The 144,179-nt window shown below is 39.6% G+C and overlaps 4 protein-coding genes and 1 long non-coding RNA gene across 9 annotated transcripts; 4 read left to right on the top strand and 1 right to left on the bottom strand.

The window, feature by feature from the left end:
* Window positions 1-570: 570 nt before the first annotated feature.
* Window positions 571-32,959, bottom strand: LOC122657036 (transcriptional activator DEMETER-like). Of its 2 annotated transcripts, XM_043851787.1 has the most exons (21): window positions 32,842-32,959; window positions 32,173-32,803; window positions 30,039-31,925; window positions 29,943-29,957; window positions 29,421-29,816; window positions 28,088-28,178; window positions 26,410-27,997; window positions 26,246-26,325; window positions 26,037-26,121; window positions 25,827-25,918; window positions 25,674-25,742; window positions 25,503-25,539; window positions 25,319-25,401; window positions 24,448-24,906; window positions 22,341-22,377; window positions 22,203-22,260; window positions 21,776-21,915; window positions 21,617-21,682; window positions 21,377-21,491; window positions 21,252-21,290; window positions 16,117-16,569 (listed from the first exon to the last, which is right to left on the bottom strand). In XM_043851787.1, exons 2-21 carry the CDS (start codon window positions 32,762-32,764, stop codon window positions 16,466-16,468), a joined length of 6,033 nt encoding a protein of 2,010 aa, XP_043707722.1. In that variant the 5' UTR covers window positions 32,765-32,803; window positions 32,842-32,959; the 3' UTR covers window positions 16,117-16,465. The 2 variants fall into 2 exon arrangements, with proteins under 2 accessions (XP_043707730.1, XP_043707722.1); XM_043851795.1 differs by lacking the exons at window positions 16,117-16,569; window positions 21,252-21,290; window positions 21,377-21,491; ... (2 more) ...; window positions 22,203-22,260; window positions 22,341-22,377 and adding exons at window positions 571-581; window positions 3,508-3,513 and having other exon boundaries at window positions 24,425-24,906.
* Window positions 4,758-6,419, top strand: LOC122657051 (dCTP pyrophosphatase 1-like). 2 transcript variants are annotated; one of them, XM_043851815.1, is made up of 3 exons: window positions 4,758-4,761; window positions 5,820-5,936; window positions 6,069-6,419. In XM_043851815.1, the coding sequence occupies exons 2-3, from the start codon at window positions 5,829-5,831 to the stop codon at window positions 6,303-6,305; spliced, it is 345 nt and encodes a 114-aa protein (XP_043707750.1). In that variant the 5' UTR covers window positions 4,758-4,761; window positions 5,820-5,828; the 3' UTR covers window positions 6,306-6,419. The 2 variants fall into 2 exon arrangements, with proteins under 2 accessions (XP_043707750.1, XP_043707742.1); XM_043851807.1 differs by lacking the exon at window positions 4,758-4,761 and having other exon boundaries at window positions 5,786-5,936.
* Window positions 31,797-37,029, top strand: LOC122657064. The gene is made up of 3 exons (XR_006332209.1): window positions 31,797-31,927; window positions 32,078-32,278; window positions 37,019-37,029. It is a non-coding gene; the product is annotated as an uncharacterized LOC122657064 (long non-coding RNA).
* Window positions 37,030-61,211: 24,182 nt separating this feature from the next.
* On the top strand, window positions 61,212-120,948 carry LOC122649045 (serine/threonine-protein kinase CTR1-like). The gene is made up of 15 exons (XM_043842399.1): window positions 61,212-61,906; window positions 62,528-62,829; window positions 62,922-63,066; window positions 63,879-63,982; window positions 76,864-77,072; window positions 78,072-78,485; window positions 78,628-78,668; window positions 92,746-92,814; window positions 92,962-93,062; window positions 93,239-93,323; window positions 94,143-94,241; window positions 95,321-95,389; window positions 95,488-95,619; window positions 120,333-120,427; window positions 120,523-120,948. The coding sequence occupies exons 1-15, from the start codon at window positions 61,301-61,303 to the stop codon at window positions 120,629-120,631; spliced, it is 2,580 nt and encodes an 859-aa protein (XP_043698334.1). The 5' UTR covers window positions 61,212-61,300; the 3' UTR covers window positions 120,632-120,948.
* On the top strand, window positions 112,594-143,962 carry LOC122649044 (polyadenylation and cleavage factor homolog 4-like). Of its 3 annotated transcripts, XM_043842396.1 has the most exons (9): window positions 112,594-112,605; window positions 124,112-124,118; window positions 128,295-129,131; window positions 130,646-130,747; window positions 134,249-134,509; window positions 138,930-139,382; window positions 140,445-142,394; window positions 143,553-143,702; window positions 143,872-143,962. In XM_043842396.1, exons 3-8 carry the CDS (start codon window positions 128,724-128,726, stop codon window positions 143,568-143,570), a joined length of 3,192 nt encoding a protein of 1,063 aa, XP_043698331.1. In that variant the 5' UTR covers window positions 112,594-112,605; window positions 124,112-124,118; window positions 128,295-128,723; the 3' UTR covers window positions 143,571-143,702; window positions 143,872-143,962. The 3 variants fall into 3 exon arrangements, with proteins under 3 accessions (XP_043698331.1, XP_043698332.1, XP_043698330.1); XM_043842397.1 differs by lacking the exons at window positions 112,594-112,605; window positions 124,112-124,118 and having other exon boundaries at window positions 128,267-129,131; window positions 138,939-139,382; XM_043842395.1 differs by lacking the exons at window positions 112,594-112,605; window positions 124,112-124,118 and having other exon boundaries at window positions 128,268-129,131.
* Window positions 143,963-144,179: the final 217 nt, after the last annotated feature.

Raw genomic sequence — 144,179 nt, 5'->3', positions numbered from 1 at the left:
TGACCAACAATCTATTTTATTTACTCAATTAAATATCATACATAATTAAACTCTTTAATTTGCATATATGACTATTTACTAAACAATACCTCATGATGGACTATAGGCCATGTAATTAAATACTGTAAAACCCAAATCCATCGTACATGTTTTTAACCAGACATTTTGTGATCATAATTAGATGCTAAAAATGAGATCAAACATCAATTAAATAATATACTTATATATTTGATAAATAAAAAATAAATTTTGTAAACAATTTCTAAAAACACCACGGGTACTAGATTATAATCTGATGGGTCATAAACTTTCTCTTTAATTGATATTACTCGATCAAGGGTAGTAGATTTCATGTTGAGCATCTCTTTTGTTTATGATGCGTCATCACGAATCCAACACAACGATATATAGTCCATATGACATCAACTATTGGTGTACCAAAACTCACAATGTAACATTGTAATGATAAGGATCTCTCAAGTCAAATGGTCAACTAGTGACTGGTACACATCACTCCTTGATACGACAAACAGTAACACATGTGATAGTTTGTACTAGATTCTTTTATATACACACATACACTATGTATTATGTTCTGAAAACAATTTTTCTAGTGGCATACAATGTAACGACCATATAAACAGGATGCCTGATCCTATCCCTAGTCGATAACTATTTTGGGTGAAAACCCATGGAACAAACTTATAAGTTCGTAAATAAATTCATGCAATAATCAAAATTAAATTCGTTTATTCTAAAATAATTCGGGTTTGATGGACATACTCCAACATAAGGGAACAAGATAACATATAGATCACCACACAAGAAAAAAAAAAAATTAAAAGAAGAACACTCTAAATGTTTTGAATAAGAGCTCTATTGTTAAGGAGAAAATTTGTAAAGATATAGAAATTGTATATAACAATCGAAAAATAACAGACAAAAAACACTACAACATGAATGGATTACTCAACTAGCTAGGTTGTGTAGCTTGCCCTTTCTACCAATCTCCCTCATCACTCCTTTCTAGCACAGACTAAGTAGCGAATGTGAGATGAGGTACTTTACTCTTTCCTTGTGGTCATCTCACAGACCCAAGTTTTAATGTTGTCCGACAATTCCAAAGGATTTAAAGATTGAGAGAGCCAGAGAGAATTGAAAATAGGTATCAAGCTTGGCATTCGAAGGACTCTACGATGGCCAAACTCATTAGGAGACAAAATACCCTCCATGGCAACGCCTTCCTTCACAACTTACTTCAAACCTTCCACACCAAGAAAGGTGTGGATCAAGAAATGTGGAGTAGACTCCTCATTCTTTTGTAAGCCCCTAACCAACCCTTATAGTTTGGCATCCTTAATCATCGGGCCCAACCAAACTAAATTGAGTCGGTTTCGATTGGATCATAATTAGGTTATCATTAGTTTTGTCCAACTGTCTCAGCCCACCATGGTGAAATCCAAGTCCAAGCCCATGCTATTTTGTTAAATTGTGAGCTTAAAAATTTGACTAGGGAGCTTGGTTCTTACACACCAATGATAGGAATTTTTCACACACATTCATTTTAAATGCCCACAACTGATACAAGACAGTTCCGTTAGAGCTCAAATTTTGTAGACAAATAGACCCTTCATTCCTTTGCTCACTTGTCAAGTTTCAGCCTTGTCGGAAGAGTCCAATTCTTCTCCCCTATAGGTAACCGTTGGATGGGGGTGAGGGGGCAAATATATAATAATACTTATACCCTCAACCCAATCCAACAATTGTTGCACACAACCTTTTGTCATAAAATTATTACTATGAGTTTGTCATCCTTAACCAGAAGTCTCAAGTCTCAACTTCCATCCATGTCAACAGGAAAAGAAAAAAGATGTCTAGACTGCAACTTAGTCCACTATCACTTTCCAAATGATAATCTACAATCTACATCACATCTTCATAAAGGGAGTTGTTTGGTTTATTACATTTACTGAAAAATAGATATGTTGTCTTTCTCAATCTATTGGATTTTATAGGGTTGTTATGGCATGGTCATGATATGGTGATGATTGACCAATGCGAAATAGTTTGATAATGAATGGATGATGCATTTTATTTTATTATGCTTCAACATTTTCTTATCTTATATTTGTAACCATATACATGTTTTCTTCTGGTCATGGAGATCTAACACTTTTTAGTTGGAACTCTTATATGGACGATTTTGATCCCTCATATATTGATTGAGAACAACACTAAAATAATATAATTAATGGCATGGTCATGCTTAGAGACCTTGGCTTATATAAACCTTGGGAGAGGATTTCCTACAAGGGCAGCGTAAGAAGGAATTTGTACACTACAACCATTGAGGGGTTGAAAAATGGTATCTTTCACATGGGGCCTACATGAGGCCCACATGGTCAAAAATAAGAGAGAGAAATATTAGTGTGGGTCACATTGTTTATTATGAAGGGTATAAAAGAATCTGTACAAAGACAGTGTAGCAATCTTTTTTCACACAAACGTTTTATGATATATGTGGGGCAAAACTTATCAAAACAGTTTGCCTTGATAAGTTTATAAAAACGATCCAAATATTTTTCATGGGACAAATTCAAAAAGGTCCAAGTTATATTGACAAGTAGGCCCCAAGGTTATCTATTCACATGTAAAATTTTAGTTGAAATAGACTTTGCCAAGTGGTAAAATATAGATTTGAAAATCAGGACTCTGGAAGAGTACACAATATTGATTAAAATATCTTAAACATGCATGGACAGGGATGCATTGGCAACTCATATGAAAGAGTTTTTGATTGAATTATACTACGAAATTTGATACATGGCTAACTCAAACCATGCACTAAGTTACTAGATATCAACTATCATAATTACCGCATTATCATTCTATGTGGCACGATGAGATGGACTACCTTAATAAGCTCATTAAAATCGGATCATTAAAATGAGTTATTTTTTCCATGTTATCAATAGATACTTAAGAGGTGAGGTGGACCTTCTATCAATTTTTTAGTATTAAATGTTGAAGTACTACATCAATATAGTAGATCCCTAATTTCTTTTTGGTAAACAGAAATTCATTATGATAAACGGGATGTGATACACAAGGTTTGTATACGAAGTACCAGAAATCAAGGAGTGAAGTATGGCCATATTGTCTTACATGCAATGACAGGGTCTTCCTGACTAGGGGATGGGTAAAACCAATGGATTCTCTAGAGATAAAGTTTTAGACACAGCTTACAAGATAAAAAGGATAAACTAAATATATCCTTGGGTGGAGAAGAAATCACCAGTGAAAGTTTGGCACACAAAACCCTATACATGCCCACTTTGATGTCCAAATCTTGCTTGGTCCCAGAGTTCTCAATGACATTCGTATCAAGTAGATCCCTAATTTCATTCAGGTTGTTTTTTTGTGTGTGTGTGTGTGTGTGTGTGTGGATGCAAGGCTAGATATTGGTTGACTAAGTTGTATTTGCTTAAGAACTAGATAAACTTATACCACACACTTGACTTATGATTTCTTCCACCAAAATTACAAAAACAAAAAGATATATAAATAAAGGGCAAGAGATCGTTGCTTGGTGTATAGCCCCTGCATTGACGCGGGGCCAATGAGAGCATGCACTGGGGTATCAACACAGATGGAATTATTGATTTCAAGAGAAGCTGGGTGGTAATTTCACGCATTCTGTGTCTAGGCGCAAGAGCCATGCGACCAAACAACATTCTTTCTCCTATAAATAAAACAAGAGGTGGCCTGTAAAGTATAAAATGCATGCCATACTGCCTTTAACAGATTATAATGTGGATAACATATTTGAATTTTGATTCTTAAGCTAAATAGTAAAGAACACATAAAAAAAAAACAGAGAGACAACTTTAATAGAAGGAAAAAACAGCAAATGCCCAACTTTTTCTCCAAAATGAAATCAATATATGCTAGAGTTGAATAAGAAAGAATCAATATGATACATATGGTCCTTAATATAAAGTCACTCATTTGACTAGTAAAGCTCTAATGCAAAGAATCACACTCTAGGGGAAACATTATTGATATGTGTCTCATGATTTACCAAAAAAGGTATGTAGTCTATTGGCTGGGGGATTAAATAAGGGCACAAGAGCGAGATATGATTCTATTCTAATCATCCTACACAAAATTAGTTGCAATTTTATTTTATTTTGTAAGATTAGTTGTAAATACTTTAGATTTTAAAATCTAATCAGATTTTATTTAAAAAAAAATGGGGACTTAAAACAGCTTACATTTGTCATCTTATTATAACTTGAGCTTAGTGCAAAGTCTTTTAGTTTTAAGTTATAAATTTTTTGGAGTATTTCAATTAAACAAATGGGAAAAGGAACACTAAATTGTCACGCAGTGCGGGGTGTACCTGTACCCAGACACAGCAGCATGCAAAATGACCGGTGCACCCCTGGTCCTTTTCGCCTTTCTAGGGGGTACGCCAGTCATTTTATGCGCGGTTATGTCGAGTGCAAGTACACACTGCGTTGCGCGATCGATTAGCATTTTTATCCCTATACGAATGTATGAGATTTATCTTAATTAAACATGACAGATTGAGAGAAAATTAAGGGTATACGGTATACCCACCTTATTCTCATTAAGTAGCTAAAATAAGATGGTCAATCCAGTGTACGTCTTTATTTATGCAGAGGTTTTCCACAGTGTAGACGTCAGACCAATATAGTTTCGTATACAGGTGACCCATTTAATGTGGAGAAAGAGAGAGTGTGTCAGTGTGGGATAAAAAAAGACATACCAAGTGGACGAGGATCCTGCCATTGCGGGGTGTGGGGAGGGCGTGGGAAGAAATCCCCTGACCAACATCATAAGGGACTTCCACAGGTCAAAATGTGAGAGGGTGTGGGAAAAAACCCCACATCGACATCGTAGGGACACTCACATACACATAAGTAATGATAACCTAGCATTTCAACTAAAACAAGACACCCCATAGGTGCAGCGCACATCGTGTGGCTGGGGAGCCCCGATCCACACGCCAACACATATCCCGATGTGCTAGCATGTGGATCAGGGACTCCCCATCCGCACGATGTGCGCTGCACACTGTCTTGTGTAGGAGAGGAGCCCAATCCCGCATAAAAGTAGATGATGGAAGAGTAGGTTGGTCATGGGTGAATTCGAACTTAGTCATGTACAGTGCACCAAAAGGCTGTATTTGCTGTTTCATTTTCATATCCTTGTAATCCTACCTTAGATACTCTTAAGTTCAAAAAAGATATCCTTAATTAATGGTATTAAATGCCTCAAAACAACCTAAACTTAGAAATGCATTAATGGATAGTTCATAAATGACATTGATTCCATACAACTACAGTTGGGGTTAGCCTTAAACATCTGACCTTCTCGAATATCATTATCCGTTGTTGTAACTGCAGCACTGCTGTACTCATCGTGCAGCGCTGCAGGTGCCATGTATGCACAGCGGGCCCCACATGGCACACATGACACACATGGCACCTGCAGTTCCGCACGATGCGTACAGGAGCGTTGTAGTTACAGCAGCGGATAAAAATCCGACCTTCTCAATCAAAAGATAAGCATCAGGTGGAGAGAAGGAAGATAGAATATAACCTTGTTCACAACCTTAGGGAGTAGAGTATCATTGTCTTAATTTTTTTAATTTATTACCTTATTTTTGGATTTCAATGCATATATTCTTTCCAAAAATATCTAATTTTGGCCTTTAAAACCAGGGGAAGAACCCTTTGGGCTCAATGCCAAAGGTGAAGAAACCAAGATTAGTCATGGATGGAGGCAAAGAGGGAGAGGGGATGGTGACAGACATAAGCCTAAAAGATCTCTCAAGGAAGCTGGAGGAATTTGCCAAGGCAAGAGATTGGGAACAATACCATAGCCCAAGAAACCTATTCCTTGCAATGGTAAGTTTTCAACTATTTCCCTTCAATCTGTTGTGTTTGTTGTTTCCATCTTCTTTTCAACATTTCTTTTTCTTTATTTTGGATGATGAAGAGAAAAGTGAAGTCTTGAAAATTTTGTTGTGTAATGTATAGGTTGGTGAAGTTGGAGAGCTTTCAGAAATATTCCAATGGAGGGAAGAGGTGGCCAAAGGCTTACCAAATTGGGAGGAATCTGATAAAGAGCATCTTGGGGAGGAGTTATCTGATGTGCTGCTTTATCTCATTAGGTTAGCTGATATGTGTGGTATTGATCTTGGGGAAGCTGCAATGAAGAAAATTGTCAAGAATGCCATCAAGTATCCACCCCCAACATCTCCTAAAGCCTTGTAAGGTTGCAAGACATATGCTTCATCTCAATCTTCATTTTTTTTTCCCCAAATTGCAGTGGGGGTGGACAACATGTTTTTAATCATGCCCTTTCAAAATAAAGGAAATAATTATAGATTTTTTTTGGCAAAGTTGGATTGGAAAATGCAAGTAGTTAGTTAAGTCAATCTCATTACCTTGGTAGCAATAGTAGTAAGGTATGTATGGCCAACTGCAACAAGCCCTTTATAAGAATGGGTTCTGATAAATCCCAATTGAGTTTCTAGAATAGTTGTCAATTTATAATGTTGTTGAGATGATAGTGTCCAATTCCTGTTTGAGAAAAAGGCCTCTGAGAAAGAGAGAGAGAGAGATAATATTAACCTTTGGGGTTGGCTTGGTTTTGTTTTCTGGAGATGGTTGGTTAATGAGTAAATGAATGAATCAACGAAGGAAGGATTGAAATATTCAGATAACTAATCGACATGGTTGGTTGTGGTAGTGGTTGTTGTGAAGGTGTACCAGGGATTAATTTGAAGTTTGAGCCCGAGGATTCTGGTGATTTCTCTGCAATCATACCTGAATCTTAAGATGACATGCCCCTTTTCCTCTAACCTTACCAGGGCTTGACATGCCGCGAATCCTCTTGAAAGAGAGGGGTGCCTTCGGGAACGCGGACACAGGTGGTGCATGGCTGTTGTCAGCTCGTGCCGTAAGGTGTTGGGTTAAGTCCCGCAACGAGCACAACCATCTTGTTTAGTTGCCACCGTTGAGTAATATTCAGGAAAATAAAATCTTACAAAAGATGTGAATAATGGTGTTTCAGTTTTTTTTGTTTTGGTAAATAGCAGTGATTTATTAGAACATGCAACATCTCAAGGCATTGAGAGCAAACATATCCTCCAAAGAAATTTTTTTTTTTAAAATTTAATATGATGTTTTAACTTAGGCTCTGTTTTATTGTACTGGAAATAAAGGAAAATCAGGGATCCCTAAAAATCTTAGCATATTTAACTTATAATTTTGGGAAAAAGATTTGCACAGTGCTTGGCCAAAAATGAAATTGCACATTGTACACCCCCCTCACATTGTCAAATTTTAAAGGGAGTTCCTCATTTGCTCGAAACTGCACTCGGGGCAGTGTAACTGTGTAAGGAACCTCTCCCATAATTTTCAAATGTATTTTTTATTTTCCTTCTCAAATCCAATGGATTTAATTGTAAAGAAAAGTAAAATTTAATAACTAGGTTTGAAATGACTTGGATTTATTTACACTCTAATGTTAGGTAATGGTTACAAAAATTTCATTTTTCTTTTTAAGTTGTTTCACTTCCCTACCATTTCTTTTACTTGCAACTAGAAGATAGAGGAGCCTCAATGGAACGTAAACAATGAAAGGGAAAAAAAAAAAAAAAGATCGTTGTTTTGAAGGACAAAAATAACTAGGGCTTAATGTGGGTGGTGCAAGAAACTCTTAATTCATGTGTCTTTTATTTGGTTATAAATAGCTGACTTGCTTGCACTGCTCTTACATAATTTTAGGGAAAGAGAACATCACCTAGTCGTACCTTGACACAAGATGTGTTAGGGGTACGGCGTCTTGTATTAAGGTAACTTACTTGTATAGGGTTTCACTATATATTTGCAGCAAGGATTCTTTCTCTGAAATCAACGGATGGTTTTGGATAATGTGTGGGGTCTATTTTATAACCTTGGAGGTCTTATATAATCCCAAGCCCTAGCTAATATTTTAAACCATCTCAAAATGGTCGAGAGATGTATCATTAAAACATTACAAAAATACCCTTAAAAAGGTTAATCGGATCAACGGTAGATTAAACAAGCTCAAAATCTGTTTAAACTTTGTAATCAAGTAGTTTTTACTTTTAAAATCCTTCTATTAAAAAATGGTTTGAAAATGAATTGTTTGTCCACTATTTTATAAAAGATCCTACAGCCCATGTAAAACCCATTTTCAAACGGATTTTTCAAATTTTTTTTTTATTTTTATTTTTATGGATAGTACTCGAACCATCCTATTTATTTTCTTGTCAAAACAATACTGGGAGGATAAGCTTAACTCTTCATTTGTAAAAAAAAAAACTCATATCACACTCTAAGCCTTAAGGGATCAAAAAAATTAGAAAGAAATGATGTCTTTAGCTACAAAAAGCACCTTCCCTTGCACATTGTAACAATTTTAAAGGCCTTTAAATCTAATTTTATTTTCTTTTTACCTTATCTCAATTGGTTTAATATATCTTCAGCTATCGCCTAAACACTGTTGGTATATTGTTGTTGTCCCAAGTTGGGCAACAATTATATGCCCTTTGCTTTAAATTATATAGGATTTATTTCACTGGGGTTGTTATGTTTTTAGTTATTTTAGACATTTGTCTTCAGTTCATAATTTTTGTTAAATATCTTTTTTTTTTAATATTTATATTTATTTTTTATTTTTAAGTGTTTTTTAATTTATGACTTTTTTTTAGTGCATACGGCATTTATGTAGTTTTTGAGTCATTTTGATAGCAAATAAATAGGATAGGTTTTTTTTTTTTTTTTTTATGTTTAGCATGTTAATCGGTTTTTCTGTAAATATATATATATATATATATTCTATTTTACAATATTTTCATTATTTCATGAATATTTAAATTATAGGAAAATAGGGTGTTTTTAATGTATAAATTTTAAAATATTTATATATTAGGATAGAATCATGTAGATTTAGGTTTATTTTACATTTACAATTTTTTTTAATGCATTCTTAGGTTGAGATTAGTTTATTCTCCTCTATTATCATGTTTAGGGTTCTTGTTGTGCATGATGGCATGGTTGTAATTATACACATGTTGTTTAGGTTTTTTCATTTTCTATTTTATTGGTGAACAATGTCTAAGGTTAGTTTATTTTATATTGTACAATGTTTTATTTGATTATGTCAGTTTAATTAATTTATACTAACTTTTGTTTTGTCACGCATGCATTGAGGTAAGTTGTTGCATTCCCTTCTTTTGATTTGCTCATATTTTGTTTAATTCTGTAAACTTGTATATGATCTGATATATATGGTAAGTATAGAATATTTATTATTTAATAAAAATATCAACTAAATAGGAATATTGATTTAATCGGGTCGATCAAGATACCTAACGTTTTCCTTTGTCCACAACCTGACTTAACCCAATCTCATAGTCCGACCAATTCAAATGGAGCCATATTTGGGTCTTAGATCCTAATTTACAGTGCCCCTCTCCATCTGAGGAGGAGCCCAACCACGATCCCATGCACTATTTTATCCATTTTCCTCCCCTTTTGAGCCCCCTATCCACCCTTTTAGACCTTTTTTCAAGTTTCATTTATCACTATCCATGAATTAGACTCTTGTTATTCTGTCTGAGAGTCGAATCATCTGAAGCCTCACTTTTCACATTTCTTATCTACGTTTAGCCTCTTATACAGCTGTTACTATGTCTAAGGACAAGTAGTGAAAACCCCGTCTACAATCGTTACTTTGTCCAAAGTCTTAGTAGCGAATGTCCCATTTCCAACCGTTACTCTGTTCGAAGTTTTAGTAGCGAAAGTCTCATTTTCAGCCATTACTCTACCCGAAATGTTAATAGTGAAAGTCCATTTTCAGCTGTTACTTTGCTCGAAGTCTGAATAGTAAAATTCCTATTATAACCGTTATTTTGCCCAAGGTCTGTGTAGTAAAATCCCTTTTACATAGCCATTACTTTATTCGACAAGAGGGAGGCAAGCCGATCGTTCGTCTTCACCTGAGCTGTGAGACATCTCATATTTCGTATCTTTTACATTTTCTTTATTTTGATTAATTTCGTTCACAAGTATACATCTCTATTTTTTCCTTTAATTTGGATACAATGTATATTTTCCTTTAGTGTATATAGTGAATACTTTTTTATATGTTTTTCTTTCTTATGTTTGCTGCACCATAATTTAACATTGCATGTTGATATAAAATGTGTTACTAATGGGAGAATTTTTTGAATCTCGCATTTAGTAGAAATGCCGGTTTAACTAGGAGAAATGGGATGCTAATACTTTCCCACGCTCGTAATCTGACCACTTATCTAGAATCTCTGACAAGGCCATATGGAGTCACGCAGCTCTTTCCGCTTACCACAAATGAGGTTACACTTATTGGGCCCTAGGCCCAAATCCTAGGTGGCGACTCCATTTATTTTGATATATGAAGCATGATCCCAACCCCACATCAACAAACTTTTTGTCGCCAAATGATCAAACCAATTCCTCCAAATTTAGATTGCGGTACCTACAATGCTATCATTGGGCTAACACCACAAGCTAGCACAAAGTGCTTTTTCTAAACCTTTGCTACCATTGCGTTACATCACAGACTATAAGAAATGTTAAGGTTTTGACATTTGGTTTATATTAGTAATTTATTAAAATTCAAAATTGACATATTTTCTTTTGAACATGTCTTTTTCCATTTCAGGTTGTTTTCAAAATGTGTGTTTTTTGAGACTATTTTAAGAGGTTGTCTTGAGGAGGTATCACTCCTTTATTTATAGGAGTGGTCCCCTTTTGTGTTCATCATCTTCTTTTTGTTTTTGTGTAAAAACCATCCGGAGTCTTTCTTAGTCTCAAAAGTTGTTTCTTTCTTATTTAACTTTTTATGGATTTTTGTTGAGTATTGAACTCTGTCTTGTTTACCAACCTAGCCCTCAAGTCAAGTGCAAGGATTCTTGGGTGGGCTTGTAAAGATAAAAGAATGTTGTATCTTGGGAGATTGGTTTGCAAATAAACCTGATTTGCACCTATAGGGGACAAATACAACATTGATATGCCTCAGTCTTATTTGTTTCTACTGTTAATGTTTGTGATCATGATTCAAAGACGGACTCTCTTAAGTATATGTTGTTTGAAAAATGCTTCATGTGAGATAAGTCTCACTTTAGTCTTTATAGTGGTGTTTATTTCCTACAAATGCTAATTTTCAATTTTCACTTTGTTTAAACTTCAAGGATCATAGTTGTCATTTGAATGCAGATGATCTTTCAGTGACTGATGGCTAAACAATTGGGGTCTAGCATAAGTCTATGGAAGGTCGAGAGTTCGACTCTCCTAACCCCACCCTTCGTGAAATAGTAATAGTGATAGTGTAGTAATAATTGTGACTTTGTGAGACCCCTTGTTGGCACCTTGTGGGTCCTTGTTGGCCCTTTGTCGATTTAATTTACACATAAATCAAGAATCCAAGTCCTTTTTTGTTTTTGTGTATAAAACATTTAAATGAAATGAAAAAAGACCCAGTATATTAGACCCACTAGCTGCCTATAGTATATGATATGGGCTTCAATAATTTTTTCTTGGATAGGTGACTTCAATAACCTTTTGGGCAATAGTTTTCATGTGCACAGCCTGCATGAAGTACAGTTGGATGGACATAAATGCGCATCTCAATCGACCAAAAACCCCTATAAGACATGCGTGACAGAGGAATCTCTCTTGCACAAGACCTATTCTCGGATTTGGGTCCTTTGTGGTGCGACAAGGTTTGTAGCACACCATCTAACGGTCGACAGTGCTCGAGCACTCAAACTAACACTCAGGCGGGGTGTTGGGCTATGTGCCCAAGCACTATGGGCCGTTGGATGTGCGCTACACTCCCTGTCGTGCTATAGAGGAGCCCAACGCCCTATTCCCAACTTAATAGAACTATCAATTTAAAAATTTTTTTTTTTGGTTGAATAATAGAACTACCACATGTACATACAAAAGTGGAACAAAAGGTGGTTGTTTCCCAGTATCATCTGTAATGAATGGAAAGGCTATTTTGGTAATTTAGCATGTCAAGAAGTGCAAGGGCCGTGTACTAATAGAAGGGCATTTTAGTAAAGAACTCACGCAATTTCAAAAATAGTTTACGAAAAGAAGAATTAAAAAACGAACCAAAAAGGAAAGGAGGAGGGAAGATTTAAGATACCATAGGCGGCAAACGAAAATATTTATAGCGGCAAAGAGGTAAGCTTCGAATCGCTCCTCCTTACCTGTTAATCTGCCGTTTATCTGCTTTTAACTCACTACAATCCTTCACTTCTTTTAGAGAGAGAAATTAAGGATTCATAGTTTGTTTATCATAGAAATGGAAGAGTTTCTGAGTGACCTCACTACATTTCGTGTTGAATCTATCTGGCTTTCACCGTCCATAACCTAGGGTTTTGAATCCGAGCAGGTAGTCTGCATCCAGGTTTTGTGAACTTTTAAAGTTTAAACTTTGGTTTTGCATTTCAGTTTTGTGTTTTTGCTGATATTGCAACTGTTGTTCATTCAGAAATGGAAGGTTATTGCAGAGGATTGGCCGATGGGTAGAGCACCGGTTGCTTCCTTTTTCTTGCTTCTTTAGTTAAGGTTTGCTATTTTTCTTGATTTCTTTTTGCTTCGTGATTCGTACCGTCGTGTTATGATTTTACCTATGATTATTGGTTCCTTTCACGGCAAAGAATTTCCCCTCTACAGGGAAGGAGATGATTGATTGATTGAATGTTGGCATAGAGCCCAAGTCACGTTCTTGTGATTCTTTAGTGTCTGTTTATCTAGTTTAGGTCGTAAAATGGATCAGATGTGTTCAAATTGGAATGCCTGCTTTTAGATGCTGTGTACGATTGTGCTTCCTTGCTGTCTTGTGTGTGATTTAGTCGATAAAGATAGAACTGTGATGTAGATGCATGTTAATTTTGTAATCTTAAATTGTAGGTCATCGTCGTTGGCAAACTTTCTTATGCTGGATAAAACTGGGTGTCTCAAGTCTCTAATTAGAACCTTAACTTTGATGCCCCACTTTATGTTTTCAGTGACAACCTTCATTTTGATTAAATTGGATGAAATTGAACGACTCAGGTATCCAATTAAAATTTCAAGGTTTCATCATGTGTTTCTAGCTATAGGAACCATCAAATAAAACACTGTACTTTACTTGGTTGTTCTGTGATTGAAGGAGTAAAGAGAAAACTGAACCCCCTCCCAACTCCATCCACCCCCCCCCCCCCCTCAAAATAAAAGAGGGAGAAAATGATAACACTATAGAATTTACAGTTAAGGTCTTTATTAGAAGACCAAGTTCAAATGGGTCTAGGAACCTAAGTGAGAACCACATCACAACTTAGGAATGAATTGGAAAAATTACAAGTTCAAACTAAAATTTCTAGGTCTTCAATACGCCAAGTTATTTATTCAGCTGAGCTCTTGACGCATTCTTCAATTGATCTTACTAGGGAAGCTTGAATCTTCAATTCGACTTCTCATCTTCATGCCTTTGATGGACTTACTAGCGTATTATCTTCCAATATGTTGCTATATCACGCCGTACATGGACTTAATGAAATGTCTTGATCTTCCATTTGTGTAGATATTCCATGCAATATATGGTGTTGACCAAGTTTGAGTTGATGTAGGTTGGCAGCACTTTTTCCCTTTGCTTTGGCAGAATTGCTGCACACTTTGGAGCTTGAGAGGGTAATATGTTAAACCAGTTCAATCAAGCTTTTTCATGGGCATACACTAGTTAGAATCACAAAAACATATTCCATTTTACAATGTCTCAACATTCTCCCCCTTTTTGGTGATGACATACTAGTGTGTGAAACAGACTATATGCTCCCCCACAACCCATGCCACACAAGAATATTCCAATTAAATAGCTAATGGGCAAGGACTGATATCCCTAAAGTGCATCCTTATTTTCCTGGCCAAGCAATGGATTACATGCATATCCAAGAATATGGGAGATTGCTCCCCCATGAATTACAATGTATGCATCCTAGAAATAGCATTACCATCCTTATAACTCCCCCTGTTTTTTTTACTATATTTCTCCCCCCTTTGTCATCGACAAAAAGAGACATTTACTATTGAAGTGAATGAGATGAGAATTAGCAAGTACCATTTAAAGTACAAGTATTGCTAGAAGCATGGTAATCATGCTACATAATGAAATAAAAAAGTAATGAAACCATTGAGACAAGTTGGTTTCATAAATTACTTAAATCTTTCATAGATATGATTCCATTAACCATGTTACATAGTGAAATGAAAAAGGAATAAAACCATAGATAAAAAACTTAAATCATTTCATAGATATGATTTCCTTACTTCTTTGATTGAAATGAAAGTAGAAAAAATGCTCAAGTGAGCTTACAAGAATAAGTCCAGTAGTAAGTTAGTGTTTAAGTAATAAGATGAATTAGAGAGGATTAGAGTATTGGAGAGGGAATAGCACTGAAGGGGGTGAAGATGAAAGGAGTAAATAGTTCAACGACACATGTCACTCGGTGTCTTGAAGACTAATGCATTTTAGTTTGAACTTGTAAATTTTCTTATTCATTCCTAGGTTGTAAAGTGATTCACTCAGGTTCCTACATCCATTTTCAGTGCTGTGATTGGTATGCTGTGGGAGATTCTCCCCACACTGGCAGTGTGGTGAACCTTCTCTCTAAAACGAAAAGAGAAACTTTTTTATTCTTTACCTAAAATAATTGCATAATTTACTTAAATAGCTATCCATATGTAGTAATTATACTGTTCAGATGCCATAACCAAATTTGGAATGATTTAGAGTAAGAGATACAGTCATGTTAATTAATGATTACAAAAGTTTATTTTCTAGGTTTGAAAATTTTCATTTGCGTTCTCTTTTTGTTTCCCTTGCAACTAGACGGAGCTTCTATTTCTTCTACATTAAAAATTCTTGTTCTTCAATATATTGTGCCAATGCATTTATTTATTTCATCATATGATGATTAGTTATAGCCCTTAACATGTATTGCACATGCTCTCGAAGAGTTTCCATCTGTATCTGAAGTCTCAACTTTCCGCATTTGATTCACCACATCTATCCTATAGATGGCTTGACAATGATCTCCTCAAATTTGTAATTATTTTGTTGAGCATAGATTAATGATTTCAGCTATGGTATGTCTTTTGGACCAGACTAAATAGTTTAGTTGTTCAACCCATCACGCAGTGACTAGAATGGATTGGTTGGCATTCTGAGTCTCTGACCCAAAATATTCAGAAATAGGATAGACCAATACATTGTCCAGCTTTATATGGCCTATCTGACTCATAGTTGACAAGGCGGTGGAGGGGGGAAAAAACCAAGGCGATTAGGCACTGCTTCGGCGACCAAGGTGCGTCTAGGCGATGCATTGACAACTATAATTTGACTTCTCAATGGTTTTTTTGGTGGGAAGGAACCTAGAAAGACACTCATAGTAAGACAATGTATCCTTTTGTGTGTTTCATTTTTATTCCCCTTACCTTCCTCGGTAAACATGGCTGTTGCAGCTGCCTGCTTTAATTGCCATTGTTATTTTTCAATTAAAAAAGAACTAAGTTATTTTTTTGATAAACTAAGTGATCTTGTAAGGATTTATTGACTGATGTGTTATATGTTTGCTTCTCATATAGATCATTGCCTTAGGAGAGGACAATAAGAGGGAGGAGGTACAAAACTATCAGCTGGACTAAGAAAGTTGATGATCGTGAAATTAAGGTAGATCTTAGACTAGGCTCTTTTTGGCTTTGACATCTATATGTTTTTCAGGTAGATTTCAGTATGAGGTTAGATATGGTAGACCTAGATTTGCTAGTTTGCTTTATGTCATGGGAGGCCTTGCGAATGGTGCTCCAAGACTTGTAGTACTTTTTTTTAAAACTTGAAATCTTTTAAAGTGGAGTGGTTATGCAAGAACTTTTCTTTGCTACAACACAAGATTTGCAACAAAAAAAAAAAAAAGAGCAGTTTTTTAATTAAACATAGTACATATCACATTTATACTCCAAATGAAACAAGTTGAAAAATATATTCGATCTTTATTTTTGTTGACATTGGCTGCTTTAAGAAGAATGGCTCGATTTCGAGCATATGGAATGAAATAATCATCATAATGTTAATCATGTACAACTACAAGCCCACTTAACATGGGATTTTACAAATTTAACTTGACCCATCAATCTTTTCTTTCCAAATTGACTTGCATTGGTCCCTGCTGATGACTGGCCTCATGGTAGAGGAGGTGACATTAAATGTACAGTTATATGTTTGGTCAACGATGTGCTCTTCAAACGGACAGATGCTAGCTAGGATTTTTGTATTGGCTTTATAATCTGCACATGGCCTACTCTTCATATCCTCATGTCTTTGTCCTGGCCAACTTGCTTGCTGGAAAATGCAGTCTGGCCATTAGTGGACGTGGCGCACGGGTTTTCTGGTCAAACCCCCTTACACAGACAAATCCTACAAAACATTCCATGAAAGCTTAAACAAAGTTGACATTGTAATGCCAGTGTATCAGCTTTTTCTTTATGAAGGGCATAACTGAAGCAAACGACAAAATGAGTTAAAATATTTTAGGATGGATTAGTGATATATGAAATGTCAATACTATATTTTGGATTTTCTGTCACAATTTTGCCAATTATAACATCATTGGTTTTTTAAACCTGACCAATTATTGACCTATTGCAAAGACTGAATCAAGCTAAGTTCTCACTTTGAAAGTCTTTGTTATGTCATCAATTTTTTGGTATCTGCATTCGCAGGGAAAGAAAGAAAAATATTCTGTCCTTGTTGAGTTTTGTTATTTAAGGCAGGCATGCAACCTCCCCCTAGTTCCCCACCACCCATTTCTGTTTTGGCTGGGCATGATTTTTCCAACTTAATCTGTTTTCATAGCTGATTTTCATATTATAATTTGTCTTTTTGCTAACAATAAATCCTTCATTTCGAGTAGTAATGTAAGACTAGGTTGCTAGTCCCAAAATAACCCACAAAAATCAAATTAGCAACAAACTAAAAAATTAGCAGGTTAGGGTTCCAAGCCAAACCAGCCATGAGAATACCACCAAAGTAGGATCCAGTGTAGCTTGTAAGGAGAGAAGATTATGTTGAAAGTTTCATACAATTCCAGTGGTGGATTTGGGAGAAATAGCATCAACACCAAAATAGCAGGTAAAGCTCTGCAGGCCAAACCAGCCACCAGTTGGGGCTCAAGTTTGGATCGAGTGGGGGTCCTTTGGAGATGAAGCTTGCTGCAACTTTGAGTCAGATCTGATGAAGGGTTGGAGAGATCTGAATTGGTGATGGAATTAGCAGGTAGAGGCTGTAGAGCAAACCAGCCCACAGAATGGGTTCATACTAGGATTGAGTAGGCCCCTTGTGGGTGTGATTCGATCCTCAAAACCCTGCTGGAAACAGACTTCAGGCCTTCAAGATATGATGGTTCGATTGGGACTGGAAAGTAGGGCAGCATCAACAACCCATTCGTCTCCAAATTGTGTTTCACACACCAATATCTCCGGAATGGACTCAATGGCTGTGATAATTGAAGCTGCCTTCCCTTGTTGCTCTTCCATCTTCAAAACTTCAACGACTTCCATGGTAGCATTTGTTGGAGGTGGAGGGCAAAGAGAACCAAATGTGACTTTAAATGTTTGCGTCATGCTCTCTTCAAGTGCAAGTGTCTTTTGGTGGTAATCTTGTGGAAAGGAGGGCTTTTTGCGCATATGTTCCGGTAGGTACTGGTTCTTCAACTCGTACTTCATCTCTTCTCAAGTCTTAGGTTCACGTTCCCTAGCTATGAGTCTCTCTTCACGGAGTTTCCAAACCTAAGCTTCCGCTCCTTTGTCGGGTTGTACCAGTCAAAATATTCCTCTAGAGAAACCTACCATTCAAAGAAGAAGACTAGATCCCTTTACCCAGCAAAGGAAGGAACTTCTGACTTCATCTTGTATTGACATCAACCCTAGAAGTGATAGGCTCTGATACCAAATAATGTAAGACTAGGTTACTAGTCCCAAAACAACCCACAAAAATCAAATTAGCAACAAATTAAAAAATTAGCAGGTTGGGGTTCTAAGCCAAACCAGCCATGAGAATACCACCAAAGTAGGATCGCGTGTAGCTTGTAAGGAGAGAAGATTATGCTGAAAGTTTCATACAATTCCAGTGGTGGATTTGGGAGAAATAGCATCAACACCAAAATAGCAGGTAAAGCTCTGCAGGCCAAACCAGCCACCAGTTGGGGCTCAAGTTTGGATCGAGTGGGGGTCCTTTGGAGATGAAGCCTTGCTGTAACTTTGAGTCGGATCTGATGAAGGGTTGGAGAGATCTGAGTTGGTGATGGAATTAGCAGGAAGAGGCTGTAGAGCACACCAGTCCACAGAATGGGCTCAAACTGGGATCGAGTAGGCCCTTTGTGGGTGTGAGTTCAATCCACAAAACCCAGCTGGAAACAGAGTTCAGACCTTTAAGATATGGTGGTTCGATTGGGGCTGGAAGTAGGCCAGCAACAGTGGATTGTTCCTCTTGTTGAAGTACAGCAGCAGCAGCAACTTTGGAACGGCAACCACAGCACTCGAGTGATTCTTGGGTAATTGGATTAGTCTCAATAACACAGCAACTCACAGAACTTGATGGAGCAGAAGAGAGGATGGAGAAGATGGAAAATAAAAGGTTTGGGGATAGGTGGATTTGGCTCTCTCAGCCAGGCTCCTTCAGCCCTTCAAGTCACAATCAAAACTTGACAAAAGGAATCATAATTTGCCAAAGCAATCTTCATTCACTGTAGAAATCGTGGGGGAGGCATTAACAGCCTTTACAATATAAAGAGGGCTATACTTGCACCTTAAGTAAGAAGAGAAATAGAAACTTAAAGTAATAGTTTGCAACAAGAAAATAGAAACTGCTCTAATTAACTAGGACTGAAATAAAATAGAAACATATAAAATCTTCACTCCTCCAAGGTGATAGCCGGAATCTTCATGTGGTCCCCACCAAGGGTAATATCGTCCAGCACTTGAAGTCCCAAAATATGTCAATAAGTATTGACAATAATGCCCCCACAATTCTTTTAGTAATAATCTTACCAAGACAAATTAAGGAACTGTGACATTGTTCACGTGAACAATAACATGAACAGTGTTTTGGCCTCTTCTTCATGTTTTCATCTACATCAAATAGGGTCCTTACATCTGAACTATGAGAAGAATTTGAGTGCATAAATTGTTTTTTGCCAACATAAATTTGTAAAAAGAGGTTTGGGTGCATAAAATGTTAGGTAAGTTATTGTTGTATGTGTTTTTTTTTTCTTTCTTTCATATAATATATGTAGATATTGAATTTGGAATGGGGGGAATATAATGTAGTCCTAGATAGGATAGGATCCTACTAGAAGCCAGGTGAACAGAAGTTCTGAAATGCTAGCTGATTGGGGCAGGATTAGGGTATTTTAGGTCAGATCTAGGGTTATACTTGGGAGAATGGAGTTGGGTTTTATTTGGTAAAACTAGGCAGGTCTCTAGGATTCTAATGATGTAAGGTTTCAAATTTCAGAAAATTAGGATTAGGGTTAGGGTTTCGGGTTTTGGGAATTAGGAAAAGAGGTGAAATTAGGGTTTTAGGAAGGGAATTTGGACAAGAGCTTCTGGCGGAGTGTCCTAGACACTAAAAGAATGACTCGACTGGAGTTTAAGCTGGTTTTGATGGTTGGATATGCTGGAATGGGATTTTAGGGTTTTGGGTTTATGTAGAGATTGAGGGAAACTAGGTTTTAAAAGATGGGATAGGTCTACAACCTAGGTCGAGTGTGGGGGTTATTGTTATGAAGTGATGTTTGAAATTTAAATGGATTTTGATGGGGAATAAAACTGGAAAAGGAATTTAGGGTTTAAGGATCTAGGGTTTAATGGATATCGATTAGGGTTAGGTTGGAGGATTAAGAAGAAGAAGGAGAAGATCTTCAATGGCAGCAACCTTGAAGACAGTTTTGAAGAAGAACCTCTTGATCTACAAGATGCAAGGAGTCATAGGAGATCCACCTACCCTTCCACCTTGATATGACTCACAAGGTTGTCTTGATATGACTCACAAGACTCACTCTCAAAGGAGATAACCAGCAGCAACAATGGCAGCAACAAAGAGTCGATTTTTTAAAACTTGAATAGTGGGGGAGCCTCCCACGTTTTCATTAATAAATAATATGGCCATAGGCTTCCTAATACAAATCTAAATAACTCTCCCTCTAAAAATCATGGAGGGATAGAATTAAAATACTTAAAAAAAAAAAAGATTCCCTAATCTACCAATAAGAAATAAACACTAACAACCAATAGGATTCATTCACTTAAATTGAACCATGGTCTGAACCGGTTCAATTTAAGTTTACAATTAAACTTAAAAAAACTAAGTATAGGAAATAGCTAAGGTTAAAATAAACTAAGTATGAATTAAACTAAGGCTCCTAACTATGGCCCTATGATTAGGGTGGCTCCTTCAGCTTGCGGATGCTTGGATCTGTATCAGAATGATTCTTCTTTTCTCGTAATCCAGTTCTTGATGCTTGTTACCAATTAAATATGATTGTGCACTCTTGTATAATTTCCCTCCCATTATATATAGGCACTTTGTGCAACGGTAAGATTGCTCCATTGTGACCAAGTGGTCACGGGTTGAGTCTGGATACACTGCCTTACCCCTGTTTGAATGTGTCATTTGTTATTTTGAGACGATAGAGCTGCGGTCTTAACCAAAGTATAATACGTTTGAATAGAATATTTTCTGCTTATACTTTGGTTGTCTTGTATGTGATTTTGGTGTTGGTTTTTTGCTTTTTGGATGGGTATCTCTATCTAGCTTCCTTGTATCTTAGAGTTGTCAATCAAGCCTACAACTTCATGGGTGCTTTGCAATAATAAAGTAATTATCCCTTGGTTGCTCAACTTTACATTGAATTGTTTATGGATGATGTGAGTAAGGGATTCTCCTGCCCTTTCCCATTTCAATTTTTTCTAAGCTTTGTGCCTTTTATGGGTGTGTGTATGCATTATTAGATGGTTTGCTATTATTTATTAATTATTGAATCAGCCAAAGAAGTAAAGATAATATCAGTAATAAGGGTTCAGCTTTCGGCATTTACGTACCTCTCCAGAAGCAGTGTTGAATTCCTTCTGTTGTTAGACCTAGCAACATATAACATTTTGAATTTCAGTTGCTCAGACTTGAATTCAAAGATTAGGTTAACTAAATCTTTATTCTGCATTCTTACCTTTAAATATCGATGGTATGGAAGTACCAAAGTAAACAGTCCTTCTTGCTAGATTCCATAACCATGCCCTTGGAACATCAATTGGGTTAATACTCGAATCATGATCAGCAAATACCTGAATGGGAATCATATTTTTTTGTTATTGCCACTCGATACAAAATCCAATTTCTGAAAGATGAGGTACCCTATAACACTATTTGATTGAGTATAGACTTGGATTATTGAGTTTTTTTTGGTTACCTCGTTTACTTGAAAGTATGTGCCATTGAGTGGAAAGCTACCTCTCATTGCTGTTCGACATGGTATCTGTTCAATGGAATGTTGTAAATATCAGTCAGCATCTAAAAGTAGCATAGTGTATTGGTTTTTGCTGTCTTATGGCTTATGGTTCTTTCTCACCAAAATAGTCCCTCGGACTGTTTGGGAATTTGCTTCTCGTATACTGCTGCATGAAAAGCATGTCTTCTCATTGCATAGGTTGCCTGATTCTTGAGCACCACAACTGCTTTTTGGTGGTTGGATTGATTCCGCTGTTTCACCTGATATTAGACAAAGGTTGTGATAAATAAACAAACACTAAGAAAATAAAAATTTCTCTTAATTTTGGGTCAAATAGCTTGGGGGCACTTTGTTAAGAGTATTTCTTTAGTTCCAGTAATATGAACCCCTCATATTACTGCAAAACAATAATATTTGTCATAATCACTCAAGTGTAATGCTTTCATCAGTTTGATTTAAACATAGATTTTGAAGATATATTGTTGGCACATGAACAACACGTGGCTGCATGGCAGCCTTTTCAACACCTTTGATATTATGTGTGTACCTGGGGTCCATATAGCAAGGAGGTATGAACATGGATCATCTGGTTCTCGCTTGTCCAGCTGTAAAGTGTATTTGGTTAGCAAGGAAGTTTGATATATTACCCAATACCAATTTCACATAGTAGTGGAGAATAACTGACCCCTTTCAGAAGTGGATGTGAATCAGGGAGTTCATAACTGCAATCAGAAAGAAATAAGAAGTTAGTGCAGATCTTGCAGGATTTGAGTCATCCCTACCGTTTAGTAGGTAACATCTTTTACTCAGAGAAGCAAATGCCAAATAATCAATATTGATATTCAATACCTTAATGATACTGGGTTGCTATTTCAAAGTTTAAACAATGACCAGGGAAATTAGGGCATTGATTAGTTGCACTGTCTGAGTAAGAGTCAGTGCCGCGTGTTACAGAATTGGATGATGCATGATTTCTGATAACTTTTTCTTGGCTTATTTTGGAAGGTCAGAATTAGAGTCCAAATAACTCTTCATTTCAACAAGGTATTGCTCTGAAACAAATCCAACTTGATTGTTGGAATTAGTGCCACACATATAATAATAATAATAATAATAAAATAATAATAATAATATTATTATTCATTGGGCAAATGTTCTCTGAACAGACAGGGTGGAATGGTATCTCCTACGCTCCTCTTTGCCAACACCTATTCACCCCTGGATTAAGGGAAAAGGATCTCAACTGGCTGTTCAATTTAGCCGCCACTTCACCTCTCACTCTCATCCGCTGTTGCACCTTTTGCATCTCTCTCCCACCACCATCACCACCGGCCTGTGTTGCCTTCGACCCTGTTTTCCCTGGTTGGAGCGGCTCCACCTATTGCTGCAGCTAAAGTTTAGAATGAACAGAACGATTTCTGAATGGGAACTGACTAAGTAGAACAATGAACCGTAGGGCCACTCAAAGTTGATTGAAAGTTGGAAGATTGGAAAGCGATTGGAAGGTGAGTAATGATACTCAATTATGATAGGACATGCTAGGTATAGACTATGCATGTGTAAAGGATGAAATGGTATGAATGACTAACTATTCCGCTCTAGCTTTTGGATCTCCACTCGTCTGTATAGCAATTTGAATCCCCAAAGGAAACTCACTTGGGTGCAAATTGATAGAAATCTTTTGCACTCAGAAGCAGATCTCTATCATGGTGAAAGAAGGGAAAACAAGCAATCTTCTTCAGATTAGGATCAGTTGATGCACTTACTCGTCTGCCCTCTCCTCTCTCGGTTTCCAGCCAGAATTCGAGAAACCTAACTGAATCTGTTCTAATATTGGTGGTGTTTATCAATGTCATTTATCTTTAAATTTGGGAAATGGGAGGCACATTTGAAGATCGAAAACCCCTTTCAAAACACTACAGCCAGAATCTTATTCGTTCCTTGAGAAGTTTCAGTCACTGTAATTAAAGGAGAAATCTTTACAGAGAGGAGATAACAGCTATATCACATAAAGAGCCCAATAAAACATAGCCGCAACGGTTTGAGAAGAAAATCAACAGAGGCCCCAGCATTCTAGTTGATGGAACCCGAATTCTCTGTTTTCAAGGAAGCAGTTTCCGATTTATTTGCAAGCTGCCTACTCAACTTTAGCTGCAGCAGACAAAGGGAGGGGGATTTACAAGTTGATATATTGTGTATGTGAACTAGATTTGGTTGATTTTCAGTGACGGAACCTGAGTTCTCTTTTATCAAGGACAAACTTTCCAATTTATTTGGGTTTCTGTTTTTTGTTAGCTCATGTTCTATTGGGTTGTTACAGTCATGTAGGTTTAGATGTGGATACAAAGGTTTATGAGGGAAGCATCCCATACTACATTTGCGAGAGTGAGAGTTACAGGGTGGAAGAAATGGGGAAGATAGTAGGAGCAAGAGGAGTTACAGGCTTGCAGTGGAGGTTGGATTGTATTGTCGGTGGGCTGCTGCCGAGAGAGAGAGAGAGAGAGAGAGAGGTGCAGTTGCGGTGAAGAGAGTGTTGTTGCAACAGCTCACTCCTTGAACAGCTGAGATGCAGATAAGATAATCTGACAATCAGAAAGATGAGTGCATGAGAAATTCCATCCCACTTTGCTTGCTCAGAGAACCTTTCTTCATAATTCATTTTAGCTCCACAAATTCAGGGAGAAAACATGGTATTTCTTTTGTTGTTGCCAACCAAACTATTGGGGTTTGGTTGGGCAATGGGGGGTGGGTTGAAGAAAATAGAAAAACAAGGGAAGATGTTGCCAACTTACACTTGGTGCTCAGTCCGTAGCCTGCTCACATTCTTCAGCTTTGGCACAGGGATAGAAGTAGCTTCTGGAGTCAAGGCAACTAAAGCTTGAGACATGCCTCCCTCTTGAAGTTCCATGCCGTACGCATTCAATAAATTCTCTAAGTTCGTTGTGAACTCTTCAATATTAAGCTTGATTGTTGGGATTTCGTCAGGATCATCATCAAGAATGTCTTCGATATCATTTTGTGATATTTCTGTGCATTCAGGCTCTGGTGATGCTGGGATTTCGACAATAGGTTCACAGCTTTTTTTATGCTCCTTATTTTCTGGTGCTGCCACTAGTGAGTTTGCCTCTGTTGCCTCGGGTAGAGGCAGTAGCATTGTGTTGATACCCAAAGTTGGGTTGTGCTCCGCTACAACTGGAACAGTTGAACATACTATACTCTTCTCCTCTGGAGCTGGCAGGGCAAATCTTGCACTGCATCCAAACATATTCATTAGTAGGTTCATTTTTTGAAACTTTGATTTATTTTTAAGCACATCTTTATTTGGGGGGAGGGTTAATTTTGAGAAGATGGAAGACCCAGTTTTCCTGAACTCCATTACTCATGTAGAGAAAAGGGTGTGCAGATTCTTGGCTGACAGGTTCATGAATCAGTTTGATTGACGATCCTGATCATGTAATCTGTGATCTCCTTTTTTTGGGGAAGGGGGTGGGGTTTACATCCATTTTGTATTTCTTAGCTTGGATGGTACATATTTATGGTCATTAAATTATAAAGTCCAGGCTTAGCATATGTGCCTGAACAGAGGATTTCTGACTTATCGATGATGCTTAATAATCTGGTTAAGATATACTTAAGAAACTTGGAGAACAAATGATATGAAACCTTGCAAATGCACTTGCAAAGTGTTTGCACTCTCCTCTCATTGGACATGCATTGCAATTTGGCTTGTTTTTTGTACAGAAAACCTGCATAAGACTCAACGCATGCCGTCCCAATTAGCTTTTATACATGCGTAATAACAAGTGAGGGAACTTAATTCAAATTTCTAGTAAATGCAACAATGTACCTTTCCAAATGTAATCATCTGATAATGCAATTCATACCTGTTTTCACACATAAACCATTATTAGCTTTTGGTGATAGAGATACTACTTTTGTTGCCCACGTGAGTCCATATAAGAAATGCATGCAACTTTAAATGAACATTAAATCTACAGAAGAAGAATTCTGGGGTTACAGTGTCCGTTGATCTAGTTTGCAGAGCCGTGGCCAAAGATATTTCTGAATTGACTCCTGCACTGGGTACCTATATAATTTGAGGGTTAGACGGTTAGCACTTTCATGTTATGGGAAAGTTAGTACTGTTATTTGTGTGGCATACGATACTCACATTTCTAGAAGATGCAATTGAAGTGACTCTGGCAGAGGTTGTAGTGGCACCCATCCCAGTCTTACGGCTATGCGGCCAACATTTGTGTCAACCTTATTGTGAAAAGAAATTGTTGAAACCATACCAAAGTCACAAGAATAAAATATTGAGTAAGTTTGTCTTCATCCTATTGATTTTATAACTGATCATTGGCTTGCTGTCTAAACTTACTGGAAAAGCAAGTTGATGAAGTGTCAGAAGCCGCACACATTCCACACTTTTCAGGCCCAATCCCCTTACGCTTAGCAGATATTCCCTACAAGCAACAGAACATTTGAGAAAACAATAGATGCTAAAATGACATATTGGGGCATGTGTGTGTATGCGTTTGAACTTATGTTTGCAAGGAGGTGGTTTACATATTTATATCGAGGGCTTACTTTACTTGGTCGGGTGGAACATCCCTCAACCATTCAAGATCAATGCTTCCATGTTCCCTAACAAGTCGATTGAGGAAATCCTGCAGACATTATGTGAGTACTTAACCTTCCTGAGGGCCTTTTCATCTCAGTTTACTGTCAGATTTGAGGGAAAATTTGCATACCTTGATTCTCTCGGCAAGCATATTGTTCATTCCTCGTTCTTTGATGGCACTAGCAATCTCATTAACATTTGCACATCTCACTGCTTCCCAGTCCAGTGAGTCCATTGTATTACTACTTCTTTCTTTTTTCCCACCATTTGCATAAGCTTGCTTTCTTAAACTATCCCAATCAAATTCTTTCTTTTTTGCTGCCTCCTTTTTTGCTTTCAAATTCTTTGTACTGCCAGTGGCTGAGTCATCAGAAACGTTAACTTGCTTTTTCAAGTTTGATTGAATCAACTCGTCCTCTCTGCGTTTTTCTTGTTCTGCTAGACATTCCCTTTCCGCATCTAAGACTTCAGAAAAATTCAGTGAACTTGATACTTGGTGCATTCCACTGTTTTGCCTTTCAGCCAGTTTATGAGCAGGGTTTGTAGGTTTTCCAAGTATAGTGTTTTCTGACTGGAATGCCTCAATCCTATCTCTCTGTTGATGATTTAAGGATTCTGGGTTCCTCTCACTATAAGTTTCCAGTTGCACACTATCCAATGTCTGAGTCTGGTGCTTGTTTAGAGATTCACTACCTGCTGGTGGTTTTGCTTGAGCACTTGATAGTGCCTTTTGAACTGTAGTTGGACTTGCACACTCTCGCACAAGTGCATCTTGTTTGCTAATGGAATTGGCATGTCTTGTATTGGTGATTTCTGAAGCACTTGAAGGCAAGGGAGAACTGCTTTCTTCTCCTAACATCTCTGGGCGTTGCAGTACTCCTGAGTTGGGGGTAACATGCAAACTGTATGTACTGGAATGGGTGATATGCAATTGTGTATGGGGCAGATGTGAACTGGATGGATAGATGTGTGCAGATGAGTCTTTTAAGCAGTCTATCCTGACCGTGCTTGACCTATGCTTGTCAGAGTCCATACCTTTTGATTGGTTCTGTTCACCATTCGGGCTCTGGTTAAAGGAAGAGCTCCCACTTCGACAATCGCAAAATTCCTCCTGCAACATGACGTTCCTTTCCATCTGTAGTAGCTCCATAAAAGTGCAACGATCAAGACCATCTGATGATGATTTAGATGGACTCTGTGTTACCAGATCTTCTGCTTCTGAGTTGGAGTCTGAGCATGATCCATTCCTTTCAGTGATCTGGAAAGTAGAAGACTCTGTAGAATTTTGAGATGAAACTGCATCTTCAAGTGCTTTTCTATCCTCCTGTATAAAATTAACCATTCCTATATTCTTGGTCAGGCTCTCTGTTATGTTTGGGAGCAAATCATGGGACATCCCTGGACTGCTTCTGCAAACAGGCAACTCCTTGCCTCTTGAAGTGTCAGTGTAGCTTCCATCTCCCAAATTGCTCCCAAATGATTCATTGCTGTTAGCCACTTCCTGTTCTTCAAAGCGTCCGGCTTCATGGAACGTCATAGAGCTCTGGTCACAGACTAGCTGATTTGGCATATTTTCATGCCATTTGGTGGTGTCTTCTGTGTCTAGCATGCACACCTCTAGCTCTTCGAGTGATGCGGTTATTCCTTCTTTACCGCATGCTTGCTTATTGCACTTTGACTGGAGAGGAAATCTTGCAGCAAGGGACATGAAGGCAGAGCTGGAAAGGGAGGAAAGAAAATAAGGATTAATGATGCTCATTATTTCGAGGATAATCTATTCTGGAGTCTAGTGTTGGCAGTAGGTTTACCTGGATAGATGGTCAGATACATTCTGGGTAAGGAAGACCCCTACCACAGAGTCCACAACCGATCCTTTCCACTTTGAGAAGCGTCTATCCCCTGTGAAGAATATTTTTTCCCATTAAACATAGAAATATAATCAAGAATATCTATGTGCCATATGCACAAGTTTGGTATCTATGTTGCTGGAGCAGGCTAATGATTATGTTGACCTTTCAAAGGTCAGTACCTAAGACAATCATGCATGGGTGTTCTAAGGTTCTGTTGTGTTCAAATGCCTATAGAAGGGACGAGATTCTTGCTCCAAGCCGAAGACCCAAAGAATTTCTCTGAAAATGTGTACTGGTAAAGTGTCAGCCTCAGGATAGCTGCATCAGCTATAACCAGCATTGTTGAGTTGAGGTATATGACTACCTGATCCAAGCCGAAGCCCCAAAGAATTTCTCTGAAAATTTACTTATAAATTCATGATGTTGAGGCTTATGACTAGCTGATCATTTACATAGTTGTATATGACAAATCAGTATTTGGTTCATAACAGCTTGTAATATATTTCTGTTTTTTCAAATCTTCTTGGAACCATTTCTGACAGGATGGTCTGACTGCTCAGTTTTTGACAGTTCTGACAATTACTGTTTCTTAGAGTAATGGTAGAAGGTTCAGGCTGCCAGGGCAAATGCCCAGGTTCAAGTCTTGAGGGTGGCCACTTTGCATAAAAATGTGACGCACAAAAATGTCAAAGGTTAGTTAACCCAAAAAAAAATTTAAAAAATCAAAGGTTAGGACCGACTTCAAACTCACCCCTCCCAGGACCTTGCAAAGGTGGGACCAGCACTGGGTCGTGGGGCCTTTGACATTGACTGTTATTCATGGAATGAACAAAAAGGAAATACTTGAATGAGATTTGTAGAATTCTAACCTTCTAACACCAAAATCTGAAGTAGTTGAAATGACAGTCTTTTAAATATAAATCTAGTACTTACATATAATATATTTGATTTTTCTCTTATTTTTATTTTCACTCTTGAGAAAATCTTATGGTAGTAATTTTTCATGTAGTATGTTGCTTACCTCTCCCTTTAATAATGTAATAATTTGTTTTTTATTAATGACTTCAATGCAGGTCATCACTAATGCGGGAATCTAGATCCATCTTTTTTTGCTGGTTCAGGCAAAAATGACTGTCCCAACATGTGCACCTGACAATCCAACAAAAATTCTCATTGCCTGGGGATACAAGCAATCCAGATCCAAGAAATTCACAATTCGCAACATGGACAATATTTTGCATGTACTAGAATTTTAAACTGATTGATACTCTAATAGGCTTCATTTTAGTACCTTGGACAAGATGCATGCGGGCAATGAATGAGTCTGCCCGTCCCCGGAATACTCTCCGTTCTTCTTCCCACCATTTCTCCTTGTTCTCGTTCGTCTGTTCCATCCCTTCGCTGATTGGCTTCCCCATCAGAAGCTTCCAAACTCTATCTGTCTCTGGGTCAAGGTCAACTTTGGCCCTTGGCTTCCTTCGTCTTATAGGATCAAACAACCCTTCATAAGGAACCATTGTGCCATTGCCATTGTAAGGAACCATTGTGCCATTGCCATTGTAAGGAACCAATGCATTTTGCTCCGGGTGTGGGATTCTGTTAGTTTGTCCATTGATGTTTAGGTGCTTCAATCTCTGAACAATCTCATCTATGGGAACAATATTTGGCTGTGTTACTTTTGACCGACCTGCAGCAAAATCCCCCATGGAAGTTCATGTTTTTGACATGACAATAGAGTGAAAAATTGGTGGGAAGAATATAGAGGCTCTAGCTAATGGTATAAAGTGAAAATTTTTCTGCTTGAGGGCATTACCTCTTAATGTGGCTGAGGGCTGGTGTTGATTATACATAGAAGCCTTCTCTCGCATACGCCGTTGGTTCACACCAGGGTAAATTGAATTGACAGGCGGGGTTCCTTTTCTTGTCCTCTTTTTCTTTGCATGGTTTTCTGGAACAAGGGCTTCTAGACAAGCTGGAGGTCTATGAACAATATCTGTTCCCTGCCTGTCACCTGTTGTTGGTATTGTTTTCAGAGGCTTTGATGGCAATTGGGTACACTGCGGTATTGCAGTTAGGGAGGCCAAGTCCCGAACCCGTGTAGATCCCTTGGATCTCTTCTTTGTCATCCTTTCTGTGAGGCCAAAGTTGATCATGAAGCCAGAAGTTTGTAATTCAGCAAAGGTTGTCCTGTTGAATGAAATTGGATCAATGGTACTATCTTGGGCCGGGCAATTTTCCGTCTGCATAGAATGAGCATACATATCTTGTACAGAATTACTGATCCTGTTTTTTGGTCCCTTTGTTCCAAGCATATCATTGAACTGAGTGTGTGCTCTTCCAGGGTAACGCTGCAATTCTTGGCCCCAACGAACTCTGAATGCTGCTGTAGGAGATGAACTGCAAGGAGTGATATGTTGGGCCTTCTCAGTCCTCCTCCTCTTGCAAATTTCTGGAAAACTTAGGCCCAGATTGTTTCTGTTTCTGTGGTAACCACTCCCTTGAGGCAGCTCCTGGTAAGCCTGCAAAGAATTGTGTTGGATTCCTCCCCTCATATTCATGGTCTGCGCATGTGTCTTGTCAATTGTATGAGAATACTGTCTTTTTGTTCCCCTTGCTTGCTCTTTCTCAACAAATGGTACACACAGATTGCTATTGGGATGATTTTGACCAATTGACATAGGTTGTGAGTCACACTGCAAAAATGATTGCATAGTTTTTTCATTGTTGACAAGAGTAGCTCTTTCTCCATTGTTTAGGCTGGAACATGGTTTCTCCATGTCATTTATTTTCTCTGGGATGCAATGTGAATTCTCTGTTGGTGGGTCTCTCTTTGTGGATTGTGGAGCAGAGTCTGTTGTTTCAGGCAAGGAAATGTAGTCTTTGATTACCTGGTTCAAGGAACAGTTAAGGTCATAAGCAAGCCCAGCTGATGTGTTGTTTACTGTCACTTCAACGCCTTGCCCAAGCTGCACAGTTGATTTTGTTCCAGAACCACCATCAATTCCATTGCTCAAGTCCTGGGCCTGAGATTTTGAATTCAAATTAACTATCCACCTTAAAGATGAGCTTTCGACACTGTTGTACAGAAACCCCTCCTGGTTATTGTTATCGAGTGATGTGTGCGGGTGTTCCTCGTTTGTTTGGTCTTCCAAGTTGAAATTCAGCACCCGCTTACATGATTTTACGGTGGAATTGGGTGATGGATCTATTGTCTCCCCTACCTGTATTGATGGAGTTTCTGAGGCATTGAGGTTTTTCTTCCTCACATACTTCCTCTTCACTGGTGGGTTCTGTTTGTCACTTGCCTGCTTCGGATTCACTTGCTTTGGGGTCCTTTTGGGTTTCCCTTCTACAATGACTTTTGGCCTATGCTTCTTCCTCCTTGACTTTTGCTGTGGTGGTGTCTTGTTTAGATCAATGCTATGGTTCCCTTCCTTCTCAATTAATGTAGCTGAAACAGTAGCAGCAGATGTGTCCACTAGAGGATGTGAGAGTTCAGTTTGAAGCTCTGTAACCTCATTCATGCAAGTCATGGGCTGTGTGCATCCCCCACTGTCGAGCTCAATAACTTCGTTCTCATTGGGATCAGTCAAAACCTTCTGCTTATCCTCTTCCCTGTAAGATGTCTCACCTACTGAAGAATTTGGTCTTTCATAAAGCTGGTCCTGAATTATCTGCCCCTTGTCTGGTGTCACTGGTGCAAACTGTGTGGACACAGCCCCCTCAAAGAGACAGTCAGCAATTGTGTTGGGTGGTGAATTAAGATCATAACTGTGACGATGAACTGGTAATCCATCTGTAAGCCATAGTATATTTCAGAGATTATCTAACACAACATCAAATAAAAATTTAAAAAATAAAAATCCATAACTGTGGTTCTAATTTACTTAGTTCTGTCCCCCTCCCCCCTCTTTGGATGGACAGGGACTAATACCAACCAACAGAAAGCTAATCATAAAAAATTACTACAGAGGAACAATAAAACAACCATAGGAACGAAAGTAACATTTGTAGTAGTAAGAGAAGACCTTGTGTTAACTCACTCTGATGCTCAGATTGGGAGTTGCTGTTATTCCAGAACTCGGCGTTGAGTGTCCGATCGTGGTTCGCATTATAATTGCTTGCACAGTGAAAGACAGGGAAGAATGAGTGGTTACTCGCTGCATTATGGCTTCCTTGGAGATTGGCACATACACTGGAGGAAGAAGCCACAGAAGCCCCACTCGTCAAAGCCAGAAGGTCTACAAAAGGAATGTTGTTCCAACCAGCCGAGATGTTCATCATAGCCTGAGTTTGGGAGGCCAAAAAGGGACCGGAGCCTCTACTACTTCCTGCTAAGTCCATGGCCGAGTCCCAATTACTAAGCCTCCCGCTCTGACCAAGAGAAGCCATGGAATCAACGCATGCAGTTGCACCATTTAAAGAGGGAGGCTCTTGATACAGAACAGGTGGGAACCCCAGCGATTCTAGCCAATTCGACTGGCCAACAACCTGACTCCCTTGTCTCTCAGCCGGGTTCGGCTCCAACAACCTCATCGCAATGGGCTTTCCTGGTGTTGCCGGAATCCAACCTTCCTGAATCTGGAAAAATTCATCTTTCTCTTCAGGAATCGAAAGCCCTCTACCAAAGTCCATCTCCAGACTCTGAGGGTCTTCACTCTTCAAAAGCCCTGTCTTTTTTTAATCACTCCCCTGCTTCTGTACCTGTATATCTGCAATGATATAGTGTAAGTCGATCTCTGATTTTCTTCACCAAGCTCTTAAATTGCATGGAAATTGCCGATTTTCCTTATATCTCTCTCTTCTCCAAACCCCATTGTCTAATCCTTCTCTACACTTGCTCTAATAGTTGCAGAAAAACCCAGAGTACGCTCACGCCAAAGTCTCAGAAGCTAAAGAAACAGCAGCAGCACACAGTTGAAAAGAAGAAAGAAAAAAAAGAATCCTTAGAAGAAGGGGAAAGAAAAAACGGGAAAAAAAAAAAAAACTAATCTTTCCTTCTTAAGCGGAGGAGGGAGAGAATCCTAAGTGCTGATGAAACCGGAAAAATCACAAAAAATCACCTGCCAGAAAAACTAACAGATCTCTCTTTACAAAAACTCTTGATAATCGATTTTTGCTGGCAAAAAGATACAATGAACCACAATAACAAGAAGGAAATAACTCAATTGGAAAAAAGTTTAAGTGCTCTTCAATTTTGCTATAAATCTGCTCTTACGATACATTGGAGAGAGACACATCACCAACTACCAAAAATCTCACAAAAATCTTCTCTGTAAATCCCAAAGGATAGACACTACTTCTCTAACCTTGGCAACATATAAATATGTTATAAAAGCTTTCCCAAAACTAAGAACCACCGATCTCTCTCATACTAACACCACCGTCGGCGGTTGAAATTAATGCCGGACTTCTGGTCTGGTCTTCCTCAGTAAACGCGAATAGAGAAATTTAGAGAGAGAGAGAGAGAGAGAGAGAGAACAAAAAGAAAGAAAAGAAGTTAAATTGAGTGAAACTAGTTATTTAATATGCAGAAATTCGTGTTTTAGACTGACTCAGTAACCTCTTCTCCTTTTTACATACTAACGTACTCTAGCCGTCTGCCATATTCAATTTTGTAATTGGACTAAGAAACCCTATTATTTATTTATTTAATTTATTTGAAGTTTTATGGGTATTATTGTAATTTCAGAAAGAAAAAAAAAGTAGATAGATTAGACTCAAACGTGAAAAAGCATAGGATAGTAGAGAGTCCATAGAGCTTAAAACACGGCGGGTAAGTCGTTGGACCCCGAACTGATACATGTGATGAGAGGAGATTGGCGGGAATTTAACCTCTCCACGCGCTATTGACACTTGGCGTGTGAGAGTTACTGAGATAGATAGTCTTGTCTTTTGTTGACGCCGTGATGCCGTTATAACGTCGTTACACTGACGTTATCTGCGATGTTATAATGTGGTACTTCGCCGTTAGTGGTCCCCTACTGTGGGTGTAATGATGCACGCATTCCCAACCGCTGCTTAATGTATTGGTGGACAACCATTATATTTCCTTTTAATAGTTTGATTCGTTACTGCTTGTTACACAGTAAGTATTGTGAATTGGACGGTTAAGATGAGTAGAAACTTCTTGATATCAATTAGAGCCCTTGATTTTGAACTGACGGTTTAAAGCAGTTTAAGTATATCTGTGCGGTTGCCTTCTAAATCGGCTCTCACTCATTGAAACTGCCAACTGCTCGGGACTTCTAGGAATTTTGTCTCACGTGAGGTGAGACTGTCCATCGTGGCAATTGGATTGGAATCTGGTTGGAGAATAATATATTCCAATCTGACATTAGCATGTGCAGCGCGTGTAAATACGCGTCACTTAACTCATGGCGCGTGGTTGAATTTTATATCTATCCTTTTCATAATGTAAAGCTATAAGCGTGCTTCACGCAATTACATAAAGCATGTTCAATGCGTAACATGCACTACACAGTCCACGGACCAAGCATTCCTAGTCGGATCGCCAAGAATCGTTCGATTCATATCGGAATCATATTGGAATCGATAGGGAACGATAGGGTAACGAATCAAGGGTAAAAAGGTAAAAAATTGACCGATTCGTATTGATATTTAATTGGTACTGGCCGAGACCAATCTCGTATCTGATACTGATTTCTAAAACCGTACTAACACACACTCTCTCATGTGTGGGTGTATGTGCAAGCGTGAGCAATGATTAGAATAATTGATCTAATATAATAAAGGAAAAACGCATTCAAATTTCAGAGTCCAATTCAATTGAATACTCTTCCCATTTATGTTAGTCCATGCATGTTTACGTTACTCTAACCACTCTGATTGACCATGCATATTTATAGTATTCTAACCACTATTGGGTACTCTTCCTATCCTGGTTTTCATACCATCAGTTTTCACTTGGAAATCTTTGATTGGATTGAAATTTACATGTGAATAAAGGATTGAAATTTACATGTGAAGTAATATGCACTACACAGTCCACGGACCCAGCATCTCGAGTTGGATCACCAGAATAGTCCGATTTGTATCGGAATCAATAGGGGACAATATCGATTCTAGGGTGACGAATTAAGGGTAAAAAGGTAATAGGTGCCGATTCGGATCGATATTTGATTGATATTGACTGAGACCAATCCCGTATCTGATACCGATTTCTAAAACCGTACTAACACACACACACACACACACACTCTGTCTCTCTCTCTCATGTGTGGGAGTGTGTGTGTGTATGTGTGTGCAAGTGTGAGCAATGATTAGAATAATTGATCTAATATAATAAGGGAAAAACGCATTCAAATTTCAAGAGTCCAATTCAATTGAATACTCTTCCAATGTATGTCAGTTTATGCATGTTTACGTTATTCTAACCACTATGATTGAGCATGCATATTTATAGTATTCTGACCACTATTATGTACTCTTCCATTATCCTAGTTTTCAAACCATCAATTTTCACCTGGAAATCTTTGGTTTGGTTGAAATTTACATGTGAATAAAGGACTATAAGTTTACCTCTCAATAACATTTGGGACAAATATTTGAATTAACTTGATAGATTTATCAATGCACACCAATTTAACGAGTTAATTACATGTAGAACATCCATGTTTGGTGTCTCAGTCAAGGTTTTAGGTATTGGTATTAGATTGGCCACATCGATTGGTATCGACAAAAAAGATATTTTTTCTTTTTATAATTTTGATCGTTTGTAATTGATGATGCCAAAAAATATATATTAATATCGCATCGATATTGACCATGATCGACACTAGACGAATTAAATCCCTTGATGTCATAAAGTAAATAAATTAATCATATATGACGTATGTGTATATGCATGTGTATGATGTGACGATGATTTAAGTTAGTTATATCAGTAACAGAGCACATAGATTTTAGGGAAAACAGCATAAATTGTTATGATCTCGACAATGACATTTGAGTTTTATTATTATATATTATTTTTATCATGTGATAGATTCAGATGAGGCTAAAATTTTATAAAACAATAATCATTGATTGAAATGAATTATTCGTCACCGCCGTCGATAATTTTCGACACGATTTTTTAAAGAGTTTTTCAATCCAGTTTTGAAAAAGCTACAACCTATATGGTGGGCCATGGTCATCCATAGTGAAACCTTGTCAGACGCATCTGAATTAGAATCTTTTGTTCAACAGTGATTTGATGCCTGCAAGTGGAGTCATGACGTAAAGAAGATTCCAATCTGATGTAATCATGGAGAGAACCTATGGTCACCAATGAATGTCAGGTATGGGTTTGAATGAGTCTTTGAAGATAACAAAGCAAAGCATCTCTCTCTGACAACTTATTAGATAAAGTGGGGTTGATGGGGTTGTTTCTTTCGGAATTTAATGTTCTCGATTGAATAAATTATGTTTTTACTATTTTAACCTTAATATAATCATAAAATGACAGTCACAGTCCCTTATCTTTTGGTACTCTGGGTCGTACAAAAGCTAATAATGGTTAACGGAGTTAATTTCTTGAATAGGACAAGTAGACAGGAAGGTGAGACACGTGACTGGGGGAAGCAGAGGGCGGAAACAACAAAGTTAGATGTGGGTTATTTTCTAGTGTATGTTGTGACGTACCCAAAACATCTTGGGCACTGAATCAAACCGTTGATTTAGCATCTATGTGTTCTGATTATTCTATCATCAGGACAGTTGATTTTGTCCCAGTTACGTGGTGTCGTTGTCTATAATTTTTTTTGGGAATGGTTTGACATTGACATTTTCCTTGTGGTGGGTGATACACGGATGTATGATACTTTCATTGAAAAATAAGGCAAGAGATTGCTGCGTGATTGTGGCTCACACATTGGTTAATATGAGTATACATTGGGGGCATCAATATAGATGAAATTTTTTTATTTCACATGGGGTTGGGTGGTAATTTAGTGTGCTCGATCTATGTCTTAGTGGAACACTATTTCTCTGTGAAAAATATTATACAGATAATTTAAAAATAAAAAGGTTAAGAAAAAAATAAAATGTTGGGAAAAAGCGACAATAGATTGCCAGAGTACATATTCGTCTTATGGAATAAATTGTGATGCCCATATTGATATTCTCTCTCCTATTATGATCACGTGAGCCTCATGTGGACCATATGTAAATGATACTATTATCCAAATCTTAATTGGTGTGACGTGCAAAGTCTTTCTTGCACTAGTCTTGTGGGAAACATGTTCCCTAAAAAGGTTTTACGATTAAAAGTTCATATGTAATGTCTCCAAATTCGGATAAAAGATATGGGTGTTGATCCTCACGAGTCGCCGTGTGATAATGGCTGGTCTTCCATTTCTATTGTTTTTTAATTGAGGAAACCAATATTACATTAGAGTCTTACTAGAGAAGGTCTAAAATCCACAAAACATCAAAATGGTCAACTTATAATAACTGAATCTTTCCATTCACATGGCATAACTGTTACATAAGACTTATCACATATAACTCATTGTATTTTTTGATACATCTTTGTAAGAATCTGGTCAATTACATCAAAATTAATTTCTTCTAAACCTTTATATTCATTACAAAAACTCTATCACAAGTTTCAAAATGTTTTTAATCTCTTTGATCATCTACTCAGGGGGCCTTACGTTCTTTCCCCTGGCTATAGTGGTTGTCTGTATGCCTATACTCTATAAACATTTAAAATATTGGGGGTAAGCTCAACTAGCTAGTGAGAAAAAAAATATATCGTATTCAATGGCTAAATCAAATCATGCTAAAAATATGTGGTTATCATGAATCTATCGATTTGAAATATGATATTGTATCATACATAAACTAACATACATGACACATTTTTTTTTAACATACATGACGCTAAACAATGAAAACATCATTTATCTTTTACTTTCTTTCTATGGCAAATAATCTCAGTGACTTGCTACTCTGTGCCTCACAAAAGTGAGGACACCATCTCATTATCAGTAATGTCGTTACGTATCACTGTCGCATACTAATAACCATCCCCAGTGTACCATCACGTATTGTGATCGTACACTAGAGACATGTCTCTATTTGTGTTGTTACCTATTGTCATCGCACGCCCCTAGTCATACCGTTACGTACCATAATCACATGCTGGGAGAGAGACCTCTCTAAACCTCATCCAGAACCTAAACCTCTACTGGAAAGGGTTGGCAGTCACATGGTCTCTACTATTCTTTTCTTGAGTACATAGTACCCCTTTACTTTAATTACTTTACTTACTTCCACTTCCAGTTCACACTATCCATCCCAACTCTTGGATGGGAGTGGACATTGATGGAACCCTTACTATCCCCTCATACTAGTGAGGTAGACATGGAGAGACCCCATTATCCCTCCCAATCCTTTGTTGAGGTGAATATTGACAAACCTTTTGTTTTAGTTTTTTTTCTGTACCTTCTCATCTTAGATTTATCATTCCTCTCTATTTGTAGACAGTTTATAAAACAATTATATCATTTTATAACAAAACAAAAGTGATCTCAGGGGCAATGATAACCATATAAAATATTGCTAAAACATGCATTTCATTTAAAACATAATGCATAAAGTAATATAAGAATCCCCCTCACTTGTGTGTCTCTACTGCGTACTTATGTCAACTATACTTAAACAGACGTTTCTCGATCAAACTGGATCCCTACATGATAAATCATGCTCATTAGACCCCTCTTTAAGTGCTCTTAGAATAGTAGGTAAGATCCCCTACCATTCCCAATTAATAAGCCATCAAATAGCCACTTTTTGGTCAATCGAACGAAGTACTGGTCAATCCCCTAAGTACAGCCGATCGATCGGTTCCCGGGAAAACCTACTTAGGAAAGGCATTTTTGCCACTTTTTTCCAAGAACCCCATAGGATTTCAATCTCTTTCACTCTAAATCATTTTAACACATCACTTTTACTACTAGGGAACTTCCCAACCCATCAAATCCCATCAAAACACTAATTAGATAAAAAGGAGAATTAGGGTTTACCTTTTTGAACTGTAAACCCTTCTTCTAAACTCTTTCTTTCCGGACCCTTTATATTCAGACACTATCCTTTGATCAAAGATCAAATCCTTAAGTTCCTAGCTCACAATCCCTCCTTTTCTCTTTTTATCTCCTTATCATTTCTTTCTCTTCTCCTCTTTGGTTTTTTAATTTTTAGAGCAAAGGAGAATGAGCTTAGTTTCCACTTAATAACTCTCATTTTGACCAACTGGTTGACTGCCACGAACAACCAGTCGACCGGTTGTCCATCGACTTGATTGGTGTACCAACCAGACACATACCGAACGATAGAACTTCATCCATTCAACTAACAGACTAACCGGTATCATTTCGGTTACTCACTCTGAGTCTGCCCCGTGCTCATCTGGTCGACCGGTACCCTAACTGGTCGACTGGATCCCACTTTCAGAATCAAGTCCACTAACCCTTGCCTGCCAAATTAGTCATATCTCACTCGATCAAATTATGACCATCCAAATTCTTTTTCCACTGGAAAGGTAACTCAATTACCTTCGCTTCTCATATTTTGAACCTGTTTCAGTTCTAACTAAAAAGTACTTTAAAAGTCACGTGAAGTCACTACTTCACCCTGAATTTGTCTAATTGGCAACTCAACTACAGACTGTGGGCCCTCACTAGGACCCAAATTAACCTTAGGGTCAAGTTAACCCATTCAACACTGAATAATCCAATTCAACTTACGTATCTTAAATAAATGATCTACGATATCCAATTTCCTTTAATGTCAATAACTATCTGTTGGGACAATTCGAATTGGATTATGTCAAAAGAACTCGTATTGTATATATCAATCATAAACATCAATAAATTAATATTGTTCTGAGTATGGTATATAACATCATATCCAGCCATATAGGTAATTATAAGCGCTTCTCCAGAAAATACATTTTTTACCAAAAATTATGAACCATCGTAGTTTGGCTTGAATTTTCTCGTGGGTCTTCCTCGGATGTTCTTAAGCATTAAATCCCCAATTTTGAAACTTTGAGGTCAAACTATATATATAATATTTGATTAATTAGTTAGCCTCAGTGTAACTTGATTACTCCTTTAGGGTGGTCGATTAGGGCTGAATGTACAACTCGTCGACACTCAACCAATTAGCCGGAGTATGGACAAAAAATGGCTTTGTCACTTTTTTCAAAGAACCCCATAGGATTTCATTCTCTTTCACTTTAAATCATTTTAACACATCACTATTACTACTAGGGAACTTCCAACCCATCAAATCCCATCAAAACACTAAATGGATCAGAAGGAGAATTAGGGTTTACCCTTTTTGAATTCAAAACCCTTCTTCAAAACTCTTTCTTTCCGACCCCTTTCGATTTAGACACTATCTTTTGATCAATGATCAAAATTCAATATGATATCCATCGATTCTGATTTGAATTATTTTGGAATTGATCAAGTATCGGTTGGATGTAGTCGAGTATCAGTTGGATTCAGTCAAACTCAGTCGAACTCGCTTTGACTTAGCCTAATTTGGTTGGAATCAATATGTACAAAATTAGGTTTAATCGTAATCAGTCCCGGTTGAATCCAAGTTGAATCAACTAATTCAGCAATTCTGATGTTAGTTTTATAACTATGGGTAGAAAGTGCGGAAAACATGATCATTGGGAGGAGTTCAGTTACTCTTCATACGTGTTAGGTGCCAACTTCAATCCTTTTTTTTGCTTCCATAAATACTCTTATTCACTATTTTGTTGATAGCGGATGATGTTAGTTTTTATGGACTTAATTAATTATATCCTAACCTATTGGTGTGCGTCAATGTGTATAAAATTCGGTTTGGGACCACTTTAGGGTTAATGGGGGTATTCTAGTCTTTTCTATTCTGGGGTGAACAAAGATTAGAGTTTTGTATTATAAATACACAGTTGGGGTCTCTCAATCTCTTGATCTCATTCTCTGTTCTTGCCACCAAGAATTTGAGAAGTACAAGTGGGACAAGAAGATTGTAAAAGATCTGAACCAATGTTTTGTTCGTGTTCATCGTGCAAAAATTGAACGATGTCTTCTCCAACATACGAAGATGCTATGTAGACATCGTATCTCCCGTATTTTTTATTCAATCTTGTTCTAGTTTTCTGTATGGAACAAATGTAGAGTTTCACGAAAATCCAAAAATAATCTTCCGGATGTGACAAGTTTTACATACTTATTCTATATTTGCTGGTCCCACATACATGCAAAGGAACTCAACTCGTTTATTGAATGTCTTAACAAGGGTGTGTAACTTTTCATATTAAATAAAAACGGGGGGAAGAAAACAAAATGCATGTCATGGATAACCAATCATTTGCTCCCATTGGTTTTTTTTTTGGTGAAATCCTCCCATTGGTTTCAGTGATTAAAGAATCCATATAGGATTCAACCTATTCAAGCAGTTCTCATATATCATGTGAAAGATTCTAAAATTGTGGTTTTAAGTTGAACCTACGGTCCCCACTTCAAAGATTGCTTACGCAAATCATTGACGTCATAAGCACAAAGTCAAAAGTGAAAAAGTTTTTGTTTTTCTATGGGGTCTTTATCTCCGATGTTAGTAACTGCATGTAAGCTGTAAGAATTGGAGAGAAATGAAATGGGGAGAGAAATGAGGCGGCTTGAAAAAATTCAAAATTCAATCATATTATTTATCGGTGGTTTGACTACTAGAATAACCTGACAAAAGATACAACGTCCAATAGAAAAACCATCAGTTTATATAAATATACATATTTTTTGGTCAGACAGTTTATATAAATATATAGAAAAGTTCTATGTTGGGGACATAGGGGCCACTTCATACATAGTGGAAGGGGAAATGACTACCATGCCCTTTATGAAAGGTGAAAATTTCACCCCTCGAAATGTCAATATGTATTCTCATTGGTTGTCACATGCACGTGGTCCCTATGGTCCCCTTTTTTTTTGGGGGGAGGGGGTAAGAAGAGAAGAAACTAATGGTAAAGGTCAATGTAAAGATGTACTAAATTGTATCCTAGTATATCTCACTTAAATTGGCTAACTTGAGTTAGTTTGACATATAAAGCCAATCTATTGTGGTTCTATCAATGACTAAAGGGAAAATGACGTGCACGCGACCGGTGGTGCATACATTCACTTACATTTTTTGACATTCTCTTTTTTTCTTGACCATGTGGACTCTCTTTATACGAATCATGATGTAATCTCTCTCCTATGTTCACCGTCTTAGTGTGCAATACGCCAATACACACCAACAATTTATCGATTTTCCGATATAACCAAAAAGAAGGGTTTTCACCATGAAATGTTTTTCTACACAAAGAGGTGTATGGCCTTAGTTATTAAATATTTTGAACTGAGTTTTCCTCCATGCACCCACGGTGAAGATAGGAGTGTCTAGGACCCATAATGTAAAGTTAACTCCTGTAATGCCCATTGGGGACTGATCGATCTATTGGTCCAGATATGGGTCAAGTTACGGTCTGGGGAAGGTATTAGGCACCCTAGTCCACCCAGTCAAGCCGGTCTTACTATATAGAGAAGTGTATTCAAGTTACGATCTGGAGAAACTAGAGAAGGATCTCCCTCAACGTGGGAGGCAGTGTATTTATAGATTTAGTGGATTGTACATGCTCTTAAACAAGTCTATGGATCATTGAATTAATCCGAATTGTCCATGAGGAATTTCCCCAAGTGATTTTGCATCAATGGTGTAGGTTTTGCCAACAATTTTGGTCAATGAGGTTCTAGCAAGTGTTTTTTTTTACCAAAGATATGTTTTTTGAGGCCTAAGAGTGCCAATATATGGATCCAAGTTGCCAAAATAAGACTTGGTCAAAAATGAAAGTGAAATTAGAGCAAAATATGACAAGATTTGATGTCCCGAATTTACACAGGATCGACATTGAATAGGGATTCAGTCGACATTGACATGCTATCGATGAACAAGGCTCAATGTCTACTCGGGGCTGTTCAGTGTTGGTGAAGACATGTCTGAATGTCGAATGTGGATATACACTCAAATGGCCATGTTAGACATTGAAAGGGGGTAGGGTCAATGTCAACAGAAGGTGGCTCAATGTCGACCCAGAGCCTATTACTGTCGACCTCATATTTGAGTGTCGATTGGATCTTTATTAGGCTGTTTAGGCCGGTTCCAAAGTGAACTGGGCTGGGTCTAGCCTACCTAGGGTTAGTTTGGAATATTCAAATGCTCATAACTTTTGATCCGTATGTCCAAATCGAGTGATTCAAAAGCCATTTTTCTCCTTATTCCACATACTACATTTTGATATGAAAATCGAGGATAGAACTGGCCAGTATGGATTACCTTCAGTGAGTCTCGTTTGTCAAAAATAGAATCTTCTCCCAATAAAAGGGCAAATGAGTTCATTTTCGTACTATATTTGGGTATGGTGAAATATTCCGTCATTCGGGCATCTCGGCATATTTCCAGGATTAATAACCACTTATTATCATGTTTTTCTCTTCAAGAGTATTTTGGTTATTTTACATGGACGATTTGGTGGACTTGTTAGGGAGCATGAAAAACCTCCTAAATCCATAGATACAAAGTCTCTTAGCCTTAAGGGATACTCATCATCGTCAGAGTGGCCTCCAAGGTGATAAAATGAGGTATCTACACACATAAGTTTCTTTCAATCCATAAGAAAATAACAGAACCACAAAGATGGAAAGAAAAGCCCAACGATGAGTTTTAGACAGTATGGAAAGTTGCACAAAGTTCATTAGAATATCCAATATTGAAGATCTGTGGAGGTATTCCATTCTTAACCCCATAGCCATCCGGCTGCTCAAATGCGTTTAGAAAAAGCATAGAAAATAAAGAGGTGTCATTCAGTTTCTCTTTGTAGATGACAGAAGGGACAGAGATCATCAATATTCATAAATCTACTTAGCCGAGCTTTAGAAGATAAATCCCAGTTTAAAAGTTTACATAAGAATATCAAAAACTTTGGGTGACAGTGAGATTTCCAAAAACATGACCAAAAAAATCAGTTACCAATCTAGATGCCCGCAGAACTTTGTTGAACACCTTGAAGAAAAGGAGTGATAGGTAGGAAATTTGTAGCCCCTTTTGTGGGGAATATCATTTTTACTTAAGGAACAAAATAAGAAATCTTCATGCCAAGTATCAGTTAAAGGGGATGGATAAGATTTTGATAAAATAGATTGAGAGAAAAGAGAATTAACTAGGGGGATGTTCTAGTTCGTACCTATAATTAAGTCTGAAACTTTAGTTATAGAAATGGGATGATTTTGTCTACTAGAGTCTGCATAGAAACCAGATTTATTTGGTAACAATGGATCCTTCCAATTATCAATTGGGGCTCCTATGCCCACTTTCCAAGTGGAACAACATTTGTAAATTAGGAATGATTTGCAAAATACTATTCCAAATCGATGGACTTCGTGGGGACTTGAACCTAGGACTCTGAGACCAAAGCACATTGTCCTAAACTTGTTGGGCAAACTCACGAAGAGTATAGAACTTTATATTCTTTTAAGGGAGATAGAACACTGCTTAGTTGTGCCTCCTACACCCTCTCATATGGGTGCACAAAAAAACCATCACGTCCCCGTTGGTTGATGCCCATGTGTGCTGCCATTGGCCTAGCTGCTGACGTAGTGACCGCACAACAAAGCAACGTTCTTGTTCTCTTCTTTTAATTAGCCCTTATCTTATTCTCAAAGAACTTTAGGGATAAAGAAAAAAAGGTTTTTAAAAATATTTTGAAATTGATTTGTGATTATGTCATTATAAAAATTTGTAAATTTCTTACATGTTTTTTCAAATATACATAAGAAATGACATCATTTATCTTCATTTAAAAAAAAAAAAAAGAAAGTATTCTACTAAAATAGTAAAAAAATCCCTATACATAAAAGGGCAGGTGAAGTAAGGATACAAATTCCTATTTGGTTACAAAGAGACAAACCATTAAAAAAAATCAGGTGGGACCGTTGGAGTTGAGATATGATTACAAGCAAGAGTTTTTTGTGAGAGAGCGTGGCTCTTGTAGATGCGTAGGCCAATGAGAGTGCGTTCGAGTTCGATGACATCAACAGGATAGTCGGTACCACCTTTCATGTGGTGGGGTAATCATTTCACTTCTTTGTATCTTGATCCTGAATGCACACTCCCCTGGATTCTAATCCTCTATGATCGGGCAGATAGCAGCCATGGTGCGATCCACACTCAGATAGGGACGAAATGACCGCCCGTGCACCCTGCCCAGATGCCCAGATGTGGCCTGATCGTAGAGGATCCAAATTGTATTCCCTAGAGAGAACTTTTTCTAGAACAACAAATTTCCCTTTTTTAAGAACAAAGTTTTATTCATTGACAGCAGTTATATCATCATACCGTACCATGGGAAGTGCTTTAAATGCGATCTGTTTATAGATAGGAATATTAGGCTTGCAGGTAGTAGGTAAGTCTATAGAGGCAACTCTTTAATCTGCTTAGGCTACGTTTGGATGTCAAGAAGAGGTCAAAAAAACAAATGACTTCCTATTAGGCTTGCAGGTAGTAGGTAAGTCTATACAGGCAAATCTTTAATCTGTTCAGGCTACGTTTGGATGTCAAGAAAATATCAAAAAAAAAATAAAAATAAAAATCAAATGAATCAAAATTCATGATGATACAATGATTGTTTTATGTGTATATCTCTCTTTCTCAAATTCAGGTTGATACAATGATTGATTTACGTTTCTATGTCTCTCATCAAATTCAAGACAATTCAAAATCATAATCATACAATGATTGTTTTAATGAATAAAGTTTTGCTCTTTAAAAAAAAAAATTGTTTTCTTATCCAAAAAAAAAAAAAAAAAAGTTGCTTAACCCATTGTATTATCATGTTTTATTTGTTTTAGTGAATGTAATATGCTCAGCTCATAATCTCATATGAGACAAAGAGATGTTTGTTGTCTAGTTGCATGGTCCCTGCACCACAAGAGCTAGTGACAATACATGTAGGGCTCTTGCATTAGTGTGTGGGTTAATGAGAGTGCACGCAAAGGCATCAATATAAATATGAATTTTTTATTTTATTTGATGGGAGGCAGAACAGTAATTTTGCAGACTTCTATGTTTGAAGATAATAGACACACAACCAAGCATCGTTTTTTTTTTAATCTATTTCAATAATAAAATAATGGGAGAAAGAATATTGTTTGGTGGCATCCCTTGATCCCCCTGCATCCTCTCACATGGACATGCAGAAAGATCATTCCACCCTTACTGGTTGATGCCCATGCACATGTTTCCATTGACCCAATAGTTGGTGTAGTGGCCACGCGAAATGACCACCGCACCCCTATGGAAAAGTAGAAATCCCCAAAGGTGTGTGACCCTGTGTTTAGGAGTAGGAGTTGCACGCCACACGCAACCAGGTAGGGGTGTAAATGAATAGCCGAAATCCATTTTCGTATCTGTGTCCGTATTCGTTTAGTACTATCCGAATCCGTCTGAAAGCTAAACGGATGTGGATATGGACAGGCTATAGTTATCCAAAAAGCTATATTTACATGTAAACGGATAAAATATCTGATCCGTATCCGTTTAGCACTATCCGAATCCGTCCAATAGCTAATCAGATGCGGATGCAGATATAACACTATCCGAACCGAATCCGATCCGTTTACAGCCCTACAACCAGGTAACGTTCTCTTTCCCTAATAATTATTATGATTGATGATGAATTATTATTTACTAGTTCATGCAATCAAAGAAAAGTACACTTGTGCCGGTTGAGATTCATTATTTTAAGCCATGTGCTCATAGACCATAATTAAAACCGTTATTTAATTTTAAATTAATAAACCAGGACAAAGATATACTCTATTTTATACATGTACAATGGTATGATACTGATCCTTGTTTACCAAAAGAAAAACAAAAATAGTCAATGATCCTTTGCAAGATTCTTAACAGGTAGCACAAGGTTTAAAAAAAAAATTCTCCATCGATTCTGGTTTGAATTGTTCTAGAATCAATCAAATATCAGTTGGATACAGTTGAGTATTTGTTGGACGTGGTAAAAATCGAGCGTGGATCGTGTCCTTGTACAAGTACCGTCCAAGGCCCTGTAGGGGCCACTCACATGAGTTGCCTTGGAGGGCCTTGGGCGGTACTTGTACAAGGATGATCCGATCTCGTCAAAATCGATCAGACTCACATTGACTTAGCCTAACAGGGTTTGACTCAATCACAAAAGGGTAATTGATCACTACTTAGGCCTTCAAAGTCTGCACGTCCGTGCTGGCCAATGGGAGCACGTGCACAAACATCACTCTGAGTGGGATTTCGGCCTTTCCATGGGGGGGGGGGGCAGCATGGTACTTTCACATACTTCTATGTCTAGGCATAGGAACCATAAGGCCACACGACCAGGTAGCATTCTTTTTCCCCTATACAGAAATAGGTTTAATCGAAATCACATCCAGTCGAATCCAAGTCAAATCAACTGATTCAGCAATTCTGATGAAAATTTTAAAAACATGAGTAGAAAGTAGGGGTGCAAGTTTGGCTCTGTCGGCCCGAACCCGCCATAGCCTGCCTTGAACCCGAACAGGGCTTGGGCTGAGATACCTAGTCCTGAGGGCAGGTCATGGCTGGAAATTTGTGGCCTTGATTCAAGGTTGGGTTGGTCTAGGGTTGAGGTCTTAGGTTGAGTCCAGCTCAACCACTAATATATATATATATATATATATATTAAATGTCATACATATTTTGTTATATAATATACTATATATGAAGAATTAGGGTAAGCCCGACCCAACCCTAAGGGCGGCTTAAGGTTGCATTTGTCAGACCCTGAGTCAAGGTCGAGTTGAGCCTAGGCCCAACTAAGGAGACTCAGGGATTGAGTTTGGGTTTTAAAAAACCTGACCCAACCTGATCCTATTGCACTCCTAACAAAAAATGTGGAAAACATGATCATTGGGAGGAGTTTAGTTCCTTTGCATACGTGTAGGTGTCAACATCTGTCCTTTTTCTGCTTCCATAAATAGTCTGTAGTCACACCCTTTCAATGGTATCAGATAGGATAAATATTGGCACCTAATCCATATGTGCAGGTGTTGTACATGCGCAGGAACTCAACTCATGTCATGAAAAGTGTGTTTTCATATTTAAAAAAAAAAAAAGGAAAGAAGAAAATGAGAGATCATGTTTAACTAATCATTGCCTCCGTTGGTTTCAGTGGGTAAAGATTCCATAGTGGATTTTGAGCCATAGTAAATCAGATATGTAAAGTCAAAAGCAAAAAAGTTTTTTTGATGGGACCTATCTTCGATGTCACACGTGTTTTAAAGAATTGGAGAGAAATGAATTGGGAGAGGAATATAACGGCTTGACAAAGTTCAAAATTCAATTAATTACTTTATTGGTGTTTTGAACATTTGAATAAGTAGAAAAAGAATAATAAGGGTTGTGATAGAGTGTGACACATGATCCACATGTAAAGATACAGCGTCCAGTAGAAAAACCATCAGTTTGGAATATTTAAAAGAAACTGATGATTTAGATCAATGTAAAGATACACTAATCTGTAGCTTAGTATTTCTCACTTTAATTAGATAGCTTGAGTTAGTTTGACATATAAAACTGAGGGAAAATTACATGATCAGCTACTTTTGGGTTTTCATTTACAAAACTATCCACCATATATTTGAATTAATAAAAATAGACAAAAACAAGTTAATTTTTATCTCCTCCAATTCTAACACCCCTTCAATTCCCTCTAATCTCTAACATAGGAGCTTAAATGACCACCCTACCCCACCTTGGGCAGTGTGTTTAGGCAGTGGGTAGGTGGTCATTTCAGCTCCTATGTGAGGGATTGTAGGGAATTGGAGGGTGTCAAAATTGGAGGTGATAATGATCCATCTCTCCCTCCCACACTTACTTTTTTAGACATTTTTTCTATTTTGTCCAGTTTTGTAAACATCAATTTGTTTTTGTCTATTTTTGTTAACTCAAACATAGGGTGGACAGTTTTGTAAATGAAAACCCAAAAGTAGCTAATCATGTAATTTTCCCTAAAACCAATCTATTGTGTTCCTATCAATAACCAAAGGGAAAATGATATGCATGGGATTTGTGGTGCATACGTCCTCTTAGATTCTCTTTCTTGCTTGACCATGTGGACCTTTTGTTTATATGAATCATAATGTACTCTTTCTCACATGTTCACCAGATTGGTGTGCAAGATGCCAATACACAGACCAACAATGTATCGATTCTCCACCATAGTCAAAAGAAGGGTTTTCACAATGAGATGTATGGCTAGCTTTTTTCTCTTGACACAGTTATTAAATATTTTGAACTGAGTTTACCTTCATGCACCAATAGAAATTTTGGTGGTTTGATCCAAGTCTTGGTGTAGTAATTCCACTAACTTATAACTACCAGTTAGGGGTGAAAATGGACAGGGTTGGGCTGGGTTTTTTAAAACCCTAGTCCAACCTGAGTCCTCTTAGCTCAACCAAGCCCAACCCGGCCTTAGGTTGGGTTGAGACATCTCAGCCCAGACTCAACCCTATTGGGCTCAGCCTGGCCCTAATTGACCCTGATTTTTACTAGGGCCTAGTTAACCCTGATTGACCAATCTCATGTGATTGGCTATTGGTTTGGTTCATACTCAATTGGCTATTAGACTTTACTTTGGGTTAAAACACTTAGCCCAATGTTAAAATTTTAAATACTTTCGCAAAATGTAATCAATAAATTATAAAACATAACTTAACACCAGGTTGGGCTTAGCCCGAGGCCTCAACCCTGGCCCAGCCCGACCTTGACTTCAGGCCTACCACCCCCTCATGGTTGAAAAATCAAGCCCATACCCTGTTTGGGCTCAGGACGGGTCAAGGCTGTCGACAGGACCAAACTTACACCCCTACTATCAGTCCAAACGGTGACACTGGTGAGTCATTACTATCGAGCTTTTTGCAAACCTTCAAGCACGCCTCTAACCTTTGATTCCTATTCGTTCCCTGAAATTTCAAAATTTAACGTTGCACATTGAAAAATTCTATTAACAACACACATTGACGTCCAACTAACCTTGCCAGAGTTAATATCAATATTCCTAACACATAATAAAATACAAGCATTAGGTGGAAGTAGACCCAGGTTCTTAGTTAGGCTAAAGTGCCCCGGTTCCAAGATAAGCAAAGGAGCATATAAAGGGAAACAAAAAAGATTCAAGTCTTTGACCAATTGCATAACATTCCTCATGATATTATTTGGATTAGGAGAGGACATAGAACACACACATCAGTTTCTTCAATCCATAAGAAATAACAGGTAACCACAATGATGGAAAGAAAAGTCCAACGATGAGTTTTAGATAGTATGGAGGGTTGCATAATGTTCATTAGAACATCCAATATTGAATAACCGTAGGGTATTCCGTTCTTAACCCCAGCCCTTTGGCTACCCAAATGCCTTTAGAAAAATCATAGGAAAGAAAGAGGTGCCATTCAATTACTCTTTCCATATGAGAGAAGGGATAGAGATCATCAATATTCATAAATCTACTTAGCCAAGCTTTAGTAGATAAACCCCCATTTGAAAGTTTCCATAAGAATATCAAAAACTTTGGGTGACAATGAGACTTCCAAAAGCATGACAAAAAAAAATCTGTTACCAATATGGATGCCCGCAAAACTTTGTTGATCACCTTGAAGAGAAGGAGTGACAGGTTGGAATTTGTTGCCCTTTTTGTGGAGAATACCCTTTTTACTAAAAGGGTAGAATAAGAAATCTTTATGCCAAGTATCAATTAAGGGGATGGACAGGATCTTTGATACAATGGATTGAGAGAAAAGAGAATTAACTTTGCTAGAGTCTACATAGAAACTCGATCTATCCGGTAACCATGGATCCTTCCAAAATATCAATTGAGGTTTCCTATGCCCACTTTCCAACTGGGAATGATGTGCAAAATACTATTCCAAGTTGAAGTAGTAGAACACATGAAAAGCATGGGAAGGAGGATGGGGAAATAAAAAAACAAAAAGAGGAATTAATCTCTTCACCCAATAAAAAAAAGAAGGAATTAAAGTTGAGGTCTTACCCAAAAAAAAATAAAAATTGAAGAAAATAGATGTAGAGGAAGCAAAAATCTCAATAGGAAAAGAAGAGAGCAATTATAAAAAATGACTACGCATGAGCTTAGCTATTCTAGAGATATTAACTTAATGTGAATTTATCATATCTATTCCTATGTCAAAATGGACACAAGTAATATAAAAGGGACTATCTAAATGACATTCTTTTAAGGGAGAATTAATGTTGCGTGGTTCCCCCTACGCCCTCTCATATGGGCGAGTAAAAAGACCATCCCATCCTCGTTGGTCGATGCCCATGCATGTTGCCATAAGCCCAATCGTTGACATAGTGGCCATGTGAAGAAGCAACGTTCTTTTTCTCCTCTTTTAATTAACCTTTATCTTATTCTCAAAAAATTTTAAACATAAAAAATTAGTATGATCTCCATCGATTCTGATTTGAATTGCTTTAGAATCGATCAAGTATCAATTGGATGTACAGTACCAATAGCACTCGATCAAAATTAGTTGGACTCGCTTGACTTAACCTAATTCATTTGGACTCAATATGTACAAAATTAGGTTTAATCGAGTCATATAAACTAAATCAACAATTTTGACGTAAATTTTAAAACCATGGGTAGAAACTGTGAAAAAACATGATCATTGTGAGGAGTTCAATGAATCCAATTCCTTTGCATGTACGTGTGAGAGATAACCATTTATTCAATTTGTGCTATTTACAAGGAGATGAGAGGTATTAATAGGATCAAAAAGTAAAAAAAAAAAAAAAAAAAGTAATTACCTGGTCACATGTACGATCATCTGCACATACTTACACATGATCTTTTAAATACTTCTATTCACCCTTTTAAAGGTAGCAGATGGGACACATGTTGGCACCTAATTCATATGTGCAGGTCAGGTCAGTTCAGGTAAAGTCAATGTCAGACAAAAGTATGCACCATTTCACATTAAAAAACAGAGGGAAAAAAACAAGAGATCATGTGTAACCAATCATTGGCCCCATTGGTTTCAGTGACTAAAAAATCTATGGTAGATTTTTAGCCATTGTAGGACACCCATTCATCTAGTTCTCACAAATCATAGAAATCATAAATGTAAAATGCGTAAAACAAAATTTTTTTTTGGTGGGACCTTATTTTGATGTTAGTAACAACATAAAAACGTTACGTGTTTTAAAGAATTGGAGAGAAATGAAATGGGGTAGAAATGGGGTTGCTTGGAAAAGTAAAAAATCCAACTAAATTATTTATTGGTGATTGAACACATGGCTTTAGATAAAGAATAATAAAGGCTGTGATAGAGTGACCCATGATTTACATTACTAAGATACAACTTCCAATAGAAAATCCATCAGTTTGGAATATTTAAGAGAACTGATTATATATGTCCATGTAAATTAAGATATATACACTAATTTGTAGCTTATTATATCTCACTTCAATTGAATAACTTGAGTTAGTTTGTCATATAAACCCAATCTATTGTGTTCCTTCTAATAACCAAAGGGAAAATGACGTGTATGCGATTGGTAGTGCATACGTCTTGTTATATTTTCCTTTTTTCTTGATCATGTAGATCTTTTTTATATGAGTTATAATGTATTATTTCTATTGCATTTATTGGCTTAGTGCATAAGATACCAATACTCATTAACAGTGTATTGATTCTCCGCCACAACCAAAAGAGGGCTTTTTATCACCATGAGATGTATGGCCTTAATTATTGTATATTTTGAACTGAGTTTTCCTTTACCCATGATGAAGAATGATCTTTTGGTGGTTTTATGGGACTCCTCTTTACCTAAAAAAAAAAAGATGGGACTCCTAAGAGTTAATTTGGACCTTCAATTTGAGTATAATAAGGGATGTAGACAAGATTCTTGCAGTTCTTTATGATTGAATTCCCTCGGTTGTTATTCAAAAATTTTCAATTTGCAAATTCGATAATTTTTTTTTGGTGAAATAAAACCAAAATAATATTAAGCAAGTAAAGCCAACTCATTTACACCTACATGTCTAACCATACGCTTACAACGAGCCAATGAACTAGTAACAGTACTGAGCTTACCTGTTTCACAATATCTATTGTCGTAAAGTGAACAAACATAGACTTAATTGTTAGGAATTTTCCAAATGCGACGTGTGGGCTTAATTAATTATCGGGTCGATCATTGATGGGGATAAAAAAATACAAGGGCTGACGTGGCTTGTTACTATTTTATTGAGATGGATCGGACCGGCCTTACCCATTGTGGAAGTGGGTTAGGGTTTGGGGAGTATTATAAATACAAATGATGAGAGGTCCCTGCAGTTACTATTCTCTTTTCTCTTTTCTCCACAAGAAAGGGAACTCTATGGGAGAGTCTAGGAGACTGTAGAAGATCCCCTTCGCGGTTGTCCATGATCATTCGAGGACTTGCATTCATTATCTGACGGATCGTTGTTACTATTGGGTGCGTTCTTATTTGTTCATCACCAACATACGTGGGTGCCAGGTACGTCTTATTTTCCCTGTTCTTTTGATTCAATCGTGTTCTAGATCTCTGTATGGGGATGGATTCGGGTTTGACAAAACCCATTGATTGTTCTAACATTAATATCTAACAAAAGAGAATGGCCATTGATCCAAGTCTTGGTGTAGTAACTCCACTAACTTATCACTATCAGTCCAAACGATTACGTTGATGAGTCCTAATTGTTGAGTTTTTTGCAAACCTTCGAGCATCTCTGGCCTTTGATTCCTGTTCGTTCCCTGGAAATCCAAAATTTAAGGTTGGCCAAACATTGAAAATTCGTATTAACAACACAGATTGATGCCCAACCAGCCTCGCCAGAGTTAATTATATAAACATTCCCAACATACAGTGAAATACAAACGTTATATGGAAAAAGACCCAAGTGCTCAATTAGGCTAAAGTGCCTCACATCTGAGATATTCAAAGGAGCATATGAAGGGAAACAAAAAAGATTCAAGTCTTTGACCCATTGGGTAACATCCTCATGATATTATTTGGATTAGGAGTGGACATAGAACACACACATTAGTTTCTCTTAATCCATAAGAATAACAAGTAATCACAACGATGGAAAGAAATATCCAGCACTAAGCTAGTTTTAGATAGTATGGAGGATTGCACAAAGTTCATTAGAACATCCAATATTGAAGAACTATTGAGGTAGTCCAATCTTAACCCCAACCATCCGGCTGCCCAAAAGCATGAATTAGAAAAAGAATAAGAAAGAAAGATATGTTATTCAGTTTCTCTTTCCAGATGACTTAAGGGACAGGGATCATCAATATTCATAAATCTACTTAGCCCCTATTTAAAAGTTTTCATAAGAATATCAAAAACTTTGAGCGACAATGAGATTTTCTAAAACATGACCAAAAAAAATATGTTACCAATTTGGATGCTTGTAGAACCTTGTTGATCACCTTCAAGAGGACTGATAGGTAGGAAATTTATTGCCTCTTTTGTGAAGAATACCTCAAGGGGCAGAACGAAGAATACCTCAAGGGGCAGAACAGTTCATGCACACTGGCTCCCACAACTCCACCATTCTTCTACTACCAACTTTAGTTTCCTCTTTTTTTTAAAATTTTTTTTTTTTCTCTTTATAATTGTCCTCTTCTTTTCCAATTGTGACTCTGCTTCGTCACTTCTATTCTCGTCAAGGATTTTTTGGGTGAGACTTCAAGTTTAATTCCTCTTTTTCGTTTTTTTTCTTTTCCCTTCCCTCTTCATTCCCATGTTTTTCGTTTGTCCCCTACTACTCCAACTTCCACCCAAAACTAGGGGTGAAATAGGTCCGAGTTGGGCCTATTTTTTTAAAACCTTAGCCCAATCCTGAGTCCTCTTTGCTCAACCCAAACCCAACCCAGCCCTATGTCGGGTTGAGATATCTCAGCCCAGACCCAACCCTGTCGGGCTCAACCCACCCCAGCCCGGTCCTGATTAACTCTGATTGGGCCAGGCTAGGCCCGGGTTAGCCCTAATTAACCCTGATTTTTGCTAGGGCTTGGTTGGCTTTGACTTGCCCTGCTTTTTTGCCATTTATGTCATTCGATGCATTAAAAAAATGAGAGACATGTGATTGGATATTGGTTTGTTTCATACTCAATTGACTATTAGACTTTTCTTTGGGTTAAAAAACTTTGCCTAATCTAAAAATTCTAAGTATTTTTGTTCAATAGATAATTACCCATTTTCTGGTAAATCAATAGATAATTAGATATAAAACAAAAATTGCAAAATGTAAACAATAAATTGTAAAGGATAACAAAACACAGGGATGGGCTGAACTGGATTGGGCTTAGCTCGGGGCCTCAACCCTAGCCCAGCCGAATCCTGACCCAGGGTCTGAAAATTTCAACCCTAACCTGCCCTCAGGGTTGGAAAATCCAATCCAGGCCCTGTTCGGCTCAGAGCGGGCTAGCACGGGTTCAGGCCGATAAGGCCAGACTTACACCCCTAACCCAAATCTTTTTAGCTTAAAAAAAATCCATCAAACCTGTTGATGGATGATTTCAAAAACAACACCAAACCTACCATGACCACCATCTACAACGTATTTTCGTTCTCTTCCCCGCAAGGGAAAGTGTATCAAAGAAAAGTAGCTTGCTTCTCTCCTAGGTTGCAAAGGAACGAGTGGAGGAATTGTACTTCTTGTAACAGTGTTGCAGCCAAGGCTACGAGCAAAGACAGGAACAAGAGGGGAAAGGATGGAGGAGAATGGAATTTTGTCTTTCTTAAGAGGTGGGCCACACCCATATGTTTGTGGTTTTAGCTCAAGTTAAGCCATTTGTCCAAGCTAAGCCAGATGAATCAAGTGAATTCAAGTCAAAAACTGAAATTACTCATCATGTCCCCAATTCTAAATTGCTCAGAAATACTCCATTGATAAAAAAAAATAGGGAGAATGTTCTCTGTGCTGCTGCTCAGCCTGCACCCAAGCACATGGGCAGCTTGTGCAGGGGGCAGGGTGGTCATTGCGCCCACCCCCATGTGCCTGGGCACAGGCTGTGCTGCGGCACAGAGAACAGCACCCCTAAAAAGTATTACAAAATCTGTTACCTCCTAGATTACAAACAGATTTACTCCTTCGAAGGCCAAAACCCCAAAAAAAAAAATGTGAAAGTTTCTCTTCACCCCATTCCATAATTATGATTTCATAATTACTGTCTGAGAGAGGGTTGGGCATGCTGCCAGTTTTCGATAAGCTAGCGACATATACCAATTATAAGGCTAGACGGAGGAGAATAAAGGTGTCTTTTCCAAAAGGGGAGGAAAGAGGATGACACATGTTGGGCATCTAGTGGCGTGCCCAACATTTTCCCTTACTATCCTCTAATTGAAGGTCCAAAATAACTTTCAGGAATCCCATCAAACTGCCGAAAGTTCTACCTTAATCACGAATGAAAGAAAACATAGTTCAAAATATATAACTAAGGTCATACATCTCTTTTTGAAAACCCTTCTTTTGGCTATGGCAGAGAACTGATACATTGTTGGTGTGTACACATGAGAGGGTCCAATATGATTCATATAAAGAGGAGGTCCACATGGTCAAGGAAGAAAGAGAATGTTAGAGAATGTGAGAAGACGTTAGACAGAAGCCTAGGCTCAAAGAAGGGGAGAGAAGAGGCATCTGACTCATAAGCGTCATGCACAAAAGCCTTGCCAACTATGTCTACGTTACCTTTTCGATGTCGAGATGTGGGCTTGATTAATTATCGGGTCAATCATTGATGGGAATCAAAATACATGAGCTGACGTGGTTTGCTACTTTTTATTCTTGAGATGAGCCAAACCAACCTATTGTGGAAGTGAGTTAGGGTTTGCAAGTATTATAAATACTTTTGGTAAAAGTTCCTGCAGTCAAATTTTTTTATTTTTTTTTAATCTTTTCTCCACAAGGAAAAAGAGTTCTAAGGGAGATTTGGGGACTGTTGAAGATTCTCATTGCAGTTGTACAACTTTGATCATAGATTCGCAATTGTTTTTCATCAATATACGTAGGTGCAAGGTACACATCGGTTCTCCTTTCTTTATTTCGTTTCATCATATTCTAGTTTCCTGTATAGAATTCGTTTAGGGTTTCATGAGAAACCCAAGGATTTCTAACAGATGTGTGTACTACGGATTGCATGCACGTCATTTTCCCTTTGATTATTGACAAGAACACAATCGATGGGTTTATATGTCAAGCTAACTCAAGCTATCCATTGGAATGAAAGTGAAATACGCTACAAATTCTTACCAAAAAAGAAAAAAAAACAGAAATACACTACAAATTAGTGTATCTTTACATTGATCTATATCATTAGTTTCTCTTAAATATTCCAAACTGATGACTTTTTTTGTTTTGGGGCTCAGGCCCACTTGTCCAGCCCAAGCCAAAAGGTTCAAAACTCAAAAAAGGGGATTAGGGCGTTGGAAGGTAGAGTGAGTTTTTTTTTTTGTTTTTTTGTCTGGCATCGTTTTCTTTGGAAACGTGGGTGTCTGCAACTCAAAACAGGAAAGAAGAAAAAAACTTTTAAAAAAAAAAAAAAAAAGTGAAACAAGAAGAAGAAAGAAAAACAACCAGGCTTGGGATCCATTTTGAAGCCATGGTGTTTCTATTACAATTTTGAGATTTCATCAAAGCAAAGAAACTTTGTGAGATCTGTGATTTTTTGTGATACGAACTTAATTTTGCTTCTTGTGAGGTAATCCCTTTTTGTATTGTCTTCTCCAGTTACTTGAAAATCTCAAATTTGAACAAACACTTGAGAGAAATATTGTACTTCTATTTTTCTTATAGTGGATTGGTGCAGGATTTGTCCCGTAGTTTTTTTCCTCTACACAAGGGTTTTCTTCATAAATTCTTTGTGTTCGTTGTATAATTGACCTCGTACAATTTTATTTATCTTATTTGCTTGGGTTAAATTTCTTTGGCAAATTTATAATGGATTATTATTGTTATTTCTCAATTCATACTCGACAAGTAGATTATTATTATTATCACAACCCTTATTATTCTTTGTCTGCTTGTTCAAGTATTCAAACCATCAATTAATAATTTGGTCGAACCTCATTTCGCTCCAATTCTTTGAAACACGTGTAAAAAATATTCCTATATATCATTATTAACATCAAAGATAAGGCCCCACAAAAAAATAGATATTTTCCATTTGACATCACACAAATGATTTCCATGAGTTGCATAAGCAATCTTTGTGGCCAATCACTGAAATAGATCGACGTGACTGAAATAAGTTCGGTCTATTGACCAAAAATAGGGTGTAAACAACTATCATATCATTCTACATGTAAAAAATAGTATAGATCTTTGTCTTGGTTAATTAATTTTAAAATTAAAATAGTGGTTTTAATTAGGGTCTATGAGCACAAGACTTAAAATAATGAATTTTAACTATTCTTCGAATCGCTAGAGTAGGATACACTAGCATGTCTTAGTTTATCTCTTTTCTCCAAACATAAAATGACTATTCTGCCCTTCGATGCATGATATTTCTTTATTGTATTTCATTGATGTGATTCCCCGTGCCACTTGCTTAGAGAACCCTCTCTTTATTTATAATATTTCAATGAAAAAAGAGTGTTGCTTGACTATGTGACCACTATGCTAGCAATTGGACCAATGACAACACATGCATGGTCATCGACCAACAAGGCCGGGATGAGCCAATTCTTCTCATTTTGTTATATCCATTTCTATTCAAACAAACACAACCTAATGTGGTTGATATAAGTGAACCTAGCAGTACTTGAATCGTATGCCTAGATGGGGTACATGTTGGAAACCTATGATTCTGTTAAGCAAAACCAAAACCTGCGGTTGGTGAGAGATGAGTTCTAGCTATTTCAATGGCTCGGATTGAAGTAAACACGCAATTCTTTGTTTCATATAAGCTGAACATATTATTAGACGGATTTTCTCTTTTAGTAAAATACATTTAAAAAAATTAAATTAAGAAAGGTAAATGATGTCAATTTCATATGTGTATATGAAAAAATATGAAAAATAATGGCAATTTTTGATAATGACATGATGAGAAATTATTTTTAAAAACTCTTTTATATCCCTAAAGTTGAGAATAAATTAAGGTGTAATTAAAAGAAGGGGAAAAAAATCAATTAAAAGAAGGGGAAAAAAATGTTGCTTGATCGCATGGCCACTGAGCCAACGGCTGGGCCAATTATAGCTTGCATTAGCATCGACCAACAAGGATGGGATGGTCTTTTTCTGAATCCATATGAGGGGGGGGGGGGGGTCGCACAAGCACACAATAGTCATTCTTCCTTAAAAGAATTTCAAGTTCTAATTACACATATAAAGGTGTCATTTAGATAGTCCTTTGATATTACCTCCCTCAATTTCCTACTCTTTTTTTTTCTTCTTTAAAATTGCTTTCTTCGTTTCCTATTGTGACTCTTTCACGTCTATTCCCTTTAAGTCTTTTTCTTGTATTGGTGATACTTCCAAGTTTAATTTTTTTTGGGTGAAGAGATTAATTCCTCTTTTTATTTTTACTTTCCTCTTCCTCCTTCCCATGTTTTTCATTTGTTCCAACTTACACCAAACTTTTTTACTTTAAAATAAAATCAGGCGAACAGTTGATGGGTGATTCCAAAAACACCAATGATTTCACGGACCTTTATCCCCTTAATTTCCCTGTCCATCAATTTTCTCAATTTCATCTAATAGAGAGGGCGGAAATGACTATCGTACCTCTGCCCGAACACACTGCTCGAGTGGGGTCCACCTCCCTCTATTAGATGAAATTGGGATACGAATCTCAATTGATATTTGAAAGGATCCATGGTTATCTAATAGATTGGGTTTCTATATAGACTCTAGTAGACAGAGCCATCCCAGTTCTATCACTAAAGTTTTAGACTGGAATGATCTCCAACGATGCCGGGCTGGCGCACTGCACATATTTAGGAATTGGAAAGGATTAAAATCCAGGCCCATGGGCTACACTTTTTTACTACATTACTATATTGCTATTATAAGGGTGAGGATAGGGGATCTTTATCCCTTCAATTTCCTCAATTCCATCTAATAGGGGGGGGGGGAAATGACCACCCTACCCCCTACCTCCTACCTAAACACACTGCCTGGGTGGGGTCCATCTCCTTTTATTACTGGGATTTCCCCTACTCCCTACCCCTACCTAAACACACTGTCTGGGTGGGGTCCACTTCCTTTTATTAGAGGGAATTGACAGACAGACAAATTGAAGTGATAATTTTCCAAGGATGGGGGATCCAACTCCTCTCCAAGGAGCTCAACGTCTAGAGGGAATCTAAGGGTTAGACTATACCGCACATATCTCGACGCATGCCTATGTATGTATGTAACATAGCAATGGTTGGATGCCTCCGGGTGTGCTGCACTCCCTGGACAAGAGCTCAATGGAGATGGGTGGGGACAGATCTGAACTCCTCAATGGGGCATGGGTCCCACATCTCCATAGAAGGTTCAGATCTGTCCCCACCCGTCCCCATGTAGGTAGCATATCTGAACTCTTCAATGGAGGGCTGAACTCCCAATCTTCCCTGGACTTACTTTAAATCCAAGTGTCAACTTCAGTGGTCTAGCCGCCTGCCAGAAAGCCACCAGTTCATCCCCCATTAGATTTAAGTATAGAATATCTGACAGATGTCAATAAAATTTATGTTTTAAATATCTTAAAGGCTGGAATTGCCATGTCACCATTCATATGGCACAATTAGGTGGGTCACCATATTCTATGGATGTGACCGACCTTAAGCTTTCTGCAGAAGGAGAGAGGGAGAGAGAAGAGAGAGGAGAGAGAAGAGTGTGGAGGTGGAGGTGGAGGTGGAGGTGGAGTCGGCAGCTTGTGCTCAGGACTCCCAAAGTCTCTACGAAGCTGACGAGAAATACTACGAAGGGATTAGGATCAAGAAGAAGAAGAGTTCTTCAAGTGAATGCAGAAAACGGAGATTTTTAGGGTTGTTTGAAGCTTTATGGTCTGATTCTCTATGGAGATGCCTGGTAGCGGGAGGAGATCGAATTACATGTTGCTCAGCCAATATCCTGAAGAACAGCAACTGCAACCGCAGCAACAGCCATCGAAATTCACTGTTGCAGCTACTGGCCCGTTTTATGAGAGCCATTCTGGGGAGAAGAATAAGGGGAAGACTGACAGGGGTTTTGATTGGGATGGGGATCATCGGTTGCAACAAGGTGGAGGACGGATCGGGAATTTATTTCCATCAATGGGATTGCAGAGGCAGTCGAGTGGGAGCAGCTTTGGAGAGAGTTCGTTGTCTGGGGATTACTATCTCCCTACGCTTTCGATGACGGCGAATGATCCTGAGATGTTTAGTCACTCGCAGGATGATGGGTTTAAGGTTGGTGGGGGAGAGTTGAGGGTGAAGTCGATTGATGCGGCGGGGTCTTCTTCGTGTAAGAGTTGGGCTCAGCAGACCGAAGAGAGTTACCAATTGCAGCTTGCTTTGGCGCTTCGTCTTTCGTCTGAGGCTACTTGTGCCGATGATCCTAATTTCTTGGATCCTGTCCCCGATGAATCGGCTAGCAGATCATCCTCATCGGCTTCTGCTGAGTCTTTGTCTCACCGATTCTGGGTTAGTTGTTTCTACTTTCTTATCCCAATTTTAATTCTCTCGATTTTGATCTCTTTTTTCTTTGGGTAGACATGCATGCTTCAATTGGGTTTATATTTATTCTTCGTATTGAGTCGGATGTTTGTCCTTGATTCAGGTTGTGAAAACTTAGAAAGTTCTGTATTTGAAAAACCTTAAAATAAATAAAAAGAAGAAGAAGAAGAAGAAGAAGCGCTTCACTCAAGACTTAATTAGGCGATGTTAAAACCATTCTCTGGTAGTATGCCGTATCAGTTGGGCAAAATATCTGTCATATAAGCACATTATAGCTTATTCCAGATAAAGTGCACGATATAACGGTCCTTTTGTTATTATTATTTTTTTCATTTGGGGGGGGGGGGGGAAGGGGTGATGGTGGTGGGCTGGGGAAGAGTGGGATTCTGGGTTGTTGAAGGTTTTGTAAATATGACCAGATTCACTGCATGATCCCAGCCTTTACCAGTCTTTCTGTAATTTTATCATATTGCCAGCGATAGAATCGTCATGTTCATTGTTGATTATGATTTGCTCCTTGTTTATCTTATGGCATGTATATGTGTATAGAATTGATATATATTCTCTCCTATATATCCTGTGCATTAGGTGACTGGCTGCCTATCTTACTTTGACAAGATTCCAGAAGGATTTTACTTGATCCATGGAATGGATCCATATGTATGGACTGTATGCACTGATCTGCAAGAGAATGGTCGGGTCCCATCAATTGAATCACTTAGGGCTGTTGATCCTAAGGAAGATTTCTCAATTGATGTGGTTTTGATTGACAAACATAGTGATCCTGGTTTGAAAGAGCTACTAAATAGGGTACTTAGCATTTCTAGTAGCTGCATTACCACTAATGAAGTGGTCGATCAGCTTGCGACGCTTGTCTGCAATCGAATGGGGTGAGTTGTTTACATACCTCGGTTTAGAAATGCCTATAATCTCTCTGTTCCTCCTAGACTTCTAGTAATCAAGCTTTTGTGTCTATCACAAGGGGTGCAGCTTCTTCTGGAGAAGATGACTTGGCTTCCCGCTGGAAGGATTGCAGTGCCATTCTGAAGGATTGCTTAAGCTCTATTGTGCTTCCCATGGGTAGTCTGTCTGTTGGCCTTTGCAGACAACGTGTTCTGCTGTTCAAGGTGAATTCAATTTTTTCCAGGTCCTCTTTCTTCCCTTTTTTTTTTTTTTTTCTTTCTCAATTGGGTAATCTAATATTATATTGAAGCTTTTTTGTTAGAACTTAGAACGTGCTTATAATATTGAGATCTTATGCTTAAGGCTTCCCAAATGGAAGCATAGTTGTCAAAGTGTCTAGGCGACCCAAGGTGTCGGAGGGGGCCTAAACGAAAGGCGACCAAGGTGTCCAAGGCACCCGTCTAGGCTACCAAGGTGTCCAAGGCAATCAAGGTGTTTGGACACCAAGGCGACGCCTTGACAACTATGAATGGAAGGGTTTTAAGAAAGACAGTTTTCAGGATTATACGTGACTGGCAATGCCACTTAGTGTAGTTTGATTTTCCCTTGAGGCTGTATCCTTATATAGTTCTCTAGGGGTTAATTTGGAATTCTCATCAATAAAGTTCTAATGTGAAAAAATAAAAATAATATATATATATATATATATAATCCTTCTTTGTTGGTATTATTCACAATTTTCTCATCTCTGGAAAGTTTTTTTTTTTTTTTTTTCCTTTTCGTTTTTCCTGCTTGTTGTTTTATAATAGTTAATGGATGAGTTCGTATAATTTTGTTGGTGTCTTCTTACTCTGAATGATGTCTGCCATCTGTGTTGTATTGGATTCTTCATTCTTCTACTAAACAAACATGCATTATATTCTCTTGTATCTGTGCATGCAAATAAAAAGTTATTTCTTATAGCTTATTTTTTTTCTTTTAAATATATATAATTTTAAACGAGATTCCATTCAAATTTAGTTATAACTTTTCACAGGTGTTAGCAGACACTATTGATTTACCATGCCGAATTGCTAAGGGTTGCAAATATTGTCAAAGAGATGATGCTTCCTCCTGTCTTGTGCGGTTTGGACTTGACAGGTATGCCATGCTGACCAAATTCAATTTGTTTGAATCCACATTGTTCTCTGATTTCTCCATGTTGATTTTGTGAATAAATTAGTGTGTAGTGTGTTGGAGGTGAGGGGGTTGAAACCATGATGCTTGGAAAGGTTTTGGTAGTTTGAGTTCTAAAGTATCCATGACCTTCTAGATAGTTTGCAGGAGTCTACTTGTCCTGGAATTCTGAAGATAAGAGTCTGAACTCTTACAGAAAATGGTTACTTCACCTCCAAATCTCTATTTGTGGGTCCAAATAACCTGTTTATCCCTAATGGACAGAAAATCCTCTTGGCCCGTTCCCTTTTTTAGGTTTTTTGGAAGCCACATGTCCCTTTGAAATGCAAGGAGCTGCGTTGGAAGATTGCCAAAAAGACAGTGATGACCCTGATACATATCAAAAAGAGAATGGTGGCATGTGTCTCTCTTCTTTTGGTCGTCTCATATGCTTGATTGTGGTGAAGCAGCTAAGCACCTTTCCTCTATTTTTCTTTCACTAAAGAGGTCTGGCACCATATTTTGAAGGTTTTCCTTGTGATTTGAGTTTTTCCTAAAGATAAAGGAATTACTGTAGTTTTGACATGTTGCTTCGTATGGGACTAGGGGCAAGTTCCTTTGGAGACATATGCTACTCTCTATTTCTTGCTTATTTGGGAGGAGTGAAATCCAACTATTTTTGGGATTCCTTCTGATGAGGTAAGCTAAGCTAAAACAAACAAACACTAGCAAACCTAAGAGAAACCAAAATTGCAGTGAACCTAAAGACTGAGAACTAGGACAGAAACTTAGTTTGATTAGATCTTGCAAACTACAAATATGTGGTTGCTAAAAGATCAAAACAAAGTGATGGTTAGATTATTGATGCATAATTCCAGCAAGAAGAGCAGATGGGCCTGTTGTTGTGGGTTTGGTATACGGCCGGTTTTCAAGGCACAGATGAACTACTCCATCTGGAAAGGGCTTTCCCTCGGGGGGGGGGGGGGAAGAGACTGAACTACTATTAGGTAAGGTCAGAAGGAGACTGGAGTCCAAAATCCATCGAAAAAATCTCTTCCCGGCCGACGGGACTCTTATGTCTGTGTCTTATCCTATCTCAAGCTTGTGAAGTTGTTGGCTGTAGAGTAAATATGTGCATCTTCTTGAGGTCTATGATTGTCATTACGGGGACCCATACGCTGCTGCTCTATGTATGTGAAACATTGAGTGAGTTGTGTCATTATGTCTATGAGGTGATTCAATTTTTCATCATCACTAAGTGCCTGGGAGGGCTGTGGATCACTGCCAGCCATAGGTCTGATATCAATCGATGTGGTAAGTTAGGCTGAAACAAACAAACACTAGCAAACCTAAGAGAAACCAGAATTGCAGTGAACCTAAAGACAGAAATATAACTGAAACTTAATATGATTACATCGTGCAAACTACAAATTTGATGGGGCTGAACCTAATATATAATAGAGGTCCTAATGGGGTGAGTATGGTAAAATATCAAAGCAAAGTGATGGTTAGATTAGGAGCAACACACATGGATAGAAAATAGAAAGTAAAGAGAACAGAAAATAGAAAGGAAAAGGGATAGGGTCATAGGGATTAACATAATCAACTGCCCAGTCTGATGGTTAGATGCTCTGAAATCTGAGACTGAACTTCAGACTTATATGATAAAAAATTAGACCTATCTCATGACCTGAAACAATATGTAAATTAATAGAAGATGAAAAGAACTATAAGAGCAACAATAAAGAATTAAATAAAAATACAGAATAAGTTTAGAAATCACCCAAGAAGAACCCATGGTAGAGAGAGAAAAGCTGCTGGAATGTCTGCAGAATAGTAAAGGAAGAAGAAAAGAAGAGACAGATATGGCTTGGCTTCTCCATCCTCCCTCCAAGCTTCACCACCTTGGGTGCAACTGAATCACCACAGTGAACACACACATAAGAGCTTAATTGATTAAACATCCAAATCATGGGCTAGCTGCCCCTTGCTCTTTATTAATAACCAATGGCCAGGATACAAGAATAGAAACCCTCTATGTATGGAGTGCTACATGGTTGTCAAGAAAGCTTTAGAATGGAAACCTTCTAGAGAGAATCCATTGCTAATACATTGAAAATAGAAATCAATAAAAATAGAAACTTCTACTTAGTATAGCTTAATCACTAAGTTGCTTATCGCATGAAATTAGAAATTAGATAATTAGTGACTACTAGATCCTTTGCAGCTCCAAATCTCCAACCCATGCAATCTGGCTTTATGGGGCCCATACCAAGTCATGTGCAAGCCTTAGCTGGCCCACGCAAGCTTGGACTAGAGGCTGGCCCAGTCAAGGATCAGAACCAGAACCGTGACTGGTTTTATGAGCCTGTTTCTGGCCTATTAGGACCTTAACCATTGTCTTCTGGCCTGCCCCTTATGCCTACGTACATACACCTTCAGCACAGTATTCATAACACCACTGTTCGAGTAGCTCATTTGGCATCTGCAGACTCACTTCAGGGATTGGTATCTGCTGATCCAAGCTGCTCCTTGAGTTGAGAGACACTATCTGGTGATCCAGTCTTTCAGATTGAGAACTTTAGTTAGGATCCAGATTGATTTGTCAAGAAGAATTTTGATAGATGTTCTAAGGGTATCATGGGTCTTTTTTATAACTGGGGGTATAGGGAGAACTTATGTGGGAGTAACAGGTGGGGTTTTGCTTGGACTTCTGCTGAGGGTCAGCTAGGGCAGAGCTTCTGTCACTTGCAGGGTAGGGTTTGGTATCAAGGGCATTTCCAACATCGTTGTCGAGGTGAGTTCTTGGGTATTATATGGATGAGAAATAGGAAAAGAGGACTACTGAAATTTGTGAATATCCTTACATTTTAAATAAATGGCCTCATTGAATTCTTGTTCCATTGGGCCTAGGTCACTAAAGATGTGGCAGCCTCCTTGGCTAAAAAGGGAGTTGTGAGACAGAGGCGTTGTTGGGGTACAGTTTGCTTCTGTGAGATGTTGCCGTTTGAGTTTACGACTTCACTTTGATGTGAGGTCTCTTGGCTCACCTTCCTATATTAGGGCATACTACTGTATTCTTTTTTTCTCTAAAAATAATATATATATATATTTCATTGTGAAATGTATCTAACGGTATAAGTAGTTAATGGACTGGATCCCTCAAATACAGTCAGCTTGGTTAATGGAAATAAAAGTCAAAAGAAAATACAGTTGCGTGGCTTGCGCCTTGAATCAAAGGAAACTTGGGTAGTCATTACTCATTAGTTCACTTATATCTCTGTGAAAATAAAATAATTGTGGTCTCTATAGTCCACAGGAAATTAGTAAAATACTAAAATCCACTAAAATTGACTGTAGTGCAGAGCTATGAGTGGTCCAGAAAACCAACTTGAAGTCTGGGCAAAGAGCAACTGAACAGCTTAGGCACCTAGGTTCTTAACCTACACTAATTGCAGATCCTCCAAACTCATTTCATTTGATGTTCTTGTAAGGTCTGGCCCAAGTTTCTGAGAGATCTGATTTTCTGAAAACTATATCGCAAACCACACAAAAGTTTGACTTACATATCGTAGAACAATCTGACGTAAATCATTCTATAATCTGAGTCATGAACTAATGCTGGAAATTGATGAACACAGGCTCACTAGTTTGAAGATCAATCTCAGTTGACAAACCAAGTTGTAATACCATAAAAGCAATAGAAAACATTGAACATTATTTTGCTTTTTCTTGTGATAGTTATTGTAAACAGCCCTTAGAACTGAATGCTTGAGTGATCAATAGGGATCATCAAGCCCTTTATTTAGAATAAAAAGAGTTTCAAATATTCAGACTCAAACTAGGAAAATTCCCCCTTGCCGATTCTAATTAGGAATACTAAATAGGAATCGACTAGAGGGGAAAAACCCAAAAATACCCCTATCGGGTAGAATTACATTATTTTAACACTCCCCCTCAAGTTGGAGCCTAAATATCGAACATGCCCAACTTGACTAAAATAGGATGAAAGACTTTCCCACTTAACCCCTTAGTGAACACATCGGCTAATTGGTCAGCAGACTTCACAAAAGGAACACAGATTAGCCCTTCTTCCAACTTCTCTTTGATAAAGTGCCTATCAATCTCCACATGCTTGGTACGATCACGTTGAACAGGATTGTGAGCAATGCTAATGGTAGCCTTATTGTCACAATACAACATCATGGGAAGAAGGATAGGAGCACCAAGATATTGCAATAAACCTTTAAGCCATAATAGTTCACAGATGCCATGTGCCATAGCACGAAATTCTGCTTCAGCACTAGACCTTGCCATTACGTTCTACTTTTTACTACGCCATGTGACAAGATTTCCACCTACAAATGAGCAATAGCCAGAGATGGACTTTCTCTCAGAGGATCTAGCCCAATCAGCATCGGCATATACTTCAACTCGAAGATGGCCATGAGGAGATAAAAGAATTCCTTTTCCTGGGGCTGACTTCAAGTAACGGAGAATTCGAAGAACAACATCCATGTGAGAGGAATAAGGATCATGCATGAACTGTCTTACTATGTTCACAACAATGGCTATGTCTGGCCGTGTAGGAGATAGGTAAATAAGCTTTTCCACCAACCTCTGATAACGACCTTTGTCAACTGGTTCACCCTCCTTTTCCTTGAGCCGTGCAGTAGCTTCCATAGGTGTATCAGAAGGATGACACCCTAACATCCCAGTCTCCGACAATAAATCTAGGATATACGTCCTTTGAGAGAGAAAGATTCCTTTAGAGGGTCGAGCAACTTCTATCCCTAAAAAGTACTTTAGTTTTCCCACATCTTTTATTTCAAATATTCTCAGCCAAGGAAAGTCTTCAACTTGTTGATCTCATCACCATTATTCCCGATTATCACAATGTCATCCATATAGACTATGAGAATGGTAATTTTATCACCATTCCTTTTTATAAACAGAGTATGGTCAGCATTGCTCTGCTTATATCCCACAGAAACCATAGCCTTGTGAAATCTTCCAAACCACGCACGGGGTGACTGCTTCAGCTCGTATAAAGCACGCTTTAACTTCTATACCTTGCCGCTGGTCTTATCACATGAGAAACCAGGTGGAATATCCATATATACTTCCTCTTCAAGCTCTCCATGGAGGAAGACATTCTTCACATCTAACTGTTGTAAATTCCATCCCAGATTTACTGCACAGGATAGTAGCACTCTGGCAGTGTTTAATTTTGCAACCGGTGCAAAGGTCTCCTAGTAGTCAATCCCATAAGTCTGAGTAAACTCCTTTGCCACCAATCGTGCTTTATATCGATCAACAATGCCATCTACCTTATGTTTCTCCACAAACACCCATTTACATCCAACTGGTCTTTTTCCTGGAGGAAGAACCACAAGATCCCATGTATCATTCTTTTGTAAGGCCTTCATTTCTTCCATCATTGCTGCCTTCCACTTTTCATCTGTAAGAGCTTCCTGCCAATTCTGGGGAATACGAACAGAAGAAAGAGAAGAAACAAATGCACGAAAGGATGGAGAAAGGGATTCATAAGAAACAACATGAGATATAGGATGCTGAGTACAAGCCTGAATACCTTTACGATGGGCAATAGGTAGTTTAGGAGAAGAGGTGTTACTTGGAATAGGGGAGAGATCCGGTTCCAGAGCCGGCAACTGGATGGGAACAGTGCTGCAGTGGATGGAAGCTGCTTGTGTTTGGAATATTCTCTCTGGTAGGTTTTGAGGTTGGAGTCATTAATTCTTCTCTAAAATTCTCCAATGGTTTTCTGAACTGTAGTCAGCTCCCCCTGAATAGGATTTTCATCATTACTAGTATCTAAGTTCTCCCCCTGTGTAAGATCCTCTTTGTTTTCGTTAAAAGGTATGGGAGGAGCAGGAGGAGTGGGGTTAGGGTTAGGCTGGTTATATACAGGGAGCTCAGTTAACACATCTTCACTGGAACTCTCCCCTTGAAGATGGGTAGTCGGATAGTAGGAGAGAGCTTCATGAAAAACAACATCCATACTCACTAGGGTACGACGGGTGGGTGGATAGTAACATTTATAACCCTTCTGGGAGGGAGAGTATCCCAAGAAAATGCAGCGTAGGCCACTGGGTTCAAGTTTGCTTGGGGACCGAGTATCCTGAGCATAACAGACACAACCAAAGACTTTAGGGGCAACCACAAAGGCGGAAGAGCCCTGTAAAAGGTCAGCTAGGGTTTGAGAGTCAAGAACTCGGGTAGGCATCCTATTAATAAGATAGGCTGCAGTAAGGACAGTATCTCCCCAATATTGGGAGGAACAGTACGGGCAAACATAAGAGCCCGAGCCAACTCTAAGAGGTGGTGGTTTTTTCTTTCAGCCACACCATTTTGGGCAGGGGTATCAACACAACTAGTTTGATGGAGTATACCATGGGCTGCACGGTATTTTTGGAACTGACCATCCATATACTCTTTGCCATTGTCACTCCTCAATATTTTAAGAGTGACATTGTATTGGGTTTGAACCAACTTGTGAAAATTTTGAAAACAAAAAAAAAAAATCACTTTTGTTATGCATCAAATACACCCATGTACTCCTAGAATGACAATCAATGAAGGAAACAAACTAACGATGGCCAGAAAGGGAAGGTTTTCGACTAGGATCACACACATCAGTATGAACCATATTAAAAGAGAAGAACTTCTTTTATTAGAAATAGGATAAGTTGAACGACATTGTTTGGCCAAAACACAGGCCTCACAAAAAAATTCATCCTTATTACATTGTTTAACTAATGCTGGAAATAAATATGATAAAATTCCTAAAGGGAGATGATCTAATCGGTCATGCCATTGTTGAAGTTCAGAAGAGATAGGGAATTTTGATGAATGGGAGATGGTAGTTTTGGTGGAGGAGGACGCCCATCATCAAGCAGATACAATCCACCATGTACTTTACCACATCCAATCGTCTTCGTTGCCAGATCCTGAAAAACACAGTGTGAAGGAAAAAAAAGTTACTTTGCAATTTAGGTCTCGGGTAAGACTACTAATGGATAGAAGATTAGTGGTAAAATTAGGTATATGTAAAACAAAAGATAAAGTTATAGCCCGGAGGCAGAGGAGAGAGAACCATTAGCCACTCGAACTTTGTCCTTCCCAGAAGTAGGAGAATAACGATGAAATAAGCTGGAGGAGCTAGTCATGTGATCAGTGGTACCGGAGTCTATGATCCAAGGAGGGGAGACTACCGATGCACAATGACCAGCAAATGAAATACCTGAATGGGAAAATTTTGAACTTGAAGTGGTGGAAGTGTTGGCAGGAGTCGATGTAGTAGTGGCAGCGGAAGCCTGTAACATACGATGCAATGCCTGAAGTTCATCCTTGGATAGACCAGTGTTAGTAGTAGGAGAAGTGGTGACAGCCTCAGTATGATTGGCTTTGTTTTTCGATTTCCCACGAGCAGCACGCTTAGCTTCAAAGTCAGCCAGTTTACCATGCAGTTTCCAATAAGTGGCCTTGGTGTGATAAGGCTTATTACAGTGCTCACACTTCACAGTTTCTTTAGAAGAGTCACTAGTAGTAGAGGTCCCATCAGATATAGGAATAGCAGAGGCAGCAGTTTGTAGAGCTGATCGGTTAGTGGTGGGAGTGTTCAACATAGCAGTCCGCCTATTTTCTTCAGTATGTACTAAGGCATAGGAATGTTCCAAAGTAGGAAAAGGGATTCGGCTGAGAACTTGAACCCGAATCTGATCATATTCCACATTCAAACTAGTCAGCAAGTCATATACCCTGATCTTGTCAACATGCTTGCGATAGGCAGCAATATCAGTAGCATTAGTGGGCTGGTAATCAGTGTAGTGATCCAGATGTTGCCATAGACTTCGTAGGACAGCATAATACTTTGAGATGGAAAGGTCCTTCTGAGTGGTTTCGTGAATCTTCTTGCGTAATTCATAAACCTGAGCATTGTTACCAACCTGTCCATAAGTTTCCTTCGCAGCCAGCCATATCTGGGCAGCAGTGTCTAGAAGTAAATAGCCGCTGGCCAGATGTGGTTGCATAGAGTTAAGAAGGAAAGACATGACTTGAGAGTCATTAGAAATCCATCGATTCTGAAGAGGACCATCAGTAGAAGGCTTTACTGCAGTGCCTGTAATGTGTCCGGTGCATAGTTGTCAAGGCGGCGGCGACCCCTAGGCGTCCAGGCGTCCAGGCGCCTTGTTCGCCTAGTTGGTGTCGCCTTGTTCGCCTAGTTGGTGTCGCCTTAAACTTTGGCCCTCTCCACCGCCTTGGGTCGCCTAACCGCCGTGACAACTATGGTCCAGTGAGACCACGGCCAGCAGTGATGAGATAAGTTCATTTGGACCACATGAAATAATTAATTCCATCAAGTTTGATGGAGGCAGCAAAGGGAAGATACTCTTGTCTAGATTGTCCATCAAGTCCAGAATTGACTCGACCATCCGACCCAGTAGAGATGTCAGAACCAGCCATGGGAACCTTCAATTAGGGTTTTTAAGAAAACCCAAATCGCAAGAGTTATAGAGGATGAAGAAGTAAGTAGAACTGATGCAAAGAGGCCACAAGCTTGATCGAGTTCCTCTGGAATAGTAATAAAGCAATCCTCCAGAAATCAGTAACTTCAGATCAGAAGGTAGGAAACCCTAGATGGGCAGTACCTGAATCGAGTGTGAAGGATGGGTTTTGAAGTTGCAGAAATTTCAGCTGTCAGAATGGGCTGAAAAATGGATCGAGTGCTCCTCTAGTAGTGGGGAAGAAGTCCTTAAAAAATTAGCTCCTTCTGATGAGCCAATAAGAAACCCTAATTTGATAAAAAATTAGGTCAAAAACTTGTCTGTGGAGAAAAATCGCAGGGCTGGATTCAAACAGGAAAGGTGTGCACCAATTATAGCAGAAAACAATCTCCAAAAAAAGGAAAAATCGATCTTTAAGTGTAGGAAGAACACGATCTTCAAGGATGGAGGAGATCTTCCGGCAGAATTAGGTCACATCAATAATCTTCAGTCTTCAATGAGGTAAGATTGAGGGAAGCATCTAAATCTTCATCTGATCACCTCATAGTTGCTGCCCTGAATGTGAGAGAAGAGCCGAGAGTGGTGGAGAAGAGAAAACCAGAAACCGTGGGGAGGAGAAAGTAAAAAAAAAAACAGAAAAAACTGAGAAAGCTGCTCTTAGATCAGAATTTGCTCTGATACCATGTAAACAGCCCTTAGAACTGGATGCTTGAGTGATCAATAGGGATCACCAAGCCCTTTATTTATAATAAAAAGAGTTACAAATATTCAGACTCAAACTAGGAAAACTCCGCCTTGCTGATTCTAATTAGGAATACTAACTAGGAATCGGCTAGGGGGAAATACCCAAAAATACCCCTATCGGGTAGAATTACATTATTTTAACAGTTATAAACTTTGAACAGCAGTTATAATAGCTGATAATAACAACTAAGCAATAAATAATCAAACCCCAACCTCAGCTAGGGAAGAGATAACCACTGAAAATCCTAAGAGTACAAGCAGGCCTCAAATTAGGGCATACTACTATATTAATTATTTGATGCTTTGTTGAAGAGGGGAGGGATGACTGCAGGAGAAGAAAGGAAATAGAGTTGATGCAATTTGGGGTTTGGAAACCCTGGTTCGGATCGTTTATGGGCCCACTCGATGGACTAATAGCCAAAAGATGAAAGACAATGGTAATTCTATAATTATTTCAAAGTTTACAAAAGGGAGTGACAGAATTGTGAGTAAACAGAATATGAGAGGGCTGCTTGGTAGATGAATAGGGGCTGGGAGATAGAAGGAATTAATATTTAAAGAGAAGAGGTAGACTAGGCATCAACATAAAATAAGGATAGAGACAGAATTTAAGATGGAAGGGATGGATATTTTGGGATAGAGGGGTATATGGTGACAAATAATAATTTGGCACCAAGTGTTCTCCAACCTCCGATAAGACAGCCCTATCAATTGGTAGGGGCGGCACTGCGGCAGAGGAGTACGATTCGGCGGGGAAAACTCATCAATGGAAACTCCAATTGGGCTGAAACTCTAGGGGAAGGGAGCTAATAATACCCTGGCGTATTGATTCCAACTGAAGGCCACCCAAAACAGAGATCAAAATATGAACTACAGTTTCTGCAACTCAGGTCCAGCGATAGCAAGAGGACCAGCCCTGAAGTTTGGTTTGATTATCACGATTGGGAAGGGATTAGGGGCTGCGATTCCAGGGGTTTGGTCGCCTGGGGAGGGCTTCCTTCCACCCAAAAACCAGGTTGAAAGGAAGACGGAAGAGGGAAGAGAGATCGAAGACCAGTTGTGACTGGTTGTAGGTATCACTGGAAGTAGGGCAGGGGAAGAAAAGAAAGAAGAAACTAGAGGGGAAGGAAAGAAATAAAGAAGAATAGTGGAAGAAAACAAAGGGAGGGCGGGCCTCGGTGCAATGGTAAAGGTTGCTCCATTGTGACCAAGTGGTCACGGGTTCAAGTCTGGAAACAGCCTCTCTGCGAAAGCAGTGGTAAGGCTGCGTACATTATGACCCTCCCCAGACCCTGCAGTGGCGGGAGCCTTGTGCACTGGGTACGCCCTTTTTAGTGAAAGAAAACAAAGGAAGGAAAAGTGAGGGCTTACAGGAGAGGAGGGGAAAACTAGAATCGAAGAGAAGGGGAAGGGGGGGATATCACACAGCCACCTTGGCTCCACACATTACTGCAACTGTGACTCTCACTGAACTCTTCATTCTCTGAAATTCTGACTTTGCGATTACATGTGTATAAATATGTGGAAAATAGAAGCCTGCTCAACTAGGAAACTAAAAAACCTTAGCTCAAACAAGGAAACTATCTCCTACATTGCCCAACTTTCTAAAATAAACAAAATAAAATAAAAGATTACAATATTATTTCCTACCAACCCCCTTTGGACCAAAAATCCTTTTTAGAACCAGTTCGTCTCGGTCTGGGTTCCAATATTGGGTCAAGTTGGTCGAACCATGATATTAGTACTGCTATTCCCATTGTGTCTTGGCCACAAGATTCGGGGCGGAATCCCGGATTCAATGGGTTCCGGGGTCCACACCTTTTGCGTCTCTCCTGCATGCGCCTTTTTTTTATGTATTTTTCTTTTTTATTTTTAGTGAGGCAATCGCAGATTGTTCATTTCTATTATCCAAAAACTCGAGTGAGCTCTCTCGTTGCGCGTGTGCCTCTTCCCTGGGATTGAGTGAGCGAAAGCCTAGATTATGCGAGGCGTGGCTCTTCCTTTGATACAAAAGAAAAAGCGCAGGTAACGGGTTTTGGAATAAGTCAAAGTTGGGGAAATTCACACGATGGTTAAGCAAGGTGCAGATGGAAAAGCCCGTTATTTATCGAGGGTTAAATATTTCATTTAGAAAAGTCATCAGACTTTTTGGATCAATGATATACTTTTTGGCCTTTCAAGAACAAAAAAAAAAAAGAAAGGAGTGATCTATTTTCATATTAAAATTAGAATTCTGTTCTGCATTGATTGGCTTCTAATCTGTTCCGAGCATAGTTGTCATGGCATCTCGGTGATCCAAGGCGTTCGATGGGGCCTGGATGTCAAGGCTACAAGAAGTAATGTAATTCTAGATGGCTAGGATACCAACTAGAACCAATAACCAGGATCTGATAAGGGTTGGAGGAATCGGCTAGGTTAAAATGGCTGCAATTCTGAAATTAGGGTTAGGGTTAGATGGGATCTAGGGTTTGATGTTGGTTTTGGTTAGGTTGGGGAAGGGAAGTCTTCCAGTGGAGGCCCTGAGATGTTTTATGGAGGTTGAGTATCAAAGATGAATACTGAATTAGGGTTCTGGGTTTCTGGGTTTTAGGAAAGAGGAATGAAGGAGAATCTAGGGTTTTAAGTGGTCACCTAGGGCTGGAACCAGAATCGAGTTTCCCTTATAGTGAGCGGGAAAGATCGAATCTAGAAAGATGGGATTTTTATGAGTTTATTGGTCTGGACAGAGTTTAGGGTAAGGGGAATGAAGTTCGAGTGTGGGGGAATGTTAGGGTTAGGTTTAGAGGATTAGAAGAAGAAGGGTTTGGGGTTGGGGTGCTGTACTTACTTGTTGATTAAGCTGATCTTGACTCCAGTTGCAGAAATCCCTGTAGTTGAATTGAACCTTCAAGCTGTCGGCTAGGACAGAACTAAAATAACCTGAACACTTAGAATGCAGATCGATGGAGAGAGGCAGTGAAGGCTATCTCAGCCTGGGTATCTCACCCTCACAGCCTATCTCAGGACAGTGACAATTTGCAAAGCAAAATTCTTTTCCTTATGGCTGGACAGAATTCAAGCTCTTAACTATGACTCATAACTGAACTAGGAATACTAACTAGGACTTCTAACTAGGATTCAAACTTGCACTAGGAATCCCAATTAGAATTACAATTCAATAAAAGACTGACTAAAAAAATAACAAATTAAAATCCTAACTCAGCCCACGATTTTAAATGTTGGTGTAGGGAAGAATCCCTACACCTGCGGCTGGTTTTAGACAGCCAATTTACATCAAGAAGTCACCTAAGCAATGCCTTGACAACTAGGGTTACGATTTGTTTTTATTACAACATTTCTTTGGTAGATTCTGTTTCGATGTATGGCTTATGAGGATCTAACTGTTTAAGATGCACACTGAGGGACATGTGTTAGTCAAATGCCGTTTCTAGGTAGGATATCATTCTAATTTAAGTATGTTTATGCATTGATTTGCAGATTGAATCACTACTAAATGTAATTTTAGAGTCTTATTGGCATGCATTGTAGTTTGATATTCTTGAAAAATGCCAGAACCTCCATGTTGTGCAACCAAGTACATTTGTTTCTTTGCAGGGAATATTTGGTTGATTTGATCGAGAAGCCTGGATGCTTGGGTGAGCCTGATTCCTTGCTTAATGGTCCATCTACAATCTCAATATCGTCTCCATTGCGTCTTCCAAAATTCAAACCAGTTGGAACTACTCAGGATTTCAGACTGTTGGCCAGACAGTACTTCTCAGACTGTCAATCACTTAATCTTGTGTTTGATGATGCTTCTGCGGGTACTTATTTATTTACTTTCTCTTTCTTTCATGCAATCATTTTGGTGGCAACTTTTGAGGCCTTTTTTCTGTTAATTTCTTGGAAAATACAAGTCTTTGATGTATACTTCAGCCTTAATAGATCTATAGTTTCCATTGAATGTCATTTTTTTAGGTAGCCTGTGTGGAAACTGATTCTTATAGATGTTAAAATCATGTTATCTGATTCAATTCGAGACAGTAGAAACTGTTTCATATTTATCTTTTTAATTTTCATTTCTTATAAAAAAATTTCCTTTTCTTTTCTTCCACTTCCATCCCCCCCCCCAAAAAAAAAAAAAATGGTATTCAATCATTTGTGTTTCTGTCTAGACTTCCACTTATATTGGACAGCTTGTTTAACTTATTAAGCTACCTACAAGCTTAGCCGAACAGTAACAGGGGTTTTTCCACCTTGTTGGCATGTCCATTCTTAGCTGTTAAGGCTTTTACTTTTTTTTTTTTTAACCATCATTAAATTTATGCTCTGATAAAAATTACTTGGTTCTCAATCAAGCTCTTCACATATCCTTTACTTGATTTTGTGCTAGTAGAAAGTCAATCTTTAGAATCATATTCTTCTTCGTATTTTAACATGCAATCTTGTTCTTTTTTTTCCTTTTTTTCTTTAATGGGCATTTTAACAGCTTCTAAACATATGCCCCTGAAGATTCATCTGTCCAGGCTACCAGCACAACCTGTAACACGCCATGTACAGTTCACGGAAATTATTCTGAATTCATCTCGTGGGGCAACAGTGATGAAGAATGGTCTTTGTTTTGCTGCACATCATGAAAATGTTCTATTGTTCTTTTTGGTTTGTGAGAAGATTGCTGAATGCTGCAAAATTTTTGACAATTAGACAAGATTTCTCTTAGTGTTGATATAACAAATGACACTTGATTAGTTTTGATTGCACCCCTCACAAATTATCTGGTGTAGGGATCTCAACTTTGAATTCATTTGTTTACATCATGACAGGTTCTGCTATTAATCAAGAAGATGCTGCGGAGTCACTGTTCCATAAACATTTTGACAGGCCAAACATGGATCGTAACGTTTCCCCCGTCACAAATGACAATGATGAGAGTTTTTTATCACCTCTGCCCCAAAGAGCTGATTGGCAGGATGTACATGATAGAGAATCCCAAGTACAAAATTTATGCAATCCCGTGGAGAATGTTATGATTCCAAAACAATTTGTCAAAGATTCTGTCCAACTAAAACCAATTGCACCTAACAGGCATAGAGACGTCCAATGGGCTGATACTAGTAAAGATTTAAGATTCCCTGAGGGAAGTGTACCTAGTAAATCAAGTACTGAACTTTCTCTTGAGGTCGAAGACTTGGACATTCCTTGGAGTGAACTTGTTTTAAAGGAGAGAATTGGAGCAGGTATTTTTCAGAACATGAGACTGAAAACATGATTAAGTTTTTGGTGATGAGGTCATTTCCCATTGCTATGCATGTATGCCATTGTGTTTGAATGATCTTGTGGTCGACTTTACTTATATGGGACTGACTTGACACATTTCAGGTTCTTTTGGAACTGTCCATCGTGCTGATTGGCATGGCTCGGTAAGCTTTCTGCTTGGAATTTATCAACACTTTACTGCATTCTATGTTATTGTTGCCAGTGATAATGTTTCTGCGATAGTTGTCAAGGCATCGCCTAGGTGTCCAGGTGCCTTGGTCACCTTGCATTCAGGAGGCCCCCTTCAACCCCTTAGGTTGCCTAGACACCGTGACAACTATGGTTTCTTCCATAGAATCTCTTTTCATTGGGTGGTTCTTGTATGTGCCATTTTTATTTGGCATTTCAAATTGTAGCTATTGTGCAATTAATTATAATTGGAGATGTTTGCTAGCCATGAAACTTACTTCCATGGAGTCTCTCAGAACATTTCCATGGCACTTTTAGCTGTGGACTTAGTGGCGTATGCAAGCTATTGACTGGTGCATACAGTTCTTGGATGAGATCTGAGGTCATTTGTAAAATAAAAATATCTTAGTAGCCAAAAACACGCCCAACCTTGTGTAAAATTTTGTTCTTGTTGAGGTGATGTAGCCTAGGTGAAATAAATCTCACTTAGGACCAGGTTCTGTTTTAGGGTTGGCCGAATGGGCAGTTTAGGGTAACTAGGGCAAAATTAGGGTTAGGAATGGGAGATTGAGTTAGGGTTTTATTGGGTAATGGTCTGCAGAATTTTAGGAGTCTATTAGAATAGGTTTTAATGAGGTTTGAATAAGAAATAGAAATTCAGAAATATTAGGGTTAGGGTTTTGGGTTTTCAGATTTAGGATCTAAGCTGAAACTAGGGTTTAGGAGCAGATTTAGGGGCTGGGCTTTAGGTCGAGTTTTCCTAGCAGGGAGGGGGTGGTTCGGCTGGACTTTGGTGGGGTTTTGATGGCTGGTTAGGTCTAGGCAGATCTTAGGGTTTCTGGGTTTTTATGTTGAGGGAGGGATTTAGGGTTTGTAGTGGATAGGTGAGGCTGCAACTGAGATCGAGTGGGAGGGTTACTGTGATGGACCTGTGGTTAGGTTTTGAGTGTAATCTGATGAGGGAATAGGGCTGTGATGAATGTAGATGAAGCTAGGGTTTGGGGAAGTCGATTAGGTTAGATGGAAATAAGAAGAAGAGATGATAAAGTTGCAGGAAATTGTAACTCTTACTGGAATTGCAGAATTTCAGCAGCAGCAACCTTGAAGAACTTGAAGGAAGAAGAAGACGAACCTCCCGATCTGCAAGATGCAAGGAGTCGCCGGATTACTCCAGCCCTAGCCCTTGATATTACTCACGAGGGGTCTTGATATGACACACAAGACAGAGAAGCAGCAGCAAGAAGAAACAAAATTTCAAACATAATAGGTGGGGGAGCCTCCCACGATTCTACTATTTATAATAATAAAGGGGGACCTAAAGGCCTTACAAATAATCAATCTAAAGCAATCCTAATCAGATTAGGAGTTGGGATTCCTAATCTGAATCCTAATTATAAAACATAGAATAGACTTATACTCTAAATAGGAGTATAAGTGTAAACAACTAAAACAAATAAAATAAAATACTAATCCCTCTAAAATCCTGGAGGGGAACTAAGAAGATAAACCATGAAAAAGACTGTTTTAACCCTAGGCTAAAAAGAACAAACAAATAAAAAGGCTCCAACGAAAAATCAACGAACAGCCAAATTAATCATGGTTTCGGCTTCTGCATCAACTCTCCCCGACTTAGAAACATTCATCTCCGATGAATGGGTGAAATCCATGCAACGCTCTGGCAACTTGGGGCTGAGCTTGTTGACTTCATGAATGGGAGTCCACGTACCATGCTTGTGTGAAGAAACTCGTCCACGAACCTTGTGATGAGGAGGAGGAAGTAACATGTGGGCAGCAGCTTCAACACTTCCCTCGCAGAATTCTGTTGAAGTTATAACAGTGGGAATATGGTCTTCAAGTCGTGGGGCCTTCTCTTCGAAGAACCAAGGGGGCATCACAAAATCAATGTGTTCAACCTCCAAAGGGTCTTCAATATTTATAACCTTCTCATTCAGCCCCACCTCTTCAAGAACAGCAACTTGCTTGATACTGTCTCCCTGTGAAATGTTCCCAATTACCTTGTCACAATCAACCACATCATCCATGAGAACTGGAGCAATTGTATGGACACCTTGAGCACCACCATCTAGATCTTCAAGGTGACGGTCTAAGTCTTCATCACTATCAGGGGGTAGTGCATATATGCCATGCTCATCGTGCTCTTCAGAGGTTTCCTCTGCCTTGGCAGCCACATTAACAGGTCTATGCTTTTGTGGGCAATCTTTGGCATAGTGCCCAAGTTCATTGCAATGGAAACACTTGTGGGGTTCATTGCTGTCCATGGGAGCTTTACCTTTATAATCAGCACGTGGAGGACGGGAAGAACTACCGTGAGTAGCCTGATCGAGTAGGACCAGCAGAGAATTTCCATTCGATTGTGACTAGTGGTAGTAGACTTGAATGCTGAAAAAGTTTGACAGACCCTCGGTGGAAGAATCAAATCCTCTATTCCCAACCAATAATTCTTCAGCCTTCAATGCCTTCTCAAAACAATCCTTGACGTCCAGAACATCCACAACGCCAATAGCCCTGAGGATGTCAGATCTCAATCCCAACCGGAATCGGGACAACATCTGAGTAGCACTTTCTATTGTGTCAGTGCGAGATGAGAGAGAGTCAAACTTTTGCATGTACTCGGATACAGTCATGTTCCCTTGACGAAGGGAGTTGAATTGATCTTGCATCTGAGCGGTGTAGTGTCTTGGTAAGTACTTCTCTTTCAAATCATACTTCATATCCTCCCAGTTGGTAGGTGCTTTACCTTCACGTTCCATGTCCCGCTCTGCCTTGCGCCACCATTCTCGAGCAGAACCAATTAGTTTAGTGCGTGCCAGTCTCATCTTTCGGTCTTCAGGCAAATCATACCAGTCAAAGTAGTCATCTAGGGCAGCAAGCCAGTCATAGAATTTTTGTGGATCACCATGCCCATCATACTCTTTCAATTCTAGCTTGACCTTCTGTGTATCGAACCGCCGGTTAGTAGCTTCATCTCCAGTGAAGTAGGACCTCAAATATTCCTCAAAGTTAGGTCTTCGAGGTGCTTCAGTAGTTCTGTCCCTGTCTTCTCTGTAGTCATCTCTGTCATACCTACGTCGATCCCTGTAGTCTCGGTCATGTCTAGACTGATCTCTGTGGTCCCTGTGACGTCTGGGATGACTTCTATGATATTCATCCCTTCCCAGAGTTCCATGTACTTCAGAATGAACTTGGAATCTGTCTTCCTCTACATATAGAGGGTTGCTTACAAGAGGCACAGCTTGCCTTTGTTCTATTGTTGTCATTCGATCACCAAGAACTTGCTGGTCTGTTGAGATCTTCTGCAGCATAGCCATGATTGCAGCAAGGGAATCAGGTTGGGGTGGTCGTGTGGGATCCATAGCAGGGCTGCCATGTTCAGCCATGGCTCTGATACCAATTTGATGTAGCCTAGGTGAAATAAATCTCACTTAGGACCAGGTTCTGTTTTAGGGTTGGCCGAATGGGCAGTTTAGGGTAACTAGGGCAAAATTAGGGTTAGGAATGGGAGATTGAGTTAGGGTTTTATTGGGTAATGGTCTGCAGAATTTTAGGAGTCTATTAGAATAGGTTTTAATGAGGTTTGAATAAGAAATAGAAATTCAGAAATATTAGGGTTAGGGTTTTGGGTTTTCAGATTTAGGATCTAAGCTGAAACTAGGGTTTAGGAGCAGATTTAGGGGCTGGGCTTTAGGTCGAGTTTTCCTAGCAGGGAGGGGGTGGTTCGGCTGGACTTTGGTGGGGTTTTGATGGCTGGTTAGGTCTAGGCAGATCTTAGGGTTTCTGGGTTTTTATGTTGAGGGAGGGATTTAGGGTTTGTAGTGGATAGGTGAGGCTGCAACTGAGATCGAGTGGGAGGGTTACTGTGATGGACCTGTGGTTAGGTTTTGAGTGTAATCTGATGAGGGAATAGGGCTGTGATGAATGTAGATGAAGCTAGGGTTTGGGGAAGTCGATTAGGTTAGATGGAAATAAGAAGAAGAGATGATAAAGTTGCAGGAAATTGTAACTCTTACTGGAATTGCAGAATTTCAGCAGCAGCAACCTTGAAGAACTTGAAGGAAGAAGAAGACGAACCTCCCGATCTGCAAGATGCAAGGAGTCGCCGGATTACTCCAGCCCTAGCCCTTGATATTACTCACGAGGGGTCTTGATATGACACACAAGACAGAGAAGCAGCAGCAAGAAGAAACAAAATTTCAAACATAATAGGTGGGGGAGCCTCCCACGATTCTACTATTTATAATAATAAAGGGGGGCCTAAAGGCCTTACAAATAATCAATCTAAAGCAATCCTAATCAGATTAGGAGTTGGGATTCCTAATCTGAATCCTAATTATAAAACATAGAATAGACTTATACTCTAAATAGGAGTATAAGTGTAAACAACTAAAACAAATAAAATAAAATACTAATCCCTCTAAAATCCTGGAGGGGAACTAAGAAGATAAACCATGAAAAAGACTGTTTTAACCCTAGGCTAAAAAGAACAAACAAATAAAAAGGCTCCAACGAAAAATCAACGAACAGCCAAATTAATCATGGTTTCGGCTTCTGCATCATGAGGTCCATTCTTCTGCTTTCATTTAATCTACTTGTAGAGAGATGGGATTTGGTTAACTGTCAATTACTTGAGGGGTTCGTAGATGGAATCATCCGTAATTTAATGTTTCATAATGTTCAATGAGCGTTAGGTGGACATTGTGATATTTATTTAGTATTTATTTTTAATTAGTTAAGAGAGTGGAAAGGTCAATTGAGATTGCAGCCGATATGCTTCAGGGGGATCAAGATTTAAATCAAGCCAAGCAAAAAGCCCCATCCAATTACTTGGATTGTATTTAGGACTGCTATTTAAATTCCACTCTATTTGGCGGCATACTCAGCCCAACATAACTTCATAGGGGTGAAATATCAAATTGCAGGATTCTTCATCACACAATATTTTTACTAGTGTTTCACACTGGCCGGCAACCTTGAACCTTTTTTTGACCAGGCTTGAGATTGGCAAAACTCTGATAGGGAATTGGGGGGATTTAGTTACCTTCTGAATTTGGTAACATTCTTGTTATAAAACATAAGATCTAAAACATTAATTTCTATGAAGAGATTTTGGGGGTGGGTTATTGGGGGAGAAAAAAGGTGTTGAGAAATGGGGATCTTTTTATAATTGAGAAAGTGACCGGTCTTTTAATGGGAAGGAGAAGACGGAGGCATTTAATTGGTGGTTGCTACACTTATCCAGAACCTTTTGAAAAGACAGACTTTTTTTTTTTTTCTTTTCTTTGAGAGCCCATTCCTTCTTGATGCTTGCTTTGATAGTCTAAGGATTACATTCCTTCTTCCATCTTATGGTTTATATCTAATTTGTATATTCAAGGTGTTTGGGATAAAAAAACGAGGGCCCCATAAATTTTTTTGGATGAAAACGAGGACCACATGATAGCAAACAGTTATGTCAGTGATGTGTGACAGATGCTTTTGATTGACAACAACAAAATATATTAAACACAAAGGGTTATGAACGGATACATCTCAAAGATCAATTGGAGACATGATCGTTGATTCGATTGTCATTTATGTAATATTTTCAACTGAAAGCTTGTATTAATTTGTATGATAACCTAGAAGATGAGAACCTTGTTAATCCCAGCTTCAAATTATTTATGGCTGCACCTAAATTTAAGGAAACCCTTATGGATCACCTTGGTGGATGATCTTTTGAAATTGCACCTGACGTCAAATGCCACTACCTCCAGGCATAGTTCTAAAACTCGTCTCGACTCGGCGAGTTTCTTGGTTTTCTGAGAAACCGAGACAAGATGGCATATGGTACATAAAAGTGCAATATCTTGCCGAGATCTCGGGTTGACCCATGGAAATGACCCTTCTACTATGTATTTACTTACATAACTCGACAGAACTCGACATATCTCGGCGAGATCTCGGATCTCGGGTCGAGATCTTGGGTTGACCCATGGAAATGACCCATCTACTATGTATTTACTTACCTAACTCGACAGAACTCTTATATGCTTGCTGTGGAGCACTATATGCAACATTACAGCAACACTTTGTCATGGGAAGACTATGTGACACTAGCGGGGACTGAATACTTGATTCAAAGTCATTTTATGTGATGATAGTTGTAACACTGTTAAACAGTTTGATGTATCACTTTAACATTTCTAATTCTTATTTAAGTTGTTTAGCTATTAATTGAATGTTTTGCTTGCTTTCTATTACTAAATTATGTGTAGAGTAGGGTATTTTAGTACGTCATCGCCTATCAACCTATGATCCGAATTGAAACTCATATTTGGACCTTTTTTTTGCAAAATCTAATAGTGCCATTGTGTTTAAATGGCCTCAAATAGGCTGAATACCAAGTTTCAGACCCAAACTAGGTCTAAAACCCACCGAGTTGAGGCTTCGAGTCGGAAAAAAAAAAATGCACCAACTCGGCGAGATCTCGACTCCACTCGGTTTTTCCAAGGGCCGAGTTGGTACTGAGACCCGAGTTTTAGTACCTTGCTTCCAGGATGATGCTGTTGATTCCGGCAGTTGGATTGACAGGTCAAAGTTTGGATTGGCCATGTGTCAAATTTCAGCTTCAAGTTTAACTATTTACCCTCCTATGTAGTGGCATAACCATTGCCTCCCCATGTATGTCCATGCACCCTCTTCGTGGTCCTGGATTTTGTAGTAGTTTGTTCCTCCAGGTGGCCAACTCTGACTGGTCTGAAATGTGGCATGTGGTCAGGGGACCTTCGGGTCAACCTGTACACAAAATTTTAGCCACATTAGAGCCGCAATGTAGCAGATATTTGATGCTGGGTTCAATTTTGTAGATAACCTTAGTGGGTGTCCCATAATAAGACCAACAACAAACTCAGCCTTATCCCAACTGAATGGGGTCAGCTACATGGATCCTTGCAAAACAAAGTAGGAAAAATTGACTGAAAGTAAGAGGAACAAAAATATGAAGACAAAAGAGATGAGAAATGCGAAATGAGAAAAGAAAGTAAGAGGAAAGAGGCACAATCCACTAGCCCAGTGAGTTGGGAAAATCTCAGCTAGATCAGGTCAGCAACATGGATCCTTGCCCTCCAATAGGTTCTATCCGAGGTAATACTTGGTACAAGACCCAGACTACTTTTGTCATTCCTCACAACCTCGCCTATGGTCATTTTAGGCCTGCCCCTAGCTCTTCTAGCTCCTTCAATCGGGATCAGATCACTCCTCCGTACCGAGGCATCCTCAGGCTGGTGTTGAACATGGCCATACCGTCTCAAACGACATTCTTGGAGCTTGTCCCATAACAAAATCCTGAATTGGAAATCACTGAGTAGCCTCAAATATGAGCCAGGAATTAGGATCTAGTTACTGAATTAGACCAGGCTATAATTCTGAGCACAGCAGTTGGAATATTCTGTGTGCTAGGGTAAACCTAAGGACGGGTGGACGGGTGGAGCAACACCTCCCCCCCCCCCCCCCCCCCCCCCCAAAACTCTTAAGGATTTGAAAATTATGCGTGTAACTCATAGAAACCCAACCCAAACATGAGATCTTAAGAGTTGTGATTTCAATTTTCTCCCTCCCTTTCACCCACTTCCTCTGCTCCCCCAGCTCCCCTAAAGGAGAGGGTGGTAAAAGACATAATCACAGTCGCTAGTATTCTTGGATATAATTCACTTTGGTCAGGCAGGCTAGATCCCTTATCCAAGCTAGGAATTTCTTATTTTGGTGGAGAGCTAGATTTAGTGATACTCTGGTGGATGAGTTAGTTAGAGAGGAATTTGGGGCAGTAATCAATCGTGTATTTGGCCTGTATTTTTCTGCTGTTGTATTTGTATGTTCCATTTCATGGTTGTAGTCTTTAGTATTTCCGGTGAGCAATAAAATCTGTTATTTGTCAAAAGAAAAAGAAAATCTTGTCTATGAACTATAAACCTTTAAGCTTCAATAGGCATTCTATTTACTTCCCAAAAGCTTCACCATAGAGCATAGAATGTTTATGCGCCCTCTAATGTTAAGCTGCTCCATCTCTATTCACTAGGTAGGAAAAAGGTATTTCAAGTGAATACACTACCCAATGCATTTATTGAAGCAAATTTTTTTATCAGAATATTTTTGAGATGCGACATGGAAAACCATATTTAGGATGCAATAGAGGATCTATTACACTGTAGCTTGCACCCTCCTCCCCCTCCCCAAAAATAAAATTAAAAGAAGGCTCCATCATTGCTTGTTTCTGATTCTATGTTGTTGCTTTTTCAATAATATTTTTGCCTCCAAATATAGCTTTTCAAAAATGCTTAAAATTCCATGTCAAGAATCAACCTTTCCTAGTGCCAGTAGGCATGTATTTCTTTCATGAACTTGCTTTTGCTTTTGATGAAGTCATTTCTGACTTATTTCCAGCAATTTAGTTTGGTTCTTTAGTAAGGTTTGGAAGGGTCTATCACGTGGTACAATGCGAAAAAGATTTGGCTGGCAACGTTAATATGTGGGTTCAAGTTTTTAGACTCAAGTGTGGCCCCTTCGTGCAAACATGCCAAAGGTTAGAGGACTGTCTTAGATCGACCCAAGCAAGAGTTACACTGGGTTATGGTCCTTTATGGTTAGAAAGTTTTGCAGTTCCAGTATTTGTTCCTGCATCATTAGCTGGTCGATTAGGTGTTCCCCCTGGAGTATAATAACTTTAACACTCCCCCTCAAGCTAGAGCATAAACATCTTCCATGCCCAACTTGGAACAAACAACCTTGAAAGAACATTTCGAAACAAGTCACTGAGTTGATTAGCAGAACTGACAAACAGAGTGGAGACCAATTTCCGCTTCACAACATCAACATGCTTGGTCTGTTCATGAAAGACTGGATTACTAGCAATATAAATAGCTGTCTGATTATCACAATTCATGTCAATTAGCTTGTTGATTGGAAAACCGAGTTCCTGAAGAAGCAATTTTAACAACATTAATTAAGCTGCAGTATGAGTCATGGCTCTAAACTCAGCTTCATCACTTGACCTAGCTACTGTAGTTTGTTTATTACTCCTCCAGGTAACAAGATTACCTCCAACAAACATACAATAACTAGTGTTTGACCTATCACCTTCAACACCTGTCCAATCAGCATCAGAATAACCAACTAGATCAACATGGTTATCAGATTTATAGATGAGGCCTTTCCTGGAGTACCCTTTAGGTATCTCAAATCAGACATGTTGCCTCCTGGTCTGCCTGCTTTGGTTTTCCCATGAACTGACTTATAATACCAACTGCAAATGATATGGCCTGGTTACATTAACATGGATGAGTTTACTAACTAATTTTCTATATTGATGTTTGTTTGCAAACTCCTTATCGTCACATGCCCCAAGTTTCTGATGAAGATCCATAGAGGTATCAACAAGTTTAGAACCTAACATTCCGGACTCAGACAGAAGATCAACAAATTAATAAGACTGCAAACTAGGGTTTACAGTCCTAATACTTAACCTTCAAACTCCAATAAACTCAGTGAGAACACTCAGGCTTTAGGTAGGGAAGTAAATAGACAAATCTGAGAATACATTCAATGGGCAGAAGCACAACAGAAGTAGGTTTTCAAAATTAGAAATTGCTGATGGGTGTGTAGAAACCAAGCCAACAATGGGAAGAGACCCACACTTGGATAGAGTGGAGCAGGGACAGAGGGGAATCTCTGCTGAAAATTTCAGCCAGTTCCAATGGCTAACCTGTGAGTTGTGAAGGAGTTCCTAAATTAGAAGGTTAGGGTCTGCAAGCCAACAGTGAGAATCTGGGCCTCAAGTCAGGGGTCGAATGTAGCCTTTGATGGTGTGATTATTTCAGTGGTTGGTTGGGGAGATATCCCAGCCTGAAATCTGCAACAATACCTGGACAGAACAGCAGAGCCGCAAGGTATTCAAGTCTCCCTTCGAATTGATGCAACAGCAATAGATCTGGACTTGATTGGGACTTGATTCTGATCTTCCAGACTCCAGAGTCTTTACAGCACTTGCAGCAATCTTACAATGGCAGCAGCCGTAAGGGAAATCAAGCAGGGAAGGGAGGAGGAGAAAGGAGAAGAAGATAGGAGAAAGGGGGTAGGGGATGGGCTTCCTCAGCCCTGGGTCTCTCACCCACAGCTATCCCAGCTGTTGAACAGGGGTTTTACTCCCACAATCGAGTGCAAGAATGCCTCAAAATGTCATTCATTAATTCTGTGTCAATCAATTACAATAGTTGCCTTTTATAGACTGAGGCTAGGTTACAAAAATAGAAAGTAAAACTCAGCAACTGTTTGGAAAATAGAAACTAATGAAAATAGTAACTAATGGAAATAGAGACTCCTAAAGGCTTTATAACTCAGCCTTCTAAACATGCAAAGACAACCAAATTAGAAGCTAAAAAATGAGAAACTTAAGGAAATAGAAACTTAAGCCTACTTTCTAAATATGAAAATAGAAACTAAACTATGACAGCATTAGAATAGAATCTTCCTCCACTTGATGGGCCCACAAGATCTTCTAAAAATCAATCCCAAACAAGGCAAATTTTGGCTTTGACACTGTTCCTATGAACAATGACGTGAACAATGTTTAAGTCTTCAACTTGGGTCTTCTAGAAGGATTACCATCAAGGCAATATGTGGATTGTGACACTGTTCATGTGAACAGTAATTCCTGACGACTCTCTTCTTCATGCTTCGATCTACATCACAGATTTTCTTTGAAAGTGTTGATGTAAGTAAGCCTTGACACCTTCAATACTAAATAAATCATTACCACAGAGGATAATATCATCAAAATAAACAACCAATACTATCACCTTGGAACCCTGGCGAGGAACAAACATGAAGTGGTCATAGTAGCACTGTGTCAACTGTGAACCTATAACTAGTAACAACTTTGCTAAATTTAACAAACCAAGCTCTTGGTGACTGCTTCAAACTATAAATTGCTTTTTTCTAAGCTTACGTTACTTTTTGTGCATTCTCCTCTAGAGCAACATATCCATCTTCAAGTAAATCACCTTACAGAAATGCATTTTTGATATCAAGCTGGAATAAGGGACAGTCAAGGTTAACGGCCAAAGAAATAAGGACAACAACAAAATTCAGACGGCCACAGGAAAAAATATCTCAAAGTAGTCATCCCCATATGTCTGAGTGTATCCCTTAGCAACGAAGCGAGCTTAAGCCGATCAATAGAGGCATCAAGGTTATAAGGTTCGAAATCAACAGATTGTCAAACTGTTGATCTGTGTCCTTTGTTTGAGAAGAGGGACCCTCATTGACTAGGACAGGTGAGCCGCAAGTTTGGATGAAAATGGACCCTCATCCACTGGGGCCAAGTCAGCTACAGCTTTGGTGCCACACCTACTTTTTTTTAGATTAGAGTCAACCGGGATTTTGTAGTTAATTTCTTTTCACCTTTTATCAAATCTTGATTGTAGTTTGCTTTAATTGCTGGGGGGGTTGTTTCTCCCATTGCTTTGCCTTCTTGGCTTTCTTTTGTAATTTTGGTTTTTTCTGTTTAATATAATTTTTTATCCACCCATAAAAACTACACCATGAACAAAAATTGGGTAAAAGAGCCATCATTAAGGATGACTCGAGAGGGATGACAAGATTTCTGGAAGGAAGAAAACACATTCGACTTATCAATCATAAGAGATGAAGTGTCTGAATCAATAACCAAAGTGGCAGGAGAGGAAGAAGTGAGAAGTGCAACCTGTATGGGCTAATGTTGCAGTGGATGAAGAGCTGGGTGACTTGAGTCTCACGTTTCAACAACTGGTGATAGTCATCACGACACGAGACACAACAACTGATTAACTAGTGCCAGATGAAGAAGCAAAATTAGTATCATTAGATGATACCACTTGAGAATTCCCATCAGCTATGGATAATGGACGTATTGGCAAATGGCTGTGCCCATTAAGGTTTACCATACTTTGCCCAACACTTGTCAACAGTATGATTAGTTTTACCACAATGTGAACCCTGACATAAAGATTGGTTGGTCTGTTGTCCTCCACGGTCGCCCAAAACCATGTTCTCGACCTCTCCTCGAACCATGTCGTCTTCCAGTGAATCCAGAACCACGACCATCATTACCAGCAATTAAGGGTGAATTGCCCTGGGAAGAAAAAGATTCAGATCTAGTGAGGGAGGGAGACACTATCTGCTGAATATGCCAAAATGCTTCATTCTTTGAAGGAACCTTCTTACCAGCAGGAAGTGAATTTTTAACAGGTTGCAATTCAGAGTTCAAACCAGATAAAAAGTTAGCCACCTGAAACTCAGCATGTTGAGTTTTCAGCAAGTCGAAATCAGTAGTAAGAGGCTAATAAGCATTCAGTTCTTCCCATTAAGAGCACTATAGTATTCTCCCACACACTTCTCACCTTGCTTAATAGTAAAGATCTTTTTATAGAGATCATACACTTGGGACATGAGAAAAGTTCTCCTTCAAATCCATTCCAAACTCCTGTGGCTGTTGTATGGAACATAACATTAGCAACAATAAATGGATCCATACTATTCCAAGACCAAACTTCTAAGGTGCTATTCTCATTCATCCACTCACCATCAGTCTTTTGACTCGATAGATGGAGGTGCTAAAGTTAATACTTCAATTTGCCCTTGGTATTAACATAAACTTTCATGGTTTGTGCCCACAATAAATAATTTGATGCACCATTTAGCTTGATCGCAGTAATTTGAACATTAACGGAGTCCATACTCCCTAGAGGGTTTTGAATCACCCGTTAGTAAAACAGAGCTATGTTCAGCACCAAGAATAGATCACAATATGGTCAGAAACACAAGGAAGACCAAAAGGATTAGTAGACAGACTGATCCCAATATCACAGATTAGAAACAGATAGGGACTGCACCAGAAGAAGAAAAGTAAACATAACCATATCTGTGACCATAACCAGCATCAACAGCCAGTAAATGGTAGTAGTAATAATCAAAATCCACTCGGAATTAAATACAGAACATAACCAAAGGCTTCAGAGCATGAGAAGATCAGACCACAGGAGCATGACAAAACCCAAATCACAGAAAAGTGATGGTGTGAAATCGCATGGAACTAGAGATGCCTGATTGCCCTGAAACTTCGGTCGAATGTCTTACTTTATGAGGAGAATATACCTGCAAAATTTCACCGAGTTCTGACAAGTGGAATTGGACTTCTTGAAAGTTTCTTCTTAAGCAAGGATTCCTAAAGAATTGTAGCAGAACAGGTATGTTGATTCTGAGATTGAGATTAATGAAGCACTAGAGATAGTAGAGCAAGTCTACAAAGTTTGGACAGATTCCAACAAAGGAAAGATGTCCATTCCTGAATTTGACTCCCACAAGGATTCTTGAAATCGATCCAACAGGGCAGAAAACCAACTAGATCATATCACCGAAAGGTTCAAACATGATCACAGCAGAGAAGACTTCATCCATGCAAGAAATCTCTTATTTGTATTACATCAAACAAGGGAATGCATCATGAACAGTAGGAATAGGAGCAATTGATTCACACCACACGTTTACCTTTAGAGACTCTCAAGCTAAGCAAAAGAGCAAATTGCAGGAAACTGGTTATCCTTGCTCTGATACCATGTGACGAGATTAGAAAAGCACTAACCAGTATCTGCACAGATCAAGAGAAGAAGAAATAAGAAAAGAATAGAGGAGAGAAGAGAGGCTGATCGATTTGTTTCTTCTGTAACCCTAAACAACAGCAAAGAGTTATATTTGTAACATAAAAATAAGGTCTAATTACAAGTATCTCCTTAGGATGAGTTAGTACTCATACGTCCCCAAAGTAAAATAAACATTACAAGAATCCCCAAAATTCCACCTGCGGTACAATAACTTCAAACTTATAATGGCTCATTTTCTTGCGACATTAACTTTTTTCATCTTGTATAGCTATCCCGTGGTCATGGTGCTAAACATTGTGATTAAATCTGCTCTTTATGTTGCAAGTTATTTCATTTTCATTTGTACAAACATTTATGATGTCAGGATGTTGCTGTGAAGATTCTTATGGAACAAGATCTTCATGCAGAGCGCTTCAAGGAATTCTTGAGAGAGGTATGTCTGAGATTACCATTATGTCTCATGTAAATAATGAAGGAGTTTCAGTTTTGTTTAGTTTGATGAATTATGGTTGCATTTTATGTTTTTTTCCTGCTACTGGGTTTTGAATTGTAGTTTCTCTTTTTTTTTTTTCCTTATTAGGTTGCAATAATGAAACGACTACGACATCCAAACATCGTTCTTTTCATGGGTGCTGTTACTCAGCCTCCAAACTTGTCTATAGTCACGGAATATTTATCAAGGTTTCTCTCTGAGATTTTCTTTTCAAATATTTTGCTTTCTTCCTCGAACCCCTCCCTTTCCCATCCAAAAGGAGGGAGGAAAATGTAAACCACATTTTGTAATCATCAGTTTAGATATGTACAAAGGGTAGTTCCGGTTTGACGAAATAATAATGACTATTGGTTTTGAATTGCAGGGGCAGTTTATACAGGCTATTGCATAGACCAGGTGCAAGAGAAGTGTTGGATGAAAGACGTCGGTTGAATATGGCATATGATGTGGTATGCCTTTGTAAGCCTGGTCAAAACCAAAATATTTCAGATTTCGGCCGGTACATTTCGGCTGCATGTTTCTTTTGATTATTCCGGTGGTCAAATGACTATATTTTCACCTGAAACTTAAGGGAAATCCTAATTAAGCATCTTTAACATATTGGAACCTTTAGATTATATAAACACACACCTAAAATGGTAGTTTGGTTTCGGATCCTAGGTTGCTAGTGTACTTCGTACCATGCTGTAAACTTTCTCTAATATAGCCTATTCTACACATAATTTAGAATTAGCACACACAAAATTCAATAGAAACAACTAAAATATGCATTAGGAATGAAGGAGGACCATTTAATAGTCCCCAACACCTTGTTCCACCAAGAAAACTTTTTTTAGGCCAAGGGGCTGATTGCAAGATCTCGAACCAACTTATTGGTCTCATGGTATATCTCAGAAGAGAGGATGATACCAGAGATCTGTATTTGTTTATAAACTCTCGTATTTGGCTAAAAGTACCAAATCTGGGTTTTTCTGAACTTTTCCCCCTCTTATTGGCAAAACCAACTAAAAGTGCGAAATGGTTTGAAATCGATCAAAATAGTGTTTTTATAATCACTATTTTGAAATGATACTGAAACTGAAACTACTCCAAAATTTCAGCCGAAAATGTCAAATTTTGATCGAAACTTCGCATACCTAGTGATTTGAGCTATTTATGTTTGGACATTATCATAATTGCAGCTTAACTGTTATTATTATTATTTTATTTTGATTCTCATCTGGAGTTTCTTTGTTTCGTTTTCATATGCTTCTGATTGTGTGGTACAGGCAAAGGGAATGAATTATCTTCACCGCCGTAATCCTCCCATTGTTCATAGAGATTTGAAGTCTCCAAATCTTTTAGTGGACAGAAAATATACCGTTAAGGTAAGAATTAGTTGCTCTTTTGCCTGACGGCAAGGCTATTCTACATGATCATTGAATATTGGATGAAGCTGAAGAATGCTTAATTGATCTATTTGGATGGGTTTTCTCATAATAATTTTCTTATTGGACCCATTGGAAGAAAATTTATGTTACTCATTCACTTGAAGATTATGCTAGCTCTGATTTATAATTGGATAGCTCCTTCAGAATTTTATGATCTAGTTCATCCCATCATTAACGCAAAAATTCAGTGCAGCATGCTCAGTTTACTAGCACATTATTTATATTGTGTCTCCTGTATGTCAATCAGTATTTTGGTTAATGTACATGATTATTTTTTTTTACTGATGTAAATGATTGAAATGATGCTCATTCAATTTAGTAATGTGAACCTTTCTCATTAGAGCTGTTCCTAGATGCTGTACTCTACCCAGCAGCATATTTGGTTAACTGCAAGTTAAATTTGCAACTTGAAAATATTAATAGGCTAAGTACATATGATCGAAGTTTTAAGATTTGTATGATTGTTTTGGTGCCTGTTCAGCATGCATTTTCCTCTGAAACTATATCAGATCATATTATGTAAATTTTGTGTTTGGTTTTTCACTATCCAACATATCTCATCCTTCCTTGATTGAGGACATCCCCTGAAGTTTCAGTAGTTGTACATCAAGGAAAAAGTTATGGATTGGCTATGCAGGGGGGGGTGGGGGGGGGGGGAGATCAGGGTTTTTAGAAATAAAAGATCATTGTGTAGGGGTATGAGAGAAAAGTTTCTGTGAAGGAGGAACTTTGGTGGAGTGTGAGGGTTTACTGTTTAAGAATTGAAGTAATAAAGAAGAAAATAGGAGAAGAGATTGCAGACAAATAATGAAAGAAGTAAAGAACTAATGAGAGAGGGTAGCTTTATCCGGAATAGCTTAGGGATTCTTTGCAATTGGACTATGTGCCTGATCTGCAGTTCTCTTAAAGGATGATTTCAAGACTTCTTACCATCTACTTCATGTTTTAAATAACTTAAACTTATCTGCAGCATTTTTTTTCTGTTTCCTGTTACTATCTTAATTGTGTTCACCTAGGTATGCGATTTTGGTCTTTCCCGTTTGAAGGCAAATACATTTCTTTCATCTAAATCAGCAGCAGGAACTGTAAGTTCTCCAAAACTGAATATTGATTGGTATCCTATTAATTACTTGCATTTTCTGGACACTAAATGTAACTTCCCATTTTTTCCCTCCAAATTTAGCCTGAGTGGATGGCCCCTGAAGTTCTCCGTGATGAGCCATCAAATGAAAAGTCGGATGTTTACAGTTTTGGGATAATCTTGTGGGAACTTGTGACGCTGCAACAACCTTGGAGTAACTTAAATCCAGCTCAGGTTTGTTCTTTGATTCCGTATTTGGATACCCTTGAAAAGATGGTTAGAGAATATTCTAAATATAATAGCTACTTTATCTTGGTCAAGAAAGACACTAAATTAGGAAAATTGTGTTGTTCGGGTTCAAATAACTAGCTGGACTTGTTTTACCATTAGGAACCGAAGTAATGGTGATGCAGATACAACACAGAATTGGGCTTATTTTAATGGAAAAAAACCTTAGGTTGGGTTATATATGTGTTAGTGTTAGGCCTTTCTCCAATGGGTCTTCTTTGTAATAGGCCACTTTAATGGGCCTAAATTATGGATAGGAGGTAGGAATACAGGATATACTTAGTTTAGTTTGGGTAGTTTTATTTTATTATTTATTGTTCATCTCTTTACTTGTAAAGGTTGGCTAGGGTATTTTTTTATTAGAACTCTTATTCCTACATTAGATAGAGTTTTAATATGGTGTGATATCTATTCTATCTAGTTAGCTAAGATAGAGGTTTATTCTTGTGGCACACTAGTTCCAGCTTTAGTGGAAGTGTTTCCTATGTTTACTCTACTTTCCTTTCCAATTGTAAGTATGCTTTCAGTTTCTAGATAAGCATTTTAAGGCTTCATAAAACCCACAGTTTTGAGTATTGAATAAGACTTGCTTTGCCTTCTAATTTTGTGAGATTCAGTAGTATTTTGTGATGCAATGCAACCCTTGGTGGGATGCTAAGGATGGTTGATGAGATGTCAGCCTAATTCCAGGTGAGTTGCTTGGTTCATATCTATCTATCTTCCTTCCTTCTATTCTTTTAATCTGTCCACTGATTGAGTAGTATCTGGTTTCTGTTCAGCTATTCCTCTTGTTCTAGTTTCTGGAATTTGAGTTCTCTAATGTTTAAATCTGAGATTTCAATTCTGATTTTATATTTTGAAACTGGATTACATTTTAAACATACCCATGGTTTCAAAATTTGATCTTTCTGTTGTTTTCTTAGAATCCTACTTCTGATTGGATTTCTTATTCTACTCTATTTAAATATCAGATTTGAATTTCTATTTCAGATTACTATCCTTGTATTATTGCTGAAATCAGTTAGTTTTTTTATGCACTTTTGATTACTGTTTTGAGCCCATTAAGATCTGCTATCATTAGTCAATTCTGGGTTTTGTTTTAAAGAATCCTATCCTTAATGGGATAACTTTGTAACTCCAAATCAGACCATTGGGTCATCTTTTGAGAAATTATTCTTGGCCATTCTTTTGTCCTTTGATCAGAATTTTAAGACCATCTGAGTTTCTGATTCTTAGCTAACAAATTTCTCTTGAAATCTGGTTTTCTGTCGATGCGATTCTGGTTTCATTGGATTTCTGAACCTAGTACTCTTAGGCTTTAGGAACCCATCAAATGGTTTAACCATAGTACTATATCTCGCGATATATCGGTATCTCGGGCCTACCGAGATATCGCGAAATATGACCGAAATATTGCATTTTTTTTGCAATATTTCGGGGGTCCATCTCGGGGGGTATTTGGCCATATCTAGGCCTGAAACTTCATGGACAGCCTTATTTAAGCTTAATAAACACATTTAAACCATAAAATTGTCAAAATGTGAATTCAAATTGGTGTTTTGGGCTTGCACCCTTGATTGATATACGATCGCCGACCCTAATGTATAAATAGTTAAATACACATAGATTAGGCAGTTAATATTTAATAATAGTATTTAACTTCATCACATATTCACATATCAAGTTAAAGCCAATACACATTGATGAGTACCATGATTCTCATAAACTCTATAATATTCAATAACTCGCTTAAAGCCTTAAAGGCAATACACTAAGTGTCAAAGTTAGTAAGTCACAAGACTCACAACTCGCAAGTCACAACTCACAAGTTCATAGATCAATGAAATCACAACTTAAGTTACAAATTACAAGTGCTAAACTGCTAATAGTAGTTGCTGTGCCTCCCTGGATCAATCCCACTCATGCCTCGCTGGAGTCGACGTCCATTGCTCTCTGTTTGAAGGACATATGTGGACCACGGTATAGAATCGGAGAAGAAACGAGTGTAGTCATCCACAAGTGTCACGTAAATGGAATCATCAACATACTGTAGGTAACCTATCCTAGGATATAAACTAGGGTTACCAATCGATCCAGTCCGTGATGAAGATGATCCACTGTGATATGATGTTGGCGCCGGCGCAAGAGGCGATGGCATTGGCTGCATGTATGGCTGATGAGGTTGGTAGCTAGGTCCGCTAGGGTATGCAAAGATGTTAGCTACAAAAGATGATCCAGTATGTCCCTGGGACTGGTAGTCATAGTCCTCTACCCCACTAAACTGCCCATATGATGATGATCCATATCCATATCCACCGTAAGGTTGTGATGCACCATAATCCGATGCCAATGGAGTGGTATGTGCGTCAAAAGATGGGGCACGCCAATGTCCAGTCGGTCCTCCCTCCCTATCACCCATACTCAAACCACCAACAGAGCTAGATAGGTTATCAATGTCCATGTGATCAGGTTGCAACTGTGTTTGTCGACCCCTACGCTTCCTGTTGTATGTATGTAAGGGGCCTCTCGAGGGTGGGGGTGCGGGGGCTGCACGCCAATGTCCAGTCGGTCCTCCCTCCCTATCACCCATACTCAAACCACCAACAGAGCTAGATAGGTTATCAATGTCCATGGATCAGTCGAATTGGTTTGCCACCCTCACGCTCCCGTATGTAGTGAAGGGCCTCTCGAGGGGGGGCGGGGCGCACGCCAATGTCCGGGTCCTCCCTCCCTATCACCCATACTCAAACCACCAACAGAGCTAGATAGGTTATCAATGTCCATGTGATCAGGTTGCAATTGTGTTTGTCGACCCCTACGCTTCCTGTTGTATGTATGTAAGGGGCCTCTCGAGGGTGGGGGTGCGGGGGCACGTGCTCCGTGGTCCATATCTTGTGTGGCATGATCAAACTGTCTCTCTAGTGAATCGGAGTGGCTCTACAGGTGTCGTATCCTGGGCCTCCTGGCCTACCACATAACGCTCTCGCATGCCGTCAAATTCTTCACCAGCATCACTACCACCAACATCACCACCACCAGCATTACCACCACCAGCATCACCATCATCACCATCATCATCATTTGAGGACTTAGACCAGTCTTCATCATCAGCAACATTGCCACCAGTGGGCTGGAATGGTATGGGTGAGGCTTCCCTTGCATGTATCCGACCCTCGTCGCCCATATACTCGCCCACATCGCACCAATCTCGGGCTATCATGGGGTCGGGCCTACCTCCCTCCTCATCCAACACTGGCTCACCTCTATCCCTCACCCAATCCACAATAGGGTCCTCATCGTCTGAGTCAACGTGAAAGATGTTAGCTAGATCAATGGTGCCCCTCTGTCCCTCATGTCCCATGCGTATGTGTTGCAGTTTCAGCCTCAAGTTGTAGTGCACATACACCATGTCGGATAAACGTTGAGACCCCAATGCATTGCGCATCTTGGAGTGGATGAGTGCAAAGGTACTCCGGTTCCTCTCACAACCAGATGCAGAACATGTTTGGGCAAGGACTTTAATTGCTATTCTTCTTAAGTTTTCAGCCGATTCCCCATACAACACCCACCATTCAGCTGCATTACAAGTTTACAACAAAAAAGACGTGTCAAATGTTGTTTCAACTTTCAACTTTCAAATTTCAATACATATGTAATTTAAAACTTAAAAGAATTACCAAGATCACCACGTGCTCGCCTTGTAGACGCACCTCGGTTCCAAAACTTCCCAATGCATACCTAAATACCTTGATCTACACCCATGTGGAAAATTAGTAAGTACTTCTTCACTACTTATTTGAAAGCATCAATAAGTTGAGTTTCCAAATGAACTCACCTCATTGTTGCAAATTGCTTGTAGTGCACCATCTGGCTCCAACTTCTTCACTACTTGTTTCACAGCATCAATAAGTTGAGTTTCCAACCCAAGCCTATTGTTATATTGATAGTTAGGGTTCAAGTAGTATGCTGAAATATGACATATAGAATAGAGGTATTGTCAAATGCATAGGTAATTAGTAAATAATAATACTATGAATTAGTAAACATAAAACAAATTTACTCACCAACCTTATGCAGTGGATGCATAAGTTGATTATCCCAGCGAGCATTTATGATAGCTAAGAAGTGTTTGCTACTGCGAGGAGCCACACTATAGACACTAGCTTTCATCAAGTCTATTGCAAGATATAGGACTGGCATGGTTGGGCCCTTCGAGGAGCGGTCGAACATGTAGAACTTTAACTACTGGTTCTAAAACTTTCACCACTTTGCTTAGTTTGGTCCAGTAAGTCCTCGGATGACATCGTTGCTTGTGCTTCCCTCCCATTTGTAGTCTTGGAACCCTTCCATTCAAACCACTCCTCAGAAGCAAACTTGCTTCTCAGTCCGGCCTTCTTTGTCTCAATGCTTTTGAGGGCAATGTAGTTGGTGGCAAATCTTGTGATGCCAGGCCTAACCAAGTCACCCCCACATTTTTCCCTCAATTGATTGAGTGCATAGGAGTGGTTGTATACAAAGTTGGTGACTTGTCTTGCACTTTCAACCACAGTCTTCACCAACTTTAACTTTCCCATATCTTTTAGCATTAAGTCAATGCAATGGGCTGCACAAGGAGTCCAGAAGAGCCGGTACTTACTATTGTTCATCATCTTCTCACCGGCCAGCTTGAAGTTACTTCTATTGTCCGTTACAATCTGGACAACATTCTCAATACCCACATCTTTTTCCACTATTTCCTTTAACAATCTGTAAATATATTTTGCATCCTTTATCTCTTTGGATGCATCCACAGATTTGAGGAACACTGTCTTCCCATCACAATAAACCATGAAATTGATGATGGACTTTCTTGTAGGCCCAGTCCATCCATCTGCCATTATAGTCACCCCATATGTCTCCCACATATTCCTCATCTCACTAATGTACTCATCAATCTCACTCTTTTGTTGAGGTAGATAAACATTCATTACCTCATATGGGGTGGGGCCCTTGAATCCTGGGCCAGCCTCTGCAATGGTATCTATCATGGTATCATAATGGGGGCCTTGTGCAGTGTTTGCTAGGATGGTATGGTATAGCATCCACTTAGCTATTGATTCTTTAACCAATCCCTTCATCCCCTTCCATGCTCCTTTGATTCTGGGTTGACTGCTTCCTTTTTTCTTATGCAATTTAGGATCAGATGTTGATGGTGGTACTGATACTGGTAGAGGTGTTGGGGCTGCCCTCACACTTTGTGATCTTTTAAAAGGATTCAAAGTTCTAGGACCTCCAAAACTGCCAGCGCTCCTCCACTACCCCCTACTCTTTGTCTCTGCTGATCATCTTGAAAACTACTCTACTCCTTGAAACAGTCCGCCTAAAATCCCTAGCCTCCTCTGCTGTTTGTATGTCATCAGGTACTGCAATGTCATCATCATCAGAAGCTTCCTCCTCCCATCGAACTCCTCACTGTATCCTCAAGTTGTTCTCTTATCCTTTGCTTGTCAGCCTTCCTCTTCTTTCTTCCCCTCAAACTATCACCAATCTCCTGGCTACTTGGTAGGGGACCATATGACAACCTACAACATCTTTAGATCCTCCATCGAGATGTTGTTTAAGTCTCACTGGACCCACCTCCCATAAATTGCATGTGACAATAGTTACATATAGATTTTCTCTTATCCCCATCAATAGGAGTACCATGTAACCATGCAATGTCACCCCTATGCTGGCTAGCTGGTCTCTCTTGTTCCCTCTGTTCTCTTTGTTCCCTCCGCCCCCTTTGTTGACTACTTTCCCCCACCTTTTGCTTGCCTTTCGCACGTTGTCTATCACGATCCGCCATAATGATACTTGTTTACTGCAATGTAAGTAACACAAATAATTAAAAAACTTAATGTAGATGCACTTCAATTGACACTTTTAGATTACTAATACACTTGTATAGTTATTTAATATTTTTCCCCTAACCCTTATATTTTTCACATAATTAAAACCAATTTTTTATATATAATGTTAATATAAGTATTGACCTAACACAACAAAACCAAAAATTAGTAAACATAATATACATGTAATGCATCTCAAAACATATAGAAATAACTTTCATATTTTTTCATTATTTTTTAAACTTAAAACTCATATTTTTCCTTATTTATTTCTGTTTTTTTAATTTTTTATATATTTTTCTTAATTTTCAAAAATTAAAAGAATTATTTAAGAGCAGAAAAATAAATCCGACACTGTGAAGCCGTAGATCGGCCATTGGTGTCTAAAATATATTTAATTCATTACCATCTAAGTCATATTACCCTTAATTATTTCCTATTTTAGTTATAGGAAAATGAATTTTTAAAATCAGAAAAAAAAAAAAAAAAATACACATGGGAAAAATTTCGACACCGTGAGGTCGTAGATCGGCCTCCTGTGTCTAACATATATTAATATCATCAACATCCAACAACATTTGTACAAAGTATTTTTAAAAAAAATAGTTTTAGAGAAATAGAATTTACCTTAAATAATGAAAATAGGCTTGGATGATGAGCTTAGATGACCCTCCGACGTCTTCCCGGCGACAAGGAGCTTCAACAATGCTTGGATGAGGCTTGAAAGGGAGGAAGAAAAGCAAAAATGAGGAAGAAGAGAGAAAAATAGATTTTCAGCAGCTCTCGGTCAAAATATCGACCAAGAGCTGCGAAATATGGTATAAAAGGGGCCTTAGTGTGACACTATTTGTCACTTTTTCAATATCTCGCGATATATCGTGAGATCCACGATATATCGTCGATATCTCACGATATATCGACGAGATATTGTATTTTTTGGTTTCGGAAGTGTTTCGTATCTCGGACATGTCGAGATTTACGAAATGTGGCGATATATTGCCGAAATATCGCGAGATTTTATACCATGGGTTTAACTGGCTTTGAAGTTCAACAACTAACAATTGAGACCTGGTCATAATTTTCATGTCTTATAAAGGTTTTGGGAATTTGAAGCTGAAACTAAGCCAAATATTTGTATTGAGGGGAATTTGAAGCTTAAATTACTATCTATCTATCTGCCACCTAATAAAAAATAGCAAAATGAAGTGTTATTTGAGCATGTGGTAACGCAGAACCCGGGTCCAATAACCCTGTTTGGGTTTGTTTATGGGCCCATCCAATTAACAAATAACTCAAATTTAAGAACCAGTGCCAATCTCGTAATAAACCAAAATTTTCAAGGATTCACTAGTTAAGTAAAGAAGAGAGGATGTAACAGGGATTAGTATTTATTGTTCAAGGACAGACTTGGAAGCAAAGTTAGAGTAAAGGCTAGGGGTAATAATGAAGGAAAGGAGGGGTATTATGGAAAGTGAGTGAAATAAACAAGGAAGAAAGAAATTGTAGAGAAAGAGGGTCTCCTTCCTCACGACTCAACAGAACCAACGGAAGAAAATTTTTAGTTCGAAAAACTAGGTATTAAACAACCCAAACACTAGTTCTAAATTTCTAATATCAGAATAGGACCTGTGAAGTAGTCACTGGCGATAAGTTTCCAAGTTCTGATCTAAACTCGATGTACTCTCACAAAAGAGATCAAGTTTGGACCTAAATTTTCTAGGGCTTGGGTCGCCAAGAGTGAAGATGATGCAGATTCATCATCGACATGGGCTTATTTCTTTAGAAATAAGTCTAGGGTTGGGTTATATGTATGTTGGGCCTTTGATCCCATGGGTTTCCTATGTAATAGGCCACTTTTATGGGCCTAAAATATGGGTAATTAGGTTGCATACGGGATTAGCTATTTTAATTCCTTAGTTTTGATTTTTATGTAATTAGTGATCATGTGACTTGTTTAAGTGGTCTTGTGATGTAAATTGGGCTGGATTCGGATTCTATAAGTCCAGCCAGGTTTTGAGTCTATTTCTTTTAGTATTTTAGTTTCCTAGTCAGTTTAAGTTACCTAATAGGTTAAGGATTGGGTTAGGCCTTTCCTTTTTAGAGTGGAAGTCTATTTGAGTCTTTTATATAAGGTTGTAAGGGGGCAAAGCCTTGGATATGAATTTGATTAATGAAAAAAGCTTTTGCTTGTTGGCTGCCATTGTTGCTGCTCCTATGCTCCTTGTGAGTGTGCATCCTTGTGGTTCTATCAAGGTGGAAAGGGATTGGTGGAATCTGATTGACTCCTTGCGCCGTGACGGCCGGGAGGATCCTAATTCGAAGGTGGTTCTATCCTTCACTTCTGTCCAAGCTGCTGCTAGTGGATTTCTGCTGCAACTTGTTCATTAATTTCTTCTTCTAATCCTCTACTTCCTTCCCCAATTGATCCCCCTTTATTTTTGCTTGAATTCCATTAAACCCTAATTCCATTAAACTCTAGATCTTGCTGCTCAGCCATATTTGTCCATCAAAACCCTAATCCCCTCATCCTTCATTAATTTCCCCAAAACCTATAGTCGACCCCGACTTGCTGCCCAGTTTTACAGAATTTTCAAAACACTTAAAACTCTATAATACCTATATTATTAGAGTCCTATAAACCTGCCTAGCCATACCCCCTAAGCCCCCCTTCCATTATCCTAACCTAAGCCCTAGATTTGACCTAAAACTGCAATTCTGCCCTACTGAAACTGCAGAACCAACAGCCCCTTAGTTCCTTGTTATTGGTCCTGGTTTAATTGGTTTCTAGTAGGGCTTTAGCCTATCTAGAACTACATTAGAAGATCCGATGCCCAAAATATGAGAGGAAACGAAGAAGATATGCGAGAGATCAATTACCTATCGTGAATGGCTGTTAGGTCGTTCAGGACATGGTAATGATATCAATAGCAGTAAAATAGGAAAGAAATAATGGAGGGGAAGAAGAAGAAAGGAGGTCACAAGACCTTGCCTCTGTACCACACCGGTAATAGTAAACAAAACCCAATTTTCTCATTCAAATCTAAATCTTTCGGTTACAACCATGTAACTGATAAGTCTGACGGCTCTAGCTCGATGATTGATTTTTAGGCTAGGCTAGTTCCAAATTCAGATTGAGGAAAGGATAGGAATACACAAACACGTTATAGAACTTAATTTATCCGGGTATCAAGCCTATTGCATCCTTCTAGTGCCCATACCCCTCTTAAAGAGAATAAGGTGGTGGAGTCACCTTTCGTAAGAAAGGTGAGCTTATTTGCCCTAGGATAAGGTGGTGGAGCCTAAAAGGAGATACTTTGAAATCATTTACTAATGAAGTGGTCAAAGAAAAAAAGTGGGACTTTGAGGAAGACACTAATACGATGTGGAATGAGTTGACTACTTGTATTAAGAAGGTTGTCAAAGATATCCTAAGTGAATCGAAAGGAAAACATCATTCCTCTAAAGAGACTTGGTGGTGGGATGATGAGGTTCAAACAACCACTATGACTAAAAAAGGCTAGTAATACATGGGAAAGGACCAAGGATGTAGAGGATCTACCAAGGTATAAATTTTCCAGAAATGAAGCTATGAAGATTGTGGGAAAAACAATGGCGAAGAAATATGAAAATCTTTATAACAATCATAGCACAAAGGAAGGTTATTTCTGCAGCCAACTAAATGTATTATCCATTTAGTTAGACACTTCTAGTAATTATGTTCCGGAAGATTGTATTATCCATCAAGACACCACATGTCGTAGATATATACAAAGAATTAGGGTGTCTAAAGTAAAAGAACCTTTAAGGAGGATGAAAATAGGCAAGGCACAAGGCCCAGATGAGATCCTAATAGAAGTGTGGAAGAGCTTAGGAATTTGTGGTTTATCTTGGCTAACCAAATTGTTTAATAAGATTATGAGCACAAGGAAAATGCCTGATGAATAGAAGAGAAGCATAATGGTTCCGATTTTTAAAAATAAAGGTGATATTCAGAGCTGCAATAACTATTTAGGTATAAAACTAATGAGTTATACTATGAAATTATGGGGGAGGGTTATTGAAACCCACTTGAGACAAGAAACTACTATTACGGAGAACCAATTTGGTTTTATGCCAGAGAGATCCACGACGGAAGTTATAACTAATTAGGAGACTTATGGAAAGATTTAGAGATTGCAAGAATGATCTTCATATGGTCTTTATTGACCTAGAAAAAGCTTATGATAGAGTCCCTAGAGAGCTAATCTAGAAAGTACTAGAGAAGAGAAGTGTTTCAAGTAAATATGTGGACATAATTAAAGATATGTATGATGGTGTAGTGACAAGTGTCAGAATTGTTGGGGGCAGGGTAGTGAATTCCCCATTACAATTGGGTTACATCAAAGATCAGCTTTAAGCCCTTATTTGTTTGTGTTTATCATGGATGATTTAACCAGAGACATTCAAGATGAGATTCCTTGGTGTATGATTTTTGTTGATGATATTGTTTTGGTGGATGAGACAAAAAAACAAGGATTAACGCCAAATTAGAGTTATAGAGATCAACCTTGGAATCAAAAGGTTTTAAAATAAGTAGAACGAAGATGGAGTATATGGTGTGTAACTTTGGTTGCTCTAGGACGGATAATGATGTAATGAAAATTGATGAGAGGGAGATTCCACAAAGTGATTATTTTAGGTATCTTGGCTCAAACATAAATAAAGAAAGTGATGTAGAGGATGATGTTTCATTGCGAATTAGGATGGATGAAGTGGAGAGGTGTGTCTGGAGTGTTATGTGATCGGTGTATTTCTCTAAAACTTAGGGGAAAATTTTATAAGACAATCATACGACTGCTTATAATGTATGGTGCGGAATGTTGGGCAGTTAAGAAGCATCATATTGATAAATTCAGTGTAGCGGAGATGAGGATGTTGAGATGAGTGAGTGGCAAAAGTAGGAAGGATAAAGTAAGGAATGGTCATATTAGAGCTGGTTTTGGAGTAGCTTTGATACATGATAAGCTACGAGAAAGTTGTTTGAGGTGGCATGGCCATGTTCAACAAAGGCCTTTAGATTGCTCCAATATGGAGGAGTGATTTGATTCAGATTGAAGGAACTAAAAGAGCCAAGGGCAGGCCTAAAATGACCTTAGCAGAAGTGGTGAGGAAAGACATGCAGAGCTTGGGCCGTATCAAGTATGACCTTGAACAGAGCTGATTATAGGGCAAGGATCTATGTAGCTGACCCCATTTACTTGGGATAAAGCTGAGTTGTTTGTTTGTTTGTGTGTTGTTTGTTAATAAAGACTCCTAACTACACTTTTAAACTGAAACAAATTCTAAAGCTAAAAATGGAAAGGAACTCTAGCCTAAGTAAAGGATTACAAGAAGATAAACCCAAACAATAAATCTAAATAAATAAATAAACTATAATATCCTACTAGAGCAAAACTAGATTTGGCTCGGTTCATCTCCATCTGGGCTCCTCAACGGGTTTGTTCCGGTCCAAGGAATTGCTCCTACATCTGGTGCTTCTACATGAATCCTGTCTGCTATACCACTCTATTATCAGAGTTTTTCATTGATTTTCTTCGATGATTACAATAGGGCTGATAAGCTGCTTAAATAGAGAACACAACAAACCCGCGTTAGATAACCGCGGTTAAACAAGGTACAAAAGTCTTCAACTAACCTAACCATAGTTGGTACAAAGTCTTTAACTTACCTAACCATAGTTGGTACAAAAGTCTTCACCTAACTATAGTTGGCGGACAAAGACACCGACTGATATGGAGTGCTGTCGGTACAAGTAGAGGATACCCAATACAGACTCAATACATGCAGACATACATACTCGATATACAGACATACATACTCGATATACAGACATACATACTCGATACTCGATACACAGACATACAATACACAGATCATTCAAAAAAATCTAATCTGTATCAAAGTCGGTATCGCTGGTGTAGGGAATGAAGAGGTCTAGGGCATGATCGACCTCGAACTCCATGTGCTCGCTCAGGATGCGATGAATGAAGGAATGTTGCAAGACGTTGACTTCCCAAGCCGTGTTGGTACTTTGCAGAAGACAAGAGGGCAAGGTGGCTGGATCAACATGGTTATGGGTGCACATGGTTGTCATGAAAGAGAACCATCGAGCCTTATGCTCATCTGACTGATCACGATGGATGAAGAGATCGTGGGAGCTGGATTCGTGGAAGGTGAAGGTAGGGTCATAAGCAATGAGGTTATGATCCAAAATGGGGGGAGTAACCAGATGATGATGAATGAAATCAGGTGGCCGATGGAAGATGCAAGTAACAAAAGGAAGTTCATCAAGGGCTGAAAGGATATTGAGCCAAGTTGGAATAGGAGCAAAAAGACGGAGAAAACGGGCTAGGCACCGGGTCTTTGAAGACGAAAATAAGCCGAGCTGTTGGGTTGAGAAGATGGTGGAAACGGTGCTTGAGATAATGCCGAGGGTATGGCGGTTGAAGGTGAGAGCCACCTTATGGACTGCAAGAAGATGCCAGAAGAAGACCACACATTCGCTATCAAACAGAGCTGGATTAATGGCAAATGGGGTAAGGAATGGATAGTCTGGGTGACAAACAGCCCAGTCGAACTGAAGTCCACTGGTGTGAACAATGGAGAGGAGGATAGATTGGTATGTAGAAATACTATAAGCTTTCAAAGTACGAAGAGAGAGATTGCTGAAAAGAGAGGCTGGAAGCAGGGGTAGAAGCTGAAGCAAAGGATCAGGTGGTGGAAGTGCAGATGAGGAAGAGGAAGCACCTGGAGTTAGGGGCATGCAAAGGACAGGGATGGAAGAAGATAATGGTAATTTCTTCTTAGTGCGAGAGAGGAAGTCTGCAAGCACATTGTCTTTGCCTTTGATATGGTGAACCTTGAATGACCATTGGGAAAACCACTGAGCCCATCGAAGGAGCTGAGATTCAGGAAGCTGCTTCTGCTTGAACTGTAACATCTTTGGGAAAGCTGTCATGTCCATTTCTATCAGGAAGGAATGTCCGATGAGGAAGAACTGGAACTTCTCAATACCGCGACGAACTGCAAGAATTTCCTTGAATGTGGAGTGCTAATGCTTTTCAGAGAGTTTGAATTCGCCACTACGATATCCACAGATACGTCGTGTCTTGTCTGGGAGTTCTTCGAGGAGAACAGCACCCCATTGTGTATCACTAGCATCTGTCTGGAGGATGCGGAGACCTGTAGAAGGAATCTGCAGAGTGGGAAGATCTTGAGCCAGAGCTTTCAAATCTCTGACTGCCGTAGTATGAATAGTGGACCATGGTGGTGCATCTTTCTTCAAAAGGCGGTGAAGATGACTAGTCATACGGATCTGATGAGGAAGGAATTCGGCCATATAGTTGATGATGCCGAGGAACTGTTGTACTTCCTGACGGGTAAGGGGACCGTCCGAGAAATCTAGCAGGGAGTGACCAATGTGGGGTTGGAGCTGGAATTGTCCATTGGAGATGGTGACACCGAAAGTCAATTGTGCTTGATCTACGACCATCTTTGTTGGAGAAAGCATGATACCTTGGGTCACGAATGTCCAAGAATTGTTGAAGGAGGAGGGCATGTTCGTCCTCTGTGGTAGAAAACAGGAGGATGTCGTCAATGTAGATGAGAGCATGTTCTTGAATGGGAGCATAGATTTGTAACATGGCCTGCTGAAACAATGATGGAGCCACTTTCAGTCCAAAGGGGAGAACAGTCCATTGGTAATGACCTCCAGGAAAACAGAAACCTGTCTTGGGCCGATCTTCTGGATGGATACCTAGCTGCCAGAATCCTGCCTTGAGATCAAACTTGCTAAAAAACTTGGCCTTAGATAGCTGAAGGAGAAGAGCTGGCCTGGTTGGTAATGGAAACTTGTCATCAAGCAGAAACGCATTGAGAGGCTGATAATTGATCACAAGTCGGAGCTTGCCGCGTCGTTGTTCTGCTCTTTTATTGACATAGAAAGCTTCGCAGGCCCAAGGGGAAGATGTCTTCTCGATGAGACCCTGGGCTTCCAAGAGGGCGATCTCTTGACGGGCACTGGTGAGATGTTCAGGGTTCATGCCTGAATGGCTGGCCTTGGTAGGATTGATATCCTCATTCTTCTTGAAAGGAAGACGGATGAAGAACTTAGCATTTTGCCAGAGGGGGCTGGAACACTTTGTGAGGAAATCATTATGATTGTCTGCACTGCAACGGAGGATTAATTGGTCCTTGATACCTGCAATAGGAGCCATTAGTAATAATTTGGGAATAGTGGTCCAGGGGATAAAATGCTTCTTATAGCTGAGGCCATGGATACTCCATCGAAGGTGGGGTAACTGGCATAAGACGTCAAAGCCAATAAGGGCATCACGACCAGGGAGGGAGGAACCTAACACTGTGTGGGTGATGGTAAGAGAGGGAAATAATCTCAGCTTAATGGGATGTCTGGAAATGAGGTCAACCGAGAAGGTTTGACCATCGGCTGCAGTAAAAAACTGGCGATGAGGCTTCCAATAGTCTGAAGGAAGAACATGGGGGGGCTAGGATGGTTGTAGAACATCCAGTATCAAAATAGCCAATAACCTTGATAGGACGATCCCATGTTGTAGGGAGAATGGAAAGAGGAGCCTGTGGTAAAGGGGTTTTGGTGATAGCCAAAGCTGGTGACTTAGGAGGGTTAGAAGATGACAAGGATGAAGTAATCGGGTAGATGGGGTCAAATCCATCGGACTCGGGTGAAGAAGTGTCTGGATCTTCGTTCCAATTTTCAAGAACGAACAGTAGATCTGGCGTAAAATCGTCGTCCACAGAGTAGAGAGATTCAACGTCTGCCATCGGATCATCCGTGATGGAAAAAGGGGCAAGCATATGCATGAGCTTGCTTGCTTAGCCTTGTCGAAGCGATTCCGAGCAAAATGTCCAATCTTGCGCGCAGCATAGCACGTAGTGGAAGTCTTTTGCACGAACTTCGCGTTTGAAGAATTTGTAAGGCGCTACTGCCGTGGTTTCCGTTTGAACCGATGAGGCCGGCCGTATCAGAACGGAATTTCGGGATGGACTTTGGAGAAATGGGACTTCTTCTTGGAAGGACATGAGCAGTCCTTATCTTTACATTTGATCTTGAGATAGGAGGTGTCACACGCATCTGTGAGCTTACGGGTAGTCTTCTCCCATTGCTTGAAGAAGAGCTGTTGTCACAAAGCTTTTGCAGGGCACTGAGGATTTCTTGGTAAAGACGCCCAATAGGGGCTTGATCAATTCAAGGCCAAATTGCTGCAAAGATTTTATAGCTTCCTTCCCGCAGGTTCGGGGGAAAGAGTTGAGGAAGACTGTTTCATATTAGGATCATCCAATCCTCTAGGATGTAGAAACGATCCAAAGACATGCGGGTGTAATGCTTGGCGAGATCAGCCTTCTGGAAAGAGCAGCATTTCATCTGGAAGTATTCTTCACGAGCTTTGATGCGATTGTTCTCAATGGGGCCAATCATTTCATCAGATAATCGGGCGATGAAAACATCGATGGGGATCCGAGTCCATCAAGTGCCGATAACCACCAAGAGCCATAAACCATTCTCGAGAGTGCCGTAGGAACGGGCCAAAAACTTGGTGAGGACAGATTGTCCGTAGCACCATCAATTAACATTTCTGAGCGAGCCGGCGTGAAACTCGAGAGATGCGTTCGTGCCATTTATGGAAAGGAAGACCGTCAAAGGTAAACAGCTGTTTGGGGTCTTGATTGCCAAAAGGGCCTGGAACTTGGATCTGAGGAGGCATCGTGGGATGCTGGGCCTGAGGCTGTTGCTGGGCCTGTGGAGCAGTGTCCACTTCACTATCACTGCTATGGATGATAGGTTCAGTTGCTTCTGGTGCCTGAGGGGGGTTGGTCTGGTAGATGGGCAAAGGGCTCGAAGAAGACTGGGAGTCTGAGTCCGAAAAAGTAGTGACAGAGGAAACCTTAGAGAGAGATAAAGCAGGATGGCAGGAGGGGCTAAGGTTAACTGGGTCAAATAATTGCTAAGGGTATTTGATTGCGAGATGTTGGGATGACAGTATAAGCGGAGGCAGGAGGCGATGGTTTAGAACGGGGAGGAACCCAGGGAACAAATCCAGGGGGTCCTGAAGGTTGCTCTGGTAAGGGTTGAAAAGTGGGTTGCACCATAGGCTTAGCAAGGTTTAATGGGGAAGGTTGAAAAACTGACTGGGGTGATGACGAGCATGAGGTATGAGATCGCTTAGATTTAGCGGATCGTGCCTGGTGTGCAGTCAGAAGTCTCTGTTGATCCTGGAGTTCCTTAAACATAGCTGTTAGGAAAACTATGTGGAGCCATATAGTCAGCGATAAACAGGGGTCGTGAAGCAGTCGGGAACAAGGTTGGACTAGCCGGATAAGTTTGAGTTTGGGCTAGGCGGAGCTGTTCTTCCAGAAGACATTTTTCTTTTTCTCGGCCAGAGATGAGAAAAGAGGCCTGAGTAGAATCCTTCACCGTCATAGCTATAGACATAAGCTCCTGGTGGAGGGATTCAATCCGTGATTTCAAGTAACGGATGTCGCCTTCATTCTGTCGGAGAGCAAGAGTGTGATGTTCTTGGTATGAGAGAAGCTTGGTGAGGTACTGATTCTGAACCAGAGCATTCTCGGCCTGCCAATTGAGTTGGGCTTCGACAGGGGAATTTGAGGCCATCTGACCATTGTTATCAAGAACATTTGGGGGAATAACCTTCCATTTGTGACGGCGGCGGTCAGCATCCTCATAATCAACTGTAGGAGGGAAATTTCTGCTGATGCCTTCGGAACTGGTAGCCATGAAAACTGGAATGGGCTGCTGCTGCCATAGCATGGGCGGAGGTTCCGCTGGTGGAGATGGAGGAGCAGGTGGTAGATCTGGCTTACAGTAAGGAGTGGACGGTGGGGGAGTCACCGGAGAGCCAAGAGGCGAACAACATCCTACAGAACAGGGTTTGCTGTTGCCATACTCGACGATGAACTGGTATCGTCCACGATCTTCGCCAAGAGGGCCAACATTAGGGCAGCCTGCTTGATAACGGAGCCAGAGAGAGTCCGGGCCGCGCTTCTTCTTTTTGGGTTCAAGAGGCGGTGGCGGAGGTAAACCAGAATCAAGATCATCAACCTGATCAAAACAGTCATCCGAGGATGGAATCGGGAGAATCATACCCATATCAGTTGGTCGTGGGTAGGTGACCATGGTACGTCCGTCCTCGAGTGGTTTGTAGACGGGGTTTGTTGCTGTCAACGGAGGTGTTGCAGCAGGGATGTTGTGGGTAGATTCGTAAGCCGTGATCCAAGACTCTGGGATGAGCTTGATGAGGGTTTCTCTATCAATCTGTCGGGGGACATGAGTGATTGTTGGGATCCTATCTTCGCCGATCTGGACGAAGAGAGCCGCATCATTACTGGAGAATCCAGTGTTGAGATTCATAGCATGATTTTGCAACCTATAGCATATCTGATAATGAAGAGTGGCTGCAATTGCTGTTTCCTTCTGAGGAGCACCGGTGAGCTGTATCAAGAATTGCCAGGCATCCGTAAGATTTGGATCCTGAAGAGAAATATTGTAGTTGGGGTATACAGTATAAAAGACGGTGCCATCGTTCAGAGTGGTCTGAACATCCGTAATGGTGGCATGAGGGAAATTCCGGAATCGAGTGTCCAGAAAGTTGAGACGCATCGCCACGGGGAGACCTTTGCGACCATGGAATGTAGTAGCTATCTTAACTGCACCCAAATGAAGATGAGTATAGCCAAGATGGATCCACTGGCGGATTAAGTCCGGACTGATATTCACCGGAAAGTACTGTTCTTTGCCACTGGCGGTAACCTGGTTTTGGGAAAACGGGGGAGCTTGAACATACTCCTTAAGACCCTGAGTCTTCTTGGGAGCAATAATAGTTCTGAGCTTCCTGGTAACCGAAGATGACGTCTGTGGGAAGACATCATAGGGATTGAGGATCGGAAAATTCGTCGGATGGATCTGTTGCTCAGCCGGAGTGTAACTGAGTTCGTACAAGTAATCCACCTTAGAAGCATGGGATTGTTTAAGGGTAACCGGAGCCGGAAGAGTAGTCGGAGGTTGTAAAGCCATGAAAGTAGAGGGAAAGAGAACTACTGTTTGCTAGAGATGCACCTGGACCTTCTGTCTTAAATCTGGTAAGAGATGGTTAATTATAGCAGAGAAAGATAAATAATAGGCTTCTTAGACCCAGGTCGGAGGTAACCCGATTGTGCCGGGATTTTATAGCGGCCATGCCTGCATACCCACACCTACCTCAAGGGACGTTACCAACCTGAGATTGGGAAGACCAGTATTAATCATTCACACCTGTTTCTGATGCAGAGGATCCGTCTAGGACGGCAACTGCAGAGCATACTTAGGCAACAAAAGAGGAACCATAATAAACCAGAAGAAGAGACAGAAGATCAGGGAGCAGAGCTCCGACAAACAGGAGCCAAAAAGTTTACTCACAAAAGAGGAACCATAATAAACCAGAAGAAGATAAGCTGCTTAAATAGAGAACACAACAAACCCGCGTTAGATAACCGCGGTTAAACAAGGTACAAAAGTCTTCAACTAACCTAACCATAGTTGGTACAAAGTCTTTAACTTACCTAACCATAGTTGGTACAAAAGTCTTCACCTAACTATGGTTGGTACAAAAGTCTTCACCTAACTATAGTTGGCGGACAAAGACACCGACTGATATGGAGTGCTGTCGGTACAAGTAGAGGATACCCAATACAGACTCAATACATGCAGACATACATACTCGATATACAGACATACATACTCGATACTCGATACACAGACATACAATACACAGACATACATTCAAAAAAATCTAATCTGTATCAAAGTCGGTATCGCTGGTGTAGGGAATGAAGAGGTCTAGGGCATGATCGACCTCGAACTCCATGTGCTCGCTCAGGATGCGATGAATGAAGGAATGTTGCAAGACGTTGACTTCCCAAGCCGTGTTGGTACTTTGCAGAAGACAAGAGGGCAAGGTGGCTGGATCAACATGGTTATGGGTGCACATGGTTGTCATGAAAGAGAACCATCGAGCCTTATGCTCATCTGACTGATCACGATGGATGAAGAGATCGTGGGAGCTGGATTCGTGGAAGGTGAAGGTAGGGTCATAAGCAATGAGGTTATGATCCAAAATGGGGGGAGTAACCAGATGATGATGAATGAAATCAGGTGGCCGATGGAAGATGTAAGTAACAAAAGGAAGTTCATCAAGGGCTGAAAGGATATTGAGCCAAGTTGGAATAGGAGCAAAAAGACGGAGAAAACGGGCTAGGCACTGGGGTCTTTGAAGACGAAAATAGGCTGAGCCTGTTGGGTTGGAGAAGATGGTGGAAACGGTGCTGAGATAATGCCAGAGGGTATGGCGGTTGAAGGTGAGAGCCACCTTATGGACTGCAAGAAGATGCCAGAAGAAGACCACACATTCGCTATCAAACAGAGCTGGATTAATGGCAAATGGGGTAAGGAATGGATAGTCTGGGTGACAAACAACCCAGTCGAACTGAAGTCCACTGGTGTGAACAATGGAGAGGAGGATAGATTGGTATGTAGAAATACTATAAGCTTTCAAAGTACGAAGAGAGAGATTGCTGAAAAGAGAGGCTGGAAGCAGGGGTAGAAGCTGAAGCAAAGGATCAGGTGGTGGAAGTGCAGATGAGGAAGAGGAAGCACCTGGAGTTAGGGGCATGCAAAGGACAGGGATGGAAGAAGATAATGGTAATTTCTTCTTAGTGCGAGAGAGGAAGTCTGCAAGCACATTGTCTTTGCCTTTGATATGGTGAACCTTGAATGACCATTGGGAAAACCACCGAGCCCATCGAAGGAGCCGAGATTCGTGAAGTCGCATTGAATCGTAACATCTTTGGGAAAGTCACATGTCCATTTCTATCGTGAAGGAATGTCCGATGAGGAAGAACTCGAACTTCTCAATACCGCGACGAACTCGCAAGAATTTCCTTGAATGTGGAGTGATAATGCTTTTCAGAGAGTTTGAATTCGCCACTACGATATCCACAGATACGTCGTGTCTTGTCTGGGAGTTCTTCGAGGAGAACAGCACCCCATTGTGTATCACTAGCATCTGTCTGGAGGATGCGGAGACCTGTAGAAGGAATCTGCAGAGTGGGAAGATCTTGAGCCAGAGCTTTCAAATCTCTGACTGCCGTAGTATGAATAGTGGACCATGGTGGTGCATCTTTCTTCAAAAGGCGGTGAAGATGACTAGTCATACGGATCTGATGAGGAAGGAATTCGGCCATATAGTTGATGATGCCGAGGAATTGTTGTACTTCCTGACGGGTAAGGGGACCGTCCGAGAAATCTAGCAGGGAGTGACCAATGTGGGGTTGGAGCTGGAATTGTCCATTGGAGATGGTGACACCCAGAAAGTCAATTGTGCTGACTGCTACGACCATCTTTGTTGGAGAAAGCATGATACCTTGGGTCACAGTAATGTCCAAGAATTGTTGAAGGAGGAGGGCATGTTCGTCCTCTGTGGTAGAAAACAGGAGGATGTCGTCAATGTAGATGAGAGCATGTTCTTGAATGGGAGCATAGATTTGTAACATGGCCTGCTGAAACAATGATGGAGCCACTTTCAGTCCAAAGGGGAGAACAGTCCATTGGTAATGACCTCCAGGAAAACAGAAACCTGTCTTGGGCCGATCTTCTGGATGGATACCTAGCTGCCAGAATCCTGCCTTGAGATCAAACTTGCTAAAAAACTTGGCCTTAGATAGCTGAAGGAGAAGAGCTGGCCTGGTTGGTAATGGAAACTTGTCATCAAGCAGAAACGCATTGAGAGGCTGATAATTGATCACAAGTCGGAGCTTGCCGCGTCGTTGTTCTGCTCTTTTATTGACATAGAAAGCTTCGCAGGCCCAAGGGGAAGATGTCTTCTCGATGAGACCCTGGGCTTCCAAGAGGGCGATCTCTTGACGGGCACTGGTGAGATGTTCAGGGTTCATGCCTGAATGGCTGGCCTTGGTAGGATTGATATCCTCATTCTTCTTGAAAGGAAGACGGATGAAGAACTTAGCATTTTGCCAGAGGGGGCTGGAACACTTTGTGAGGAAATCATTATGATTGTCTGCACTGCAACGGAGGATTAATTGGTCCTTGATACCTGCAATAGGAGCCATTAGTAATAATTTGGGAATAGTGGTCCAGGGGATAAAATGCTTCTTATAGCTGAGGCCATGGATACTCCATCGAAGGTGGGGTAACTGGCATAAGACGTCAAAGCCAATAAGGGCATCACGACCAGGGAGGGAGGAACCTAACACTGTGTGGGTGATGGTAAGAGAGGGAAATAATCTCAGCTTAATGGGATGTCTGGAAATGAGGTCAACCGAGAAGGTTTGACCATCGGCTGCAGTAAAAAACTGGCGATGAGGCTTCCAATAGTCTGAAGGAAGAACATGGGGGGCTAGGATGGTTGTAGAACATCCAGTATCAAAATAGCCAATAACCTTGATAGGACGATCCCATGTTGTAGGGAGAATGGAAAGAGGAGCCTGTGGTAAAGGGGTTTTGGTGATAGCCAAAGCTGGTGACTTAGGAGGGTTAGAAGATGACAAGGATGAAGTAATCGGGTAGATGGGGTCAAATCCATCGGACTCGGGTGAAGAAGTGTCTGGATCTTCGTTCCAATTTTCAAGAACGAACAGTAGATCTGGCGTAAAATCGTCGTCCACAGAGTAGAGAGATTCAACGTCTGCATCAGGATCATCCGTGATGGAAAAAGGGGCAAGCATATGCATGAGCTTGGCTTGCTTAGCCTTGTCAGGGCAGTTCCGAGCAAAATGTCCAATCTTGCCGCAGGCATAGCACTTAGTGGAAGTCTTTTGCCTGAACTTCTTGCGTTTGAAGAATTTGTAAGGCCGCTGCTGCTGTGGTTTCCGTTTGAACCGATGAGGCCGGTCATGTCTAGAACGGAATTTGCCGGGATGGACTTTGGAGAAATGGGACTTCTTCTTGGAAGGACATGAGCAGTCCTTATCTTTACATTTGATCTTGAGATAGGAGGTGTCACACGCATCTGTGAGCTTATGGGTAGTCTTCTCCCATTGCTTGAAGAAGAGCTGTTGGTCACAAAGCTTTTGCAGGGCACTGAGGATTTCTTGGTAAAGACGTCCAATAGGGGCTTGATCAATTCGAAGGCCAAATTGCTGCAAAGATTTTATAGCTTCCTTCCCCAGAGGTTCAGGGAAAGAGTTGAGGAAGACCTGTTTCATATTAGGATCATCCAGTCCTCCTAGGATGTAGAAACGATCCAGCATGCGGGTGTAGTGCCTAGCGAGATCAGCCTTTTGGAAAGAGCAGCATTTCATCTGGAAGTATTCTTCACGAGCTTTGATGCGATTGTTCTCAATGGGGCCAATCATTTCATTGTATAATTGGGCGATGAAAACATCGATGGGGATCTGAGTCCATTGAAGCTGTCGATAACCACCAAGAGCCATAAACCATTCTCTGAGAGTGCCATGGGAACGGGCCAAAAACTTGGTGAGGACAGTATTGTCAGTAGCACCATCAATTAACATTTCTGCAGTGAGCCAGGCATGAAACTCAGAGATGCGTTCAGGCCATTTATGGAAAGGAAGACCGTCAAAGGTAAACAGCTGTTTGGGGTCTTGATTGCCAAAAGGGCCTGGAACTTGGATCTGGGGAGGCATCGTGGGATGCTGGGCCTGAGGCTGTTGTTGGGTCTGTGGAGCAGTGTCCACTTCACTATCACTGCTATGGATGATAGGTTCAGTTGCTTCTGGTGCCTGAGGGGGGTTGGTCTGGTAGATGGGCAAAGGGCTCGAAGAAGACTGGGAGTCTGAGTCCGAAAAAGTAGTGACAGAGGAAACCTTAGAGAGAGATAAAGCAGGGATGGCAGGAGGGGCTAAGGTTAACTGGGTCAAATAATTGCTAAGGGTATTTGGATTGGCAGATGCTGGGATGACAGTATAAGCGGAGGCAGGAGGCGATGGTTTAGAACGGGGAGGAACCCAGGGAACAAATCCAGGGGGTCCTGAAGGTTGCTCTGGTAAGGGTTGAAAAGTGGGTTGCACCATAGGCTTAGCAAGGTTTAATGGGGAAGGTTGAAAAACTGACTGGGGTGATGACGAGCATGAGGCATGAGATCGCTTAGATTTAGCGGATCGTGCCTGGTGTGCAGTCAGAAGTCTCTGTTGATCCTGGAGTTCCTTAAACATAGCTGTAGGAAAACTATGTGGAGCCATATAGTCATGATAAACAGGGGTCATGACAGAGTCAGGGAACAAGGTTGGACTAGCCGGATAAGTTTGAGTTTGGGCTAGGCGGAGCTGTTCTTCCAGAAGACGTTTTTCTTTTTCTCGGCCAGAGATGAGAAAAGAGGCCTGAGTAGAATCCTTCACCGTCATAGCTATAGACATAAGCTCCTGGTGGAGGGATTCAATCCGTGATTTCAAGTAACGGATGTCGCCTTCATTCTGTCGGAGAGCAAGAGTGTGATGTTCTTGGTATGAGAGAAGCTTGGTGAGGTACTGATTCTGAACCAGAGCATTCTCGGCCTGCCAATTGAGTTGGGCTTCGACAGGGGAATTTGAGGCCATCTGACCATTGTTATCAAGAACATTTGGGGGAATAACCTTCCATTTGTGACGGCGGCGGTCAGCATCCTCATAATCAACTGTAGGAGGGAAATTTCTGCTGATGCCTTCGGAACTGGTAGCCATGAAAACTGGAATGGGCTGCTGCTGCCATAGCATGGGCGGAGGTTCCGCTGGTGGAGATGGAGGAGCAGGTGGTAGATCTGGCTTACAGTAAGGAGTGGACGGTGGAGGAGTCACCGGAGAGTCAAGAGGCGAACAACATCCTACAGAACAGGGTTTGCTGTTGCCATATTCGACGATGAACTGGTATCGTCCACGATCTTCGCCAAGAGGGCCAACATTAGGGCAGCCTACTTGATAACGGAGCTTCTGTTAACAACATAAGTTTCCAAATTCTCTCTTATTTGTTTAACCAATGTCCTTGGTCATTCCTTCTAGTGCTTTTGAGTTGCACCAAAATATCTCTTTCAGCTGGTGCAGGCACCATGAAGTGTCTTGGCTGATTTGTAAACACCCTCTCTCCCCGTCCAAAAAAATTTAAGAACTATTCTTGGCTAGTTGTATGACCTAACCTTCTCTGTGAATATTATGCACTGTACCAACTCGTGCTAGCCCCCAAGGTCTCTATGTTGCATGTTTTTAATGTTATTATTCCTATTCTTGTAACTCATCCATCTCGTGTTGCCCTCTTACTATTGTTGACATAACTGTTTTTTCTATTGCACATGGGTTTTTTTTGGGCTGCCTGACACTTCATCATGAATCATGGTCTTGTATCTAGTATTCTTAATGATTGTTGATTGCAAATTTGGAATTCTTTCCTATTTTCCTTGCGTAAATTGCTGGTTATAGTAGTGGTATTATGCCCTAGTGCACTATTCCTGGAGAAAAGCAACATTTATGATCCCTCTTCAGACATGTCTATCATTACTACATTCTGCAATGTTTGAGCAGGGTTTTATAAAATGAACTATATTAGATATTAATTAGGTTGATCTCTGTCCTAGGCTGAGAGCACTATGCACAAGTATTATGGTCTATCTGGTATTTTGCTTCTTTTTTACTTGTTTCATTTTTGGTCAACAAAAGGTAAACCTGTTAATCCATTTTAATTTACAGACGTATAATTGCTCATTGGCTCTCCTCTTGCAGGTGGTAGCAGCTGTTGGATTCAAGGGTAAAAGGCTTGAAATTCCAAGCAATGTAAATCCTCAAGTCACTGCCTTAATTGAGGCTTGCTGGGCTGAGTGAGTGAAGTGGTCAATTTCTTGGTCAAATTACATCCTCTGCTTTTTCCCTCCTTGATTTTTTGTTCTCACAGTGAAAATGTATTAAACTGCAGTGAGCCATGGAAGCGTCCTTCCTTTTATGGTATTATGGAATCTCTGAGGCCATTGGTCAAACCTCCAATGCCTCCTCCGGTCCGTGCAGACGTGTCACCACTTACCTGAAGGGGTGGTGTACCTGCGAGTAGAATCCGTGAATGTGCATCTGGTATCTTATTGATGATCCAGCGGGTTGCAGGAGTACATGTTGCCTGAATTCCTTCGGGTAAGCCAATCTGAGGAATCATTTTATAGGGAACAATTTGAGATTCCATGCGTTCCTTTGCTTATTTGATTTCATGTTCCATGTGCAAGAATTCCTGACCTATCCAATTTATGCACCCCACCTAGATGTTCTATGGCCAAACATCAACTGTGTATGTGATGCTATACTTCCAAAATAAAGGAAGTAAAGACTTTGGTTGTGTAAAAAACTGGGTTGATGTCTAGATCGAGTTGAGCAGGTTGGCTTATACAAATAAGGGCTGGCCTAACAAGGAGCAATTTGTGATGTTATTGTTTTTCAGAGTCCTGAGTCCTGAGTCTTGAATTCCTACTCGATGTGCTGCTGGGCGATTGATTAATGCTGTCCTCGCTGCAAATTTGAAGAGGGTACATGGGATTTTTAACACAACTGAACACAGCCATTTCATCTGACGGATCATTGATTATTGATTCCAACATCCATCCCTCCTTTGGTGGCATCACAAATGTGTTGATCTCCCAGGTCTGTTCAGTCATTGCCATCACACAAACAGGGGGAAAAAAAAAAGGGTATAATTTCTGTACACAATTTTGTATGTATTCTTTTTGTATATTTAAATAGAAAATTATTTGTGGTTGGCCTGTTTTTTATGTTCAAAGCCTCCCTCACACTGTTGAAAGTTTGGTTTACTTTTGCACGGGTACAGTGAATCCATTCCAAGGCATTCCAAGGTAAGCAACAAGTAATTAATAGAGTGACTGTATGGAAAAATAATCTAAGTGTTCTATTCCTGCAGTACTCTTTAGATGCACAAATATCTGTCATGTGGGGTTGGTAGAAATCCCACATTCCCTTTTCACATGTCAAGTTTTTGTCAAAATGGAGTTAGGCAAACTAGCAAAATTAAACTTTGAAAATCCATCAAAGAAAATAATAACTTTTCTGGAAAAGAAACAGACAGCTGAAATCAAGGTTTGAAATTTTGCATTGCATGCCCTTCGTGGAAATTGAAATATGTCGTGAATTTTTTATTTTTTTATAAATTCGAGTTGATAAGATTCAAAATAATTTGGCAAAAGCCCAGCACAATGGCTAAAGTAAAAGGGAGTAAGTCAATAGGTGGTATTTTTTTTTCGCCCCTTCGTACCACTAACCCTGACCTTACTACTACTAGCTTTCATTGCTAATAATGACACAAGAAGAAATATACAAAAAAGGGAGGCTTTCAGATTATGTATGTGTGAAATTCCAAAATAGTTTGGGTTCCCATGGAAAGAAGGGGGGCTTATGGGTTTTAGCCCAATAACGTGTGAAAATCTTAACTTGTATTGCAATGGATGATACAATTGGACTCCTCATCTCTGATTGCAACTCTGTTTTGTTCTGGTTAATATGTAGCTATGCCCCCCCCCCCCCCCCCAAGCCTATGGACCGCCTAAACTTCTGGAAAAGGCTGCTGAATTTTCTTACGACTTTGGATCATCCCTTCTTCATCATTGGAGACTTTAACGAAATCCTCCATGCCTTTGACAAGTTGGGAGGATCCCAATTTCACCTCTCTAATTCTGGTTTGGCTCTCTAAGATGTCATTAATGAGCTATTAATTTTGCTTGGATCAAAATTCACCTGGTCCAACAGACAAAAACCCCCAAAACTAATCAAAGAATGTTTAGATAGAGCCTTTGCCAACAGCACATGGTTTGATCAGTTTCCTTTGACCTCACTCTCTAAACTGTCCCCTCTCGGATCTGATCATAATCCCATTCTTCTCTCAACTTCTGCCAATCACTCATCTTATAAAAAACGTTTTCATTTTCATCAAGCTTGGGTGCAGCACCTGAATTTTCCCCTTTCTGTCGATCCACCTGGAATTCGTTCCCCAATGACGACCTTTGTTGCTAACTCTCATCTCTCTCCAATTCTTTGAAAAAATGAAACAAGGTCGTCTTTGGACATGTGTCCAATCTAAAAAATCTGCTGTTTTCTTCTTACCTCTCTACATTTAATGGGAATTCTTCTTATTCTGACCTTCTAAAAGTTATAAATAGAAAGGTGGGTTGGATCTTCGATGCTGAGGAAACCTTCTGGCTACAGAAATCTAGACATTTTTACATCAGGGATGGCGTTCGTAACACCAAATATTATCATTCTATCACCAAGACCAATTTAAGGAAAATGAGGATTGATTTCATTTGTAATGAGAATGGGATTAGGATTGATGACTCTAAAGCTATTGCTAATGTTTTTGCCAACTTTCTCAAAGAATTATTCACCTCAACCAATCCTTTAGATGCTAGTTTTGTTAAATGCCTTTTCCCCTCTGTTTTCCCCGGTGGGAAGTTGGATTCTCTTGTCTCTCTTCCTACATTGGAGGAAGTTAAAAATGTTGTGTTTTCCATTGGGCCTTTAAAAGCACCTGGAATTGATGGGTTTAATGCCGGTTTTTTTCAAAAATTTTGGGATTTAGTTCAAGATGATTAACTAAATTTAGCCTTAGATTTTTTTAAGTTTGGTCTTATTCCTCCTGGACTTAATGATACTCTAATCTGTTTGATTCCGAAAATGGAAAATGCTGCGTCTATTGGGAACTTTAATCCCATTAGTTTATGTAATGTAACCTATACGATTATTGCAAAAATTATGGCCACTAGACTCAAAGATACTCTCCAATCTTTTATTTCCCCGTTTCAAACAACCTTTATCCCTGGATGACAAATCAATGATAACATCATTATAGCCCAGGAAATCTTTCACTACCTTAATCATACTCGTGGTAAGCAGGGATTTGTTGCCATCAAAATTGATATGTATAAAGCCTATGATAGGATAGAATGGGGCCTTATCATTTCTATTTTTAATTTCTTAGGATTTGGTGAAAAATGGGCTAAATTAATTTTTGCTTTAATTTCTTCGACCTCCTTTTCCATAAAGGTGGATGGTAGCCCTTTTGAGAACTTCCAGGCCCCCAGAGGTATTCGACAAGGATGTCCTTTGAGCCCCTATCTGTTCTTAGTGGCCATGGAAGTCCTTTCTCGACTTCTGTCTGCTTACCGTGACTTGGATATGTTTCATGGGATTAAGATCTCCAGGACTGCGCTTGAAATCTCCCATCTTCTCTTTGCTGATGATGTATTCATCTTTTGTCGGGCAACCCCCAATGACCTCTTAACCATTAAAGCTATCCTAGATCTATTCTCTGACCTCCTATCTGGACAAGAAATAAATCTGTCCAAAAGTATTATTCATTTTAGCAAAAATGTGCCTCATGACATTAGACAATCCCTCTGTTCCCTCATTGGCATTAGGGAAATGGCTAAGGACTCCATTTATTTGGGCACTAATTTGTTTCATGGCAGGTCCAAAGATAAGGAATTTGAGGGGGTGATTGCTAGAATGCAAAGGAAGCTGGTATCCTGGAAAATTAATCATTTATCTTATGCCAGTCGCAGCGTGCTTATTAAATCTGTGCTTGCCTCAACCCCGGTATATCTCATGAATTGCTTCAACTTCCTACTTAAAACCTGTCGTAAAATTGATTCTTTATGTCTTAACTTTTGGCTGGGAAATTGTAGCATGAACAAGAAGAAAACTTCTCCCAAGTCCTACAGGGGATTGGGGTTCCGTAAGGCTAAAATTCATAACAATGCTCTTCTCCTGAAGCTCAGCTGGAGATTACTGAACCATGCTCTTTGTGGGCCAGAGTGCTCAAAGTCAAGTACTTCCCCAAACCTTCATTCTTCGACCCCTCCACCAGAACTAGGAAAGGCTCTTGGACTTAGAATAGCATCTCACATGTTATCCCTGATCTGGAGAAGCTGGTGATTAAAAAAATTGGTAATGGTAATACCACCTTCTTTTGCTTCGATAAATGGGTTCCAGCCTTGTCAGGTAATCTATCTACCTCAACCAACTTTCTAATAAAACCCTCTGACAAAACACAGGTTGTTAGTTCTTTTTTACAAGGAAATAATTGGAACTCTGAACTTCTTAATAACTGCATCCCTCCCATACTGTCTTCTCATATACAGTCTTTGAATGTCACTGATTCTGAGGATAAGTGGTGGTGCTTAAAAGCCAAAAATGGTACCTTCACCACTAAACTAGCTGCTCATGAAGTAACCTCGATTGCTAATAATTTTTCTGCTATTGAACTTGCTTGGTGGAAGTTCTTTTGGAAAATTCAGATTCACCCAAAATTTAAGTTCTTCTTCTGGCGTTTGCTAAATGCAGGAATTCCTACCAAGGCCACTATATCGAAATGGATCCAGATTGACTCCTCCTGTGTTCTTTGTGGACATGGTGTTGAATCCTCATGGCACATTTTCATATCTTGTGATTGGATTAAACACATCTGGGCCGCAGGACCTTTGGGGTTAAGAACTGAATCCTTGGCTTTTGATAGTCTTAAAGCTTTCTGTTTGTTTTTTTATTCTCTTCTCAGGTCGGATAAACATTTGGTCTCTTGGGTTTTTTGTGTGTTTTTCATAACTTGTTACTTTATCTGGACAACTAGAAACAGGGTGGTAATCGCTTCACAAAAGGCTGATCCATTGTGAGTGATTAATTGCACTCACAAATGGATCACTGATCAGAATTTGCTCCCTCCCTCGTTTTCGTCCCTGGATGTAATTGATAACAATGAAGCTATCTCGCTTAGTACTTCCTGTTTTAATTTATCCATGCTCAATTTTTCCTATTTTAATCTGTGCAGGACAATATATTACTAGACTAAATCTCGCAGGATGGTCCTATTTCTTTTTGATAGATGGCAGAATTCAGTTTTTTGATACAGGAACTTTTCATCACTCGAATGAGATAACAACTCTCCTTTTTGCGATCCGTAAAGGTCTCAACCATGCTGCCTGCATTGGGTTGAAGATTAAAGAAGTTTGGAGTGACAACAAGTTCATTACTGATACTCTTCCATCTCCAACCAAATGCTCATGGCCTTGGAATTTGTTTAAGGATTTTCTATATATATCTGACCAAACACAAGATGTGACTTTTATTAAGGATGGTAACCAGTTTTGTATAACTATAGCTATGAATATGGCTAGGAATGCCTGCCTCAACAATTCTGTACACCTCTAATATTTCTTTATATATTTTCCTTTATTTCCATCAAATAAAAAAAAAAGGGAGGCTTTGCACAGTTCTCTGACATTACCACATCATTCTTTCACATGAAACTTGGGTACTAGTATAGAAAAGAAAATAGCTCACAAGTAAGAATCCACCATAATTGGTCCTGCAAAGAATGAATTATTGTAAATCACCACATATACTGTCATAGTCATCTAAGGAAATTTTCACATCACCTACTTGTGCTGCAAAAGGTGAAACTATAGATACAAAATTTGCTAGTCAAGAAAAGGGAACGGATATGGTGCCTTGACCATACCATTTAGAGGACAAAACTTCACATAATACCATGTATGTAAGGATCCAGATCTTCTATGGTGCGCTGCCCGTAGCGGCCTGTGCAGTGTAGATTGGGTCGTAAGCGCAATGATTGCCTTACCCCCACTCGGGCAAGGCGTTTGGGCAGGGGTAAGGTGGTCATTGCACTTGCGGCTCAGTCTGCTCCGCTCAGGGCGCTACGGGCAGTGCGCTGTAGAGGATTTGAATGGTGTATGTAATACCTGTGACAAAAGAATCAAAGATACTACATTTAAGAGGCCTGTCCGAGAAAAAAAAAATCATTTGAACCAAAGGTTTAGCTCAATTGGATGGTTTTAGCTTTGATCTCACAACCAATAGAATCTCTTAGGCTTGCCAAAAGTGCATTATAAGTCTGAAAACCCACTATGAAGGGACCTGGCTCCTATGCATCTGGGCAGTCGGGCTGCATGTGCAGCGCCAGACTCAAGGCGCTACGTTTGCCCGCCTTACCCCTGCCCAAGCCCCTTGCCCGAGCAGGGGTAAGGCGGTCAAAGCGCAGCACCTTGAGTCTGGCGCTACACATGCAGCCCGATTGCCTGGATGCACAGAATCTTTTTCGACTATGAAGTTTCCGTACCTGATGAAGTAGTGGAAGGATATTTCCATCACTCTACTTGTTGCTCCGTACTACCTCTTCACTGCCCGGCTGACACTTAGGCTGGCAATAGACCGGTGCCTGAGCACATGCCGATAAGGCCTAGCTGCTCTCTGGACCCATAAGCTGGTAAATATTGTTAGGCCAACAGTGCAGGCCAGCAAGGACTAAAGTCCTTGGGCTTCCCTGACTAGATGAGCCGGTCAGACCAACAATCATGCCGGCAGCCCAAGGCACTCACAGGCTGCACCAACCGATAGGAACCGGCCAGTCGACAACCCAGATTTGAGTTGTGTAAGGGGAATTTTGGTCTAGTTTGACATAACATATTTTAACCAATTTCAGGTATTTTTAAGTCAAAAAACCCAATTATAAAACATTACTTGCTTGAGACCATTTCCCAAAAAGGGCTAAGTCAAGGGTATACCAATTAATCCAATTTAGGTTCTTTTGGGTTTGGGTGAGTCATTATTGTCCTAAATATGACAATCACCTTACAATGCTGAGGATTACAAGACAAAAAAAAAAAAAAAAAAAAAAACTATGTATACAATTGTAAGACATAAAGAGTCGTTTTGTTTGATGAAGTTTTGGAGAGCATCCATTAATTTGAAACTCTTGACCCAATGATATTGTAGATGATCTCTGGATTGGTTTTACTGATGGAAGTTTGATCATTTCCAGTTGAACTTCACCATCATCATGCCACAAATAGACTTACTGAAGTGTAGAACACTTAGAGCGAGCAATAAGGGGTGGACTTACACAAGACTCATGGTGACCTTGAAGTTGTTACTTCCTACCATAATGATGGGCTTACACAAGGGCTTTTTATAATTGTAGTTGATGCCGCTTGCTGACATAGCCAGTAAGGCCAAGATCATAATAGTGACTTGACCATCCAATAAGCCTTCACTACAACCCATCGTATGCAACTTACAAAACAAGTGATGTTAGATAATATAAATTTAAACAGACATTTCCTTTGCCCATGGTTTTTAAACATATCTGGTAAATCAAAACTGAACCAATTTGATATAGCAAACCGATAACAGTTTGATCAGAAGAAATCTAAATTAAGTGAAACCAAACCGGACCAAAAACCAAACGAAACCCTCCCTTATCGGGTCAGCTTCGGCTCTACTTTGTCATTTTTTGCCTCATTCTGGAGGTCTTACTCTATTAGTGAGATCTCACTCGGTTCTACAAGAGAAGCGCTTCTCAAGTGAATGACCATTTGTAGCAGCATGGATCCACTACTGATCCAACTTTTTCAATTAAACCTTATTGGGCCTTATTGGTTGAGAGCATGAGTTTTGATTATTCGATTCAATTATCCGACTCAATTATGTGCCTTAATTATATGCCTCATCTTTCGGGTTGGCTTCGGTTTTACCCATAATTAACCCATCGAAACCGGACCAAACCGACCATCTGATGCCCCCACGGGCCACGGCCCGAAAAAGATAGCGAAAATATAAAAAGGGGGGGGGGGGGGAGAAAGGGAGGAAGGAAAATCGTTTCGTTCGCCTGATACTCAGACGCAGCGCCGCTTGATTCTCTATCTTCCTTTCTCCTCTCAGATTCAAAGATGCATATATTGGAGCCAACGAGCTTCGTCCACACAGAAGCTCTCTCTCCTCTCCCCTTCTATGCTCCTTTCGAATCAAATGCCCAACCTCTGCTCTCCAAATTACGGAGATTAACCACTCTTCCGAGGAGCCATCGCTTTTGTATCGATAGCCATGTTTTTTTAACTCTTATGTAAATCAACTGTAATCTGATATTTCAGGCTTTTGGATTCCTGAAATACGTTCTCGATCTGCTCTAGATTAAAGAAAGTTTCAAATTTTTTTTTTTTTCTCTTTCTCTTTTTTATAAATCTGTGTACGTAAGGAAGGTTAGGATTAGGGTTTTTTTGTTTGAATTTTCTCTGGTCTTTCCTTGTTTGGCTTTTTTTTTTTTTTTTTTTGGAGATGGAAATGGAGAGTTCTCGTAGATCCATTGATAGGTCGAGAGAACCAGGTTTAAAGAAACCTAGGTTGTCTGAAGGGGCCGAACGAGATCGTGGTTTGAACGGTGTTGTCGATCGTGATAGATCGTTCCAGCAGAGAGTTTCTACCGTTGGAAGCGGCCCTGGAGCTGGGCCCTTACTTTCGAGGTTTAGAACGAACGAGAAGGACAAGAATGCGGAGAGAGATGAGCCTGTTCGAGGAGTTTATCAACAACGGCAGCATCAAGAACTTGTCAGTCAGTATAAGACAGCTATTGCAGAACTGACCTTCAATTCTAAGCCTATCATCACTAACCTGACTATTATCGCTGGGGAGAACGTCCATGCTGCCAAGGGAATCGCAGCCATTATCTGCGCGAATATTATCGAGGTGAACTGGTTTATGATGTTCTTGCTTACTGTCACGACTGTAGCTGTTTCTTTGTTGAATATGGAATTGTCTTCTGGTTCTGGTGCATGGGGACGTTTGAGTTGTAAAATAAAATGATGAAAGAAAAAACGAAAAAACCCTTTCCATACAGAATAGCTATCTGATCTGTGCCTTTTACTTAGCTTTGTGTTAGAAGAAGTAGTTTGTAACTAGAGTTCAAAGTAATGGATCAATGCAATTAAAACTAATTACAGTCGATTGGGAAAAGAATCAACTCAAGAACCTGTTAGTTATGACACTGGCATGTTAGTTTTTTTTTTTGGATTGCGTTTTCTATTATCTTGATTTTGCCAGGGTTTGGTCTACCTTAATTTGTAACTTTGTTGAGTACCCATCGCTGAACATGATGTGGTCTACAACAAGTCCCTGTTTCTGGTATGATGTGCTTTGCAATGCCTTAAGAATAGAACTTATTTAACTGAATGAGATATGAGATGGCTTTGCGGGAGTCTACATTCTGAAGTTGGGGCACGTGGAAGCTAACTCTTCATCTGGATGTCATGATTCCGTCAGCTTTAGTTCTTATGGTGGCTGAACCTTCTGGTTGTCTGCTTATTGCTGCCCTGGCACTGCGCTCCGTATAATAACTGGTGAATAAGGTTTTCTGTTCGGGTTGCTAAGAACGAATCTGATTAGACCCTCACTTATGTTTCCATTTGTAGTATGGAATTATGTTTGGGGTAATTGGACTGTGATTAATTGGTTGAGAGGTGTAACTTTGGGCATGTTATGGTCTTACCATCCTTGTGGCTTTGGTTTTGTTTTTAGGTTTCTTGGAAGGGAGAAGTCCCCTAAGAATTATGTGATTAGGTTGTGGACTACTTTCTTCCCCATTTGGCAATGAGAATAGACTAATAACTGATTATATCCAATGAGATGAGCTTAAAATTGGAATAAATCCTATATTTCTCCTTGTTGCCGAACTTCTTGCAGTAATGTTGTGGATGCATGTCTCTTACTCCATCAAAAATAAAATCTTTAATAATAGGCTCTCTAGACAAGTAATGCTTATACACATGTGATAAGGAGTGGATTACATACAGAGTTTTAGGTATCAGTATTGGATTGGCTGTATCGGCTAATATTGGGCAAAAGGTGGTCTTTTTTGAATTCTCGGCCAATTCTGACCGTTACTGCCGATATGTATTGGTATTGTGTTGGTATTGGCCGTGACCAATACCTGATCCGATATTGTGAACTAAAACCCTGATTACATAGTTATCATTGTCTGGCCAAATGTGTCTCAAGTGTCATACTTGGCTCAATGATTTTTTGATTGGCTTGTGCTAAAAGTCTGGTAGACTAAGGATGACTAAATGCTCTATTTTCGGTTTCTTAGATCAGTACTTTGTGATCCTGCCATAAAATCCATCATCATGAATATTTTGCCACATTAGTTGGTTTGAGGATTTTGCTGATCTTCCATGTTAGCTGATTATACGAATAATTTGCAGGTACCCAGTGAGCAAAAGCTACCATCTCTCTACCTTCTAGATAGTATTGTAAAGAACATTGGGAGAGATTACATCAAATACTTTGCTGCCAGACTACCTGAGGTTAGATTCTTCAGTCTGTTTGTCAATTATGATAGTTTGTTTAATAATTCCCTTAAGTGATTTGCAAGGTTAGATTCTTCAGTCTATTTGTCAGTTTTCATAGTTTGGTACTTTGGTGAATAATTCCTTAGAAGTGAAATGCAATTTTTTGTGTTTTCTGATGGAGTTATAAAATGATGGGAAAAGAAAGCATGCGCCGCCAACAAATTCCTTTATCCCTTGTACAGATTTCTTTATACCCTTCTCACATAATAAACAGTGGGGGCCCACACTGATGCACTCTCTCCTATTTTAACCATGTGGGCCTCATGTGGACTCCATATGGATAATACCATTTTCTAGCCCCTCATTGGTGTAGCATGCAAATTCCTTCTCACACTGCCCTTGTAGGAAACCCTCCCCCTAAAATGGTTTATGCTGGTCATTATTTTATGGGTATAATATTCTTACTAATAAAAGCAAAGAATTTAAATTTCCCATCTGCCTGATATATTAAAGTGTTAATTGAAGGCAGTTTTTATTCTAAACAACAACAACAACAACAACATCCAAGCCTTATCCAAACTTAATGGGATCGGCTACATGGATCCTATAAGAGAAAATAGGTAAAAAGAAGTAAAAAGAAGGGGGGAGGGGCAACAACATCAACGCAAATCTCTAGGGCATTGACCCTTCTTAACAGCCCAACATTCTGCGCTTGATGCAGGTGCGCTACCTTGGATCAACCCAAACTCAGTTGGGTATCTAGACGACGATGAACCGGGTTCAGTTTGAGATTTTGGATCTCCTAGGATTTTAGGAATTTATGTTATTTGGGGACATAATGTCATTTAGTTTATTTTATTCTCTTTATTTTAGAAGTTAGCTACTTAGGATATTTGGTTCCCAATTATTCTTAGTTTCCTTATTTGAATTAGTTTCCTAGTTGGAGAGTTGATCATTATTTTTAGGAGTCTTTTATTTCTCTTTATATATGATGTAATTCCCCATCGTTGGATACATTTGAAGAATGAATTGAGTTTAGCGCTCTCCCCCCCGCGTCTTCTTATGCAATTTATTCTCTCTTTACGCCATTCTTCTTCTTCTCTATCCCTTCCTTTCTGTTACTGTTCTGCTGTACGACCAGCAGCAGTGAGTTAAAAAAAAAACAAAAAAAAAAAAAGCCCTTCAGAATCCCACCGTTTTCTTTCCCCTTCCTGTGATCCAATCAAACCCTCCCCGCTGCCTTCTTTCCCCCTTCTGTGAATCGATCAAACATTCCTTCACCCCCCATCTCGGATTCGACCAAGTGAAAAAAAAGGAGCAGAGAGAGACGAGAGAGCAGAACATTCACAGGAGAAAGATCGAGGAAGGCGTACCTGATTTGGGATCCCCAATGCCATCTCCTTGTCGAAGTCGGAATCCTTGGTTTTCTGCTGAACTCTTGGATTTCCACCATTTGATTTGCAAGGTTCTCTGCTGATCTCCTGATTCGCGTCACTGGTTTTCCCACACTGCTACTCCAGAGGAAGTAAAGCCACCCTCCATTCTCCCCATATTCTCCTCTGGTAGCACGGTACCTTAAGTCTTTTTTCCCAGGATTGCCCTGCCCCTTTTATTCTTCTCTTAATTTGCTCCTTTGAACTTGTTCCAAGTTTATCCTTTCCCATACATAATACTCCTTTGTTGGTTATCATTGAAGTACCCATAATTACAATTCTGCCACTGTTGTCATAAACTTCATCTATTCACTGTTTTGCCATTAACTTTTACTTTGCATATTCTCTTATTTGTGTGGATCCATACCGATTCCGAATACAACCCTGGTCATGGATTCTTTTGTGTTCAAGTTCAGAGTTCGGTTGCCTAATGGAAAGCTTGCCATGTTGCTTATTGATGAACGACAAAGCAACAATTTTGTCTCACGATCTGGGGTAGAAATGTTATCCAAGAACGACCAGATCATTATTCACCCTGAGGATTATGTATTCGTTGAATTCTTTGTTTCTTATTATTGTGATGGAGCTCATTGTGAAGTGTTTGATTCTCCTTGGCATGTTATTAAATTGGATCGTGAATGGCTAGAAGAACGAAAAGGCATCATTGACGGAAACTTGTGCACTCTACATCCTTTTCACGTGGCCCATACATTCATTCTTAATGTGTTAGTTGATGATGTTTGTTCCAAGCCAAAAGAGGCAACACCAGTGATGCAGATTGCAGTCTCAACCAGAACAACAAATAGTGGCAACGAAAGATGAGAAGATCGTGGATCAAGTAATGACGGAATCCAGTGCAGTGAAAGCTACTCTCCATCATGAGTTCGTACTTCCCCATGATTTTCCAGACATTGATGCAACCCCAAAGCTTCATATTTTGGATTTTCTTCAAGTTGCAGACATGGAACCTATAGCCCTCGCTCGTGAGCTTCTATTTCTTTCATTCTACAAAACTCGAGGTCGAGTTTTCCTCAACACCGGGGGAATTGATGCAGGTGCACTACCTTGGATCAACCCAAACCCAGTTGGGTATCCAGACGAAGATGAACCAGGTCCAGTTTGAGATTATGGATCTCCTAGGATTTTAGGAATTTATGTTATTTTTGGGAAATAATGTCTTTTAGTTAATTTTATTCTCTTTTTTTTAGAAGTTAACTACGTAGGATATTTGGTTCCCAATTATTCTTAGTTTTCTAGTTGGAGAGTTGATCTTTATTTTTAGGAGTTTTTTATTTCTCTGTATATATTATGTAATTCCCCATCGTTGGAGACAGATTTGAAGAATGAATTGAGTTTATGGTTTGAGTAGCCTGAGGGCTCTGTGTGTGTGCACCCCCCCCCCCCCTTTATGCAATTTCTTCTCTCTTTACCCCTTACAACTCTGATTTCTCCCTAGTTCTCCTCTTCTCTTAATCGGCCCTCCACCAGCACTAGGTCTCGAAGAGGGGTGAATACAAACAACGGCAACACACAACAAAGACCAACTAAATGGGGTCGACCGCATGGATCTTTGATCTCCAATCAGCTCTATTTAAGGTCATACTCGGAGCAAGGCCTAAGCTAATCATGTCTTTCTTCCATAGTTGTCAAGGCGTCGCCTAGGCGTCCAGTCGCCTTGATTTGGACCCTCTCCAATGCCTTGGGTTGCCTAGATGCCGTGACAACTATGCTTTCTTCACCACTTCTCCTGAGGTTATCTTAGGCCTGCCACTAATTCTTTTAGTTCCCTCAATGAGGATCATGTCGCTCCTTCGGACAGGAGCCCTTGAAGGCCTCCATTGGAAATGGCGATACCATCTCAAACAATTCTCTCTAAGTTTAGCATGTATCGGGGCTACTCCCAACCCAGCTCTAATATGATCAGTCCTTACTTTATCCTTCCTAGTTTTTATTCTATACCATCACTATAATTTTTTGGAAGTGGTTTTCTAACTTTGTGCTGTTTCTTAATCATTTAAATTGCTTTTATATGGTGCGCCATTTACTGTCACAACTAATTGCCAATCATTTGATTATTTTCTAGGTGTTCTGCAAGGCCTATAGACAGGTTGACTCTTCAATTCATTCTGGTATGCGACATCTTTTTGGGACTTGGAAAGGTGTATTTCCCCCTGCCACTCTTCAGATGATAGAGAAAGAACTTAATTTCTCCCCTGCCACGAATGGTTCATCTTCTGGTACCCCAGTATCCAGGTCTGATTCACAATCACAACGCCCACCACATAGCATTCATGTGAATCCTAAGTATTTAGAAGCAAGGCAGCGCCTTCAACAGTCAAACAGGGTGAGCTGAGTAACTTTAGATGTGCAACCATTTTCCGAAGTATATATTCTCATGCTTGTCCTTTTCTGTTCTGATTGGTTTCTGTATATTATTTGCTGGAAGTCTGACTGCCATATCCAGGTTCATATACTTGCAGTTGGGCCTCAATTAAGTATTCCATTTGTGTCTCAGGATTAGCCTTATGGTATGACTGTTATTCAGCTGCATTATGCTCAGGTTTAGTGGGCCATGCAGTTGTATGAAGCATTCACTTATCTGTCTGGTCCCACACAGGTTGAAGTTATGCCTGGTTTAAGAAAAATGAAAGTACTTCTGTCTATAAAAGAAGGGCCATAATCCATTGCAAGTCATGATTTCTCAGGACTCCAAGAGAGCAGTAAGAGTGGACTGGAGATCGTCCTAACCTTTGACATTTTTTTGCACAAAATGGCTACTCGGACTCAAACCCATGTCCTCATGCTGGCAGCTAAAGCCTTTACCATCATAACTAGGAATGGCCCCTAAAAAGAAAGTGCTTCTATAAGCTGTCTAATTCAGCTTATAATGAGCTCCACTTAGTTTGAGAAGATCTGGTGATGCTTATTATAAATCTTTGGAATAATAGTAAACTTCCTGTTATTTTTTCTGCATTTTTTTCAAGGCTTTTGCATAGGCATTTGTTGTCAAGAACATGGTTGGTGTGTTATTTTGGATAATTAGGTCGAAGTGATGGCGTTTGGTGGTGGGACTCCTGCCCCTTCATAGTCTTTGGATGTGAGAGAAGACTAGTAGTTTATCAGAGCAGTACTTTTGGACCATTGGCTGTTAGATGAAAATCTGGTCCCGACCTCAAATTGTTATTTTGTCAATGAACGGTTTGGTTCCATTAATATCAGACTACTGGACTAGTGGACTGAGGTTCTTACTCTAATGGTTGTACATAAGTTCTTCTTTGTAAGTGGAACATTACAAGACAACATTCTTGCTTAGATTGTTGACCACTAAATCTATAGCATTTATCAGTAGGCTCTTTGGCACTTGATAAAAAGTATGCAAAATTTCATTATATTCAGCTGTTTTTTATGTTCTTATTGTTCAAACTGTTTGATCTGTTTCTTGGTTGCTCAGACTCTTGACAGCTGGTCTCAGTGCTAGAATGGTGCATGTAGTCCATTTGAAATCATAGTTCTTCCATTTAGAACATAGTTCTACTCATACCAGGTTGGATTCGAAGCTTCTTATGCTTGGGTGTCGGGTCCCATGGAATATGTTGAAATTTGACCATTTTTCAAGTAGTCCTTTGGCCCCCTTCCTCAGTTCCATTGCCATATCTAGTCGGTTCCTATCTTTGAACCGTACTATCCAAGAGCATGATGAATCATTACTGCCTCTCCCATAGAATTTCAGAATGCATTGACTTTTTTTTGTGTGTGTGGGGGGGGGGGGGTTAGACTTTAGAGAATGCATTTCCTGTTGGAATTAAGTATTCTCTCTCTCTCTCACACACACACACACACACACTCCTCTTTCTTAGGTTCTCTATGGGTGCTTGAATACCTGGTTACCTGATGTATCTTACGGCAACTGGAATGTCCCAGGTCCAAAATTCCTGGAATCAAATCAATAATTGTGCTGGCTTTGTACCTAAAGCGTGGGATCAAGTCCTGCCGTCATCCTTCTTTCCCTAAACTGCCAAAAAGAGAAGAAAGGGGCTGTCTGGGGTCAATGCATATATCCCAATAAATCAATGATTTAATATTGGGTTATTATGTAAAGATTCTGAGGTTATAGCAGGGGAGAGATTAACCACACAACATAGACTAATGGTCATAGATATATGTGTTTTAAAATGCTGAATCCTAAGAAATGTGAGATTATTTGCTCTAGGATAATATTGTGAAACTTTAAAGGAGAAAACTTTTAAGATATTTGTTCTTATTAAAAAAAAATAATTTTAAGATATTTGTTGACAAATTAGTCAAACTAGGAAGGTGGGATTTTGATAGACACACTAATATGACATGAAACGAGATGACTAATATTATATTATATATGTAACTAAAATAATTCTAGGCGAATCTAAAGCTAAAAGACATTCATCTAGGGAAATTTTGTGGTGGGATGATGGAGTTCAAGTAGCTATTAAGGCTAAGATATCTAATTTAGACCTTGGCAAAGGACTAAGGATGAGGAGGATTTAAAAAGGTATAGATTTGCTGGAAATGAAGCTAAGAAAATTGTAGGCAAAGCAAGGACTAAAAAAATATGAGGATCTTTATAACAATTGAAGCTCAAATGAAGGGAAAAGAGATGTCTATAAACTAGTTAAAATGAGGGAAAGGAAGAGTAGAGATTTCAACCATATTAGTTGCATTAAAAGTGAAGATGATAAAGTGTTAATAAGTGATGAGCATATTAAAGAGAGATGGAAAAACTATTTCTACAACTTCTAAACGATAACAATGCAAGTAATAGTTTTGTTGCAATAACCATCAAGAAACCACAAGTCTTAGATATATACAAAAAATTTCGGTGTCTGAAGTAAAGGAATCTTTAAAGAAGATGTCAATGGATAAGCAATAGGTCTAGATGGTATTCCGACAGAGGTGTAAAAGAGCTTAGGAATCTATTGAATAACTTGGCTAGCTAAAAGAGCATCCCAGTGCAGCTCCCACTACTGCAGGCAGTGCAGGGTCTGGGAGGGGCAAATATACGCAGCCTTAGCCCCGCTTCACGGAGAGGCTGTTTCCATGATTTGAACCGCCAACCTGAATAACTTGGCTAACGAAGTTGTTTAATAAGATTATGAGCACAGGAAAAACGCCAAAAGAATGAAGAAGCATTGTGGTTCTGATTTATAAAATTAAAATTGATCTTCAAATCTTTGATAACAACAATAGAGGATTAAAACTTATGAGTCATACTATGAAATTATGGGAGAGAGTAATTGAAACTTGCTTGAGACAAGAAACTAATATTTTGGATAACCAATTTGGTTTTATGCCAATAAGATCAACCACAAAAGCTATTTATTTGCTTAGGAGACTAATGGAAAGATTTAGAGAATGTAAGTAGGATCCCTATATGGTCTTTATTGACTTAGAAAAAGCTTATGATAGAGTCCCTGGAGAGTTAATTTGGCATGTATTAGAGAAAAAGTGTTTCAAGTAAATATGCAGATATACTCAATGATACGGGCAGTCCTTGGTGCAACGGTAAAGGTTGCTCCATTGTGATTAAGTGGTCACAGGTTCGAGTTTGGAAACAACTCTCTGCAAAAGCAGGGGTAAGGCTGCATACATTATGACCCTCCCCAGACCCCGCAGTGGCGGCAGCCTCGTGCACTAGGTACACCCGTTTTTTTACTCAATGATATATGTAATGATGTAGACTAGTGTAAGAATTGTGGGGGACAGGGTAATGAATTCCCAATTACAGTTGGATTATATTAAGGATCAGCTTTAAGCCCATATTTATTTGGGCTAATCATAGATGAGTTGACTAGAGATATTCAAGATCAGATCCCTTGGTGTATGCTTTTTGCTGATGGTATTGCTTTGGTGGATGAAACAAAAGCAGGGATAAATGCAAAAGTTGGAATTATGGAGATCAACCTTGGAATGAAAGGGTTTAAGAGAAGTTTGGAGCTGAATGTTGGGCAGTGACAAAACAATATTTAAACTTAATGTACCTGAAATGAGGATGTTGGAATGGATGAGTGGTAAAGCTGAAAAAGATAAAATAAGGAATGAACAAATTAGAGCTATTTTAGGAGTAGCTCTGATACATGATAAGTTGTGAGAAAGTCGCTTGAGGTGGCATGGACATGTGCAACGGAGGCCTTTGAATGATCCAGTTCAGAGAGATGATTTGTTTCAGATTGAAAGGAGCTAAAAGAGCCAACTAAAATATCTCTAGGATAAGTGGTGATGAAAGACATGCATAGCTTAGGACTAGTAACAAGTATGATTTTGAATAAAGTTGATTGGAGAAAAAGAATCCATGTAGCGGACCCCATTCAGTTGGGATAAGGCTGAGTTGAGTTGAGTTGAGTTGAATGAAAATTGGGCAATTTCAGATTTACTTTTAGTATTTTCTGTCATTCTGTTTGCTATTATATTACAAAGTCAAACATTTTCTTTTGAAAGTTATAGATGTTAGAGTATAACAAACCGATTAGTAGCTATTACCTTCCTTTTAGTTGAGTCTTGAGCTATGGATCCTGATGAGATCTGAGCCTAGGATGTATAATAATGTTGCATCCAAACTTCTGATGATTTCCTCTGCTGAGGATGCAGCAAGGCTGTATGGAACTAATATTGGTAGTGGAAGGCCATGGAGAGGTCTTCTTGTTAAGATACATGCAGCGTTTCATTGTGTTTGTGTTTGTAATGCTTTGTATATTTTTCTACCTGACAATAATTTACCTTATATTTTGCAGAACTCTCAGCGTCCCCAAAGAGAAGTGTTAAGTGAGCCTGTTCAAGGGAACACCAGTGTGGCATATGGAGATTATGAATATGGTTCTGATCTTTCGAGGCGTCCAGACATGGGAACAGGGAGTGGCACTGATAAGCTTAGTGAGCGGGAACTTGACAAGACTTGGTATGGAGTGGGAAGTAGTGCTGTGGACTCAGTTGTTGGCCAAAGAAATGGGTCTGATGCACAGCGTGGATTTTCCAACTACCAAGCACCTAGATCTACTCAAACTGTTGCTCAGCTACCGCCAACACCGAGCACTGCAAAGAAAAGTAGCAGAGGGATATCTAGGAACTGGAAAAACTCTGAGGAAGAAGAGTACATGTGGGATGATATGAACTTCAGATTAATGGATCATGGGGCCCGTGATAGCTCAAGGAGAGATGGTTGGACTTCGGATGATTCAGAAAAGCTGGTAAGATTGCAAAGGTGAAAAATAAATTAAAAAAAGAACATTTGAAACTGGACGAATATAACCCTCTGATGTCTTTTCTTCTACTGTTGTCATATGTTTCTCTGTCACTTTTTTGGAGACTGAATTCTCATTGCTTTTCCATCTTCCCTGCAGTCTTTTATTCTTTTTTGGAGGAGGGGGGGAGGGGAGGGGGAGAGAAGGGAGGGTTGGTGATGTCTTCAAGAGTACTAATATGTGATAATGTCCTGTCCACCCCTTCCCCCGCTATGCGGTCAAAAAAAAAAAAAGTAGACAGTTCCTTGATTGCCTATTGCTTGTTTTAAATATAGTTGTATCATTATTATTGATTGATGTGCTTCATGTCTCCTCTTTGGTTTATATTTTATATTATCACTAAGTAGACTAAATATTATCATAACTTGTGATACTAGCAGATAGTAAGTACTAACATAACCTGAAAGGTCCTAAACTAAACCTGTTTATGAACACCTTGACCAATCAGCCCTTGCCTAGCTTGCCTAGGCTCCAAGGGTCCAGGCAAACACCTTGGCACCTTGACACTGTTTGACGTGACAAAACATGGGTACAGGTATGGGATGTGTGTCGACGTCCTCCCATAAGTCGTACACTTGGGCATAAGAAGACCCCTTTCTTTTGACACATTAACTTGCATTTTCGATACATTTTTCCCGAGTCCTTGTTCCCATACCATTTTTGGATGTATATTCCCGTATCCAAAGTTTTGGTGGGGACAAGATAGATCCATATATGTGTTCACCCTTGCATTTGAAGCACTTGGATGAATATGATGTGTTAACATTAGTAGATTACTACCAAATGTAGAAAGGTGTATTGAACAACATACCAAGGATTAATGAGAAGCCATTGCAATATTTTAGTGGGCTTGACATGCATGTTCTTGTTTTTCTCCAAGAAGTAGTCTGCAAAATAAATCTGCCATTGCCATGTCTCGTTGTTTGAGATAATAGTATAAAGTTATCTGGATGATTAGCTATTGTCTTTACATAATTTTGCATGTTGAATCACCTTTGCCGTGTGCAGGAAGAGGAACACCTTTCACGACCTCGGAGTGATGATATTGGGTCTAGGCTTAATAGAGAAGCTTTCTCGGATTCAAAATCCATTACACAAAGAGGACAAGCAACATTTGGGCATCGAACATCACCGACGTGGTCATTGCAAGAACCACACCTCTTAGATACCCATACAAGCCAAACTTCAATGGTTTCAGGTGGTTCAGATTCTTGGAGTAGTTCATCTTTGACCATGGCCGGGCTTCGTTCCCAGATGGTTCCATCATCGGTATCTTCTGGAGTCTTAGAGCAACAACGACATCTTCCTCCAGGTTCTGCATCCCCATCTAGACAGTCTCCCATTCACCAGCATCCTCGCTCACCTTCTTCTTCATCACTTCATCAGCATCAACAATCGCATAATTTGTCGGAGCAAGACCATCCACAAGCACAATCCTTTGATCAGCCTGCTTTGAAACCATCTCAGCTTGCAGGATTATTGAATCGTGTACCTCAAGAGTCTTTCCACATCCCTGTTAATCCACCTGGCAATTCTCAAAATTTGCAGTTAAATCAATCAACTCCTCCCCAACATCTACGAACATCATCTGCTTTAATGCCTTTTCCTCAACTAAAGCCTCATGCTCCTTTATTACAGCAGCCACAGGCAGAGAAAATGCTGTCTCAATTTTCTGGTCAGTCCCAGAAGCTACTGCATCAAGGCCCAAATTTTGGAACTCTAACAACAGGGTCTTCCCTCCTGAGCCATTCAAATTGTTCCTCTGCAGATCCAATTGGAGAATCAAACGCTAGTAGTTTATTGAGTGCAATTTTGAAAAAAGGACTACTTTCAAACAACTTAGCTAGTGGTGGTCTCCCCAACCTTAATTTCCAGGAGTCGGGGTCGTTGCCATCTAATATGAGTATACAGCCCCCTCTGCCAAATGGACCTCCCCCTGTCCAGCATGCTGCATCCTCAATTCCCATGGTCTCGGAAGGTTCTTTATTGGCTTCAGCTTCCCATGGGAATGCATCAACTATATCAACACTACCTCAGAAGACAACTGTACGGCCTCCTCTGCCTCCTGGACCTCCACCTTCTTCATCTATTGGAGGTAGCACATCAGTGCAGATGTCAAGTGTAACTAGTGCTGCTCCTAATACTCTTTCAAATCTTTTGAGTTCATTAGTTGCCAAGGGATTAATAACTACTTCAACAACAGAGTCATCAACTGTCTCTACTACCCAGGTGTTGAGTCAAAACCAAAATCAGAGCCCTGGCCCAATTACCATTAGCTCCGTGTCTGTTTCCTCATGTCCAGCTGCTGCAACCCTCCTTTCAACTTCTGGGAATGAACTTCCTTTTACAGAATCTTGCCTGAAAACCACAACTAGCTTGTCTCAAGGTACGACAAGTGAATCCAAGGGCCTCATAGGTATTGAGTTCAAGCCAGAGATTATCCGAGAATCACATTCGTCAGTTATCAGTGGCCTCTTTGATGACCTCCCATATCATTGCGAGATCTGCGGTCTTCGAATTAGATTCGAGGAAAGACTCAATGAACATATGGAGTGGCATGCTTCAAAGAATCCTGAACAAAGTAGTTGCAACATGGTTTCAAGGAGATGGTATGCAAATTTGGGTGACTGGATTGCCGGGAACAGAGGGCACCCATCTGGACCTACATCAGCTGCATCAACTGAAGTTTCAGCGAAGGTATTGGAGGAGAATGAACAGGCAGTCCCTGCTGATGAAAGCCAATGTGTGTGTGTATTATGTGGGGAGCTGTTCGAGGATTTTTACAGTTTTTTAAGAGATGAATGGATGTTCAAAGGAGCAGTGTATATGTCCCTCCCGGCTAGGGAGGGCAATGGCGGAACTTCTGGTGGGAGTGCTATCCAGGGTCCCATTGTGCATGCGAACTGTATCTCACAAAGTTCTGTTTATGACTTGCGATTGACTGAGCGTGTTAAATTGGTAAGGTTCTTGTCACTTGAAAAGAAAGGTATCAATAGATCTGACCTGTCTTGATGTAATTGTGTTTCATGCGTGAAACTCATGGGAGGGATTTGGTTCACTTTTGATTTGTCACACTAGAAGATCTCCTCAGCCAGACTTTCGACTTGATTGGATAATATTAATCCATCTACCTGTACTTTCGATCTGGATCTGCAATACTACTGCTAGTGTCCCTAGGAGTTAACCGGGCTTGTTCTGTTGGGTCCCATTCAAATACAAGTTCCTGATCTTCTGCTGCCTGTCTTAACCATCAAAGGATTCAAAGCTGATAGGTCTGGGCTCAGATATTGTGGTGCAGTGTTTTTTTCTTTTAGGTGATGAGCTTAGTTGAGTGCCTTTTTTCATTCATCCATTACCGTCCCCCTCATGCCCCCGAAATATCTCTCTTCCCCCATCCTCATTTTTTTTTATATTTTGTTTTAGCTGTTAGCTGATTATCTCTTACTATGTTTGGACAATTCTTTCATGCTTTAATTTTGACCTGCAACCCCAAAAAAACTGTCTACATCAAGAGTCCTATACTCGAGACTGTGAGGCCAGATTATGGTCCTTGGAGGGCTAGAAATTTAGGTTGCTCCCTTCAGTCCGAGGAAAGCCTTCAATAGAGTGTGATGAGGGGAACAAGACTAATGTACCTGACCCAAGTAGTCAGTATAAAGCTTCATTAAAAGCTAGTTTTGGTTGAATCTTCATTGTTATCATTTTTCCTTCTCCTCTTGCCCACAAATTTTCTTATGGGATTGATATCAAAATTATTATCAAGTGCCCAATTGCTATTAAATTAGAATTTTCATTATAATACTGAATACATTTATGGTGTTATAATACCGGAAAGGGATACTGAGCCAGGTGCCACAGCAGGAGTTATTAATTTCTATTTTCGTGAACTGTTGGTCTTGGAAAAACAAAATATTGAAATTGTAATGCTGCTTTGGCTGCAATGAGTTCCCATCCTGGTGTTCTCTTGCTGCTTGGACAGTTGCAATGCATGCCCCTCCAGTGTCTGCATCACCATCGCATTCATATGTGGATGAGCTGCTTGGAAATTATTCTTGCTTGTTTTGTGAATCTTAAATTCCAGATGTTGATGGTCTCATATTTGGTTTTGTTTTGCAGGAACAGGCAGATGGATGATACTTCAAAGTTATAAATTCCATTCATTGTAATGAGGATATGATGAATAAACTGGCACAGGATATCCAGGTTTATCAAGCAATTTGGCTGGTGCTTGAAAATGGGATTGGGGGCCAAGCTGCACCCCAATCAGTATGTTTTCTTTTTCCTTATCATTTCATATTCTCAAAAGAAATATATATAATACAAAATCCATAGATACTTTGGCTCATTGGATTTCTTCTCTAATGTGGTTTTGCATGTTCCTTTTAAAATCTCCTTTTCTTTCAGCTGCCTTGTGTTGTTTTATGCTTAATTCCAGCATCCGATCCCTAGCTACCGAAGAATCAGCTCTGCTATTGGTGCATCACATTTTCACCTTAAAGCAGATGAGAATAGATATCATTAATACAGCAAAAAGGATCACATGGAAGTCGGTCTCAAGTTTCAGAATTGTAATGCCTAGGAATATTATGATTTTTCTTTTTCCCTTTTTCTTTTGAAGGAACAAGACAGCTGCAGGCCCTCCATGGGAGCAATCTCAGTGGATGTGTACAATGGGTGGCTAATGGAAGCGTGGAACAAGTTTGAGCTTTTGGTCATCTACCTGTAATGTTTGGTTTTTTTTTT

The sequence above is a fragment of the Telopea speciosissima genome, chromosome 1 (genome assembly GCF_018873765.1).
Source record: "Telopea speciosissima isolate NSW1024214 ecotype Mountain lineage chromosome 1, Tspe_v1, whole genome shotgun sequence".
Classification (NCBI taxonomy): domain Eukaryota; kingdom Viridiplantae; phylum Streptophyta; class Magnoliopsida; order Proteales; family Proteaceae; genus Telopea; species Telopea speciosissima.
Note: the sequence above shows the minus strand (reverse complement) of the source record. Positions and strands in the feature narration are given on the sequence as shown.

Coding starts and splice junctions, on each gene's coding strand:
- LOC122657051 (XM_043851807.1), top strand. CDS start 5,802: ATGGATGGAGGCAAAGAGGGAGAGGGGATGGTGACAGACATAAGCCTA. Junction 5,937..6,068: donor GAAACCTATTCCTTGCAATG/GTAAGTTTTCAA, acceptor TGTAATGTATAG/GTTGGTGAAGTTGGAGAGCT.
- LOC122657036 (XM_043851787.1), bottom strand. CDS start 32,764: ATGGACTTTGGTAGAGGGCTTTCGATTCCTGAAGAGAAAGATGAATTT. Junction 24,907..25,318: donor TTTGCAAGTGCATTTGCAAG/GTTTCATATCAT, acceptor GTTTGGATGCAG/TGCAAGATTTGCCCTGCCAG. Junction 21,683..21,775: donor CAGTCCGAGGGACTATTTTG/GTGAGAAAGAAC, acceptor TCCATTGAACAG/ATACCATGTCGAACAGCAAT.
- LOC122649045 (XM_043842399.1), top strand. CDS start 61,301: ATGGAGATGCCTGGTAGCGGGAGGAGATCGAATTACATGTTGCTCAGC. Junction 77,073..78,071: donor GTTTGATGATGCTTCTGCGG/GTACTTATTTAT, acceptor ACATCATGACAG/GTTCTGCTATTAATCAAGAA. Junction 78,486..78,627: donor AAAGGAGAGAATTGGAGCAG/GTATTTTTCAGA, acceptor GACACATTTCAG/GTTCTTTTGGAACTGTCCAT.
- LOC122649044 (XM_043842396.1), top strand. CDS start 128,724: ATGGAAATGGAGAGTTCTCGTAGATCCATTGATAGGTCGAGAGAACCA. Junction 130,748..134,248: donor TTGCTGCCAGACTACCTGAG/GTTAGATTCTTC, acceptor ATTATTTTCTAG/GTGTTCTGCAAGGCCTATAG. Junction 139,383..140,444: donor CGGATGATTCAGAAAAGCTG/GTAAGATTGCAA, acceptor TGCCGTGTGCAG/GAAGAGGAACACCTTTCACG.